The 107,157-nt window shown below is 44.2% G+C and overlaps 3 protein-coding genes and 2 long non-coding RNA genes across 16 annotated transcripts; all 5 read right to left on the bottom strand.

Annotated features, from left to right (window-relative positions):
* Positions 1 to 556: 556 nt before the first annotated feature.
* On the bottom strand, positions 557 to 12,150 carry ARPP19 (cAMP regulated phosphoprotein 19). 5 transcript variants are annotated; one of them, XM_039722906.1, is made up of 3 exons: positions 11,910 to 12,150; positions 7,345 to 7,467; positions 557 to 4,051 (listed from the first exon to the last, which is right to left on the bottom strand). In XM_039722906.1, the coding sequence occupies exons 1-3, from the start codon at positions 11,952 to 11,954 to the stop codon at positions 3,881 to 3,883; spliced, it is 339 nt and encodes a 112-aa protein (XP_039578840.1). In that variant the 5' UTR covers positions 11,955 to 12,150; the 3' UTR covers positions 557 to 3,880. The 5 variants fall into 5 exon arrangements, with proteins under 5 accessions (XP_039578840.1, XP_039578841.1, XP_039578843.1 ...); XM_039722907.1 differs by lacking the exon at positions 11,910 to 12,150 and adding an exon at positions 9,605 to 9,939; XM_039722909.1 differs by lacking the exon at positions 11,910 to 12,150 and adding an exon at positions 9,800 to 9,922.
* Positions 12,151 to 15,161: 3,011 nt separating this feature from the next.
* FAM214A (family with sequence similarity 214 member A) lies at positions 15,162 to 62,708 on the bottom strand. Of its 4 annotated transcripts, none has more exons than XR_005629154.1 (12): positions 44,897 to 45,074; positions 32,988 to 33,172; positions 31,949 to 32,151; positions 31,388 to 31,513; positions 29,269 to 31,117; positions 28,425 to 28,541; positions 27,421 to 27,494; positions 26,262 to 26,370; positions 25,330 to 25,553; positions 23,541 to 23,609; positions 22,505 to 22,704; positions 15,162 to 17,238 (listed from the first exon to the last, which is right to left on the bottom strand). XR_005629154.1 is itself a non-coding variant. In XM_039723353.1 (12 exons), exons 3-12 carry the CDS (start codon positions 32,116 to 32,118, stop codon positions 17,085 to 17,087), a joined length of 3,027 nt encoding a protein of 1,008 aa, XP_039579287.1. In that variant the 5' UTR covers positions 32,119 to 32,151; positions 32,988 to 33,172; positions 50,861 to 50,999; the 3' UTR covers positions 15,162 to 17,084. The 4 variants fall into 4 exon arrangements, 3 of the variants coding, with proteins under 3 accessions (XP_039579287.1, XP_039579285.1, XP_039579286.1); XM_039723353.1 differs by lacking the exon at positions 44,897 to 45,074 and adding an exon at positions 50,861 to 50,999 and having other exon boundaries at positions 25,395 to 25,553; XM_039723351.1 differs by having other exon boundaries at positions 25,395 to 25,553; positions 44,897 to 45,068.
* A 2,741-nt stretch (positions 62,709 to 65,449) lies between these two features.
* LOC120509050 lies at positions 65,450 to 69,098 on the bottom strand. 2 transcript variants are annotated; one of them, XR_005629146.1, is made up of 3 exons: positions 68,845 to 69,098; positions 68,592 to 68,732; positions 65,450 to 65,787 (listed from the first exon to the last, which is right to left on the bottom strand). It is a non-coding gene; the product is annotated as an uncharacterized LOC120509050 (long non-coding RNA). The 2 variants fall into 2 exon arrangements; XR_005629145.1 differs by lacking the exon at positions 68,845 to 69,098 and having other exon boundaries at positions 68,592 to 68,828.
* Positions 69,099 to 72,419: 3,321 nt separating this feature from the next.
* LOC120509118 lies at positions 72,420 to 75,761 on the bottom strand. The gene is made up of 4 exons (XR_005629161.1): positions 75,626 to 75,761; positions 74,631 to 74,723; positions 73,860 to 73,989; positions 72,420 to 73,526 (listed from the first exon to the last, which is right to left on the bottom strand). It is a non-coding gene; the product is annotated as an uncharacterized LOC120509118 (long non-coding RNA).
* Positions 75,762 to 85,125: 9,364 nt separating this feature from the next.
* On the bottom strand, positions 85,126 to 106,405 carry ONECUT1 (one cut homeobox 1). Of its 4 annotated transcripts, none has more exons than XR_005629170.1 (3): positions 104,933 to 106,405; positions 102,440 to 102,653; positions 101,743 to 102,073 (listed from the first exon to the last, which is right to left on the bottom strand). XR_005629170.1 is itself a non-coding variant. In XM_039723503.1 (3 exons), exons 1-2 carry the CDS (start codon positions 106,011 to 106,013, stop codon positions 102,473 to 102,475), a joined length of 1,167 nt encoding a protein of 388 aa, XP_039579437.1. In that variant the 5' UTR covers positions 106,014 to 106,405; the 3' UTR covers positions 101,744 to 102,073; positions 102,440 to 102,472. The 4 variants fall into 4 exon arrangements, 3 of the variants coding, with proteins under 3 accessions (XP_039579436.1, XP_039579437.1, XP_039579438.1); XM_039723503.1 differs by having other exon boundaries at positions 101,744 to 102,073; positions 102,440 to 102,558; XM_039723502.1 differs by lacking the exons at positions 101,743 to 102,073; positions 102,440 to 102,653 and adding an exon at positions 85,126 to 91,477.
* Between the last annotated feature and the right edge of the window lie 752 nt (positions 106,406 to 107,157).

Here is a 107,157-nt window from a genome sequence, read left to right as displayed (position 1 = left end):
AGCATTTGTCCTATCTTTTTTCTTACATCTGTGTTCCATTCATATCTGTGATCTGCTGTAGCAGAGAAATTCCCTTCTCACACAGGACTTCCTATTCTGTTGTCACACTGCAATGAGTGAGCAGTGCCAAGCCCATATTCTCACACCTCAAGGACCAGGCCTGGAGATTTTCATTGCAGAAAACAAACAGGGCTGGTTCCAGCCAGTACTGATGGAACAGTTAAGAACTCTGAAATGTAATACAAGAGATATGCAGGAAGAGAGACAATCATGTACCATGCAGGTATGCAGAGTGCAGAGTGTGTTATTGTAACCCTGGGGACTGAGCTAACTGTGTAAATAACACCCCAGGGATCTGGAAGCTGTGCAAAGATCAGCCCCAAGCCTCAGGCTGACTGGGAAATTAGTGGGACTTTATTCCAGCATTGTGGTTTCTGGAAATATGGCCACACTTGGGTCAACAGTCTAAAGCAAAGCAAACTTCTTTGCACCAAGCTGGTTCCCAGACATCCCCTTCATTCAGTGCAAGGGACCCAAACAATCATCTGTTACCGAGTTTTCAAACAATAAGCTTTAATTGCCTTAATAGAAAAATAAGCACTGAAATATATATAAATGTGATTACATTAAAGTAATTCTGTAGTCTAACAAACTAGAAACCAAAGCCCAGTCATATTTTTAATGATACAGAGTAGCAAGATTTAGGGTTTAGAAATTTTCCAAAGAGAATACCGAAGTATCCAGTATTGTTTAGGAAACCACAGTAAAGATGAGACAAACCTCCATGGTGCAATAAAAACTAAGTAAATCAATTTATTCTGTATACTATACAACGTGTAAGTTTGTAAAGAACAATTGACATTTTTATCACCTTAACATCTTGACTGGGTGTAAATATGTCCAACAAAATGTACTCCTGTGGCCTTTACACAAACACTGTCCTACTACATCAAGAACAATGAGAGGGAAGCCTTTGGTGTTACAGATTTGGGGACATATCTGTGAAGTTGTAATTAATCCACTTAACTATCTCAAATAAAATGTCGGTGCTATCTGCTATAACAAGCCTACATGAGTACTACTCTAACAACTAAACACTCTATCTTTAAAGGCAAGATATGAAAGGGACTGCCAGTCTACAGTGTGGACAGGTTTTCTTTGAAAAAGGCAATTATCAAATGGTAAAACTCATATAATACATTATGTACATCAGTTTGGATAGCTGAGTTATCTTGCTGGAGTAAGCTGAAAGTAAGCATCGATCTGCAGTCATGTTCCACTTACTGCTGAGTAACTACTGGACTTAAGTTTTATACAGTGTACAGAATCAAAATAGCTGTGCCTGCTGCTGAGGTCTGTCAGATGTGAAGGCTCATAATCAGTCACTGACCTAGTTAGTATTACAGTACTTCAAATATACACATGGAGAATATATTCATAGCTGAATTTGTAGTAATCTTAGGAACTGCAAGTCACTGAGTGAGCACTGGAAGAGCTTGTGTTGTCCAACCAGCAGGACAAGCTGAATTGCAGCTAAGTGAGTGGAATGTTTAAATTTAAATGGCTATCTTTTTAAACCTTCCCAAACATCAAGAGAACTCACCTTAGGGGAGCTACAGAGTAGTGGCACCAGACAATACACAGCAAGTCACCTTAAGTTGTTCAACATTTGTTCCGGGCCCAATCCTATTGTTAAGTTTCAATTTAATTTATACATAGAAAAATAAAGAAGGATTTTCACATTAGGACAAACATTTATAAAAAGCAGCTTGCTTCAATATTTCCAGTTTCCTTGTTATTCTTCCAGCCTAATTTCTTAAAGAAGTCGAGTAGGTCCATTTCTTCAAACTGTTCTGCATAAACCACAAATTATTTGCAATACTAGTGGAGGATAAGGAATGAGGACAGGCTTGACAAAGCCCAACTAACTACTAAAACAGGGCTATAAAAACTTGAAAAGAATCAGGTTAGCAATTTTGAAATTCTCTGGAAGTGCTTTTCTGAATCAAAAACATGACAAAGACACTACGTTCTGATCAAAACAGGACCAAATAAAGACTATTTCATTTCTCTTGACCGTTTTGTTTGCCTCTAGAAGAGAGCATTGCAGAAGATATGGGCCAGCATTGGCATTGACTAGCAGTCCTTTATACCCCGAGACCTTTCTGAACATGTCAGCACAAAGTACAAGCTCCTAAAAACATGCATCTTTAAGCGTTCTCTCTTGTGATACTCACACTGGTGCTTTGTTTCTAACAGGCTGTTTCCAAACTATTTTTTAAAGAAAAAAGCATTTAGTAAACTGATCTTTTAAAAGAATTTCTTGTTCTCCCAAAGACTGTGAAGGCTTTGACTACCTATATGAAAATCAATGATATTATGGATCATACTTCACTTTTAATATTCTGATTTCATTGAATTAACATGTTTTAAATGCATCAATTCACCTAACTAAGACGAACTATGTATTTTGTCTATCTAGTACTTACAGCCTTCATCACAACTGGAGTTCAATCCTATTTTCTGATATGAAAAGTCACTTGTTTCTCAATAAGTCATTATAGAAATACCTTTTCAGGTATTTATTTCCACAAAGCCAATGAGGGGCTGCTGTACAACAAAGAAAAGGAAATAATTTACTACCTCTTCAGGAGTGCAAGAAAAAGAAATATATCCTTCTGCTTCCAGAAGTCTAAAGCAGCCCAAAGCCAATTCCGTATGAAACGTTAGTGAGCCTAAATTTGGTGTTTGCCACTCAAGGAACTCTCTAGAACAATACACTTAGCCATATTCCATGCCAACAGACAGAGCATTTCTGCTTTAAAAGCTTAAACAACTGCTGAACATAAAGGGCACTTGCCTGCAAACACAGGTACAAATTCCAAATTTATACTTGAATGCTGGATATTGTTGTGAAACAAAATATACAACTGCAAAAGCATAAGGTTGAGTCAAATGTAAATGTGTTTCTCAAATTTCAGGTATACAATTTTTACTTTCAGTAGCAAGATTCTGGGCTCTTAGTTTCAGGACAAGACTTTGAAAGATACAGAATCACTTGTGCTTTGATTGGCACATTATCTGCTTTTTAAAACGTGAAACTAATAGACGTTTGCAAAAGGTTGTGCAAAACTATTGTATTTACAAAAAATGGCACAAGAGTGAATTCAACAGTCTATGCACATGCACACTTCATCCACATCTTCAACGAAAGTGTGTCCTAAGCTACAGAACTGAAAAGAATACCAGCTTCAACAGGCAGTTGTCAATAAGCACTAGGTTCACAAGAGTTACACCAGAATGGGCAAATATTGCCCAAGTAAAAACTCTATTGTTAAAGCTGAAACAGGTTTAAGGCCGTTCAAGTTCAAAAGCAGAAACAAAATTCAATCAGAGCCCTGTCTTTGTTTTTATACATGCTTCACCATCTAGCAACTTGTGGTCTAAACCTCTATTTTAGACAACAAACCCAAACACGGAAGAAAAACCCAACACAACTGGAGGTTATATTAAATACAAATATGCTGTAATTAAGATGAAATAACAAAAGCAGAAACATTAGAAGTTGTAAAACTTGCGATGTCACTTGCTGGAACCAGTCCTACACTAGGAAATGGGCAATATGTACATTTTCAAGTAGATTACATTGCTCTAACCAAACTTGTCCTTTTTAATCAGTGCATTGTTCTCAACTAGACCAAATACTACCTTTTACTCTTAACAGTATTCCCTTACAATAGCAGCACATGCTATCGCTACCTGCAAAGCTGTCAGTCTCATGACTTAGTGTAAGAAAGAAAAAGGGGGATGTGAGGGTGAGAAATAACTATTAAGGAGAAATAACAGGAATGAGAATAATCATGCAGTTCAGCTGTTCTCGTCAGCCAGCGAGCTTGCTAGCAACAAGAGATGGTTTCCGCTGAGGAAGATCCTGTGGAGTAGGAATATGGTCACCAGTGACTTCTGTCTTGTCAGGAGCTGCAGTAGGCAGTTGCTTATTCTTCATCTTTGCTTTAGCCATGTTGTAGTCACCAGAATCAAAGTATTTTTGCTAGAAGACAAAACACATATATTTAAAAGCCTGAAATCTTATCAGATGTATACACCAAATTACATTGTTAAATAGATATTTTAGATATTAAAGAGTTGTAAAATCTCTGTGATTCATCCAAGTAGCTCTACATTGATTAAAAAAAGGTCCTGTCAAAACTAGTAAGTGCAGACAGCTGAACTCTCAACATGATTGTGAACATTACTGTGAACAATAATCTGAACATTATTTTTGCCTTGGTTTTCCCAAAAGCTCATCTCCCACTACGGAATCCTTGGGGTTTGCAAATTTTGTTGCAGTGAACAAGTTCTGCTACACACAAAAACCAAACAATGCACAAATTAAAGCTGGAGAACAGAGCCTGATCTATCACACCAGAGATCAAAGTAGCATGGAAGTGCATGTTAACAAGAAAACCTCTTCTCTGCACACATTAAAACAGTGAAAACTGTAATCCCTAAAGTTCTAAAACCAATTATTTAGCAAAGTCAAATCTACTGCACAGTCCTGAAAAGCACTAGGTCAAGGAAATTATTATCCCCCATTCCATTTTTTTTCTGAATACAAAAGTAAATTAAGTTTTAAATTCCTAGTTGAAAAACAGTGTTCCTTAATATATCAGCAAGTTTTTATTAGCATTACCTTTAAGAGTAGCCAGATTTCTCAAAATATTAAATTATCTATGCATGTCAAAGCCAAATGACTGTTATTTATCCACATCATGGTAAAATGAGGCATGAAATTTCATTCAATTCTTCAACTGCTCACTGACACATTTTGCAGGAAAAGTTGCATTGTTCTTAAATCTCACCATAAGGTCTACCACTCACACACTCATAATCCATGATTTTGAACAGATTTCGTATGAGGCAAAAAAATTAGATTTAGGATTAAGATTTACACCACTAACTACTGCTTACAATCACAACAATCTCTGAAGATAGACCACCCAGTTAGATTTGTACAGGCTTAGTCCCCAGCCAGCTGAACAACAGCCATCAGGACCTGCCATGTCCAAGTGCTTCCAGGCAGCACACTGCCACCACAGCTTTATTCTGCATCAGTACTGACCAGCTGCAAAATGCTCAGCAGCAGCAGCTGCTAGACACAAGAAATTTGAACACCTGACTTTCAATGTTCCCTGGCAGAGCCCTGAAGTTACCAGATCTGTTTCTCCCACAGTCCATCGTACATCTGAATCACACACTTTTATTTATAAACCTTCCCAGTACAATCCTTTAGATGGTGTAATCCCTGTTTACACCAAAATGTTCCAGAACTACTTCTGCAGCCTAGACCTCAAGGTAGGATATAATCTGATTTGGAAAAAGGCTTTCCCATTTTTCCCTTTAAGACTGAAGCAATCAAAAGAAACTTTTAAACAACAACTAGGTAATAACAGAACCATTCGATCTTCAGATGTGATACAGCTGTCAGCAGATATCTTTCTGTCTGTCTGAGAGCTCCAAACAGAATCCCTTCACAGGAGCATGATGTAGTACTGCTCTCATCCACCATTTTCCAGAGAAAGTGTGCTGGTAATGGTGTGTGCATCAAGTGCAGAACATTTCTGGACAGCAAATATTACCTGGCAGAGTGTGTCTTGGTTGCCAAGCTGATGATGATTTGGGCTACAGCTGATCACAGAGTTATTTGAGAAAACCTACCATCTCTCATGCTTTAGAATATCAATCCATTTCTTCATTTAACTTATTCATGCACTTTCCTGATTTATTCTAGCTTCTCACAGATGGCCTGAATTTGATAATCCCTTTCAAAATCAATGATATCCATCCAGGTGTCTTCCTGTCAGAAACAGTATCTGATAGCACATACACTATCCTCACTCCATTTTAACTCTCATCAGTGCAGGCAGCCTGAAGTGCACCAGAACCCCTATCAAGTAAAGGAGCCTCCTCATTTAAGACACTGAGCACATCAAATTGAAATAATAAAAAACAAATGGAATAAAGTTATTATCACCACATCAGGAACTGCAGGAGGACTATTATGAATTGGAATCTACAAGTTTATACCACCTTTCATCAGAGTAGCAAAAGTCAATTAAGATGGCCATGGATCTGTCTGTGCTCAAGTCTGAAAGTACATGCTGCAAGAGCCTTTGCATTCAATAGTGTATAATTAAGATGAAGATATTGTACAGGCTGTTATTGCTGGTGGTGAGATTCTCTCACATTTGCAGCAAGTGAGAGCAGCTATAATTCCTTTATGGCTATCAATCTTTACTGACTGAATGCTGGCCTGTTTTCCTGAGATATCATCACAATACAAACTCACCACTCCCTTCTGTGTCTACACATACCCTGAACCCAGTGAAGTCTCATTTAGGCTGCCTTTGGCCAGTGTAACTCAGAGGGAGCCACCCCATCTACCACCGGCCCAGGCCCAGCAGCCATTAACTCTGCTTCACATCTTCCAACTTATGAGACAAAGAATATCCAAAAAACCTGCCAACAGTAACAATTCCCAAGAGATGTTACCAGACAGCACAGAATTAGATCAGCACTCGCTCCACCAGCTGGTTTGCCAAGGATTTATACCTGGAATTGTTGTGTGCACTGAAAGGGCCTAGACAATAGTAAAAACCCCACAACGGTGTGACAGCAGTGAAAGCACCACCAGAAGCAGTGACATACCAGGATTATTACAAGAACAGAGTCCTAGCATGCCTGAAAGGCATTACATAATCACTCTATGAATAATTAAACTAAAAAAACCCCAGTCAAATAGCGAAGAAGAGACATTGGTTAGACCTGGAACAATACTGAAATATTAACTCACTCTTCATTCTTCTATCATTATTTTTGGGTCTGGGTGTATATCCAGAATTATACAACCATTGTCAAACCACTAACGTCAGATAATGCCTGGTCTAACAGCAGACACCAAACTTTCATGTGCCAGAAATAGGGATAAAAGGAGTGGACATCGATTTTGGAGCCATAAGAATGGGCAGGATAAAATCACTACAAAATAAGGATGAGTTCCTAACCCTTGGTGTTTACTATAAAGCTTTATTCAAGTCTACCACAGAAGCTTCTAAGTTTAATTTTTTATAACAAGTGTGGTTGAGGCACTAATGCTGTAACAGCTATCCTGCCAACCTGGCATTTGTTGTGCAGAGACAAATTTCTCTTCCTCATGCTTTCTCAAAATTTAAGGTTCTTAGGACTCTTTAACCATGCAAAGGCCCATGGAGCAGGAAAAAAAAATCACAGATACAGAAATTTTGGATTTTTTTGTCTATACCCTGTGGACAATAAAGAACTTACTCCTTTCTGAAGCCTCTTCCTCAAGAAGTCTGAGCCTCCTGGCTTCTGGCCCAGATGAGGATATCTTGCTTTCAATTTTGCTTCTTCAGCTTTTTCTGGACTTAACACCTTATCCTCCATCTCCTGAAAGACAGTGAGTGATACTGTAAGTTAAACATACAACAATGCATATTTATGCAGAATAGCTTTGCAGGTAATACACCCACATGCCCATTGCTGCTACCAAGTGAGCATAACAATGATCTGATTAGACATTTTCATACATTCTTTCTCAGATGCTGACAGCAACCGTAGGAGTTCAGCCTCCCATTTTAGATACCTTTCTTGGAGATGCTGAAGATGTGCACAATTCCCTCTCAAAGAAACACAATCTAAATTATTCAATCTTGAATAAAAAACTCAAACAAAACTCTCCTTTTTTTTGGTCAAAACAAGGGATCCACTAAGAACAAACACTGAATAGCGAGCAAAAACCACAGGACTTTTTTTCAAATGCCTGTTTCATCATTTAGTTGCAGACCAGCACTTCCACTGTCACACGGATCTGTATGGCTGCTCCAGCCCCGATGTGTTGATATTCACTGTGAAACAGTCTCAAAAACATGCCTGCTGTTACTTTAATAGCAATACTGTGTTTCTCTATACATATCTATAATTATCCGGAAATTAAGAGGATGAAGACAGTTGGGTAGTGCATTTCTGTAAAATAAAATGCCTATTTTATGAGCATACTGTAAAACATGGATGTTCAAAATAATAATTTAGAGATATTCATTTGGCAAAACTGCAATTTGTTCACTGGCCTCTATTTCACACTCATCTGTTCCATGTCCATGTAGCAATTTAATGTATGAAGTGCAATTTATTCTATTGAATTGTTTCTAAAATATCTTTCGTTCAAAATTCTTAGTTTGTTTTTTCCAGTATTTGGCCACAGCCTTTTTTTTAAAAATGAAAACCATTCCTGGTTCAGAGAAAATATATAATGATTTGCACTGACTGCTGTAGCACAGAATCATTATTATCACCTGAAGTCACAGAAAGACTTTCAGGCAGCAAGTAAGAATTGCCATTGAAATCAGGAGGGTGTCATTCACCTATGACTAAGATTTCATGTCCACTTAGGGGCTTAGGCAGCCCATTTCCATGCCTGTCATCATCCTTTGCATTGCATCAATCAGCATGACTGCCTGTATTCCCCAATTAGGCTTCACAGAAACGAATCCAACAGAAAATGAACCATTTATAATTTTTTTTTTCTTCTCCCCTTGTTGGGTTTCATTTGGATTGGTTTCCACGGCCTGGATGACCACACAGCTGCACAAACAGGTGTGTTAACACAGCAGCAGGGAGGACAGGCACACAGGGAGCTACTTAAGCCAGAACTGAAGAGGAATAAGAGCTACCACCACACTCGCCTATCCCTGGGTGCTCTTCTCTCTCTCTTACAGACTGCTCCAGGTTGTGAGAGATTCAACATCTTTCTGGTAAGGTGCCTCAGAAACAAAGATTGTAACAGATTCAGAATATAACATTTTCTACTTGCACCATTTGGGCAAAACACCTCAAGGACAGCTTTGCACAATACAACAGGAAACTGAATTAGCATTTCTCCTAAGGAAAAAATAGAAACTCTCATAACAATTAAAGAGAAACTACAGTGACAACAGGAACCAGTGCTTTTTATTAGATGAAAATGCAGCAAGGCAATATGATGCAAAATCCAAACATGAATAAAAGGCAAAGTTTCCCTGACACTACTGAGCACAGAGCTATTCCATTTCTCACTAGGCAATGCCACACCAGCCAAGCCATGTTACAAAGATCACGCAGCAGCTGCTCTCCCCATTGTGCCTCATCAGAATGCCAACACAGATTGGATTTGCTCAAAAGTAATCCTTTCAGCTCAACACTTTGAACACCTAATGCTGAATCACTGGGTACTCACTGCTGAGCCAACAGACAAATTATTTGAGGGGGCACATTTTGCCACACTAAAAGCCAAAAGGACATATTTTTTAAGACAAGAGGACCAACAATAAATAGCTTATATAAATATGTATTCACGGTGCATCAAAGGAGACATTTATGCAAACTCACAGGGCTGACAAATTATGGCACAGCAGGCAATCCAAACAAAACCATTGTGTTATGCATCAATGCAGCTCAAAAGGATACAGAGCACGGCCGCTTCTTCTGGATGACCAACAACAACTAAGACTCAAAAACCCACAGAACACAAATTAAAGAATTTCAATACCACGACTTGGGGTGTCAAACAAAACCAGCTGACGGCAGGTTCAGAAAATACTTAAGACAACAGTTCTTCACGTAAAATAGAGTTAAGGTGCAGAACTCCTTGCTGAAGGATACAGGGAGTGCCAAGAATTTAGATTCAGAAAGCAATTCGATGTGCTCATTTGCAGCCCAGAAGCCTAAACCAGATTGCTGAGACCTCGGAGAGTTTGCTTGGGAAGATCACTGCCTGCACGACCTGGTTCTTATGTTCTTCTGAAGATTAAATGGTGCTGAGCACTCTCAGAGACGTGCTGCTGAGCCCAAAGACTTTAGTCCAAGCCACTCCTACATTCAGAACATTCCCCCTTGAATTACAGAAGCAACAACCAAATGACTAACAAATGACTGGGGAGTGGGCAGAAATCAAGATGTACCACGCTCTTCTTCCAAGTGACAACCACACAAAAGTTATAATTTTAGTTCTCTACAGGAACCTGACACCACTCATGAAGTCATTAAAATGATCTACCAGGAAGGCAGCAGTTACCTAACTCATTTAAAGACAGCTTTTGCTTTTAATCTTCGCAGAGGTTCTGGCAGCATAAAGTTCTCTATCTGCTGGACAAGTGACCTACATGACTAAAAAAAGAGCCATCAGCCTTTTAAAACTCTGGTATGAATGGCTCATCTTTGGCAGAAGACATCAGACAAAACGCAAAGCAGAAAATGGGAACAACACAGCAACAGCACAACCCTACAGCAGACTGCTGTGGCAAAAACCAATTCAGCAACAAAGTGCACCACCTCTAAGAGTTTCCTGAAAAATACAGGCTTTTAAGGCCAAAAGAGTCAACGAAACATATGTTCTCCTATGTCCAAAGTTTCTTTGTTCCTGAACTTCCCCCTGCCACTGTCCTGAGTTTTCACACCAAGAACAGGAAATGCTGGTCTTTGGCAAGTTTTCAGTTTGTACCACTGTAGTTAAAAACCTTTCTCACTCAGCACAAGCTTCTTACAGCATGTCAGAAAGTTGAGAAAAAAGCTCTGATCACGAAAACACTGCCTCAAAGTTCATTTAGGGGCGTCATCTTTCTGAAGCATACATTTGAGTAAGTACTGCAAAATGGGTTATTTATGTAAGTGTTTCAGAGCTAAGCAATACCCGAGTGAATGCTCAGTTCTGCCTTCCCAGACAAATAGTTTTAGTGGAGGTTAATACTGCAGTGTCATAACAGCACTGATATCACGGTATCAGACCAGCACATAAACTCAGAGAAAGCAAAGTTTTATTTTATTGATGTTATATAATTTTTCTTGAACACTCTGCCAGAATAAAACTAAATTAGGAGAGCAGCAAGGACCTCCCATCTCTCAAGTAAAAGGTGATTTCTCCAAGCAGTGCATAAGCGTGACATTTCAAGACTTCAGCCTGAAAGTTGGTTAGGAAAATCAGCCCCAGTCACCTGACTTCATCAGAACACCCTAGAAGGCATTACAATAAACTTGCTGCCACATGTTTAACTATGCTCTTATTACAGAGCTATTCTAGGAGTGCTGCATAGGCCAGGGACTTATTTTTATAGGCTTTGAACAGGAACAGTATCCCTTCAGCAGCCTACCTAGCATGAACGTTCAGTCACGCTGCAGAACACACCTATTTAAGAGCAGATTACAGACCTGACAAGAAGCTGGCCCTGATTACTGCACCTACCGAAAAGGTATCATTCCATATTAACCCCCAAAGCTCTACCTGTGCCACTAACTCACATTACAAATTGGAAATTATTAAACGAAAACTTCACAGCTGATGTAGATCAAGCTTTTTCTTTTAGCGTCCTTCAAAGCAGTACTTGTGTTTCATAACTTCTCCGGATCATAGCCGCGGGGATTGCAACCGGGCTCCCACGGCAATGACAAGACTGAAAACCAAACGGCTTCTGAAAGTCACAGCACCGCCATCTACGAAACCAAATCCCTCTTGAGAAATGACACAATCATTAGTTAGAGATGACACAAGAGGGACACAAGATAACCCAGCCAGGTATTCTTTCTAAAAGCCTTAATAGCACAGGTCACGGTCGTTGTGATTTGGGCATTTCCGCTCCTGAACTGATTACATTAAAAACGGAACAATTTTCAGCAGTGAAACAAACGTTTATGGCTGGTGTCGGCCGGGCCGCTGCGATCGGGAGCGGAAGGGCACGGCGCGGCCCGCGGAGCGCCGGGGGAGCGGGCCCGGGGAGGGAGGGAGGGAGAGGCCCGGCCGCGCCGATGGAGGCGGGAGCAGCCCCGCGGGGCTCCCGGCGCTCCTCGGCCCGGCCACCCACCTTCTGCTCCTCGGCCGAGGCGGGCTCGGGGCTCTCGGCAGACATGGCGCCGCGGCAGCGGGACGGCGGGGCCGGGCAGGAGGGAAGCAGGGAGCGAGGGCAGGAGGCGGGCGGGCGGCGCGGCCGCGGCTCCTCCGCGCTGCTGCTGCTGCTGCTGCCGCCTCCTCCCGCACAAGATGGCGGCGGGCGCGACGGAGCGTCGGCGGGGCCAGACTTCCTCCGCCTCGGCCCCCGCGCGCGGGCTGGGGAGCGGGGGCGGGATCCGCCTGCGCCCCGCGCGTCACGTCCGGGCCGCGGGTTCGAGGCCCGGGCTGGGGGGTGGCTCTGGGAGCCCGCACGGCCCGGTGCCCTTCCCGTTAGAATCACAGAGTTACAGAAACATCGAGGTTGGAAGAGACGTTCAATGTGGTCCAGTCCACCCTCGCAGGCGTCACTGTAACGACTAACGAACATCACCCGACGCCAGGGCCATAGGTCTCAAACACCTCCAGGGATGGTGACTCCACCGCCTCCCTGGGCAGCTTGTTGCACTGCCTGAGCAGCCGAACAGTGAAATTCTTCTAATACCTCATGTGTAAATGTGAACGGGCCGCGTCTCAGCTGAAGGCCACTCCTCTGGTCCCCTCTGGCCCCAGCTCAGCTCCCCTCAGCACAGCCGCCTCACCCGGCCCGTCCAGCCTGCACGGCCTCCCCACTCAGCACCCGGGCAAAGGGCAAAGAGCCTTTGCTGCTTGGGAAAGTCAGTTCTTTTGCCCCCTTTTAGCGATCAAAATACAAGGAGCTGAGTCCTCAGCAGCATTACTCGAGGATGTCTCAAATCCCAGACAAGAGCTGACAGGATAGGGAGGCTCAGTCCATTGGAACTCCTTAACAGCACAGGATCAAGTTATACTGAGTATTTTATTCCCTCCCCATCTCCTTTTCACTGTCTGGTCCTGGGCTGGAAAATAACCTTCTGTGGACTCTCTTCAAGAGCAAAAGGGAGGGGTTTAAATAGCCCACCATTAATAAATCTTTAGGGGTCCCTAAATAAATGGATTATGTGAACAGCAGGTATGGATTAGCACAGCTCAGGAGGGACTGCCAGGACAGGCTTTGTGCGATTATGGTCGGGAAGAACATGAGAGCAGGTCAGAAAGGTCTGTGAAAGCTGAAGCTGTCAATGATTTTGTCACAGCTGAATTGTACTAAATGCCCCACAAGGCCCAAGGAATGTGCATATTCCTCATTCGGAAAGGGATACAGCCAGGCAGATTGCACAGAAAAATAATCATAGGATGCACCAGTGGGTTTTTTCCTAATGATGAAAAAAGCCATGATAGTGGTGGGTGTGCCACATTTGCTTCTAGCAAAATTAGGGAGAAATGGTCTGAAAGTGTGAAAAACAGAGCAACATAGAAAAAAGATCATAAAAAGGATGAAGTTCATAGATTTTAAAAGGGAAAATGAGCAAAGCAGTAACAGCAGACAAGAATGCAAACTCCAGGAAATTCTTTCAAATCTTTTAAGGAATTAATGTGAAGGAAAACAGTTTCAAGGATTCAGCAGTTCCTTATATGCAGTTATTTCTTTAAGGGAACATAATGCAGAGCAAAGTTGGGAAATAAATTCAGAACCTCAGGAAAAGCACATGTTCTTCAATGGCCTCAAATACAAGAAAGCAGCCTACAGAAACTAGGTCAGTTTTTAAGGATGTCTACCTAAAGCAGATCACGAAGGCAAGGGGGTACTGAAATATTACTGAACAAAACTTTTAAAGACTGAAGTGTTTAATGTTTGTTTTTCTTCAATGTGGCATGATCAAGGTAAATAGTGTAACAAACAAAGTATAGCCTCTAGCTGGAATAAGGAAAGACTGGTTTGCAGGTTACTTTAATTACTTCTAGTAAATATTTTCAATTTGGATGAAAAAATATCCTTAAGAGATTAGAGAATGACAGAAGCAATCTCCAGTTAATTACTGGTGATTCATATAGGAACCTGTGAAAAATGAATGGGTTTCCAGGAGTCAGTTTTCCTGAATTTGAGTATGGGGAGGACAGAATACAAGCTGTATAATTTGGCTGTCAATAATAACTTGAAAAATAATCTAAAAAAAAACTCAAAAGAAACTGAGTAGCTAGGCAGGAATTCACAGTTAAAAACAAGGGTTTCACACAATCATCTTTCCTTTAAGAAAAAGGAAATAGACCATGTGGAGAAGTGGGTGAAGGTGGCTGAAGTTCCAGATGCCTTCTGGCATTAATGAGGCTTCTGACACTTTCCCATGCAAATTAGGGAAACTTAGATAAATCTTTAATGTGATGAAAGCAAGTTTGTTGGACACAGCTATGAATTCTTCAAACAGCAGTGCTGTGTTCAGCATATAAAATCTTGGGTAGTGAGAGAATAAAGTTCAGTAAGGAGAGCTACTATTTTGGGAACAAGCAGGTAGGATGTCTCTTATGCTGGGTTACAAGATGAATGCAAGTTGACATCTGATACTAAAAACCAGTGTATTCCAACAGGATGCATGAAGAGGACTTTAATCCTCTGATTCGGTCCAAAAGAAGAAAGCAAAGAGCCAGAATGATGAGAGGTGTACAAAATAAAGGCTGACTGAACGGTCTGGGGTTGTCTTAGTTATCAAAAAAAAAAAAAAAAGACTGAGAAGGGACATACAAGAACTAAATTGTTTACTTACAGTGAAAAGGCTAAGTAGTATTTAACTCAATTTCAGCAACATTCAGTTGGATGTTATAAATCCTTATATAACTATAACTAAATGTATATAGTATAACTAAAAGTTATACTTTCTCATGGTAAGTATAATTTATCAATGGAAGAATTACTCGTAGAAGCCATCGTTGGAGGCCCTTACCCACTCAAACATTTATTAAAAATAATTGTGTATGGTTAAGCCTGTTGAGGAATAGAGAAACCAATGATCTCTCAAAAATTAGTCTAGTTTTAACCTAAGCTTAGAAGGTCATGTGGAATTTTGTTCATAGTTTATGAGCATCCAGCATTTTTCCAGGTGTGTCCCTGTGTGAAAGTGTTTACTCAGATCAAGCTGTAAATGGAGAATGACTCAGTAGAATCAAAGTTGTGCACAGATAATCCAAGGTCACTTTCATTCCAAATCCACATAGGGACTAAATGTAGTTTGACTATTAAAGTGAATACAAATTTATTTCCTAGACATGACTTGTAGTAACCACATATTCAAAATCCACACTTCTTTGCTATTCAAAGCAAATTAATGAAAGAAGATGACTTGAAGAAGTCTATTTAAATAAAGTTATCAAGATACAAACGTTGCATAATGTCAGTGCAAAAATAAAAGGTTAATCTACTACTAATGGTGACTTCTCATTAAAAATGTGTCCTTTCCTCGTGTTGTTTTTTCACTGAGCATGCAAGCAAGCTGTGCACCATGACACAAATAAGCAGTTAGAGGATACATGCTATTTGCTTATGACTCAATAGCAGCTACACAGAAACTAGGACGCCCTCTTGATATCCCAGTCCAGACCTTAGTTCTGTACACAGTACAGCTGCAGTTGTGTTTGACCCTTCTGCTACCAAAAGAAACCTTTTCTCCATTTTAAAGGGCGCACAAATGACCAGAAACTGCAAACAATCTCTTCCTGTACAGTTTCCCCCGATTCTCTCTAAAATGAATGCTAGGTAAACCTTTGAAAACCTGGTGTAGCAGAGTGGAAAACACTGCTGACGTGGGGAGAGGACTCAGTAATATCTGAGCTTTGCCCTTCTGGAGCAGCAGTCATTTGCATGTACAAGATAGCTGATGAGTATCATCTGGAAAGTCCAGTCTCCCTTACGTTCCCTGGCAGACTTCCTGGAGATTTCATGATACACTGACTTCTCTCATCTAGGGGCAGTGCTGAATACAGAGGATGCACATTCATCCTTTCTCCAGTCTTCATCAGATAAGCATGGTAAAGGGCACCTTGCATATTACTGACACTCTAAAAACCTACAGCAAAGTAAAGAAAAACACAAGGTAAGACAGCTGAGAAACTCAGATCTTCATCAAATGTCATAAAGCTTCATTTCCATTATTAAATATATAGCTCAAATATAATCAAATGCTTCTAACTTTATTTCTCTCAGTTACACAGTTTAACACTTAGCATAAACTGTTCATCTGACTGTTTTGTTGTAGGAACACACACACATATTGGAAAATAGTCATATGCCCAGTGTAGCATTGCTAGTAAAACCTCCTATGGCCACCTAGTGGCCTACATGGAATTGACCTATGAAAAATATTTAGGATTACATGAAGATCCTCTCATCTAAAAATAAAACAAAAAGTACAAGTTTTATAGCTTTTGCATATATTTGAGATATAAATACTAATTTGTTTGCACAGTACATCCTTTAACACAATTTGAGAAATAAAATGGGGGAGGGGTGCAAATTTTATCTGAGGAAAACTAATAACAGAAAGCAAAATTAAAATGGCCCCCAAGGAAAGAAAAAAGAAATTGAGGGAGCAAAATGTGAATTGAATTAATGATCTAAATGAATAAGTAAGTAAATAAACAATCTGCAGTGTGGTTGCAAGTGTTATTAAATTTGGATGTGAGAAAAAATGGAAAATGGTACCATTAAAGAGAAAAAACAGCAAAATGCTTGCATAGTATGAAATGTTATGGAAATTCACCTGTTGTCCCCATTCTCAATAACTTAAATGAATATCACTTAAAACAGCACACAGATTAAAGACATCTGTATATATTTCAGATTTCAATATTAATGCCAAAAATACATAGTATGATTTTACATAGGATTTATGCTACATTAGAACACTAAAGACAAACATCACTTGAGTATTAAATGAAACATTAAATATTAAATAACTGAAAAATAAAATAAAAAGTGTAAACACTAAACTAACTTGGGAATTTGCTATTGCAACACATCCAATGAAGTGGTTTTAAACAGTACAAAAAGATTAGATTTAAGTATGTTTCCAGTCTACTTGGAATACACAAAGCTCATTCCAGAAACCTTTTAAAAACTGGTCCAGGATCACACAGAACCTTCTTTCTCTTGAGCGCTATTTTTATTCCTTTACAGACTTAACTTGATACTGTTGTCTCTACCAATCTTTGCTTGCAAGGAGTACTCAACAGTAAAATGAATACTTGACTTTGCCATTGTTTGCTAGCATCTTGGTGAAAACTGAGGATTTGTTGGAGATTCAGTGTAAGATTTGAGTTCATATGCAGCGCCGCTATCAACTTCCATGGACTTCCGAGAGAATAGGAGCCTTACATCTCTGTGGAGGTAGATCTTTCCAGATTTAGAACTCTGGAACCTGAAAAGATACAAATATCTGTATTACCTACACCAAAATAATAATATTTTAAAATTATTAAATAAAATGCACTCTTAAAACATTTAAGGCCAAAACACATTTGAACAAACAAAATTAGTCAGTTAAAATGAAAAGAGAAAGAATATCCTAACACTTTCAAACTGCTTTGTTTCTTTTGACATTTAAAGGTTCTGTTCCTAATCACCAATGCAGTGCACAGCTTTAAAAGTGGCATGGAATATTTGAGTTCACACTGCCATTATGTACATTGTAGACTAAAGTCCTCAGAAATCAGGAATGGTAGAAACTGTTCTCCAGTGAGCACTCCTAAAAATGTCCAAAGGGTGGGCTAAGCACACACAAAAAGGAATTTTCAACTATATACAAACTGAATATGCATTTCAGTTCCAGCAATCATATAGACAGATCTCATTGCTCTTTTTATGAATGTAACACCAGGAAGTTTACTACTGCTTTATACCACACTCCAAATAGAAGAACTTGTCTTGAGAAGCAGTCGGTACTGGGATCTCTGCAGGCAGACAGAATTTTTTTTGCACAGCCTAGGAAACATTTCTAAGAGACTGCAGTTCACTGGCCCAATCACCAAGCAAACAGTGGTCAATTCCTCAGCCCATTCATCTTTTATGCTGCAGCTAAACACCCTAATTTAGATCCTCCAAACCTGCAGGAATGTGCCAGTCCCACTTCCCCATGGTATTAACAACTGTATATAGGGAGACAAGATCTGCATTTCAGAGAACTGTATTCTACGGTTTTCATGTGGCAGAACTCTCTGATTTCCTTCTCCATGAAAGGCAGAAGAGCCTAAGGAGCATTTCTGACAGCAACTGAACTGAATATCAGTACCACTATGCCACAGCGACAGAGAAATGCTATTGCTGCTGCAACAGAAACAGAGAAGCCATTGCTGTTGGTATACTGTCACAACAAGATGATACCATGGCAAATGCTGAGAGAGCAGTGCATGCTGTGTTATCATGTATTACAATTTGCACAGATTTTTAATAGGCTTTTACATATTGACCCCATTGAAGCAAAAGCAGTATCTCTAAAATAAACCTATTCATAATTGGACTGAAATTCTGAGCAGCAGGAGAAAGACAAGTACAGAAGATCCACCAAGGCTTCATCATCTGAGGAAGGCAGGTTGCAGAAATGGAGTCTGTGGCACTGTTCTGTTCAGAGGAGTGGTGCAGAATAGCCTGTAGTCATCCCCACAGCCAGACAAAGGAAAACTCTGTTCTCCTAGATACAGCTGTCAAGGACATTAAATGCAGCAGGGTCCAGCAGAATGCTCCTACTGGCTCCCACACAGATCTCATCCATCACTATTTATTTGCTCGGTGCTGTCAGTGTGAAAGCCCTTTACCTGATAGGCAAAAGGGAGAAGACACTATCTTAAGAGAAGACTGTGGAGGAGAGCACAAGGAAGAGTGAAAGACACAAGAGACAAAGCAACCACCACAAACAGTTAACTCAGAATATAGCTCATAACACATTTTAAAAGGAAAAAAAAATTAGTGAAAGGTCTATTGCAGCAAAAGTATGATTGAAATTAATTCCTATAAATCTAGTTATCAAAGCACCATCAAAAAATAGATCTCAAGCTCCCATTTCACACATGGATCTTTCAAAAGAATTATTAGCATGGTCTATTTTTAAACTTCTCAAGCTTGCTCTTTTCTATGAGTGATAATCCTGCAAGACTCCCTTTGCTCAGTAAATAGTGGTTCCCTGCAACATGACTTTTCTGAGCATGACATTTCAGAAAGATTGAAGAAGGATAAGTGTGAGACAGCAGCAAAGTTCAAGGGATTCTTCCCATCTCTGCATCCTTACCTATATTTTTATTTTCTTTTAGACAGGTCTAACCTAGTAACTGGAATTTAGAAGTGTTGATTTTTATACTTGTAAATACATTGGAATAATCGAGATAAGCATTCCCTACATCCTTGCAAAATGGTGATGGAGTGGCCAGCATGGCACTGACTCTGGAGCTGTGGCAGCTCCAGTTAGTTTTGTGTAAAGAAATTAAAAAAGCCCAACACAACTAAGGTCTCTGACAGATGGTGTCCTAGGAACAGTAACAGCAGACAAATACAGGAATAATTAAACACACAAATATCAGATGCTAGAAAGTCTGGCAGAGGAACTTTACTGAAGAAATGACAAGTACAAGCACTAAGTCCCTACATGTATTTTGTAGGCCATCACAATTCACAAAGAACAGAGTAATGCATGGAAACAGAATAATCCTGAAAAGCAGGATAATCATAAAAACATCTGTAGCAAGATGTGTTTTGTAAGTGAAAAAGACTACACAACACAACCTATAAAATCTGTAACTAAAAGCATTAGGACAAGGATAACAATTTCTAGATAAGAAAAAATGCTGAGAGACCAGAAAGATCAAAAGCAGCTAGTAAATCAGTAATAGCAGGTATCTTCAGCTTCCACCAATAAAGGTCTATGCCACATAAGGACAGTATTTTAAAAAGTTTCTCAACACCCTGAGGAATCACTACTTTTTAACAACCAGTTTCAAGCTTACCCTCCATCGAGCCCTCAGTAACAACCCCTGTTTAGCTGTTAAGCAACAGCAACTATGCTCCATGCAATTCCTGGCATTGTTTCAGTAACTAAGGCTGTTGACCAAGCTTTAAAACCTTGAAAAATGCTGAGCTGTGGGCAGGTTAGCTGTTTAATTACTTTTACAAGGGTGCCAGAACGTGACCTAGAAACCCACAGATGGTCATCATCCCCAGAACGCCAGGCAGAAACGAGGCACAAGCAGAGCTGAGCTCACAGCTCTTATGCTCAAGTAGATTTAATTACAGGACAAAAAGTCATTGCTTCACATGCAACAAAAAATTTATCCCTAAAGCATCTTTAAAAACCAACTTAAACTGCAGGTGCAACTCTTGGGGGTTTTTAGTAATGAATAAAGCTCTGCTGTGTGTGCAAGCTACATTTGGTGTCCCAATCCTGTAGCTGTGGGTACAAGTACAGTCTGATGGCATACTGAACAGAGCCTCAGCCATACAGAACTGCATGCAGAAGCTGCACACACAATAAATCTGACTCTTTAAAGACTGTTGTAGAAAATCTGGCCGCCAATGTTAAGCTCCAGACCTGTGCAAGCGTTTTTGCTGAATTACCACTTGAAAAGGAGCTTTCATAATGTGAGTGCTGACAACTGTGATTAAGGCCTGCAAGCAGATGCGACCACAATGCAGCTCACTGGTGGTGACTTCATTTGTTTTTTTAAACAAAATTTCAATACGTAAGCCTAAGATGCTTGTGCTCAATGACGACTGCAACTAAAACTGAAAGGCTCTTCTAAGTCAACTTGAGCAACAAACAAAAAAATCTGAATAGTTAAAACTTTTTAGGTTTGCATAATTTTCAGTAAAGCAGGCTTGAGGAAACTTTTTGGCTTTTAAAAATGAAGCTTTAAAACCAACTTACATGAATTAATATAGTACTAAGATTTTTTTTTAAACTCTCCTAATTAAAAGCCATCTTTAGCAAAGAAGGCTACTCAGGACAAATGAGTCTTTTGTAAAACCATAAGTGATCAGTATAATTAACCACAAGACAGATCAACAGATCAACTTTAATATTTCAAGGAATTCTGCCATTCTTACATTATGAGGAAGGACCCAGAGCTTGGGCTTATCACTGAAGAAAAAACTTGTGGCATACTCTGTAGTTTTTCACTTTCCAAAGCAGCTCAGCATCATAATTATGATTTTGGTTTTCCCATCAGAAATGGATGCATTTCCAATTACGCATCATAAACCCATTAACTGATCCCTACCAGAGGTCTGAAAACTGAGGTGAAATGTTCAGATATCTCAAAATAAAAAGCATCACAGCTGCAACATTTCTGTCTCTCAGCAGGTATCAGAAATAGGAAGCTCTTAAAAAAGACTTCTAGCTGTAACAGATGAGAGAGCAGAAAGCAGGTTTGCCTTCAAATAAAAGTAATTCCTGATTCTGTCAACAAGAAATTTACAAACAACATTAAAGCAGAAACTGAAAGAGGACACAAGACCACTATTCTTCATGCAGGTATGCTAGACCCAGCTGTTGGGGCTACACACTTTTTCAGAATTTGCCCCAAAAGATAAATTTTAGAAGGTGGTTAGGTTAGACCTTGCAAGATAGTGTGGCCTGAAAGGCTGAATTTCAATCCAGGCTGAATTTGAGAATGAAAACACTGTTCAACAGCCTTCTCATGACACTATTTTCACACTTCAGTAAACCAAAACACTTTTTATGACTGTCAACTTCCATTTAATGGGAGAGTCTGGCTTAGAATCACTGTTCTAGACAAGGTTGTGTTTGAAAAGTCTGCTGGATAGAAATCAATGCCACTAAATAGGAAAAATAATATGCACCAGAAATAATTGTAAAACAATAGAGAAGTGTAAGATATTTGATTTTGTTCTGCTTGCTCACTTCAGAATGTCAGCTGCTGGTGCGTTTCCAAGTGCTGCAGACAGACATTTCTTACTACAAAAACACACACAAAAAGTCTGCAAACTGCAGGAGGACAGAATATACCCATCATTCCCCTTTGGTTCCAACTGCAGTTTCCAGAACACCCCAAGAGCAGCAGCTAGTTCCAGTGTCTAGTTCCAGGCAGTGCTTTGTAAATCATTCAAGGAAGATTGAATGAATATTTTATTAAGTGAAAGGCATCATCACCAGCATTGCATCATGAAAGAGGTATTTACATTTTTGCCACTAAACACTGTATTTTTAGGAGTAGCTCAAATCATTTTTCATTTTATAAGCTATTCTGGTGAAGAGGCACATGTGAAGCACACCTTCCCTTCCCTTAGTTTTGGCTTTTGCCCATGTAACATCCACTTTCACTATTTCCTCTAACCTCAAAAAAAGTGCATTGATTCAGGCAGAACAATTTCTCTCACTAAGAAAAGGTTTAAGCTTTATAATGCTATACAACATACTTCAATGCCAATGTTATGTTTTAACTTGGTTTCTCACAAGGACAACCCAAATTATTTATTACCTCTTTTTCCTCTACTGTCTAGCTTAAAGACCAAGTTAGCATTTTTTTTTTCTTTTCATTCTTTCTTATTTCTGTATGCAGAAGGGCTGGCTGGGGAAGAAATTATGAGTTAAATTTTGGCAGATACCTTTTTGTGGTTTTTGCTTGGGTTTGTTGGGGTTTTTTTGTTTTATTTTGGTGTTTGAACTTCAAGGAGCTTACCTCAGATGTATGAGGTAGCGTAGTAGCCTTTCTTCAGTCTGGTGGCTGTTTTCTTTATTGACATTTCGCTTGATTTCTCGTCTCACAGGAACAGAAAAAGTTCTTTGCCGTAGGAATGTTTGATGATTAGCTGGCATTTCTCTCAAGTCATAGATCACCACAAACATCTTCACCACAGTTTTGTTAGGGTTAAATAAGGTCTGAAAAGACAAACAGTTCAATACAATACTCTTTAGAGATGACAAATTTTTTTAAAAAAACAGCAAATCTAACTCAAACTCGATCTGTCAAAATAGTTAACTATGCACTTTGTTTTTGTGCCATACAGAAACATTTATGTAAAGACATTGTGAAGCCTTTCTGGTTTTCAACACTTCAGCTACCAGCAATTCCCATTTTAATTATATTATAATTATAATGCTAAACACAATCTAATCTGAATGAAACACTAGTATATGACTACTCTTACTTTGCTAATCAGCATCCCCGTTTTTGTTTATTTTTCCAGTCAGCTTTTTGTCTACACTGTTTTCCAGACACAATACACTCGCAGGAAGCACAGTGGTGGGCTCCGCTTTTAAACCTGAAATTATGAATGTGTTATCTTGGACTGGGTTCTTAAAAGAAAGAGTCACTTCACTGGTTCTAAGCAATGACTGCGATTTACTTAGTGATTTTATTACAAAAGTAAAGGTGGTGTTAAAATATTACAAAAAGTAGATACAATTATTCAATCTTAATTGCTTTAGAGGAATTTCAGGATTTGGACTGTGGCATAATTACTTCCCCATCAGTTTTTCAAAACCACAGTGTCCCCAAGTATTCCAAATCTCCTGGAACTGATTGTAAGCCTCCTCAGAGCACAGAAGTGTTCAAAGACTGGGAATCTTTTTTGCCCCACACACAGATTTCTACTTTGAATTACAGAGATGCACATTTCCACTGCTAGCTTCATGCTCATCTCCAATAAACTCATCTCTGCATGACTTCCTTAATATTAGTGGTTTCAAGGCACCCTTAAGTGCTGAGTACGTACCACTTGTATTGTTCCTGAAGGCGGTACTCGATAACCCCTTTTACCGAGGGACTCTAAAGTAATTACACCCTACAAAAACAAAACACATATTTAGGTCACAGAGATAAACAAATCAAAATGTTCTAGTCATGTAATTGCATTTATTTGAAACATAATCAGTAATTTATAAAAACTAAAAATAGATAAGGCAATGCATTTATGATGCAGTTAAAAAATCAACAGTAGGGGCCTTAAAGATACTTTGGCAGACCATTAAAAGCTGTGCAATATGAGGTACACTCTCCTCTTGAAACAAGATTCAAGTATTAAAGTTTCCACATCTTCTCCACATCAGGGAGCTAGGACAAAACTGAGCTTTCTTTTCAAAGCAGCTGGGAGTTATACCAAAACATTTGTCCCCTCCTTTCTATTTCTCTATCATCTACAATCACACCAATAATACTCCAAATCTCACAAAACTCATTTTTGCTTTTCAAAGGCAGCAGATGCACTTAATCTTCCGTTCTAATCCAAACCTTAGGAAGGATGACATCTGCTTTTGTACCAGCTGTGCCCCCCAGGCACTGGCCACACTGGGGGCAGTGCCACAGGTCTGGGCACCCTGCAGGGCACCAGAGCCGCACCCGGGACTTCAAAAACACCAAACACACACCCAGAACAAGACCCCGCAGCAGAGAAACTAGCTGTACAAACAGAAACAATGTTTCTGATGATGGAGGCACTACACAAATGCTGTATTAATCCTGGGAGACTCAGGCATAATAGCATATTTGGAAATAGCATGTGGAAAAGCCTGAAACAATGAAACCCAGCTAGGAAAATGAGCAATGCTACTTTTAACCATTTGAGGAACATGAGAATCCCTTCACCTCCTAGAAAATCACATTAAATAATCTAGAAAGATGAAAGCAAAAGAATAGATACCTTTTGCAGTGGTGAAAACATATACAAGTTTAAAGTCAAAGCCATTACTTAAACTCTAAGCAATTTTATTTTCTGAATACTTTCCAAAACAGAAGGTCAGAAATGGTAACTGCTATGAATTTAAAATTTAAATCTAAATACTGGGATACTCAGATATTCATTGCTTGACTTCCACATTTAAATAAACCCTTTACTGTATATTAGACAGATGTACACATATGAAAATCTCTAAAAATTGGACCTGTAACCTACGTAAAATTAAGGCTCCTTAACAGGCATTTAGAACAAATCCAACTTCTGATTCAATGCCAGCATACAAGACATAATTTTCTTTTTACAGAGGAGCACTTTTAGACATGCGAAGCCCATGTGGAACAGAATTAGCACCCAGAGACTGAGAACACAAACGCTGCATGACTAAACATCAGCAAACCATGCAGCCTGTGAGGGTGCTGAGTGTCACCAACCATGGCAATATCTGCTTTAAGAGAAAGGGCTGAGTAACTTCCAAGTCTAAGGTCTCCATCAGCCCCTTGGCCTGCACCTAAGCCCCTCTGCAGAGTGGTTAGTTGCCCAGAGCAGCTGCTTGTTGGGACAACAAAATGTATCCCGTTAAGTCCAGCTATTGCCTCACTGCTATTTTAAGTTAGATGGATAAAAAGAGATGTTGGAGGGTGATCACTGCAGTGTGGGGGGAGACAAATACATTCAATATCCCAAGATGAGAACAGTTGAACGGTGGGGCAGAGAAGTAGAAGGAAAATCACTAGTTAGGGAAAGGAAGAGGGACAGGAGAACTCTGTCATAGACAGTTGAAAATAAGCCAGATCCCTGCAAATCTTTACTTTCTGAACCCTCTACTCACCAAGCTCTTGCTCTTCACCTCCACATATCAGAACTTATTTAAAATAAATCCAACCACACATTTACCATGTAAGGAGAGGGAGCATTGTCATCTGAAACGCTGTAGAATGACACTTCAACTGGCAGAGTCATGTGCGTGGGACAAAAGACTCCACTTGCTCCCACCTCTGCTGTGAAACCCTCCACGACACCGAGCGGGTCCAAGCGGAAATTCAGGACAGATTCCTGAAAAACAGAGCACACACGGCTTAGCTTGGAACACCTCAAATAAAACAAAGCATCACTTCTGTAATAAATTCTGTAATCAGGAAACAAGTGCAAAAGCCCACAGAGAACTTTACTGCAGCAGGATCTATGCCTGATTTTCAACATATAGTATCTGAAAAAAATAAATTAATCTAGATTCTGTAACCTTCCCCAACAAATTCAACTCTGTATTTCACAAGACAGTACAATATAAGCAGCTGATGCACTGGCTAATAGCTGCTGTTATTGGATATGCTATATGAAGTGAAGAGCTGGAGCCTACACTTCAAACACATTCTGTTTAACACACTGATTTAATCCAGCTTTTGTGACCTACTAAGTAGACTTTAAGAGCAAAAATGTAAATCCTTTTTTCTAGGTAAGTACATTATAAACATGAACAATTACACGTTATTAAATCTCATTTATGGCAACAGAACATCTTCTAACTTGACGTAGTGGGAAACAAAGGCTTAAGCAACTCGTTGTATTTGATTCTCTGAGACAGAAGATGTCTGGGGCATGAAATAAGTGCCTTTACAGCTGGAAATGAAAACAAATTTTATTCAATTCAGTTAGGAACTTTCACATTCTAATAATGCTGGAATTGTTCACAGTAATATACTTTTAAAAGCAGTACAGAAGACCATTAAAAATACCACAAGAATTCTAGAGAATATGCAATACCTCAAAGTTTCCCAGAAGGCTCAGACTTGTTACGGGGGGAGCACTAGAACTTAGAAATGGTTTCCCATGGCTGTCTGGATCACCATCTTTGTTTATACATTGTTGTGGGCTATTAAAAAAAGACAGAATAAATATAAAGGATAAACACATTTGCTTTTGTCTTCTGGGTACAAGCAGCTCTAGAAAGAATAATTTACTTAGTGTACTACAAAATGCTGTCCTAAAGAAGTAACAGTTGAACATTGCCTATTAAAACTTTAGCAGGTTTTCCAGTTAACTGAAAAAATGTTTTTACCAGCTTTACATTACAAGGGATAAAGACAAAAATTTGTTCTTTAGCTCCATTTGCAGGAATCAAAATATCTTATTTTCTCTTGTATGTGGGTACTTTTGTCTCATATTCTGAGATATATCTCATATTTACAACATCAAACGACCATACCAAAAGCTGTTTATGGTACATGTATTAATGTATGAAAGAGCATGATTGGCCCTTGTGTCCTAAAGAAGTAACAGTTGAACATTGCCTATTAAAACTTTAGCAGGTTTTCCAGTTAACTGAAAAAATGTTTTTACCAGCTTTATATTACAAGGGGTAAAGACAAAAATTTGTTATTTAGCTCCATTTGCAGGAATCCAAATATCATATTTTTTCTTGTATGTTGGCACTTTTGTCTCATATTCTGAAATATATCTCATATTTCCAACATCAAACTACCATACCAAAAGCTGTTTATGTTACATGTTTTAAAGGGCATGATTGGCCCTTTTTAAAAGTCTGGTTCTCTGAACAAGTGAAGACAAAATGTTTAACATGTTCAACATAAATACAACACAAAAATACCATTGGTTTGAAGGAGAATCAACAATTACTAGCTTTTCTGTCTGAAAACTCAAGCGTATCAGACAGCATACGTACCCCTGCATGGGACAGAATTCATTCTGCCAGCAGCTCTCATTCCATGGCTATGTCCCAGAGCTGTGCTAACCTGGAAACTCCCAGAGCAACTCAGCTGCTAAGCCTTGTATCAAAATAAGGATTCTTTTGAAAGCAGTTTTTGGCTTTGCTAACATGCTTTGATTTTGCATATAAATATATATATATATGTACATTATGCCTCCCTCAAAAATCTCAATGTTTCTGGTAAATAAAACATACCTTCTTGCAGACAGACATTTCAACAATGATGAATCCAGATCAAAGCACCCAGACTGTGTTTTCCTTTGAGGAACCTCAACAAGGAAAGAAGATGTTAATTTGAAAACCGAACCGCTACCACAGAAAATTTTGCCAAGTAAGCACAATTTGCCAAGAATTTTCATGACATTACAAAATTACAAAAACAGAGCAGAGAATGTAAATCCTATACATTTTAAACTTAGTGAAGAAAGTTCTAGGATTATTAATGATGAGACTGGAAATTCTGATTAACAGGAAGTATTTCAATAAAGACATTCAGGAAGCTGATGTCTCTTTGGAACAGAATATTACTAATAAACAGGCTGTAACAATTCCCATCCAATTTCCCTGAAAATATTACAGCCTTTACAGGCAATGAAGAATAAAGCATATCATGTGTTGACTACAGGACATCACTACTTCAGTAGTTTTAATAGCAACTGCCTGTTTTTTAAAACTCCTAGAAACCCACCAAGAACTGCAACACTTCCCCAGTGTCTGCCTTAGCAGCTTTGTTCACTAAATCATTCCATTACATCTCTGGTTACTGAAGAATATACAGTACAAACTGTTCACAGAAACAAAGGCTTTGGAATAATGGGCAACCAGGTGTTAAAAAGGAACACAAAACCCCCTAAAAGATAAAATGTTAAAGCTTAAAACACTGATCTTCAAAATGCTTTTTGTGCTCTAAAATAGCACCAAAGCATTGTTTCCATCCATTTCTCAATTTAATGCCACCTTTTGCTAATCTTGATATGATCTCAACAGTCTTTAATGTTTTCTTTTCCAAAATTACATTCAGCCTAATGTACATGTTAACTCTCATTTAAGCATTAATTTCCACTCACAAGAGTATTCACTGTGACACAAAGTAAATACACACTCTTCACCTAGGTATTTTGTCAGATTTTATACCACGCACAGACATTAGAAGAACAAACAGTCCCTTTCTCACTGAAAGAATTTCAAGAATAACTTACAGGACTTGAAAGCAGAGGCAGTCCAGTTCTGGGATGAAAAGCCTTGGTTGAAGTTCCATCCAGGGATCGAAAATTGTGTTTCCGCCATGTATTTGTGTGTTTTAGAGGAGGTGCTTTCTGCCAGCAAAACAAATTTACTGAGGTTACCAATGGGATATTTCAGTGCCCTATCATGGTAATGCTCCCTTGCTGTAAGGGAGAACACTCCTGACCCAGGTGGATCTACATCACACTAGCACAGGATGAAACACTCAACAGAAATTCCCCTTGACTCAATCTACAGTTACACAGCCTGCCCCTAACAGATCACATTCCATACTCAGACGGGTGTATTTCTACAAACCAGGATGCCTCACTTCCCAGGGAAACAGTCATTCATATCTCTGTCACCATGAGGGGAATAGGACAGTTATTCTCCATGCTAAACTGATGAAGTTTAGGGGAGGTACCACTGGCCAAATTACCCCATCACACAGAATCATTTGACAGGTCACCTTGTCAGCTAGGCCATGGCACTAAATTGTTTCTTGAACACCTCCAGGGATAGTGACTCCACCACCTGGGCAATCCATTCCCATGCTTAACCCTTTCCATGAAGAAATTCTTCCTGAGTTACTTGCAGGCCAAGACTGCAATGGTAATAGCAATCCATTCCCATGCTTAACCCTTTCCATGAAGAAATTCTTCCTGAGTTACTTCAGGCCAAGACTGCAATGGTAATATGCTGCTACCTGCAAGGTCAGGCTGAAACTGCCCTTCATGCTGGCCCTTAGCAGACAGAGGGTACAAGCTGTGTGACAAAGGGCAGCTAGAGGAATTATTGTCTGTTCCCACATGTACTTACCTGTACATCTGGGTTCTTCTGCCGCTCACATTTAACCACATTGTCTTCTGCAGGTTTCTTCTGAGAAGTGCTTTGAAAATCAAGGCCTGTTGGGTCTTCATTTTCATCATGTGCAGATTTTGTTTTATCTTGTTTGGTTTTGGTTTTGAAACTGTCATGGTCTTTATTTAAATAATTTTCAATACTAACAAGTTGTGTATTTTGCTCATAAATAATTGGTTTTTTGGAGTCTCTATCTAAACACTTGAGCTCATTTTTGTGCAAAGAGTCAGATACCGGTATCACAGTTGATTTTTTTGTACCTTCAAGTATTCTGCATTTTTCTATCTGTAAATTATTAAAACTGTCTGTGCCATTGTTCTCACTTACAACTGTTCTTTCTTTAAGTTTATTTGTGCAAATCTGTTCATCAATGCTGCTGGAATTTGAACCCTGTTTCATTCTATTGGTTATCTGGTCTTTCTGTGCATAACCAGAATGTATTTCTAATTTATCTGGAATTTCAGATTTGTTTTCTTTAATACATGATGATGATATGTGAATGCTACTAAATGCATGAGAAGTTTTATTTGAAGTCTGATGAAATGAATTTTGGACAGCTTCACTGGGTTTTGCTAAAACCAATTTTCTTCTTGCTTGGACTTTTAGAGAAGTCTTCAATTCTCCATCCAACCTAGAAGGACTGATAGGAGTATCAGGTGTCTTTGTCCCCGATTTACTGCTGTCTTCTAACAAAGAAAATTTTGATTTAGTAGAAGAAACAGAAGATGGTTCCTTGCCTTTCTTCAGCAAATTTTCATCTTCATATGTACTTCGGAAAATTTTTGACGTGACCGGACTAGCCTCATGCACTTTGAATGGATGTCCAGCAACATGGGAAGTAGCTGGATCACAATGAATCAAGTGCTGGGCAATCCTTGCTATCACCTCCTGCCGCTCCTGGAGCAGGGAATCAATCAGGGGGTTACCCTCTCCTGCTGACTGACGGCCACAGTGGCTCCCTGGAACACGGGCATCGAGCAGGGTGACCTCTGGCACTGCTCTAGTTTTGCCTTCATCACCATCCTCCTGTATTGCACTGTCTAAGTTGGCAGCAGGAACAGGGGAGCTTTCCTTGCTTTTCCTTGGCAAGTTTTCCTCTTCGAAAGTGCTCCGAAAAGCTTTTGGTGTAGCTGAGATGTTTTCATGTGTGGTGAATGGACGCCCAGCAACAACTGGTGAAGTAGCTGGATCACAGTGAATCAAGTGCTGAGCAATCCTTGCAATGACTTCTTGTCGCTCTTGAAGTAAAGAGCCTATCAAAGGATTGGTTTCTCCTGTGGGCTGATGAGAGCCATGGCTATTTGAAACACGGGAATCAACCAGAGAGTAGGATTTAAAAGTTCTAACCGGTGTTTCATGAGACTGTGTCTTATTGTCTGCTGTGGCATTATAGCACTGAACTTTAGACTGAGATGCCCCAAAGTCAGATCCAAGTCCAGTAGATGGATAAAGCTTCAAATTTCTAAAAGATGTAGTAAATTCAGGCATCTTTTTTCCATTAAGTAGGCCTTCAGGTGTCACTGTCCATGTCTGTTTCCCACGAAAACGCAGGGGACTGGAAGTACTGCATTGCTGAGCAGCACCGGGATCGCTGCGCTGATGGAACTTGCGCTCTTGCATTTGCTTTTCATAAAAGCTAAGGTTGGTGTGAATACTACAGGTCAAAACTGGGTAGTTGGACTGCCTGGGCAAGGACTGGACGCTGACCCTCAAGGCCACATTGTGAGAAACATTAGGAACAGGAAAGACATGCTCAGTGGGTGTCTGGGAGAACGTCCATTGCAAGTCCACGTCTGCAGCGCTCACCCTGAAACAATACCAAAGGGCATTTACAAAATTAGCTAAATTAAAAGTTTTTCATTATCTACTTTGTAACAAATATCTAAGAAAAAGCACTAGAAACATCAGCAACTGCTGTACTTTGCATAGTACACAAATCCTATAGAACTGCCAAAGCACCAGGCCAACAATATGCCACCTTCTGAAAGCAAGCAGGAAACAGGGGAGAAGAATGATTTCAAGACAAGCTGAAGCAATCTGCAAAAAGCAAAGAAGCATTTTTCCATTGCAGACGTACCTGTACAGGATATTTCGGGGAACAGCACCATGTGAAACACTCAGCCACGCGCTCAGCTGGGAGAAGAAAACAAAGGAGCGAACAGCCAGTAAAAGGGTCTTCTCTTCTATAAATCGATCTCCACTCCTAAAGCATTTAAAGACAGACACATGAGTGTTGGTAAGAATATTCAGAGACCTATTAGAACTAGAACATTGTCAGATCTTTGGTCAGAAAATAAAATATAGCTAAATCAAGCAAGGCAAAAACTCCTCAAACATTTTGAAGATTCCAGAGCCTGATTTGCTTTTATACACATGAAAAAATTTGACATAATAAATGTTACATGTTACCATTTGCAGCCAGGATCATTTCATACTCTGCACTGCACAATGGACACTGCAAAAATTTTGAGTATAAGATGACTAAAACTGAAATGCTTTGATTTCACTAGCAAACAGTGGTTTTCTTAGATCAGTCCTCATGGCAAAGAGCCAGTTCAAAAACACTAACTGATTACTTTAAGGACCTAAATATGACAAAATTCTTTCAATTATCAACTAATCCTCATATCCAACTTACTGTCGAGGAACTGGCTCCAAAATCCACCTTTCCAACAGCAATGCATCTTGTTTGATTGCAGGATCATTTAAATCATTCCCCTCTGTGGTGGGCCCTTCATCACTATAGCAACAGTCTGGAAGTAGCATCACTTCTACCATGATTGGAATATTGTTCTTCCACAGAAGCATAACCTCAGATCTGGTTCGCCTGGCCTGACGACACTGAGGGAAAGCAAAATGTCAACATACATTAGCCATAAAAATATTAGCCAGATTTAAATGTGATTTAAAAGCACATCCCAAAACACTAGCGAAGGGTAAAGGTCAAATTCTGTTTGGTTTCACCAAATCAGAAATAAGATTCCAGAGATATTAAATGAAAAAACAATTAACACATCCTTTACAGTTGCCATTTGAGCAACTTTCTTTAGGAAATTTAAAAAGCTTGTAAAAATGCATTTCCCCAACCATTGTACTTTGCTACCTTGTAGTTATCTCTCCACAAGGCACCCTCTTGGGTAGACAGACTCAAGCAGTATCTTTAAAAATTCTGTTTTTTGGAGCAGGCTAACTTCTGCATGAATATAACTTAAATTCCCACAGTACTTAAGAACTTTTACTTGAGAGATGGGATGCTCCAACCTTACTCCCAAACAGCCTGGCTAGATCTGATGTGCTTGTGTTTTTTGTATCACTAACTTTTCCAGAACACCTGGAAAAGCAAAAAGTTAGGCAAGCCAGCCTACATTTTCTCAAAAGAAACCCCAGACCAGGAATACTAAGTATAGTGCTTGTCATTTGCATAATAAAGATTCAAACAGGCACTGCATTCAGGTAGTGTGCAGAACTTCATGTTCAAGGATAAAAGGCTTAATGATCTCTCATTTTAAGGACAGATCTATTATTAGCAGGATACTGAATTACACACTCATTTAAATGAAGGACTGCCAGAAAGCCATTGTTACTCATGCTGAACTCTGAATCCACTGTGGGGCTCTTGGCTGATTTTAACCACGGCAGCAAGGATCTGTGACATGAAATGGGTGCCACCACCATACCTGAGCCAGTTTGTCACTGCATTCATGCTTAGTTGTTGGTGGCTGACTGGACTGTGCTGGTGGGCAGTGGAAGCCCTCTGTCCTGCCCTTGATCGAGTACTCTGGGGTCCGGCCCTCAGTGATCAGCAGGGCCAAGGAGACCAGGAACTCCTCAGCTTCATACTCAAAGTATTCATCCAAAGTATCTGCAAAAAGACAAAAATTAATGACATTTGCTGTATAACAACTGTTGGCTGACCCTGCAGTTTGTTTCAATTACACTTGAAATGAGAGTGGGCTATGGGAAATGGATCTTTGTGTCAGACTGGCTGCACTCCCCACAAAACCCACCACTCCTCACTCCAGCACCACAAAACTTTCCTTATCTCGTAATGTTGTCACTACAAACAAAGAACTTTGTTCTTCTACAGCTTTTCTAGAAGACAAAAGGTTTCCTGGGCTCTTCTAATGACAGTATGACTTGGCATTGTTATTATCATCTGACAGATGGAATAAGAAGCCACAATATATCATAAAGTAGATTAAAAATTGAAGAAGAAAAAGAAATATTTACTTCTATTATGGAAAAAGTGGGACACAATGTTCTTTAAGATTTTTATTGCAAGTCCCTCCTGCTGAGAGCAAGGCTTACTTCAGAGGTCCATTTTTAGTTACCACTAACACATAGGAAATGTTCTGAAGAAACATACAGACTATTCATTGTTTTGTACCACGGTCAGTCTAAACTTGTGCAAAGAATGAAAACTCAACAAGTCTCTGTAGACAAAGCAGCAGCTGGCATTGCTCTCCATGAAGAGCCCTGGCACACTCAGTTCCTGCAGAGCTGAGGCACCATTTTATGGTGTTTTATAGAGCACCCTTCTCCTCCTCCTCCCTCATCACGAGGATGTCAACCATCATTCAAACAGATTTAAGTACAACCAGATCATGTCGTTCCCCTCACTGCTTCAAAACACTTCAAGTTTCAAAATTATTTAATTACTGAAGAGGTTACAGAAAACTCTCTTTTTCATGAAAGCTAGAATACATTCCCTTCAAAGTCTATTTTAAGAGCAGCAAAGAAAAGCTGGTGGAGGCAGGGCTGCCAGCAGTTCTTTACCTTTATTTTGATGCTTTAGGGGAACAAAAGCACCTGACATCTTCACAATTTTAGCTTAAATGTCCTATGTCATCCACCAAAACTGCCACAGGGAGAGAGTTAATTTCTATTCACGTTTCAATTATCATGCATAAAATACCTTTCAGAAGTCTTTTCTGTCTTGGTCCCCTAATAGCAGAGCATTTTGGCAAACACTGCAGGCAGACTTAAGAGATGCATACAAGAATGCATGCATGGAACAAAAGCTCCAATTAAACGTGCAATTATCTGCATATGCAAATCATGAAGTGTGTAAAACTAGCTTTTGCATGTACATATTTGCCTAGCCCAGGCTTGTACACCATGGACCCCAGGGCTTACAGACTATTTGAAGGGATCTACACAAGGTAAGAGAAGTCAGCTCACTGCTGAAAAAGAGCCAAAGGACAGATGAATTACCCTGGAGGACTCCATATGGCATGTGAACAATACATTAATTCACCTGGCATAAGCTAAAATGGTCATTCACCTGATGGATGGCAAAAAATGTCTAATAAAGGGTGCATGAAAGATTAAAGGAATGGTAAATAACAGAGAAGACAAGCCTCTTAGGTAGTGATATGAGTCACCTACAAAATTAGGCACCTGCATTTTTTTTCCAGCTGGAGGTCTGGTAAACAATAGGTAAGTCATACTTGGGAATAGGAAAATGGAATTTGGGAAGACTCTGAAAAGGATTTGGATATACAACAGACAAAAAAAAAAAACTGCAGCATTATCTTGCTGCTAAGTTCATCTTTGTATGTCCAAAGGCCATGGTAATTGCAAGAAAATCACAGCAGGAAGGATCACTACTGGAGTGAGTATTTTGCTTACTCTGACATAGAAGTTCAAATATCTACAAAGTGTTCAAGGGGAATGAAATTAATTTAAACAAGAATTGTCTCATGCTTAGTAGGCTAAACAAAACTATTTAACCCCTACAAAAATCTGCAAGAAGAATTGGTTTTTGTTAAAATACGTAAAAACATATATGATCTTTAGGAAAAACTGTAAAGAGTGTGATCAAAATTAGCATAGCAAAATGTGATATAGCACAGTAAAATGTGATACCTGAAAATTTACACTAGAGAATTTTAAGTGGCAAGTACCAGTAAAACAGACATGCCCTAATTATTATTAGCAGCTTATCAGATGAAGCAGTAGACTTTCTATTATTTAGCTCTCTTTTTAAGAAGATAACCCATATGTTATTAAAATCTTTTGGACTTGACACAAATTAATGGACAAATCCTATGGCCTGAGTGCTTCTGCTGAGCAGTTAGATTTAGGCAAAAAAAACCAAACAAAACACCCCTTTTTTGCATTAAAAAGCCTCTGATACCAAAGCTTACATTGCATACCTAAAGTGCTCAGTGCCTTCACAGAGATGTCACAGGTCACTACAAGGCATGGACAGTTTAAGATGTTCAGATTAAAACCCAGTGAATAGTAAATAAGCAAGATCTAGTGAATAAAACCGGGTACATATTCTGAAACAATCAGCACTCAAGAATCAGATTACATACACAATATTGATTTATGTAAACAGATAAAGCTCACTTCCAAGTTCAATTTACAAATACTGCCCGTGTTCCTGTATCAGAACTATTATTTCAGACGCCAGTTTCTTGCCTTAAGAATGGAAGAGAAGGCCCAACTAGCTAAAGAGACATATTTATATAGTTATATTGGCTGCAGTTACAAAAACACCACATTGCTTCAAAATAAAAGTGACATCACTAAAAAGCCCCTGTTGAACCAGGAAATGCTGCAGCATTATAAAGACAGGGCCAGTACTTTAAAATTATGTCAGGAAGGTAATCAATCAGTTATTTGATCTGGACTTAAAAAAAATTAAAGCACAAACAGCAAGAGTTACCAAGAAATATATTTTTTCCTACAAAGTTCATGGGGCATAGTATCTTTTTGTAGCTTCACTAGATTTATATATAATTTAGCAACTTCTAAGAGTTTTCATATAGAAAAAGACCCTATAACCATTGAGAAGCCTGGTAATTGTTCCTATACAACAGACACAGATGATGCAAGTTGATGCAATTGAGGACAAGGGTGGAACGACATTTATAGAAACAGCAAACTCAGTGTTTAGTTAAAAAAAGTCTTACTGTGTGTGTGCTGTAACTGTGGTTTTGTGTATGAATCAGCCCTAGGACACATCATATATTGTGTACAGAACAACCTCAATCCTATAACCTGACTATACAACTATGGCTATTGTTCTGCTTCATTTCTAGCACTGCAACATGCCAAGTATATAGCATAAAATATGCATCTCTGCACTGTCTGGGATTTATTCTCCTTAAAATAGAAAAAAAAATCCAGTTAGTTGACACAAGGAAATAAGAATTAAAGTAATAAGGTACTACAGCCCTCTAATCAATACATTGAAATTAAAGGTTATTGACCAGGTGGGCACAAGAGATAGCAGCAGGTGTCAGACTACTCTAGAAAGAAGAAAGAAATTTAAATTTAGACTGAAGGTATTGTGCATAGTGCAAAGCATACAATACTGGAGAACTGAATATACAATACTGGAACTTTGTTTTCCTTTGCCTCCTGCACATATCAACCTCAATAAAGACTGATTTTCTACACCTTCTCAAAAAACAGAAAAGCCCATTTAACCAGAAATGTCAGAGTCTTCAAATCCTTGTCCTCCTACCTCCACTACACACAGGTGCATGAGCACTGGAATACAGAATTAAAACCCACAATCCCCCCCCCAAAACTGAAATTGGCTCACATCCTGAAACACCAATTAAGGTTAGTTATGTGGTGGTAGGGATTCACAAATCCACTTAACTGTAACCCAAGGACTCTCTGAAAACTTCAGTTAATTGAGTTATGCTTAGCTGACTCCTTTCCCAACTAGGTCACGCTTGTGCAGACCAACTCCCTTCCCTTTCCTATCACAGTTTTTTCTGTAGTAATTACAGAAGATGTTTTCCTGAAATACATGTTTTAGAAGAGCATTTAATGTGTTTTCTAGGCTTAGGCCAGGAAACAAAGACATTTGGTATCATGTAACCCATTGTGTTCCAGGTGCCACCAGAAGATGCATCTGGGAGCTGCTACCCTGTCCTGCCTGGGCAGCAAGGCAATAAAAGGCTCCAGCAGAGCATCTCCTGCCCTGTGCTACCCTCCCATCATGACCAGGCTGTGATACAATCACAATCTCTCTTAGTCCATGCTTATTTTATTGTCCTAGAACCTCTCATACTGCACTGCTCACCACAACTGTCTACCAAACTTGTCTTTCTCAGAAAGAGCTCATTTTTGCAAAGAGACTTCCTTCAAAGAAAGACAATTTAGTTCAACTGAAAGCATCCTTTAATCCTGACCTTTACTGATTGAGGGCTACTTCCTTTGAGAGTCTATGAAACAACTAATTATTGCCTTTAAATACGCTCTGCAACAGCCCAGACCTTTCCTGGAAAATCTACACACCTGTAATGGATTTTGAAGGACACTGATTAAAAGTAATCACATTCCTATTTTACTTAGAAAGCTGAAACCCAGTAAGCAAAATACTTAACAAAATATGGACTGCATGGTGTAGCCTGTTGGGATTCCCAGCTGATGCAGCCCTGCTCCTGCCCTGCCCAGCAGGCACTGTGGCATGGCTGCCCACATCTGCTCTCTCCTTCCTTCCTCAAGGACCAAAAGCACGGCTTAGGTGCTTGGATTTCTTTGTTGTGCTTTCAGTACAAGCAGTCCCTAAGGAGATACTTCAGTCCAAGGGTCCTGTGACAGGAGAGTCAGGTACACTGATGTTTGAAATAAGCCTCAAAGTTCATGTTTTCAGGTATTGCTTTCCTTCTACTAAATACAGATGTTGAAATTGTAATGATTGACCTACTTTACAATTTGTGATTTCATTGTGGAGCAAGAACGATTCAGCTGATACCATTTTTTCTTATTCCTTTTCTTTGTCCACTTAAGGGAATAAAAATCCAGAGAGTCAGGTACACTGGAGGAGAAGTGGCTGCACTGTCAGAACTCAGACCCCATCACCTCCCAGCAAGGGCAGTGCCCTGCATTGAAAAAATTACAGCAAAAGTCCTTCCTGCAAATCAATCAACTCCAAATAAGTTTTATTTTCTTGTTATTCCAAGAAACAGGTTAAAGGTACTTCCACATTGTAAGAGTAAGGCAGGGGTTCAAGAAACTACTGTAGAGGAAATGAAACACAATGTAAACCTTTGACTAACAGCTTCTCTTCTGGAATTAGAAACACCTACGGATGCTTTGGTTAACTAATTCCACGTTGTGCTTCACTTCAAAAGAAAGTTGCCCTTGAATCCCCCAAATTCAAGATTCTCTAAAAGACCAGTCATGTTGTGTCTGCATATTACAAACCCATAATTATATCTGAAGTCACACGCTTCAAAAGCTTTGCAATATTAAGAGTTTAGGTATAATTTAAGCTATCAAGAGTTAAAGTTATGAGATGGCCTACTTTTTTCAAGAAACAAGCTATTAGTTACTTAAACTCAAGCAAATGCAGTGAACTGCTTACCTTAATTTAGGAATAATTCTATACAGATTGACACACATTGCCAACTGTCTTACATTCTTATGGGTCACGATCTTTGAGCTCTGGGGCAGTTATTATGAAAACATGAGGAGAGCAGCACCATAATTCATCTTATTCTTACTGTCTGCTTACTTTTTCCAGGGTGCCAAACTGAACCACTACCTGGGTATCAAAGCAGTTCAGCTGTAGGCAGAAAATGGCAGCACAGAAATTTATATCAGAACGGATGCATACCTGCTATTCAAATAAAATAACAGTATAAGAAACAAAAAACCTTCTGGTCCTACTTAGTTTCACATAGAACAGGAAGAAATTCACTGCTTCTGTGTTGTTATGTCAGTTTATAACCAGAAAAACAAACCAAAGCACACTATCTTGTAAGTAAGGGGGGATTTTCAAAACTCAAGACAGAGGTACGTGGAGCTGATGAAGTTATTGCGGAGTAGCAGAGCAGTAAGAATCAATCAGTGCCATGGGCTGCAGTGCAGAGTGCAGTGCTGCATTAATTCCCTGGCTATGTGTGTATCACTGCTCATCTCCTGCATGTTCCTGCTGGATGCCTCTCACAGCACCCAGGGCTAATCTCGAGGCAGCTTTACTGTAAATAGAGAGACTGGTTTTAAAACTGGGCTGGGGGAAAAAAAGGTACAATTCACATTTTACTAAAACTTTTTCAGGTTCAAACAGCTTAATAAGTTCAGACATAAAATCCATTTAAAGCTTAAGTCTCTTGCAGTCATCTCAGAAACTCCTGCTCTCTGGGAGTGTAAAATGCAAACTGTTAAACTGATCTGGGTGTTCCCATCTTGCTTCCTGCGTTTTGGCTGACATCCTATTTTGCCATCACCATGCTGCTTACTGAGTCACTTCTCCCCGTCCAACTGTAGCTTCTATTTTTATCCAAGCAACAACAGTTTAATGTGCTTCTTTTGATTTTTTGGCATTAAACCAGATTCTAGATCCAATATTTGCATTTTGATGAGGGAAACTGGATTCGTATTCCCTTAAGTGGACAAAGAAAAGGAATAAGAAAAAATGGTATCAGCTGAATCGTTCTTGCTCCACAATGAAATCACAAATTGTAAAGTAGGTCAATCATTACAATTTCAACATCTGTATTTAGTAGAAGGAAAGCAATACCTGAAAACATGAACTTTGAGGCTTATTTCAAACATCAGTTTACCAAAAGTTGCAAGAGAACATGGATATTATAAAATACAACTGTCTCACTCTATCCTGACATGGGTACATAAGTGCTGAAATATCAGTGCAAAGCTGTAAGATTATCAGCGCTGCAATGGTTAGCAGTTCAAAAATAAGCCAGCTGTGGGAAGAGAATATTTTCTTTTTGCTGACCCCTAAACTAAAGGTGCTACTTTGTACCAACATGCTACAACTGGACAGGTCCTGAAAGCAGAGGACTTGGCTCAGCGAATGCCCTTAAGAGCACATCAATTTCTGTTTTCCTTTATATTACTACTTCTTACATTGTGATTACATATAAATGTGACTACACAAAAAACTGAAGTTATAATGAAACAAAAATGCCTAAAAGGAGCAGACCTAGTAATTTCCCTTAATTAATATCTAGCTTTTTTGCATTTTCCCCTTGTTTAGCTGGTGCTCTGCCTGAAGCTAGCTAGTGTTAGAACAAACTGCATGACACAATGCACCTATCTGAACAAAAGAAAAACTTAAATCCCAACAAAGCAAAAGGATTTCTGCAGGTATTTCTGTTCATTTCTAAAAGAAGCTAATTAGAAGAAAACAGCTCTTTCAGAATTAGTATGTGGTGCTGAGTATAGAATAGACACTGGGCTGTAACTGGAAGGGAATAGAAAGCTTCCTTCACTCACCACCAATGCAGTGATTTACTACCCTGGTAAATATGCTGATAGAAACTTTGCAGAATTATATTGGAGACAAATTTCTGTTTGAAATTCCACCCCAGTCCCAGGGGGTAGCAAGGGCAATGTGGAGGTCAGACCTAGGCTAACTTCACAGGCACTGGCACCACAATGCAAAACCCATCCAAATGCTCAGTTTGGGCAGCTGAAGGAGCTGTGTGTCACCCTAGAATAGAAAGCAGAGCACACTTAAGCTTACAGAATAGGTGAGAATTTCCTGTTTCCTTGGCAAATAACTCAGCATTTTTTACACCAAAACACAGATTTTCCCAATACAAAACTTCTATGTATATAATTTGTTTCCATGTTTCCCTCACTGGTATTGATGATTTTCATCAAGGCTTTCCCAGCCAAGGAAACTTTGGAGATGGGAATGACGACCACCTTCATTATGGCTGCTCATTAACTGAGGAAGGAGCTTAGCAGCAGCCACATGGCTGAAGACACACGGACTGAAGGCTTTCATCAGCTTACTCTATTTCACCTTAGCTGTAAATATCATTCTGCAGTGACTCCACAGCTGCTGCTTTCTTTTCAAATGAAACCCAGTGTGTGTTAACAATGAAAAAGCACATCTATTTAGCTAATCCTCACCTCTTCCTGAAGGCATATCATCCATGTGACAGCTGCAATTGAGCATTAGGAAGTCTTACTCCCAGGCCAAGACATCCCTCCCATTAAACAGGTTGATGGCAGCTCTGCATTAAATTCCAGCTGTGACAGCATTTTTATAGTACATAAATAAAAGTGTGTGCCAGAAATTTTATTTCAGGCCCTAAACACAATACAATGCAGGATGACATACATAAGTTTCAATTTTAACTTGTTTAACAATCCAGCCTGACAAAGATTCAACTACTTGCAGACTTCTGTACTGTTTTATACAGAGATTGGTTTAGAGATGGAAAGCAGTAATTTGTGATAATAAATCACTTCCAGATGTTACTGGAAAACAACACAGACCTTTTAAAAAATCCTGCAGTAGGTATTTCAGTACCTATGATAGTTGCACTTAAAAAGACTAGATGTTTGCACCTTTTGCTGACCAGATTTTTGCTAAATGTCACTCGGTTTATTCCTCTGTAATGTATCTTCACAACAGACACAAGTATCTTTGGGCTCAGCATTTATAGGCATGAAGTGTTATCCTTGCCAAATGTATTGGTTTCTAAAATTTCCCCATTAACAAAAAAAAATTTTCTGTTTGGGGTATTTCATGCTTTATCTCATCACCTTAAATATGTATTGTACTTAGAAGCTTTGGCAATATACTTTCAAGTGTTCTTGTGCTTATTTTTCTATTAATATAGATAACACTTATTTTCTGAGGAGAAATATAAAGTAGCTTTCAGCTTTCAAAAGGATTTTGAGCAAATTATTTGGAAGAGTCATTTAGTGCCTGACAAAACTGCAATGGGAACACAAAAATCTCGCTGGGAAAGGCCATCTCTACTCTGTGTGTGCACAGGTTCCACTCTGGTTTACAACCACCAGGCACAAGTTCTTCTTCCCTAAAACCATTGCAAGGAAAAGAACTGTTACATCATGTTCTCTTTGCTTCAGACCATAGTTGGACTTGTTGGAAAAATAAACCAGAGATTGAAAAGTACTGTGTGAGAGCTCTGACTCACTTTTGGGTGGAATCAGCAGGCATGCCACAGCTGCTGGAGTCAGGGAAAGCCCCTGGTAAAAGTACCATCTTGACTTATGGGATCACACTTTATGGAAACCTTTCCCTGAGCATTCAGCCCTCAACACAATATTGTTGTCTAGGCAAGTGAGGTTTTAGAAGCACCAAAACACTCAGCCTTCCACACACTCAGAAAACTTTCAACAACCAATACTCAAACACTCATCTTCATACTGTGGTTGGGCACCAACGGGCCTGACCGATGGTTTTTGAAAACCATGCTACTGACAAAGCTCCTGTATGCTGAAAATCTCCCCTAAAGATACCTATCAGTATCTATTTTTAATAGATATTGCAATTTCTCAGCTTTACTGTGGTTACAAAAACCCCAAACAGAAACAAACCAGAGAAGACTGTGGGACAGGGGTGGGCAGAAGTCTACATGTTTTTTTAAAAAAACACCTAGTCCAATTTTTGGTGAGTCTACTCCATTAAAAGACCACTAAAAAAATAAAACCAGACAAAAAACCCTCCCATGCGTGGTTAGTATGTCATTTCTTCAGGGGAAAGAATTTTGATCATTTACATGTAGCACATTTTAAAAGTTTTGGTTTTGTTACTTATATTACAAATTGGGTAAGAGTGTAAAATAGGTGCTATCAGCAACTCACCAGTGCAGCAATAAACCCTGCACCCATGGAAAAAGTAACCCCTCTCCCTCAAGGATGGATAACACTCAATTTCAAATATCCTGCTGTCTTAGAGGATCCTGTAAAAACCGTAAAGTTTTGAATGAATGCCAGCACTGGTACCGAGGTCAGCCAATGGCCCTGGTCCAGCTAAATGAAGGTTAATTGCCATTATTTTTAAATTCTAGAGAATATGACAGTCTGTGCAGTTTTCCATTGGGCTGAAAAGACCTCATGGGCCAGGAATTAAAAATCTGCAACTGCTTGGACAGTAATGAACTTGTAGTTTAATCCAAATAATCAAAATAATCATTGTGTGTGTCTAGATGTATTTCACCTGTGCAAGTACTGAATAGCTTGATGTATGCAGTTTTTCCTTCTCTTTCCTTCTCTTGCTCTCACCCAGTTTGAAGAATTGGCAGGATCTAGCACAGTACATTTATCTTGTTACAGATAAGACTGACCTTAAGATTTAAAAAAAAACAAAAAAAACAACCATCAGACTAATGAAACTCTAGACCACCAGACCTTGGAAAGTACCTTTTTAAAAACTGGGCCCACTTGAACAGTGAAATTTCAAACAGCATGCTTGTTTGCTTACAAAACTTAAGAGTCTGCTTTCCCTCTCCCCTTCATTCAACCATCCTTCCAGGCTTGCCCTGCAGCTCTGAAGGCTACCAGAAACACCCAGCCACGGGGCCAGAACAAAACAAGCTTCTGACAATCCCAGACGCAGCGAGTGCCAAAACGAGCACTGCTGGAGCAGGGGTAATAGCGGCGTGTTCATCGTGTGTATCTGCTGGAAACACTTGTCCCTCGAAGGGGAAGAGCTGGCAGGGAGCAGGCCCGGTGGGGACAGCAGCAGAGTGTCCCTGCACGGCGCTGACCTCGCGTCACCCACCGGCCTGGCCCGGGCTCCCGGCTTGCCTGCACGTGTGTTGTGTAACACCCTGTCCTGCGGATTCTTGGAACGTTCTTTCCAGAGAAACCAAGGCACAGGGCTCACCCCTCCACGGCCGCCTCCAAGCCAATCTCACCAGCAGCAGCAGCATCCTGCTCCTCGAGATAAACTATCAGCTTATACAAGAGTAAAGGATCCAAGCCCTGCTCGCGTGCTCTCAAATCAGGTGACCCGTGAGTCAAGGGACACAGCAATAAATTATTAGGAAAAACAAAACACTGCACTAAAAATAGCGAACACGAGCAGCACATGAAGAAGAACAGTTTTTATCCAGTCAAAGCTCAAGGCCCTCCCCAGCCTCTTTTGTATCTGGGCAAAACAAATTGACATGAGCAAAGACAGATAAACAAATAAAACCTTACTTTAGTTCCTCCTTGATGATTCACAACTATATATTTAATTAAAAGTAAACAGCAGGGGGAAAAGCCCAGAAAGCTGAGTTTTGGACCAGCAGAAAAAGCATGAAGGCCCAAAGTAAATATACAATGCAACTTCAATCAGAAAATACCAAAATTACTTTCTTTCAAGGAAAATTGCTCCAAGATGAATTCAGCTCAGATATGCCACAAGCTTCACTTCAGCTACTAACACAGTTCAGGCAACATAAGGATTTGCTTGTCAGGTTTAATAGATCTAATAAATTATTGTGAATGCTCAAGTTAAGCATCAGGTAAAAAAAAAACAAAAGCCCTTCACAAACATTCCAGAATCCAAGTGCCTGATACCCATAACTTATTTTGTCAACCCTCACATTAGCAAAACCATTATACAGAGATTTTCTACTAGAAATCAATAAAGAAAATAAATTTTGTTATTATCAAGGGACAACAATGCATAATTTTGTTGGAGGAAGAGGATTTTTTCTAAGAGATAACAAAACAGCAAGCACAGAAGAGTGGTCAAAAAGACTTAAAGTTTCCATTTAGCAATATCTGATTACATTGGCTATTACTGTAAACAGCTGGTTTTCTGCAATTGCTTATCTTCAAGAACTAATAAAAAACACATCTGAGAGATTTTTAGCACAGAACATTTTATTCTTACCATCTGAATTAGTGGCTGAAGAAAGTTCTGAATCTGGCATGGGAATCCAGACAACAAGCAACCTGCCCTCTTTATTCCCAGAAAAACATGCAAACTGGGTTCACTACACCCTCCTTGCTGGGCTGAATCCCTAGGAACCAGCATTCAGAGAATTGCTTCCAGCATGAGTTGGTTTTCCTCTTGAGCATGGAAAAATGCTTGTCTGAAATCCAAAGATTTTCCTCGGAGATAAATTCCTGCCAGTCCAAGCTGGAAGCACGCCCTGCCAGCGGGGACCTGTGGGCTGGGCACAGCCCACGAGAATGCCACCCGCCAGCCGGGCCCAGCGAGCAGATGGCACTGCCTTATCTGCTGCCCAGGCAAGAGGCAGCACTGCCCGCAGGATTTCTCATGGAATCCGTGTGAAAAAGGCACTGACAAGGTTATGCCTCACCACCACCCAGCCTTGTAAGGTACCTCTGCTCGGTGCCTAACAGGAAACCATGTTTTCCTGTTCTTTTTTGTCTCTTAAAACATTATCATTCATAACAAGAAAATTACTTGTTTTTTTCTTCTCCTTTCAAGATCCTCCATGGCTTCCCAGCATTCCTGTTGTCCCCACTCACTACTGCAGTAGAGTGGCCTGTGATTACTTTAATCACCGCTCCTTACTCCCCCTGTGTTGTCCTACACTCTTGATTAAAACGACTCTGCTTTGCAGCTTCTCCATTACGGCGATAAAGGCTCGTTAGCCTCTGGGAGCACAGTTTATCTGTCTCCATCAGTATTATCCCTTTGTCTCCACACAGCCCTCTCTTGGAAGCCATTGATTTAGCGTTTGATACTTGCATAAGGTCTGAGGTGAGGACAGTCTTTTGTTCCATGCTTGTATAATACCCAGCAAAGCACAGATACCCAAGTGTGAGTCTTAATTTGTATCACAGATAACACGTAATAATCTTCAGGAAATAACTCCATAAATTTGCTTCCCTTCTCTTTAAGTCCTCTTATGACTGAGTTACACACCTGCAGGACGAAGAAGTCCTTGATCCATCTGACACAGCAACACAAAACAGTGAAAAAACACAGCCTGAGAATATAGAGGCTTGTACAAAACTACATGAAGTGCTTCCTTCATTCTGTAAAGAAGCCACTGCTGTAGTCAAAACCCACAAGCATAGATGTATCTCACAAACACAGCAAAAACCGAGGAATCTACATGTTCTTAACAGCACTGATAAAAGAGACTTACAACAGGTTGTTCCTGCTGTATGAGAAGTGATCTGGACTCAGTTATATACACAGCTCTTGTTCATGACTTCCCAAATGAAACCCCACCCTCCAGTACTTTCAATGCCATGAAGTTTAGTCTATTACAACAATCCTTCAGATGTCTTACCCTAAAAAGAGATATTGACACTTCTGGTTTGAATTAAACTACAGTAGGTGCAGCACCCATAGAGCAACTTTGCTATAAAAATAAGACAACACTTGGGGCACTTCCAGCATCCTGCTCACTCTCCCAAGGCCAGTGCGAGTCAGAGAAGTCACATCCACCCCACCACAGGCTCCCTCTCACCTCTACCATGCCCAGGTCAAAAGCAGAGAGCTTCCTGCCTCCTGCTCCTTTCCAATGCCATTCAAGTTGCACGGGACAATTTTCATGTTTAGTTAAATGGAAAGGATTCAGAGAGATCTGCTCAGATTATAAACTTCTGCATTTAAACTGATGTTTTAACTGCTAGGCATTTTAAATTATACAGTACTTCAGACGTCTTTTGGAAAGATGTTATAGGAACTTCAATACACAAGGCCTCTAGGAATTCATATCCACTTTTTCTTCGTTTACCTTTTCTCCTTCTCCAGCTGGTTTGCTTTGCCTTTTAAAAATTGTTTTACAGTCATAAAACCAACAAGTTATCTTGAGTTTCATAAACTTTGCTAAAACTGGAGAGTAAAACGTGTTAGTAGTTTCCATGGCAGTAGTGAGGAGTTGCTGGGTCAGGATGTAGAGAACTTCTCTTGTTCTGTCTCATCATTTGCATCAGAAGTTCAGCCATCTGTTATTAACTATTTAACAACAGTCTTGCTTGTTAGCACTGGTACTTGCTATTTAAGTCTCCCCACCTTCAGCCCTTTTGAAAATCTCCTAATTAATGTGAACATTCATCTGAGGGCTCAGTTATCTTTCAGGCAGGATGACCACCATTACTTCAAGTTGGCCAATATTCTCCTTCCTCACCAAGGAAAAAGCAAACACTTATGCAGACACCAACCTCTAGAAGCAGCAGCTTTATTGTTAGACAGCAATTTGAAAAGAATTTCATCAGACAGCAGATGATGTGGCTGAACTCCAAGAGAGGCTATATCCCTCCCATTTAAGTACACTCCACTGTACATTATCTTCCCCAAGTTCCACAGCATCCTTCAATGTTCTTTATCCCAACTTAAATGAATTGCAAAAGAAAAGTTTTGTAGTTTTATTTCATAAAATAAATGAATAGCATTGATTCAACCATGTGTTACTAACAAGTAGATGCCGCCTTTTATCCTCTGAGAGAATTTGAAATGTTTGTCTACTTGCTGCACACATGAAGAAAACAAAACTTAAGTTATTCATTTCCAAGATTAGAATTCTGGAGTTAAAAGCACTTTACCTTATCTTTTACTCTGCTATCTTCATTTAAATCTGCCTGACCTAAAGAAAAATACTCTGAGTCTCATTCTAGGAAAGCAGGCCAGTCTGGTTGCTCCTCACCCATCACACCCTCAAGAAGAAAGTAGGAGGCTGTACAGTGACAAGAGGGAACAATGCATCTTACTGTTTCTAAAACTACTTCACAAAAAAAAACACCCCAAAAAGAAAAACAAAACAAACAAAAAAAAAACAAAAAACCCAAAAACCCAAGAAAACAAAAAAAACAAAACCCAAAAAGACAAAAACAAAACAAACAAACAAAAAAAAAAACCAAAAACCCAAGAAAACAAACCCCAGTACTATTAGGGGCAAGGAAGAGGCCTTCAGCAGGAAGCAGGAAGTCCTTGTTTCAGTCATTTAACACCCTAACATATGCTCAGAGCACTCTGTTCACAGGTACAGCCAGCAAAACTCAGATCCTTCAAAACTATAAAGTGGAAGAAAATTTTGAAAATACTTATGTGGAACGCAGAGAGTTGCAGCACATCAGAAGACTAAGCCACACATCCGAATAACAACACAATCTTTTCCAGGCTGGTCTGTCTTTCATGATGACAAGCAGACCAGCAGCCTGTTGTATGCACAAATAATTTCAGAGCAGCAGAACGCGGCTCAGAGACAGCACAGGCTGAGATGCCTTCTCAGACTAAAAAGATGAGAGATTTGGTAGATACAACCACACGTGCATAGGATAGATCTGATATAATACAAGGGTTTAGAGACCCAGAACAAGGACCCAGTGTCATTACTTCTGGTTCAAAAGAGAATGATGCAACTGAACAGTCTAGAAGCGCCTGAAGAGGCTTTCCTTTTAGCAGGTTCAGGAAAATTCTCCATTACAGATATTTGACTTCACATGTGAAGGATTGGAGAAATACATCCAGGCAGCTTTCTGACTATCAGACCAAATCAACTCGAGAGGCTTGGTTCAACTCCAACAAGAATGTGAACACTGATGGCAGAACTAAGCTCAAGATAAATACAGTTGTGGGGAGGAACTATTAAGCACATTTTCTGCCTATATGCAAGGCACCTACTCATGCCACTGAGCTGCGATATTTTTTTCCCCAGAATAACTGAAAAACAAGAAAATGAGAAACAAACATAAGAGAGCAAATGCACTGATAATAATAAAGCTTGTAAAGAGCATTAACAGGGAGAAAAGATAGAAACACTCAAGAATTCAATAATTTTATTTTAATGGACAAGACATTAAACAGTATAGTACGCAGGTTAAGTAGAAGCTGATATTCCTATAACTTTATTACAACATCATGTCAGTTAGAAATCACACCTACAAGCTGAAAACTTCTGTAGCACTGCTGCTAGAACACAACTATCAGGGTAATTTAAAAAGCACACAGGAAAAAAAAGCACAGGACTTGTTAGGAAGTGTCCTCAGGTGAGCAACGCAGATTAAGAATTCCATTATTTTATCTGAAATACAGAAAAAGACTAAACAAAAAGCCCAGAGCAAACTAGTTTCATAACATCTGACCTCTTCTACTGCAGCTTCTTTTTTGTATTTATCTTCTCTTTGTGCTACTTGATCTCCCAAAACTTTGATGTTACAAACCATTCATTGTCATCTAAGTGGTGGGTAATTTATCTTGTGGAACTTTGTCAGAACATGTTTGACCACCCAAAATCCTCCTCCTAGCTAGTAAGGCTACCTCCAGCTTCAGCAGGTTTCAGTATTTGCAGCCCAAATTATTGAGAGGGTGGGGAGGAGAGAGAGGCATAAGGCTAGCAGACCAAAGGCAGAGATTGTACTTCTTCCTGACAAATGCAAGGAGCTCTGAGAGATGAAATTGATGATGGTGGAGCAGCATGAAGCTCCTCGGGTCATTTTTCCAATGCTATTAACCTTCACCTACAGCGCCTGCCCTTAAGTGGTTAAACAGTAACCTGCAAAAGTAAAAAAGTTACAAAAGAGACAATATATGCTTCCCATCTAAAAAAAAAAATTCTGGGAGAGTGGCCAGGCCCATAAAATTGTTTTTAAATTTTATTTGGGAGGACAAATGAGGACATTACAACTCTCAAGCTGTGTAAAACACTGCACTTTAAAATGGACACCAGAGCCTACTACAGAATTTTGAATGCATAAAACGAAAGAACATTTTTGATAGCTTTAGAATTTAACTGTGTCACACAGCACAATTCGGCTATTTACAAGTTTCCACACTCTAAGTCATGTTATTAAGCTGTAATAGTCTTCTGGTACTCCAAATAATAAAACATTACATAGGGTCAAAGCTGAAAGGCTTAACAGAATTTCAGCCAAAAATCTAGTTTGCCTCCCTCTTCCCTAACATATGGTAATTTTCCACATAGCAAAATGGCAGACTCGCATATTTAAAATTTAATCTATGCAATTATGAAATTTCACTTTGTCCTCCCAAAAATTCCTTACTACTTTACAAAGCAGTGCTTCAGTGATTCAAAGCCAATATTCCCACACAAAACACAAGAGTACACTAGTGGAATCACTCCTCCTCCAGTGCCAGGAGTGGATTATCCAATGTCAGCAATCTCACTTAAATTAGAGCTCTTGCACTTTTCAGAGGAATATCAACAAGCTCTGGACACAGGATGAATATACATACATACATATATATATGTGAATAAATATATATGCAAGTACTTGGTCAGAGCAACATTCACATTTTTAGATAACAAGTTTGCATAAAAAGCAATAGATAATCCTCAATTCTGCACTGAGTTCAGTATAATATTAATTAGCTTTTTACACCATATAGTTGAGCAACCAGTAAGATGCTAATTAAAAATACATATTTTTATTGCTCCCAAAGCTGACATATTTGCATCAGCTTCATTTGCCCCAAGACAAACAAGTAGTGGCAAAGGGCTAATAATGTTTCATGCATTGTTTCTAGCAGAAATCAAAATACTGTAATAGTTTCCTCCTGCTGGAGGAAAAAAAAAAAGAGGAGAGAGAAACTTGACCTACATAACAAGGCACAGAAGAAACTCAGTTAAGCTTCAGGGTGTTTTTGGGAGGGGGAAGAGGTTGGTTTTTTTCTCATAACAATGAAGAGTCAAACAGTTACATATGGCTACACTAACTACAACTGTTAGCACATCTGACACTTAACTACACGTCTCACTTTTAAGGCTTAAAAATCCTCCCCTCCCGTTCCAGGACATTTAATACTCTTGCCCTAACAACACATTCAATTAACCGAGTTAATTTTTAGGCTGTCCATTACTTTCCTTTAAAGGAACGTTAAAAAAGGAAAACGAAAAGCCAACCCCCAACTCACAGAAATTAAGCGTTTCAGAGGCTCAGCACACGGAAGGAAAGGAAGAATGTCTGGTTTGGGTTTCTAAAGGAACTGTTTACAGACTCAGCCGGAGAGGCGAACTTCGCTACACTTCAGCATCGGTGGATTTCCAGTCACCTTTCTCAGACAAACACCGCCAACAACTGCTCCGAGTCACACAGCCTGAACTTGTCTCACGCCTTGCCGCTGTCCGGGCCGGTGCCCGCCCAGCCGGGCCAGGTGAGCGGGGCGCACCGGCACCGGGCCCTGCCCGAGCGCCGAGCCGGGGCCCTGCAGGGGATGGCAGGGCCGCTGCCCCGCTCCGGGCACCGCGCTCCGCGCTCCAGCCACAGCAGCTGCCGGCTGTCTGTGGCCGGCACCGCACTCGGAATGTCCCCGCACGGCAGCGCTCCGGAGAGCCAGCCCGGGCTGTGAGGTGATGAATATTTACATCTGGAGCGGAAAAAGCCGCCAGCCCGTCCTCCTGGCAGCCAGCACCGACCAGCTTCCCACTGCTCTTTTTCCACTGCTCAGCCCACTCGGGAGTGGCTCGGCCACCTCACCCCTCTGACCCTGCTGTAGCTCTCACTTCAGTATTTGCAATGGGCACTTCTGAGGACTAATTTATGAGGTTGTTTCAAGAGAGTAGTCTCAAAACAGCATGTACTATTTTAGATATAGTCTAAACAATGTACTGGCTACGTTAAACAATTTCATCCAGTTCTGACGTATTTACAAGTATTGAAGTCAGATGACAGTACCATATTAACATAATCAGTGCAAAAAACCTATCTCACTCTCAGCCTAACCACATCACAAAGCAAGACTAAAACCCTTGTTCTGTAATTAGATACCATGCAACTATGAAAAGTCCGGATCAAACTAGACTACACAACCACATTCAAAATCCAGTACCACTCACTAACCCACTCAAGAGCATGGAAAACATGCCACTTCACAAAACTACTTTTCCCCACTCACATTTTATATACCAGTACAATTTAGCTGTGGTTGCAAGAAAACACAGTCTATACAAGATTTTTAAGTAGACATTTTATCTGAGGAAGGTCAGATACCTTTTAGCAGTTGGCCCATTTAAAGATCTCACACACAGATAGTGCCTTACAGAGAGTTAGATGCAAAACATACCATTTCATTAGTCACTGACATTCAGACTTCCTGTATATTTTACCTGTTTGCTTTCCAAGTATTTTTCCTTCATGGAACATTTACTTCTACAAAAACACCATCATTCACACAGTTGTCTGAAAAAGCATTTTCAGGTTTTCTTAAGCAAGCAACTACCTAGCATTTGAGAAAAGTTCTCAGATGATGTTCTATAAAACACTTATTCAGTACTACAGGAGGAATGGGAGGGGTAAGACGAATATTTATCACATTAGTAAACATGGTATGTTTAGAAGTTTTGCTAACAAGAGGCAGGAGCAACAACACCCGAGTCAATTCCCACCGGGGCCAGCAGAGACAGCACTGAGGAGCCACCAGCTGTTTTTACAGGCCAGCTAACCGTGTTTTAGTGATGAGCAGCTGTCTCTAGATGATGGGCACACCTACCCACCATACTGCTCCTGAACAGTCTCCCCACACTGCGCTACTGCAGCACAACCACAAAGATCCTTTTCACACCAGATATTCTTCAAGTACAGTAAAAGTAGGACAGCTTGTTGACACTCCAGCTTTAAAGCTTACAGCCCTAAACCAGCTGTAGGTACACTAAGCTGAGCTCTGTGCCTGTCTGTAGGTGAACACCCCAGAAGTGAATGCATCCGGCCTAATAACATGCTAAATTTATAAACTGAAATATTAGAAATTCTACCAAAACAAAACCTACCTTGAAGGACATTACTCATTTCTCATGCTCTCACAAATTCCAGAGGCACAAGATACTTTACATGAGAATATGGTAGCACACACAGGATTTCATCCAAGGTTGCATACTTCATAATCATGAAGTACCTGCACTTCAAATACTATTACTATGCTTGCAGTTCTAACACTGTGCAAAATGACAGGCAATAATCAAGATAACCAGACTGTATTTTAACCCACTTCTGCCACAAATAGAATAACACTTCTAAAAATAAAAAAGGTGAGGTCTTCATACATATGCATTTTATTCCAACACTTTGGGAGTAAGCAGCCCTACACATTCCATAAAGCAGAAAATCAGAGCCAAGTATGGTTCATCTCAGTATCAAGTGAATTAGACACAATTCAGAAGCACTTGCCAATAGACATAATTTTCATCAACCCTACATTAATATAAAAAACACAAAACCTTTGAAGGGCCATGCCAAAGCACAGGATGTCTAGTAATGAGGCAGGTCAGAAAAATACTCTAATTCAGGTTCCAGCCCTGCTTTGTGCAGGAGAAGCAAGGTGTGCATGTGACCCCTAAGGAGCAAAGCCTAAGTGACTCCACTTAGCATCTTATGTTTACACAGCCTAGTCATGGAGACAAGCTAAAAATAAAAATACACTTCTACTAACACATCCCTTCCTTGAAACTAACATTTTGGATTGAGTTACTAATTTGCAGAACACAAAACCACCAAGTGCTCTCATGTAGGCAGCCTTATTCCCCTTCTCCCAGTACAGATGCTCAATTCCTCAGAACAAAGCTGAGGTCAGTTCTTGATGCTTGCAATGCATGCTAAAGAGATGGTTAGATATACCACTTACACTCTGTGTATAGTTTTCCTTTTACCCAGGTTCAAACTCAAATTTCTTGAGTGAAAAAGGATACATACAGTCCACAGTACACCTAGAGAAGCTGAAAGCATCAGATACTAATGGTCCCACTATGATTTTTAAACCAAACAAAAATTAAAATCAAATAAAATAAAAATCAGTGACTAACATAAAGCTGCTCACACTAGAAACTTACACAAGAATTACTTTCACCAGCTTACAAAAAGTGTCCTGAAACATTTATAAAAGTTCAATACATCTTCTCAACATGAGGATGGGATGAAAGAACATACAATGCACATCAAGCACCATAACTTTCATCTCCAGTGGATCCAAAATACTTTCTCATAGAAAGCTGTTAATTCAGCGAGGCTCTCGTAGCAAACATGCAGAGGCAGCACAATAACATGGCTGGCCTAAGTGCTTGGTGCAAGATGAGCCAGGTGTCCATTCTAGCAGCTTTACACTGAACTTTATCTTCAGACATTTCCACTATTATCAACTATTCCTCCTGTTTCCCATGCATAAACCAGCTGTTTGCTTTTACTCCTCCACTTTTTCCCAGCAGACTCCTGAGAGGAGTCCTCCACACCTTGCTTGTGTCAGCACGGTGTAGGCAGTTACACCCTGAGTACTACTGCTAGTACAGCTACGGTAGCAACCATTACTCAAGGCCTGTCCTCCAATTCTAGCTCTCCAGATACTTTGTTTCTCATGGTTTCCCCACAGTAAACAAAATTCCTCTGGCGATTCAAATAGCATGTGCTTCAAAAGGAAGAAGCTGTTTCCCCCTCAGATTAAAACAAAACGAAGACATACTTTTCACTAAAAGGCAACTGAAGTGAGAAAACTTGCATAGAAAATATACTTGAAGCTCAGTTTTAAAGACATTTACAGCAGATAAAAAAGGGTTTACCTCTGAGCAGCACGAGTGTTGGTATCAAATCCCTTTGACCTAACTGCACTCCCAGTCCATGCTGACCTTCACAATTTTGTCCCTGTTCAATTCCTACTGATAGAAAACTCCTCCTCTTTTATTCCACATCACTGTAATAGTTACTGAAGTTCTTCCCTTTTTGATGCAACTATTCTCTTCTCCCCTACCCTCAAATTCACCTACTTAATGAAAATTTTAAAAAATAAAGAAAATTAAACAGAATTCTTGAAGATTCAGGTTTAAAGATTCAGATCCAACATGCAAAGGAAATGCACCAGTACTCTTGACTTTACAGAAAACTGCACATTAAAAAAAGCATCAGCTCAGCATATCAAAACTTCACTCTTTGTTAACACAGAAGTTCTGGCAAGTAGCCATCATAGACATTTACTCAGATACTGCTCTTACACACCCTCTCTGCCCCCCCAAGTCTGCAAACAAAGCCTTCCCCCAAACTTGCTGACCTGCCTGGAAGTGTGAGTTTGAGGCACGGTTTGTTCCACTTGTGTTGCTGGGCTGGTGCCCTGGCAGGGAATCAAGGAGAACAATACCTGGCAGGGGAGAAGGGCTTCCCATTGCTCTTAAAAGAAAAAAGCAGGCTCTTCCTGCACCTCTCCTTCTCCTTCCCTTGTCCCTCAGAAGAAACCAGCTGCCACTCTACCACCTCCCATTGTGGTGCTGACTGTACTGAGGATATGGAATAATACTTGCCATCTTCAATTCTGCTGAAGTTCTGTGTCTCTTTTTGCCCTTCTTGCCCCCATTACACAAAACAAGATGACACTTGCACAGCATCCTGAGAAAGAAGCTTGATTTGTTACAGCACAGAGAAGTGTGAATATGTCCTAGAAATCCTGAAGGCTCATTAGTGGGCAAAAGGAATCCCTGCATACACAGCAAGCACCATTAAGAGGTTAAATTAGCACAAGCAGTCACCTGCTCATAGACTCCCTAAAGTAGTTCACTATCCAAAATGGACTTACTTAACAACCTGGTTCCCAGGGATCTTGATGGAAAAAAGATCACTAACTTGTGTAATGCAAAACAGATGACATTGCTCATGTGCAACCAGTCTCCTTATTTCAGATATATTCTCCATTTTTTATGCCTCAGAAGAAAATCCAACTTGTTTTTCTTCCTTAGAAAAAGCCAATAGGTTTGGGAAACACACTGATCATTGCTAAGAGGAAGCTTAGCTGCCCCATAGTAACTGGTACTACACACCTGCACGGAGAGAGAATGCATGCCTGCCCATGTGAAATAAACCAAAATAAATGTGTATAGGTGGGGGGAAGAACTCCCCTTACTGCTCCTGAAGAAACAAAGTTGTTCAGGAGATTTCTCCGAGAGGCTGTTTTATTTGCTATTATTCATTATAAGGACTCGTGCAATCAGCACAGATGTGAAATGTCATTAGTATTTCATGTATGCAGAGTGCTTCCTTCCCTGTGTGTTAATCTGCCTCATGCACAGCTCCCTCTCCAAATTATCCCCAAGAACATTTACACACTACCTTATTACATCTTTGCATTTTGAGTCAATGTGATGTTGTAATACCATCCCAGACAGCAACTTGAACCAGCTTTGGTCCCAAAGCTAGCATGAAAAATCACTAGCCAAAGAACTAGTCAGGCCCATTTAACATAGAAGAAAATGTATTAGTACAAGTGAGCTGGTTTTGACTTGGTCAGATTAACTCTGAATTGTTAAGAAAAGATGGAGAATTTTAATGACTTACAACTCAATTATACTGTTTACAAGTAGCCTTTGTAAAAAAAAAATAAATCTCTTCCAATCTCAGTACAGCTCTGATTGCAGAGCAAGAATAACTCACATGGCTTCAGCCATGTGCTTGTAGCTACAGTCATGCCACCCTACACGAGACCAGCAGAAACAGGAATAGGTAATGAAAGAGAAGTCTTCCAAAGTCCAGCTACCTACCCAGGTCCAAGAGGCACTCTTCTGTATTTGCATTCATCCTTAATTGCCTACTTATACATGAAGTTTTAGTACTGGGTAGTACAAAGGTAACCATGCAATTGTACATGCTCTTCTAAAACAATTTTAACTTAAAAATTGGCTTCTGTCTAAACATTTCATTTAAATGATCTGCAAAGACTGGACAATTTACCACCTCCTTGCAAGACAATGATGTGAAACACTTTCAAAAAATCTAAAACACATACTTTAACCAGTATTACATTGGAATGGAGACAATAACTACCACTATATTTACAGTTAGACTGTAAGACCTTATGGACTAAAAGAATAGCTGGACTATTACCTTAAACTCATTGCTGAAAAGATAAAAGGTTATGGCTATTTCTCCACCAGTAAATGGCTGCTATTAGTAGAAGTCCCTGAAAATACCAAAGAAACATTTTATAAACAGTGAAGCAGACAGAGCAAGTTCATTTAACAAATGTCATATAGCTGGTTTGTTCTCATCAGTTACTCTGTTTTCACAGAAGACTTCTAATTTTAATAAGTAGAATTTCATTTGGCAGCAAACTCTTGTCTCTCATGAGAATCTGTATTTATAAATGTTAGCTTATTTTTAAAAACATTTAGAAGCTGGCAGACCTCAGAACCAATGATAATGTCAACACTGCCCTTAACAGCAAAGTCCAACCTAATATGTTTCACCCCAGGGATCTGAACTGACATGCCAAAGTTTCTCACTGCAGCAAGTAAAGAATATGGTCAGAAGGGTCAGTTTATATATTCCAAGCCTATGGGCTTGGCATACCCACAATCCCCAAAATATCCACCAAAATGCCACTCCAGCAGCATCTCTTTTAGCAACAGCTAAAGGCAGCTAATATGGACAACACCAAGCAAACTACAAAAAAAAAAAAAAAAGAAAGAAAAGTTGTTACCAGGATGGTTCTCTCTGAGAGAAGAACTCTCACTGCTGAACAATGATAAATGCACCCTTCCAACCCAAGAAATAGTTTTACAACAGGAAGACTTGCTTTGCTGCCAATATCTAGGTACAAACTGCAGAACAGGTAAGAAAATTAAGCTGGCATTTCAAATTAAAACCTGAGATTTTCCATTCTACAAATAAATATACTTGGAATTTTTTGGTGCCAAACATTTTCAGAAAGTTAAACACCTAAAAGCTAAGAATTCTTCCAAGTTAAACGTTTGAGGTATAAATTTAATAAAAAGAGAGTTGATACTGCCATTTCTCAGGTGCAAGAACAGAACTGTATGGAAAGCATCTAGACTCCACCCTCAATTAAAAAGAGCTCTGTTCCTGTTCACTCATATCCTGTATCTATATACTATCTGTTATCAGGACAAATCTGCTCTCCCCAAAGATGAGAGCTGGATGGCTCCATGCCCCATAAAGGAATCTGAGTGCAGCCCCTGTCAGTTTGCTTGGGTTGGTGGCGTTTTTACCCTGAACAGTTTTAGGTGCTCTTTCTTTCCGAGGGAACAAGCAGGTTTTATGTGACAGCCGGGAGGTTTTATCGCAGGCAGGAGGAGCAGGCTCCCGGGGCACACGTGCCCTGCTTGCCCGGGGGCTTCCTGGGGCAGGCACGGCGTCAGCCCAGCTCGTCAGCACCCAACCTGCACTTACCTGTGGCAACCCAGCCCCGGGCATTGCCCGGACGCCTTTGCAGTGACAGCCCCAGCCAGCAGGAAGCAGCTCATTTCCAGTTTATTGCTTTGTTGACTGGCTGCATCATTCTGCCGTGGAAAAGTTTAAGTGCTTTGTGACATTTCACTGAGAAGACACTACAAAATTAAAGTGTCTGTATCACGGTTCAATATAGGACACTAAAACAGCTCACTTTTTCAATATATATTTTCACTTCCTACTCTGCATGCTCTGTAGCACATCATCTCTGCTGAAAAGCTTTCCACAACATCTTCCCCAGTTAATACAGGGCATATTTCATGCTTATAAAAACAAGGGCCTTACCCACATCTCCTAAATTAACAACCAACTCCACAACTGAACACACTGGTTCGGCTCACTTCCCCCGAGTCCCATGCCTCCTCATCCTTCCTCCTAAGAATCTAAATTCCATCAACTGTTCATTAATCTCTCCTCCAGCTTTCCCCACAGATAGATCCCTAAATGCCTCAGCTATGTTTCTCACAGGAGGCAGTAAACAGACTTTTGCTGAACCAAGAGTTACCTCTTTCCACACCAACCCACCAAGTAATGTGGAGAAGTTCCTTAACCCAGTTACTACAAACAGACCCTGAGGCACATATCCAAGTTTGACTTGCAAAGAAGGAAGGAGAAGACAAAAAGCAATCTTCAGTCTGCTTGTTCCTCTCTTGTAGACAGAAAGTCATTTCTGTAAATTAGGATAATCTCAAGGAGGGAATTAATGCTTCAGAAAGTAAGAAAGGACTGCTTTTTGTTTCATTTGTAAGTGAAAACAAAATAGTCTCTACACAGAGAACACACATAGAGGAATAAACAAAGCAAGGCAATAAGAAAGTAAGAAAAGACTAGAATAAGGTGATAAAAACCAGCCAACATGCATTTAGAGACAAACAAGCCTGTCCTCCTCCTTTAACTGATCATTCATGCAATGAGGGGGAGGGAGGAGGAAGGAGCAATAACTCCCAGCTATTTAGACTATAGCAAAACTTTTGATGTCTTGTAACATTTCCACAGTAAAATATGACTATACTCTAGATTCATCTAAACCACAAGATGTTTTCCAGTTGTGCACCAAGTGTACTCTAAGAGTACATAACAAGCCTTCTGAGTTTGGCAGCAAGCTATCACCCTGACATTATGCAATGTTTTCATTAATGCTGATGGTGAAACAGTGTGTTTATAGAGTTTATGAACAAAGCTGAGCTGGAAAACTTTGCAAGCACTCTGCTATGAAGCCTTATTCTCTCTTCCAAACTCAATAAACTGCCGAAGCGACCAGAAGTCATTAGAACGAAGTTCAGTAGAAGCAAGAGCAAAGCTCTGTACTCGAGAAAGGAAACAGCCGTCCAAACATGCAGCACGAAGCAGCTGACTAGGCAGCTGTACTGCAGAAACCATGTCGTGATGATATCATGGATCAAAGCCAGGTAACCTGATATGCTGTTACTGCAGAAAGAAAAAAAACCCAGAAAACAACCAAAACTAACCCTAAACTCAAACGTTACTCCAAAAACACTGTATGTAAGAAAGGGAGATAAATAATTCCTCTCTCTGGCACCAGTGGAGCCTCAGCTGAGGAACCATGACCACTGTATTTCAAGATGCTTCAACAGTTCACTTTAAGAACAGCAGCACAGGGAAGGTAAAGCTGAGCAGCAGCCCCAGGACTTGAGTTACTGTGTTCCCCAGACCCAGGACAGACAGTTCTGGGAATGTGCTCAGAGCAGCCACTGTCCTCCCACACTCAAACCCCACCTGATGGCCGTGTCCTGAGTGATGCTCATGAGATACCTCCTGGGAATGCCCCGTGCCTTTGAAGGAATAAGTCCATATTTTTACCTGCACTTTTGAAGCTCTCTTCCTGCTCTCCCTCACCCACAAAACTGCTCTGCAGGTTTGCTATGCAGAGCTCCATATTCCATCCCCTCCGTACTGCTCTCACACATTACATATCTATAGCTGCAAATTTTCCAACCTTCCCTCCTACAGAGATAGATAAGTACCTTAGGGTCAAATTCCCATGTTTTCTTCATTTCTGTCCATCCCTCTCACCTCCTTAAATTTAAACATTCTGTAGCACTTCCCACTGATAAAAACAGCTGTACATTTAGTTCTCTTTCTTCTCCTGCATCATCCATCTTTGCTGGGGATAACAAGAACCTTACTGGTAGTTCAGCCAAGGCTACATCACACCTCTCCCAATGTGCCTGGGCATTACAATCTTCAGTGCAGTGCTGAATTAAATTCTAACAAGAACTGCATCCCTCTGCTCCAAATTGATTCTGATATCATTATTTGCGAGAACAACAACAACAAAAAAGCCAACACATTGCAAACCTGTTTAAAATCTGCTTCTTTTTGCTTTACTTGGGGTGTGAGCTTACAGTCATCTCAGGACTTTGAGGCTCTGTAGAGCAGTGAAACCTGTGGCAAGCTGAGTGCTCTGCTTCTCCTCTGCCCTTTGCTATTAATCTGCGACGATTGGAAGCAGGTGACTGCACACTTGACTGCTTGTGTCCTGTGGTACAGCTGCTATGCAGAAAGCAGCACATGTAAACATTTGCATGATTCGTGCCTCCTAAGAGTCTCTGCGGGCTGCACGTGGCATTTAGGCAGCACTTTCACAGCCCCCTTTGTGCATGGTATTGCTCTACTGTATTAGCACACAGTTAAGCTGGAGGGATCCACTAAAATGGCTGGAGATACCCTCCCACGTTTGGTAAGATCCATGATTTATTTCAAGACTTTTGTTAATTATCTTAGATGAATTTCAAAACATAACTTCTGAAGGATTTTGCCCAGTTTGTGGTAAACACTTTACACTGTATAAGAATCTCAATTTATTATCTCCCAGCTTACAGGGAAAAAAACCCACAAAGAATACCTCAGCAACCTAATAAATTGCTTTCTGTACAAACTGGGTTCCCTCTACACCAGACTGGTTAAAAAAGGCATCTGATCACTTATTATACAGCAACTGAAAATGTTTGCAGTGTTCTAACTCCTTCTGCCTAAAAATTAAAGAAAGGAATACACAAAGGTCATGTAGATGTTGAACTGCAAGACCAGAACGTATTTAAGCTGCAAATACTGACTTGGGTTTTACCTGGCTATTTTGAAATATAATTTCACCCTGACAGTAAACAGTTTTCAAACTTCGGTGTCTGGTATTAAAATCTAAAGATCCTACAAACAACCAGCCTCACTGCAGTAGATAGTGTGAAGGTTGAAGCAGTTAAGAAACAAGGAGGAAAGCAATGAGAAAGGCCATTTCAAAACCATAGTACTTAAACCCCATTAATTTATGATTGCTTCTGTACTATCTGTGCTATCATCACACCATATAATCCTTGCAGCACATACAAACAAGAAATCCACCTAAGAGTGGTCATGTATGCAGTGTCGCTATTAGCAAACATGTCATTAACAAACCTAATTAGGATGTGTATGTCATGTAAGTGTTAGCATTTAATACGAGTATCTGAGCTATATAATACGAATATCTGGGCTATAGAAAAGTGTTTCTCCAAACACCAAAGTGATTATAACAGAAATAGAACATGTTTTTAAACTAAAAGCAACCAGACAATCAATAGAACAATTAAACTGTAGGAAACATGGATTGTTGTTTTTAATTAACATTCGTAATACTACGATGAGCACTTCTCAGATTTTCTTCCAAAAAAAAAATCTTGCTTTAACACGAATCAATAATCACTGCTCCTGTGGATCAAAATAGAAGTCATGACATATTTCCAACTCTAGGGGCATCAGCAGCTGTTGCTATACGGCAAAAGAGCTCAAGTGTTATAAACATATACGTAGACTGCCGTCTTGATTTTTCTGTAAAACCAGATGTCAGTAATCCAACAAGATGTAACCAAATAATCGTGAAAAATTTCTATTTCACCACGCTTGTTATGAAATACCTCCATTATAACTGGGGGAAAAAAAGCACTGTCAGTTTATAAAACAACACAGATGTAAGTTATGGTTATTTTCAGGGTGTTTTCCAGCTATATTTGGATATCTCCGTACATCTGCTGGCTTTGTCTGTCGATGCCCGATTTGCCTTTGACCGACTCTCGGCTCAGCACTGCAGGACTGTGCTAACGAGCCGGCCGTGTCTGACACGCGAACTGCAGCATTCCCACAGCAAAAGCACTTCGCTACGGCGTTTGTCTCTTCCATCCAGCCAAGACAATGGAAAGCCGAAGGGCAGGCAGGACATGGGGCTGGAACCCCCTTCGGGGGGCACCTTCCGCACCCCACTCCCGCTGGCATTTCCCGAGTATCTGGATTCTTTCCCACCGCCCAAAATGACAGGGGAGGGGGGGTAAGGAAACAGAGCGACAACAACGAAACCAACCACCGGGCTTCTTCCAGCCCTACAGACAAAACAAACAAAAAAGAAATGCACTGATAAGCCGTTTACCTCGTTCCGGCTTCATCTTCCCCGCCGCCTCAGCGAGGTCTGACAGGGCCGAGGTGCTGCGCCGCGGAGCCGGGCTGCGGCTGCCCGGGCCAGCGGTGTCACCGGGAGCGGGCACGGCCGGCGGGAGGCGGCCCCGCCAAAAAGAAATGCACTGATAAGCCGTTTACCTCGTTCCGGCTTCATCTTCCCCGCCGCCTCAGCGAGGTCTGACAGGGCCGAGGTGCTGCGCCGCGGAGCCGGGCTGCGGCTGCCCGGGCCAGCGGTGTCACCGGGAGCGGGCACGGCCGGCGGGCGGCGGCCGGCCGGGGGAGGCTGCGCGCCGGCGGCCTCTGCCCGCGCCCGGCCAGGGTGTCCTTCCGTGACACGGCGCCGCGCGGGGCTATTTATAACCTGCCGGGGAAAAAAATCCCACAACAACAGACCTCGGCTCACCCCCGGCCGCGCCGGCTCTGAGTCACCGCGGCCCCGGGCGACGGCAGCCCCTGCCGGAGTCCCCTCCCTCCTGCCCGCCTGCCTGCCCCGGGGAAGGCAGCGAGCGGGGGACTGCGCCGCACCTTCATGCCCGGCCCCGCCGCTGCCGCCCGGGCTGCCGGGCCGTGCCCCCGCGATGCGCCCCGGTCACACAGGCCGCCCCGCCCGCCCAGCGCTGCTCTCCATGGCTCTGCCTCCGGCCCTGCCTCCTCCTCCTCCTCGCCGCTGACTAACTCCCCTCCTCTCCGCCGGGCACTCCCCGCCTCCCGCCGAGCGGGGCACACACATCACAGCCCGGCGGCGGGCAGGACAGAGCGAGCCGGGGCAGCGCAGCTCGGCCGGGGGTCCCCGCCACGCTCGGCCGCCCCCGGCCCACAGCCGCCCCACGTGCCGCGCGGCGGCCAATGCCCCGCGCCGCCGCCCGCCGTCGAGCAGCTCGGTTGTCACAGCAACAGAGCGCGGCACGGCTCGGCACGGTCCGGGCCCGCCCGGGAGCGCGGTCCCCGCTGCCCGGGGACACCGGTGCCCTGCACTGCAAACGGCGCCGCTGGGTGTATGGGTCTGCGCGAACGGCACCGTCCCTTCGCCCCAACCCCTCTCCTCCCCCCCGGGTACTTTGGCAGCCAGGCTCCCGCCCCGGGCAGGAGCGGCCCCTCGCTCACTCACCCGGCTCTGACGGGGGCTGGCGCGCCCCTCACCGCGCCTTTCCCGCGGTGCCGGCAGCCGCTGCCCGGCCCGCCTTCCCTCTGCCCCGCACACGGGTCTCCCTCGCTGGCCCCGCGTGTGCCCGCAGCGAGCCCGCCGGGGTTTAAATGCACGTGTGTACGGGCGGCAGCTGCAGGTGCGAAGTGCCCGCGGGGCGGCAAGCGGAGCCCCCGCCCGCTCGGCCCGCGCTGCGGGGCGGGGAGAGCGCTCGCTCCGGCCCTGCCCCGGGGCAGCGCTGCCCGCGCCGCCCTGCCCGCCAGCGCCGGGCTCGGCGCTCGCTTCACGCCGATAACAGCGCTGTGCGAGGAACAATGGAGTCAGCTGGGCTGCGGTTACACAACCGCCTTAATCCAGCAGAAATTCAGGTTTCACTGAAAGGGACGGGCCGGCGCCATCCCTCACGTCGGGCTTGTCTAGTAAAGCAGGTCAGGACCGGGGCTGCCGAGTGCGGACCCCCTTCCAGGCCGGGCCCCGAGCCCCCCATCGCTGCAGACGAGCTGCTAAATGCACCACAGAGAACGGGGAAACAAACTGCCCTAGTGATGGGGATCCCCCTTTCACCAGGGGCACAGATCTAGGCCGGCTAAAGTGACTTCTAGAGAGCAGAAAGAACTTGAAAGGGGAAGCTGTACTGCAGAGGAGCTGGAATGTCAATGTACAGCTCACCTGGAAACTGCACCGCAGCCAGGGCAGGCCCCGTGGACAGCTCTGTTAGAAAGACATGAGAGAATAATACAGTGTTTGTGGTGCTTTTAGATGGTCCCATAGGTGGGATGTACATAGACACTGCCACATCCCCACTGAGGTTGTTTACAAACACCCCATCTTACAGCCTGAGCCCTACGGGAGGCACTCACTCCCTACAACAAGGTGAATTATACATACTCGAGTCTTCTGACTCCTGTGCAAGGCCTAGCCAGTTCCCGATTCTTTCTGGTGTGCCAGGATCCCTGCAGATGTGTGTACATCTGGGCTCTGCATAGCCACTCTTTTCTCACAGCTAGCTGAGCATCCACTGGAGGCATTGCAAAGAGTGTAAAGTTCCAGAACAACTCAGTTCTGCCCTGTTTGGTTTGTATGAACTGCACCTATTTCCCGCTCTCATTTATCAGCTGTGTATCATTACACTGGGAGGGTGCTTCACAGAATAAACTGTGCAGTAAACACCTCTCAGTTCAGTCATGGGCAAGTGGGAGGTGCAGTGCTTTGATTTACACTCGTGAGTACATGAGTGTCACTTCTGTTGCTGTGTGACAGCTGTGGACGTGTTTGGTAATTACAGATCTCGGAGCTCCCTGCCGGATGCAATGTAATTGCACATGTGGCAATCCAGCATTATAAAAGGAAGAATTTGACTGAGCAATAAATTCTGTGGGTGCATGTAGATGAAGTTCAGCGTGACTACAGTGGGCATGATTCAGCCACCTGTCAGATCCTCCTCATCATCCTAATGAAAAGTCACATCCTTTAGGACACTAATTGTTGCTGTAGGACACTGCAAATTAGTTTGTACCTCGTTCTAATATTGGTTTTACAGCCAAAACCAAATCTGCCTTTCTACTATTTAATTACAATTGTAGCTATTTAGCCATTAAGCTTCACATACTATTTTTTAATAGTTTAAAAAGTTTTAATCTCACTTTGGTGCTTTTTATAAAAGAGCTCATCAGGCACAAATGGACCCCACTTCCAGGAAAATGCTATCTCAAAACACTTTTTCCATTTTAATTTATGAGCCAGCCAGCTTCCCATTACCTTGTAGTTCTTAGGAGTTCAAGCCAAGGGAAATTAATTGCCAGCCTAAAAACCAGTTATAATTTAAAAAAAATTTAGGCATATGATGAGAGAAAGCCACATCTGGTGTGCAGTCCTGCTCTATGTGACCATGTAGGAGACTTCAGGTTCAGCTTCCACTCCTGAGTCAGTGCATTCCTGGACCCTGAGAGCCATGGGCATGTCTGAGATACATCCTTCAGGTCCTGCTTCCCTTCAGATGAAGGACTTTTCCCTTTTGACCACATAGACACATAATTGATCTGAAAAAAAGCAGAACACAAAATTATTCTAGAGATCTAATTATACAATATTCCACATATAATAATAAAAGCAAAATAATGATAAAAATCCCAAACAAATTTGTGGACTTAGTTTGGGTAAAATAGCTAAAAATGTCCTTGAACTCATAATTTTTCTCCCAGTCACAAAAAAAAATATAAATACTGCATGAATATACAGAGAAAATATGGGATAAGGGGCTTCCACCACGGGAATTTGCTTACACACACTTGGAGATCTAATGAGAGCAATGACAATACTGAAATGAATCTCTGACCTCAGATGCTTAACATCAACTTAAATATCCAAAAAGCACATGGTTGCATTACACATCACACAAAAGCAGGATTAGCTTAGAAACACAAACAGAACTTTAACTGCCCTCCCACTGCCAAGTCTAGACCAACACATACTTCTGGGAGCACAAGCAGGGACAAACCAGGTTTCTTATCCATTTCTGTCTCATGGCAGCTTAACCTCACTGTCTGAACAGGTGAGAGCTCAGGCTGTAGCCTCTGTGAGGACAAAGTGGCTCTGGCACAATCAGTGCATGAATTTTGGTGGCAGCCCCTTTCCTGGTGGAAACCTTAACAGGGCCACCCTATCTCCTTTTCCTGAAATGTGCCAGACCTTTATTTCTCTTGTGAGCAGTAACCACATGTGAAACTTGTCTCAAATGAGCCACTGGATTTTAAAATATCCTCACTTGGGGCAGCATGACACAGTGGTGTCTCATGAGTCTTGTTCATATAGAAATTAAGTTTAAAAAGAAACCAAAAAAACAAGATAAATGTATGGCTGTGTTTTTCTTCAGCACTGTAGACTATTGGCACAGTCCCTGCAACCTGAAACAGAGTGTATTTTAGGTTCCATCCCAAGTGTCTTTTCAGCTTTAGCTGTCAAAGAAGTGATGTCTGAAGCAGCAGACCAAGATTCCTGTGATTCCTGGACACAATTACTGCCTGCTAAATGATGTGGCACAACTGCTTTTGACATGGCTGCCACCTATGTGGTGTTATGGCACTGCAGTTGGGAGAATATTGCAAAAGGAGGAAGACAATCAGGAATTGACTGGAAGGTACAGAATGCAACAAATTTGAAATGTGCTAAAAAAAAAACACTACAAAGAACCAACTATCATTTAATTGTCACCAGTAGTAACTGGTGCAAAGAAATCAGTTATGTATTTAGAGGAATTTATGAATTCACAACAACTAATAGATTCCTACAAGCTGTTACTGAAACTGAATTATAAACCCTTATCTTACACAGATAAGGAGATCTAGTTGAATGGAAAAGAGTTTGTTATTATTCTTTCTCAAGATACCTATAAGCCCAATAGCAAGGACAGACTGAGGCAACGGTCCTCTGTGTCTGCCTACCTTTGTGCTACACTGTTGGCTTCACCACTTAGGAGTAAATATTTTAGCCTAAATGATCTTGGTTTAACAGCTTAAGTATTTTTGTAGCATCAACCCAATAAGATTTAAAAATACATTAGAAACACTGTTGGCTTCACCACTTAGGAGTAAATATTTTAGCCTAAATGATCTTGATTTAACAGCTTGATTTAATTTTTTAATAGCATCAACCCAATAAGATTTAAAAACACATTAAAAAAAGCCACACTGCATTTCCCATCCTTACAGCTTTCAGGTAACCTGGCTCATTATGTCTTGCCAAGATCCATGAGTGTCATTAGTCAGTGTTTTCAGAGCTCCTCACCTTGATAAAAATACATTAGAAACAGCCACACTGCATTTCCCATCCTTACAGCTTTCTGGCTCATTATGTCGTGCCAAGATCCATGAGTGTCATTAGGCAGTGTTTTCAGAGCTCCTCACCTGGAGCTTTATTCCACACTGGTCTGGGAGGCAGAAGGACCTTGTAGGTGGGTGCTGCAGAGGAGGTTTTGTTCTGTATCTGTCCCCAGTGCAGAAGTTCTTCCACAAAGCTACTCCCCAGCATCCTTTGGAATGGGAACAGCCCTGAGGCCTCTGTTACATTTGTGGCTTGCCTCAGGATCTAAGAGAGGAAATTGTATTTTTCTAATCTTTTTGTTTTGAGTCCCCAGACACACTCACACAATAATGTCTGTCAGGATGGAATATACTCATGTTCTAGAGTACCACATGATGAGAGCTCTGTGCTCTGGGTACAGGCTGATAAGAGTTATACTTTAGGAGGGGAAGTTCAAACCTTCAACCCAGGATGTCCAATATGCCTGTAACAATACCAGACATTTAAATAAAACAGCCTAATTTTTAAAGTAAAACTCACCTCCAGCTCCAATTGACTTCAGCAGAATTTGTCCCTCCTGCAGTGTTTTTAAAAACCAGTCCACCTCTTCTCAAGTTCCTAATTATGGAATTAGCCACCTAATTTTAGATACTTATTTCTGAAACTGTTGACCCATGGGCTTGATGGTCCTCGTGTTGCATCAGCTCTCCCTGGTGCAAATGCATCAATTAAAGCACTGGAGGTACTTCTACAGGAAGCCTGTTCCGTGTCTGGAAAATCAGGATTTGTGATGGAGTAGGAGCATCAATATTTTCGTTTTCTTTCTTAGAAATATAGAAATTGTGGTCACAGTGTTAAATATTTTGAAGAGTGAACAAACATAGAAAGCATAAACCAACCGGTGCTCTACTGTTAGACCCTGTTGTTTTCTAACTTACAGGGATTTTCCTTTCCATGCAGTTCCTACCAAAGCCCTCCATTGCTTACTCTCATTACTAATTGTCCCTTTCAAAGCAAAAACACATAGCTATTAACATGTTCTCACCTGCTAAATTCACTTTTTGAAATCAAATGTAAAGTGACATCTCGTGTTTTTTGTTTTCCTCTGCGTGTTCTCTCGAATTCCTTTATGTTCCAAGTAGTACTTTCTCACTGGAGACACAGCCAAGACTAAATTGTGGAGGAACTAGGAGAACAATAGAGAAATAATTGCACTCCTCTCAGAAGGAAAGCTTATTCTCCTCACCAGAAATGATTTCCTGGACTCAACACTTTGCCACTAAACTTTGTTTACATACAGAAGATTCCTTTTGTTGGAAACAACCTGGTCCGTGTCCTGTGCTGCTCCTCAAGTTTCCCATGTCACATGGGACGCCCTGTGCCTTCTTTACTCTCCTGGCAGCAGCAGCAGCAGCAGCTTAGCACCTCTCAGGATGGAATCTCCTCTTCTGCCAGCTTCCAGAGGCTGAGGTCTAGCAGTCAGTCAGTCCTTCCTGCCAACAGAAACCGAGCCCTTCCTGCATGTCTTGGGAAAAGTAACTTGCATAATCTCTTCTCTATTTGGAGCAACTCCTGAACTGATACTTCATGAGCTTTGCGTGCTTCTTTAGCAGCTGATCTGTGATGTGTAATTAGATACCAGCTCCAAATGAGAACAGTGCAGTCTCATCTGAAGTGGTGACTGGTAGCAATGGAAATATAGAAATAGGATGGTAAAAACAAAGAAAGGTTCTGTTTTACAAAAATACTAATGACCTGTTCTTTTTAAATGCCAATCTAAGCCGACACCTACTCAGTAAGATCGTTAAGTTTAATTGCATCAGCACTTGACTAATCAGACAATAATGCACTGCAAAGTAAATGATTGACTTGTGAATCACTCATCAATCTCTGAAAGAGGGGGAAATTATTCTCTTTTACATAGAAGATCTTTTCTGTGGCTGTAATATTCATTCTAGACTGAAAGCAGGTCTTTGAAATATTTTTTCAATGTTTTTTCAAGGGGATTGTGCAAGTCCACTGATGAATACTAATGTTACACAATGTTTACCTAGGACTAAGCTTGATGGAAATATTAATCAGAAAACATATAGATTTCCATATTAAAGTTGAAGTTTTTGTGTCAACAGCAGGCCCGGACCAGAAGCTGGAGATGTATGTTTGCCAAGAGAAACAGCAAAATATTGCCAGCAGTAGGTTTGGGGGAAATCGAAGCACAAGAACTGTTTTCAGTCTAGGTCATCTCTCTCCTCTCATCACTGTGTTTATTTCTGAGCAGGTACATCCGAGAGCTGTACCCCAATTACTCAGTGCAGTGATCCAGGAATCCAGGCACCCCATTTGCATTATTTTCATTAATTTCAGTGGAAAGTGAGTGCATAACACTTGGAAGGAGGTGATTGGAGTTTTGCAATGCTGTTTTCCTATTGTTAATGAGTTGATCTATCTTGCAATAATTTCCAACGTGTGGAAGTAATTGCACCAAATTAATTGCTGGTGCAACTCCATCTGTTAGGAGTTCATAAAGTTCAGCTTCTGGTGCCTCTGCCAGCCCTGTTTACTTTCCCTCTCCTGCTGCAGCAGCAGGGTCATGGCTGTGCACTGCACCAGTTTGGTGGCACATCCCAGCCAGCTCCTGCCCCTAGGCAGCTCCCTCACTCACAGCAGGACTCAGCCTCAGCCCTTGCCCTCTTGTGCCTCCCCTGCTACCAGAGCTTGTACCAAAGTGTTGCTTACCGAGTTTCCACAGCTCTCGGCAGAGCTGCCATTCCAGTCAGCCTGTCAGGATTGCCATTTTCAGGCAGGGCTCATCCTCTGTCACATTAGTACCCATTTTGTAGGGCAGGCCAGCAGTGAGGCAGAGCCAGCATCCCTCCGAAGGGCCAGCTTGTCATACATCTCACCCTGCAGCAAAGCTGTGGCACTGGGGACAAAAATGACACAGTGAGCACGTGCACAACATGTTGAAGGATTGCCACGGCTACACTGATGTGTTGAAGTGACACACAACTTTCCATGGGTGCTGTAATGAAAAGGATAATTCATTTATGCAGAGAAGCAATTACCTTGCTGGAACAACAAGTCCAACCTATAGTTCCACCCAAGCTAAATTAAGGCCACAAGCCCTACTAGACTTATGAGAGTAGGGCAGGAAAGTAGCACGTTGTTAAATACAAGGCAATATTTAATGTAACCCCATGCCAGGTTTACAAGAGAAGCCATGTATCATTTACTAAAGCAGTCAGTGGGTTGGGGCTTATTAGGCAAATGTCAGAGCAATGGAAAATTGCCATGGCCTCCTTCTAAAAATTTTAATCATGTCATTATTAGCCATAGTCCATCTAATATATTCATGGCCATTTAGTGACATATACTGTGTATTAATAGTAAAGACTGAATGGAAATGGCACTGAACAGAATGTGTACATAGTCATCAGGACTGGATTTTTTTCAATATAGAAATGTGAAATATACCCAGATTCAGGTTTAAGTGGCTTCAAATTTTTGTGGGTTTATTTTTCTCCATTTTTTTAACATTAAAATATTCCATAAAATTCCACTCATGAGCCACTGTCCTATAGTACAGTATAGTGAAGAATACTGTGGGTCACCTCACTTGTTGGCAAGTTATATCAGTCCTGGGCCCAGCTCCACTCTCTTCATATACCAAATTTCCTCAATACACACAAAGCCTCTGTCTCTCACCCCAGGCATAGTGTTTGTAAGCTTTACTGTACCTGAAGCAAAACAATTGCTCTTTTCAGGAGTTTGACATCCTCAAAGTGAGAGCATAATAGCAACTATAGCAAAAAAATGAACATTAAAGCTGAATGCTGAAAGTCCTGATTGTGCTTCACTGGGTGAAAATAAATAAATACATAGATATGTATATAAATCTCTGTCACCAATACTGAAATCCTTGGTCATACTCAAAGGTCAACTCCTCTTCACACAGAGGCAGCTAGAATATCAACTCAGGCTATGCTGACTAGAACTTTGTCTCCTACTTTCATACCAGGTCAATTATAATTTTAATCCTTACAGTTGATTTGTTCTCATGTTGCATAGCATTACTTGAAGGGGAAAGAAAGCTTACATTTGTTCAATGATCTCAAACAAAGCCAGTAAAGTAGAACACATATACTAAAATAAATAAAATTGAAGAAACTTATTGAATTGCTCACCTTTGGATGTCAATTAGAACTCAAAACCGAGAGAGATCAGCATACACATTTATAGTGAAGTCAATACTTCCTTAATTAGGCTGGGTATGTTTTTTAAACTAGCAATACAGTTGGAATATTGTAGCTTTATCTGTGCTCATATTGCTTTTGGCTTCTGAATTTCTTCGCTAATTTATTTCCCCTTAAAGTGTTTGACTGAGTTTCTTTCTTTACACAAAACATAAGCAGCTTCACTGCCTGGAAAACACAGAGCCTGATTGTTGTTACACCAGTGCAAATCAGCAGTGATGCCACCAGTCTACAGAATTGCATCAACATAAAGATGACGCCAGAGAGATAGTAATCAAAGCCCTTGTTTCAAAGTTAATTTAATTTGTTTTGTTCCAAAAAATAAAAGATGAGTACAGAGCACATTTGTTCTCTTTCTCAACTGAAATGTCAAATAATCATTGCGGTTTTGGCATCTGGTCTGTGTGGGATTTGCACACATGGATCACGTTTCAAAAGCCGGGCCCTAGTCACAACCCACCATGCTAAGGGTCCATTTCCTCAATCCAGTTTTAAGGAAGGGGAGGGCTTTACTCCTCTTCCTTTGCTGCCATTGAGGCTGCTTTTTCCACTGTCCAGAGCCAGTAGCAAACTGCCATCAGCTGTCAGCAGCAGAGCTCCAGCAAGGAACACGTGGCACATTTAAAGCCATTGCCCAGCTTTGATTCACCAAGTCACTCTGCACATTTAGTGCTTCAGATTTTTCCTTGGCAGGAAAGAACATCGTAAGACTTGTAATGTTTTCTCCTCTTTACATAAACAGATGTACTGCTTATGAAAAGGGGATTCTGGTTTGCCTTAGGAGGCTGCTATAGATCACAGCATCCTTAGGACTGTTCTAACTTACAGCAGGTACCTTTGTAACATAAATCACGTGAAGCTGCTTTTCTCTGCAACCCCTATGACTGGTCACTATAGCAATGAATCTTCATGACTGTTTTGCTATCCCTTATGTTTAAAATTCTGGAAGCCAGGTCCTCATTGCAGAGGAGCAGGTGGCAGCCGTCCTTGCCAAAGCATGTTCAGCCACGCATGGCAGCTCGGGCACAGGGGGTGCTGCCAAGGCACCTGGGGAGTGCCACACCGACTGCCACCCGGCTCAGCTGGCACTCTGGGACCTCCCCTGCTGGTAACACACTCCTGCAGCCTCACAGGGGCACCCAAAGCTTCACCTGGTGAAGCTCCAGGTGCTTGTATAACCCTGTCTGGACGATGCTTGTGGGGCATTAGCAGGGATTAATCCTGCACTTCTTACACAAGGCAGAGCCACATGATGGGATTGACATGCCCTGTCCCTCCATCAGCTGTCACTTGAAACTTCTGATGGAGAGGTTTAGAAATTATATCCAAACTGAGGGGTTGTCCTTTTTTGCATTGTTACTCAAACACCTAAAGTACTCAGGGTAGAAGCTACAGCATGTGTTGAAGAGAAAACCCAGAGATTTCCTCACGCTTCCCCAGGGTGAGGGAAGCTATATTTTCAGGGGAAAACACAGTAAATTACAGATGAGAAGAAGCTGCTGAATCTAGACACAACAGTAAAGCAGTGGTGGGCCCCACTGGTGCCCCAAATTCTGCTCTCACCCACAGTTACTAGGAATTGCCAGTGCAGCTGGAGACTCTCAGGGGGGCAGGTGTGCATTTCTTATCTCTGTTGGTGGAAGCCAAACAGCATTTCATCCTTCTCGAGTATTTGTGTGCAGCTCCCAGGCCATGCACCATGCCAGCTATCATAAAGCCAGTCTTTGCTGAAATAGAGGAAAGCATGACTGAACATCTGCCTAGCACATGTAGAAGCTACAGCTCTAAAGGCTGCTGGAAGCTGTATACACATGAAAACACAGTTTGGTTCTAAACTTCCTCCACCTTTGTCTCCAACCCAGCAGGCAGAGCGGGCACTGCTGTCCCAGCTGTCCCCCCCTGTGCACCAGGACAGCCCTGGGGTGACACACATGGTGTCAGCACATTAAGGTTTCATGCCAGAGAACTTCAAGGAGGCTGAACTCACAGAGGAGATCACAGCCAGGTGTGGAACACTGGCTGCTTTATGCACAGGGGTTAGAAAGGCAGTATTTACCTACCGAAATGGCTGGAGTTTAATAATTTATTTTTCATGGCACGTAGAGGTTCTGTTGAGTAATGAGACTCCATTGTGTGCCAAGTGCAGCAGACATAGAGGAGGAAATATTATTTCCATGAAAAGGCTGTATCCTGGAAAGGCAGGGCACAAACACATAAACAGAAAAAGGAGTTGCCAATGGTCATATTTAAAAAAAATTAAATAAACCAATCAGTCATTCATGAATTGGTTTTTTTTTTACTTTTTCACGTACTTTAGAGATTTGTTAAAACTCATTTTCAGTGTAATAACTTTATTAATTAAATAGACAGTAAAGATAAAAATGCCAAAGGAGTAGCTATGTTTCTTGATGTTCACTATGTGGTAGTTTAAGTATTGTCATTGAAAGAAGACAAAAATAGGAAAAAACATTAAGTTTAGCCAGAACACAACCTGCAGAACTAAAGGCAGGAAATGAGGATTCACAGCAATTACCTGTGAAGAGCTTCATGTTTTCAATCATTTGCATTTTATCTGGGAGATAGTTTGAAGTAGCACTTTTTCACTCACTTTGAGTGTCTGTTTTTGCAGACATTACAGTATACTTGTATTTCAATGCATGAAAAGACAGAGGTTAAAAATACCCAAAATACCTGTGTTAGCTGTACTGAAATCAGTGAACCTTAAGGAAAATATGTGTTGCTTGCAATACTCTGTCTTGAACAGCACTTTCCACACGTTTAAATGCAGAAGCACAATTAGAGGGTTTTTAAAAGCTCCACCCTGCCCTAACCTCTCATCACTTGATGGCCTCTCCTTGGCAGCAGTTCCCTTGTCTTCACTTCACTCCAGCTGCCTCTGAGGTCACGTCCAGGTTCTTCTCAATCTAATAAAGAAAATTTGAAATAAGAGAGTAGTGTAAGAGTACAGCTTGCTAATTTACCAAAGATCAGAAAAACTGAAAAGGGATTAGCAAAGGCCATAAAAACCAATGAGGAGTGAAAAATAGATCACTGGAGGAACAGCCCCTTTCCTGTTGTGCTCTGAAGACACACACAGCCTTCAGAGTCTTCCACTGTCTGGTTTTACACTAAAATGCCTTAAAACCTCTGACTTTCCCACCTTTTCAAGTTTGGATTTGTCGTCAGGTGTTAGCAGATTACATGGACCACAAGTCTCCTAAACAGCCTCTTTTGGTTTATATACATTAATTGATCCTCCTGTCAGCCAGAGGGAGATGCATCACCAGCAGGATAATATATAAAGCTAAGTGCTGTCTTGCTAGGGAGTGTAGAATAATATTCTGATTTTTATAGCACCTTCTCCCTAAAGCCCTCAAGGCACTTTACAAGGAAGATTGAATTAAGCTTGTCAGCATTCTGTATGGGAAGTAAATATTTCTTTTCTATGGTGGAGAAGGGAAACTGAGGCATTGATATTAAGTCCCCAGCAAAGGATTTAGCTTCATGCTTTCCAGCCCCTTAAACTTCTCACATGATTTAATTAAGCACATACTCAAGTGTTTTGCTGGAATAGTGCCGAAGAAAAATGCTACAACCACACTGCCAATTCAGACTGCAGCTGAGAAAACACCCTGGGTTCCCCATCACTCATTCTGGAACAAGAACTTTTTTTAGATATGCTGTTTTTCCTAAAACTAAGACCACATTTTTGAGTTCCACCTACATGGTGTTGCTGCGTGAGCCTGGATGAGTCCTGGGACAGGACATCCCAGGAGGCTGTAGAGTCTCAAACCTGCTCTCTGGTGTCTCCTCAGTGCTGCCTTACCTCTGATCAGACAGATGTGCCTTTCCATCTCCAGTTTGGCTGTTGAAGGGACAAACAAGACCTTTGGTTCTCCTTAGGGCTGGAACTCAGCTGGAGGGCCTGCAGCATCTCCTTGGGGAGCAGCGTGGGTATGGAGCAGCACTCCATACCCAGCACCACAGAGCTTCTGGGCTGAAACCCTTAAAAAACTGGCAGCAAACCTACACCAGGTAATGCTCTATCTGTTCTCCCTTCCCTAAAGGATCTAATGGCTAACTGCAGGAGCCTGGGGGGTTGTGGAGCTGCAGAGTTTACAGCTGTGTCTTCATCTCAGATGCTGTCACTCTTCCTCATCATGCCAATGACCACACTAAGAGCCAAATAAAGGGAACTTGTTTCTGTCCCTTATTGCACATGACTTCCTGCAATTTAGTGTTTGCCAAGTGAGGCACAATGTAAAAAAATTAGTGAAACATGAGAAACGAGCAATCTAAAGTACTTCTGAGGTCAAGTGCTTTGGAAATGACGGGTTATATAACTCTTCAGGGATTTAAAATCGGGTTTTATGCACATCCTCATACCAATGACCCCATATAAGCAAGCCTGACATCAAAACAACCCTTTAAAATGAATACATAGATAATACATCATTACTAACATTATATACACTCTAATTAAAGAGATAAGGAACATATAATTTCTGTTAGAGGTGAATGAGCTAATTACTCTAGGTAGGCCTCCTTCAGAAGTAAGTGACACTGAAAAAGCTGCCAACACCCAGCCGATGCAAAGCCCACTAAAATTAGTTGAAAGACTGATGGGTCACAGTCAGCTTTGCTCTGGCCACTAATTTCTCCCTCCAGATGTTCATGGAAACCTCCATCAACCTAAGAAAACTATTATTAACCCCAAATGTTAATGTCATTCAATAAACTCTCAAATATCACTGCACTGATTTACAATCAAAAAGAGTTGCAGTTGATAGAATTTGGCATGTCTAATGTGCCTTCTGGTTCTGCAGTTTTTAAGGATGAAAAACATTAAGGATAATGTTTTTTTTTGACTTTCATTGTTCAGAGCAGCATTCCAAGTGAAAGTTACAGTTCTCCCTCTGGCCAGTGAGGCTTTAGGGAAAGGACAGATTTTGTGAGACTTCTGATAAAACTGGAAGCAGGCAGTCACCAAAATTTGAAGGCAAGTTGCTCCTTTGAGCAACCAAAAAATGATTTCAATGGAGAGGACAGGTTTGGGAACAGATCAGGGGCTGGGGTCAGCCCAGCACCTCATGGGATTGCTCTTCAGCCAGGCTTGTACTTTACAGCCTTTGAAACCCCTATGAACAGAATATTTGGTCACCATTAGGGATGTAAACTCATTGCAAAAGGTTCCACATCTGCATCAGAGCAGTTCAGCTCATACCAGCTGTGCTCTGCGGTAGAAGCCTGCCAAAATGCCTGATGTACAGCCAGCCCTTTTCCTGAGCTGGCTGGCAGGGCTGGGCCCGGCGTTACAGCCCCTCCCTGGCATCTCCCACTTGTGGATCCCCTCCTGTGTGAGCCGTGCCCGGGGATGGCTGCCCTGCCTGCCCTCCCGGCCAGCACTGCCATCCCTCCACACAGCCCCCGGCCCCTGCAAAGTGTGAGCATTAAACTGGGAAGCAAGGGTGGGAAACAGCCCTGGAGCAGGGTCTCCTGGATGGAAACACACCTTCCAAGCAGGGTCCTGTCTCCCAGCATGGTCACTGCCTTCTCTGAGCAATGGCTTTGGCAGCATCTGCAGCCTGCCTGCAAGGGGCAGGCGGGAGCCCAGCACTTTGTGTTTGTTGCCCATGTGCCAAGGGCCTGATCCACAGCCCAGCAGAGCCATGGCAGCTCCCTGGGCCCAGAGACTCCTTCTGCCTAACTCCATGAACCAGGCCCCAGTGTCTAATTTCTCATCCACTCTGGGTATTTGTGCTTTCACCTGCTGCCTTTGCTGATTTTGCCTTCATCATTACCTGCACCTCTTCATCTGCATGTTTCTGTTCAAAATGCATATGCAGAATTTCCTTGCACCTTTGGAAAGCACAGGGGCAAGGGCTGCACATGGCTTTTCCTTCTTGTGTAAAGGAATACTTTCAGCCACATTTGTCCTTGGGGCTTTCATTCAGAGTATTTTCTGAGTGGATTTCTTATCTTGTTTACAAACTTTGGGACTCCAGTGATCCAGACAAACTGGGTAACTGAAGTGACTCCTGCTGGTAGCTCCACACTGCATGTAATCCTCCAAGGACAAGGGGACAGATCAGCAGAAACCTGTGATTTATAACCTTTCATCAGGGAAGGTAACCTTGGCTCTCAGCAGAGGCCCCGAGGAACACCCCAGGCTGTGATGAGCAGAAAATGAGCCCAGGGTTTGGGGTGCTGGCTCTTCATAGCGACACTAACCCCCCTGCACTCCCTCATGCATTAGCATTTCTACAGAACTCTGTGCTTCTACTTTATCCAGCCCTTCCCAGGAGTGCCTGGCCCCACAGCTCAGGTGTGTGCTGGGCAGGTGCCCAGGGCTGCTCCCAGCCCCTGCAGCCCCGCAGAGCAGCCCCAGCACCCTGGGGTGTCTGTGCACCCCCAGCACGGCCAGGCTGTGCTGGGAGCTGGCCCTTCCCAGGCTGTGAGCTCAGCACTGGGAGTGGCTGCTGTTTTCCAAAGCAAATCACAACAGCTCGCTTTCTATTTCCAGTGACTGCTAAGAATATGACAAATTTTCTCTTATTCCTACAAATCCAGCAAACACATGGTCTTTCACTACCATAAAGAGTAAAAAAACGCCCAATTCGGGACTTAAATTAGATCCAGGAAACCTCTGCTGTCTTTTCCTGTCTAAAAAACATTTTTAAAATAAATTTAATGTGGCTTTACAGTCCCAAACTGCAGCCCTAGACCTGTCATTAGAAGTGTCAACTTTCATGTAGGTTTGTTTAAAGGGGAATTACTGAAGTTATTTGTATTTTAGTGATATACCTAACTGGGGCCAGGGTTTGTCCAGATGGGCGCAAGTGGAAGGGTTGCAGTGAGCAAGCAGGAGGGCTCCCTGTGGGCAGAGCTCTGTGCCTGCCCAAGGGAAGAGCAGGGAGCAGCAGCCTCAGCAGCACAGCCCTGAGTGCTGTCTGATCTGCTCCATTTGGGTGGGAGACAGCCATGGGGCACAGCCCCAGTTCTGCAGCCTGGGGGCTGCTACATCATCCTCCTCCTCATATTTAATTCCTTTCTGTTGGTGGTGTGTGAACATTTTTCCCAGATGAATTTAGAAGGTGGTCAGTGGGCTGGGGAAGCTTCAGGGCTTCACTCTCCCACTACATTGGCAAACTTTCACAGGTCACTCGGCAAAAATCTGCTTTGCTGAAATAGATGATGCCTCACCCCTGATTTGAGCAACTGGAAACCTCTGCAAAATTACATCTGCTCAACCTGAGCCTGAAATAACACTGCAGTCTGTTCTGCCTGCTTTTGTGGTCCTGCAAATGATTTAATATTTTGCCAATGCAGTAAATCAGAAAACCTTCCTACTGTGCAAGTTCATCCAAACTGCTGCTCACCTGACAGCAGGTCTTATTCTCATTCTTAGCCCTTTGCAAACCAGTGATTTGCTTGGAACATTTTCCCAATACTCTCTTAGATATTTTAATTACTTTATTTGATACTAAATCTGTTTTACAAGTGATTGGGAAAGAAGAATTAAGCAACAGTATCCAAAATCCATATTAAAATTGCAACCTCCCTTGTAGTGTCTGAAGCATTTGTGGACAACTGAAGGTTTTCAGAGCCTGCATAGCAGCATGTGCTCATTCCTACATGGAATTTCCCTAATTCCTCAATCAATTACCTGGGAAAAGCGGCCATTTTAATCAAAACCCTAAGGGTAGATGAAATCATGAGAAAACACGAGCTTTATTGCAATGGATATTGACTGTAACTCATTAAGATGTTAAAGTATTGACATCCCGTTTGATGAGAAAAATGTCTGATAGCGAGTGTACATAACTGTGTTACAGAGAATGCCAGCATCAACACATCATAATGAGTAACTAATGATGTCTGTGGCCTAACGAGGTGATTAAAGCAGTATCCTTTGATCTATGTCACTGACTTGATTTAATGCCAGGCTGAGATTGAATCTCCCTGCACCACTGGGGAGAGTCAAGTAATTTGAGTAATTCACTCGCCCTGTGCCTGCACCACCAGGGCTGTTTGTGATGAACACAGCACTGCTGGGGCTCAGTCACCCCGGGCACTGCCAGGGAGGAGGGCCCTGCTCCCTGCCAGCCCCTTGCAGGAGCCTCACACAACCTCTTGCCATGGCCACGAGTCTTCCTTGTGCCTCACAGTGCTCTCACACCCCTGGCAGATTTTGGGAGCGTCCTCCACCAAGCGAAGCTCAAGATGCTCTGCTACCCTTCACCAAGCACAGCAGGAGGAGTCACGCTGTGCTGAGACACAGGGCTTTGTGCCAGGCACGTGCTGAGCATCTGTTCAAGCCATGCTGTGCTTGTCCAGCAGGACGGAAGCTCAGGTACCTGTTCTTGGGACAGCAAACAGCGTGCCAAGAGCCCAGGCCACAGGTGGCACAAAACCTTTGACCAGGTTCACAGAGTGGTGGAGCCTGGCTGCCAGCCAAGAGCCTGCTCCCAGCAGTGAAAATCCTTCTCACCCTAACCAGGGGAGGGGATTGTTAACCCTGTCACACGCAGCACAGCAGCTCCTTCCAGCAGCCCCTCCTGCCTGTGTCGACAGACCTTGGCTGGGCAGTGTTGCCCTGGGGAGAGAGTTGTAAAATCTGGGATTGTGTTTTCTTCATGAGGCTACCAAAACAAAAGCATGGCCACCCTCAGCCAGGCCAAGGGTTCATTCCTGTGATATGAGGATAACTGTGTGCCCAGGGCAGAGCACACAGACTGGGCTGGCATTCCTTGGTACTCTCTCTGCTGCCAACCACTTTCAGCTGATATTTTGAGCAATGTTTGGTTTATGCATTAGCAGCTACTGTGGATTCATCTCCACTAGCTGCTTATACTTTGCATTGCAGTACTTCTTCCTAGTGAAGCCAATAACAGGGATTAATTTTCCCTCCCAATCATCTTTAACCTTAAGTGATAATTAGTACTGAAATCATTACTGAGACTCAAATTCTGGGCACCTCTCTTGGGCAGGAAATTGTTTTGCTTGATGAATAGACCATTTTTTTTTTTTTACAAAGAGCTTTTTCCTGTACATAAAGAACTGTGCTGGCTCCTAGATGCATGGGTGTGATACTGCCATCTCCATCCAAACAGGGAGAAAAATGGTCCCCCTGCCCTGGCACAGGGGCTGGGCACTGTGCAGCCTCCTCTCCCCCAGCAGTGCCCTGAAGGAAGAAAATAGCTCAGGACTTGTTCAGGTCCTGTCCCAATCTTCAGGCAGCCCCAACACCACCCCTCCCTGTCCCTGCCCCAGAGACAGGCCCAGCAGCTGCACATCCCTGCAGCTCTGTCCCCTGCCTCATTACCCACCTCCCCTCCACAGCCCTGCTGGAGGCTTTTAGCATTTATTGGTAATTTATAACATTGACAGCAGCACTGCCTCATCACACACAGGGCACCTGAGCCATGACCCAGAGCTTCCTCCCCCCACACATAAACACAAAACCCTAAAGAGCTCAAACCTGGACACAAAGCAGCCCAAATCCCCTACAACCACACCAGCTCTCTCCTTACCAGGCACAGCTCCTCTGCCTGGGCAGAAAGGTCCAGCTCAGCCTTTATTGCCCTGGCTTGGCCACATGCAAACAGGCTGCAGCTGCTGCATCACCCCTGCTGCCCGTGGTGGGTGAAGGCAGGGTCCAGCTGCTGCTGTCTTCCTCCCTGAAAGGGTCTAGGTGCTGCTGAGGCAAGAGCAACCCCTCTCCCTGTCCTGGGTTTGCACTGCTCTGCTCCCCTTGCGTTCTGCCAGTGCCCAGAAAATAAAATTTGTGAAGCTCATTTTGGTGTTTGGGTTGTGGGCTTCTGTGAAAGCGCAGCTCGCTCCCCTGAGCATGCTGGCATAAGTGGTGCACACACCAGAGTTAAATACAGCTCCAAAATAAAGTTCTAACTTGATGAAGTAACTGGGAAGCTGTGCAGGTTCCTGTGCAGGGGCACCCCAGCTGCCCCTGCCTGTGACTGGCCTGTCCCTGCAGCCTGGGCTGGGTGGCCAGGGGTGCCCAAGGACATGGGGCAGTGACCATGGGATGGGTGCACCCCAGGGACACACTCCTGTGCAGAGTTAGTGACCAAAGTGACTCATGTGATGAGGAAACAAGGGACAGGAGGTGTGGATAGAGGTCCCAGCGAGGGGACCTGCTGTGGCTGTGACAGGCTCTGCCCACATGCTTCCCATTGTCCCCTGGCCCATGGGATGAGAACCTGGGAAACGTTCCCTGCGTGTGCCTGGTGTGCTTCAGCCCTTGTGGCATCTCTGGATTTTTTTTTTTAGAAAAAGCATTTTGTTGTGTCCCCTTCTCTGCCAGGTGAGGGTGAGCACAGCTCAGCTTGCACTGTGGCCCTGGCCAGCACCATGCCATGGAGACAGTCACCGAGGCAGCTGGGTTATCCCAGGCCATGTGAGCTGCAGGTGAGCAAATCCCAGAGGCACTCCTGCTGGCATGGAGGACATTTCTGGCCTCCTGTATCCCCTTTGCCTTTGTGCTTGCCCTGGACAGAGGTTCCTGGAGCTGCTTTGGTTTCTGACATGGTCTTGGGATACCGAGGCTGGGGGGAGGCCTCTGAAGGGACGCGCTCGGTGCCTCTCAGCTTAGCAGTAAAAAGAAATTGCACATCAGGGCACAGGCTGCAGGCGCTCCCAGAGATAAAATATTGTCAGCAGAGTCCAGACCATCCATCAGAATAAATGTAGCTGATGCCATGATTTATGGGACAACGATGAAGGTTTAATCCTCCTCTCAGCAGCGCAACCTGATTTGCCACAAAACCCTGTTAAATTTTGTGGCACACGCTTCATCACTTCATTAGGAGATAGAGAGAAAATGGTTCAATGCATTCCTAAATCTTTTATGGCTGGGACTCTCCTCCCACCACTCCCGAGTGATGGGTAATCTTTCTGATCAGATCCCCAGGAAAAGACCCCGTGGGATTACAGAGAGCGAAGGCATTAACAACAGTGACAGGAAAGGAATACAATATCCCTTTAAACAATTAAATATTGATCCTGCAGGCCTGGGGTGGACTCCATCACACAAAAGGAAACACCTCTGTGAATTAGTTTGGTGACATCCATACCCTTAGATGATATAAAGGAAACCAAGATTATTTGCTTCACTTATTTTCTTAATGTTTTTTCCCTCAATTAGAGAAATGCATCTGGCATGAGCCTCACTCGCCTCTCACACACTTGACACTCATCTTTCCAGAGCCCACCATGGGCTGGGATGGGATGGGATGGGATGGGATGGGATGGGGAGTGCCTGCTGGGGGCAGGGGCTGCACAGCTGCATGGATGGAGGGCAGAAGGCAGTGCTGGGAAGCCTTGATGCCCTTTGGTGTGCCCTCCCCTCTCCCCCCAGCCCGGGCTGCCCCTCCCAGGGGAGAGCTGGGGCTGCCCCTGGGGCTCCCCTGCTCCCCCGGGCTCAGCCCCACGCCTTGTGGCTGCACACGGAGAAACAAAAGAAGGCAAGAAATGTCTAAATTTAAAGTGCTGGAAAATCCAACCTTTTATTTACTACATTTTTGTGACTACATAAACGCTGAAACATTGTAACGCTGAAACATTGTAACACTGAAAAGCATGATGACATCATCACTTGCTTTTTTTCTTTTTTTTTAACTTTTTCTCTTTTTTTGTTTCTTTTTTTTTCTTTTTTTTTTCTTTTTTTTGTTTTTGCTTAGCAAACACAGCAGATGATATTGCACGGCATAAAGTGAGAACAGTAGCAAAGCTTAAAAAAAGTAACTTAAGGAAATCTTAACGCAGTACAGGAGATACTCATACCCAACCCAGGGCAATGCCTAGCGCACTGCACTTGTCATCGCTACACACAAAAATACAGAAGAAGCGCTTGACTAAGAGAGAGAGTGAGGAAATATCAGCAATCAACCGTAATTAGGTACAATAATCACTTAGTCTGAAATGCAGATGCAACGCATAAAACTACTGCTGCTTCCTAATGGGCGAACTAAAGATGGCAGCAAAGGGCTTTAGCAAAATCTTCGCTTCGTATTCGTTATTTTTATTTTTTTTTTTAAATTTCTTTTTTTTTTCCTCTTTTTTTTTTTTTTTTTTTTGGTTTTGTTCCGTTGCTCTGGAAGAATTCCCGCTTGCTCTGGGAGGGTTTCCTCCCCTGCGGAGCTGGGAGCTGTGATTGTCTGTGGCGCCCTCTCTGCGCGGGGCCGGGCCGGGCCGGGCGGGGGTCCCGCACGGCGGGCGGGGGGCTCGGCTGCCCGGGCAGGGCACGGGCAGGGCACGGGCAGGGCACGGGCAGGGCTGTGCCTGCACTGCCCGCTGCTCGGGGCAGGCTGCAAAACCAGCGCGGCCCCACGGTGAGGATGCAGCAGGTGTGGTAAATGCAGAACATTCCGTGGAAAATCAAACTAGCGGGACGGGACGGGGCGGGAACGCGCGGCTCCCTGGGCACGGTGTGCCCGGCGCTCGGTGGTCATGCTGGCTCACAGACTGAAAACTTGAGGCAGAACTCATTGCACAGCATTAGCTCCTGGATTAAAAGCAGACACTGAGCCAATGCCCGCCAACGGATCATTTAATGATCCCTCATTTCAGAACGTCCTTATTGCCCCATTTCAATACTTGAAGTATAAAAATGTACCTAGAAAGTGTAACTTCCACCAAAAGCTCAGCCCCTGCCCTCGTCCTTCCCTCCCTCAACCCCTCCACTATCCCCTCAAAGGAAACGAGCTACACCTGGGGCTCAGTTACTGCACGGGACAGGAAACATTTCCAGCCACACAAACCGTGCCAGCACACAACGTTGGCCTGAACCAGAACCTAGTCTTTATGCAAAATAAACCACAGGTGAGCAGCACCCTGCTCTCTGTGCCGTGATGCCACCATCAGCTCTGCAGAAGTATCATTGTCATTACCCTTCCTATATTTTTTGCTTTTCCACTCCGAGCTGCCTTGTCCTCCCTGGAGCTGCGGGCGTGCCAGGGCAGGACTCGGCACAGGTCCCTGTGCAGCAGCCAGGGCGCTGCTGTGGCCCCTGAGCCTGGCAGAGCCGCAGCTTCCCGGGACCCCGCTGCGCCCCAAGGACCCCATCCCATCCCATCCCACCCCATCCCATCCCTGCCTGCAGCCCTGCCTGGGGAGCAGGTGACCTGGGGTGACCTGGGGTGACCTGGGCTGGCCCCGAGCCCCCCAGAGCCATCCCATCCCATTCCATCCCTGCAGCCCTGCCTGGGGAGCAGGTGACCTGGGGTGGCCCTGAGCCCCTCAGAGTCACCCCATCTCATCCCATTCCATGTCTGCTGCCCTGCCTGAAGAGCAGGGAGCCCAGGGTGGCCCTGAGCCCCAAGGAGCCATCCCATCTCATCCCATTCCATGTCTGCAGCCCTGCCTGAAGAGCAGGTGGCCCAGGGTGGCCCAGGGTGGCCCTGAGCCCCACAGAGCCATCCCATCCCTGCCTGCAGCCCTGCCTGGGGAGCAGGTGACCTGGGATGACCCGGGGTGGCCCTGAGCTCCTCGGAGCCATCCCATCTCATCCCATTCCATCCCTGCAGCCCTGCCTGGGGACCAGGTGGCCCAGGGTGACCTGGGGTGGCCCAGGGTGTCCCCGAGCCCGCGCTGTCCCAGCCCCTGCTGCAAAGGCCTTTCCGTGAGCAAGGTTTCCAGATTCAAGTCAGCTTTTCTCCCGAGGCCCGCGCCTGCTTCTTGCTTGCGCTACCCGTGCGAATGGCGAAGGAAAAGAAAAACTCAGCAAAATCTCTCACAAATGCCAGTGCTTTTAAACATTAAACGACTTTTAAATTCTTTGGATGTGCGGGTCTCACCCACAAAGCAATCTTTCTAGAAAAAGACAAATAAATTAAAGAAAAAACACACTAATAATGCCTTTCTGCTTTCTAAGTGACAAAAGTACTACCTTGAAACACTCATTTTGGCATGTACAAGTTGGGGGGAAGGGAGGCCTGGGGGGTAACCTGGCAGTGTTTGTAACACGGGTGGAAGTGCATGCCAAGACAAGGCTGAAGATACACCCTGCAGTCAAGAGAAGCACTCTCCTTCAGTTCATCTCAGCATCAAGAATGAAAAGATTGTAACATAAAGCTTTGGCCATTTTTGAATCTACTATATACAATTTTTTTTTTTAAACTACATAGTCATAAATTAAAGCAGTGATTAAATAAGCGTATACAAAATGTAATTAAATTAAAAGTCACAGCACATTATAGAGAAAAAATAGGAACCATTTATCACAGCAGAGAATATCTTTTTTTACCCTGTGAAAAGAACATCGACTAGCAAACACAAAGCATCCTAGTTGAAACAAAAGTAATTGAAGCCATGTTTCCCTTTCTTGCATTCATTGCAAACAGCGATCTTTACCCACTTTGAAACATTCCCAGGAATAAGATCTTCCTTGAGTATAACAGAGAAGTTCTGCCAAAAAAAAAGGAAAAAAAGAAGAAACCCAAACCAAACAATATAAAAGGAATATACAAACAAAACAACCCCTACAAAATAAATAAGAATTATAAAGCTTTTTTTTTAAGTAACCTTAACAATTATCAAACTAGTAAGTTCTGCCTTATCACATAGACTCTCTATACAACATAACCCTAAAGATTTATTACTATGAGGTATTTGGAGGAATTGGTAAAAGCGATGCACGGCCTGTCTGGGCTGAGGGACTCAAGCTGCTTTGGGGGAAAGAAGAGGGAACCTTTGGTTTGTCAGCAAGAAAGTGGAAAAAAACATTTTCCTTTGGTATCAAAGAAAGTTTCATTGCATGGTTGCACGGCAAAAAGCACCACGGTGAAGAATTATTCCTTTTTTTCATTAGTGGCCTTTCTAACAGGCTGAGGTATTCAAAGAGTATAAGGTGAGAGATAAAGAGGTCAACAGCGGTTTAACACTTTGGTTCAAGCAAGGCACTCGTCCTATGAGTTTACAAAGTTTGCAACATGTTTGCCAAGAGCTTTATTATTATTATTATTATTATCCTTATCATCGTCAGTAGTAGCAGTTGTAGCAAGAGATGTATTCATAAGGTTATTAGCATTACCACTAAGAATGAAGACAAGGTTACACACTGAGTGAAGGTGAAGAAGGGGGTCAGGGGATAGGGGTAAGAAGGAGGATGAGTTCCCTTTCCAGACCAAGGCCGTGCATGAAAAATCTTTGGTATTCTTTGGTATCATCAATGTGATTAAAATCACCAATGGAAATCGAGTGAGGTAGCGTCTTTGGTTCACACTATAAATAGTAGATCTTTACACACTTTTTTTTTCTTTTTTTTTCTTTTTTTTTTTAACACGTGGAAGTAGCTATTCCTTACCTTTTGCTTCTTTGTCTTTAGCAAATAGTTACCAAATGTATTGTAAAGCTAACCACACCACAATAATAAACCAGGAGGCTAAGCAAAGTCTCAAAATTAGCCCCTGGGCCTTTGAATGCACCCAAACGCAGTGAGATAGAAAAGGGTAAGTGCTTTCTCTTTGTTTGCTAAATGCATAGTTTTCATCCCTATGTACAAAGGAGGAGGAAGAGGAGGAGGATAGGAGGAAGAGTAGTAGAAAGAAGGAACGTTTTTGGGGTAAAAATGTCCTGTTTACAACTCAGGTGAGGAGAGGTGTCCTAAGACTCTTTGGTATAAGCTCAGCAGTGTTTGTGAGCCCTGGGGCAGCAGCAGCCCTGGGGCAGTGCCCACCACCACGGCCCTGTCCTGGACTCCAGGAGAAGCGTGGTGCCCAGGGGCAGCCCTGGGGCTGCTCTCATGCCAGGCCACCCCGGCTGCTTGGGAATTTGCTCCTGGCCTGGGCTGTGCAGGAGCAACCTCTCAAGCAGCAGCCCCGTTGCTGGCTGGCTCTGGTGGGGTTTGCTTTACCTGAGTAAGGAGAGGAGGCTGCGGCCCTGGAGAGCCACACGGGGCTGAAGGAGAGCTCTGGGGCAGGCTGAAGGAGGACTTTTTTTTTTTTTTAAAGTTTGTTTTGTTTTTTTTTCCTAAAAATCTAATGATGCCATTTACAATGGGGATGGATGAGGACAGTTCACCTCTCGGCCAGCCTCCCCCCGTGGGTCACTGCGGTCATGTTTGGATGCAGCCTGTGAGCTGAATGCATGTTCCTAATGCCCTTGGAGTCACCTTTGACTGAAGCCCCATCTCCTGATGCTCCCAAACTGTTTTGGGTTCTGCTCCCTCTCCTAATCCTTCCTGGCAGAGTTTTAGATCCTCTTGTCGAATTTGAAACGAATATCCATTTTGTCAGGAATTAAGTGAGCTGAAATACTGACACTAAGAGGCAGAGACAGGTTTCCTGGGTAATGTTAAATGCAGCATCAGAGGAAACTCCCCTTCAAGGATGCCCTGTTGAGTAACGGCACCAGTCAGAGCAAGGGAGCACCAGGTAACCTGTCCGTGCTTCAGTCGGTGTGGCTGGGCAGTCTGCTCAGAGGTAACACAGCTTTCCAGGTAGACTGAGCAGTTCCAGAGTTATTTGCTTCATGTTTTGAAGGAAACTGAAGGAAATTGTGTTCTTTGCCTATTCAGTGTATGAGGCGCATATTGCTCGTGGGAAGAGTGGTTTGTTCCTAATGGCTTAGAGAAAACCAAAAGGTTTATTATATCTACTTAAACAGACATGTAAAAAACCCAAAACACTTAAAATCTACAACTTGTGCATCAGTTTTGGTGTGTGTGGACACGTGTGTGCACGTGTATACATACATACATACACCCCATCAAAATGTGTGTGCATCTACATATACACAGTCCTGCTTAGGGGCTTGCATGTGTGTGTATCACAGATCCTGAAATTGCATATTGGGTGCAAATTTAATGCTGGTATGAAAGTTCTCTTTGGTTTCAGCAAGTAGTCTATAAAGACAATACAATGGAAATACTAAAAATGCGGCAATGTACTTTGAATTTCCCTGCATTTTTAAATTCTCAAGTTTTAAATAAATAAGGCTTTATTCTCTAAACTATAGGTACGTTACAAAGCAGTGTTTTGCTGGAAAAAACTAAACCAGTTACTTATCACTGTCCTTTATTAACCTTACACTAATGAGACTGCATTCATAAGGTACTTTATATGTGAGCTTATCAATGTTTCCATGTCAATTATGTCTCCATGGGGATGGAACACTTTAAAAGAAAGCTTTCTAAAATTTAAGGTAAGCTAGAGACTCAAAAAAGTCCAGATTAGATGCCATTTTCATAGACAATTGCCTTGTCAGCCTTAAAGTGGGTTTAACATACTGAAATACGGAGAAATATTCAGTGCCAAAAATATTGGGTTTATTTTATTTTACTTTATTTTAATAAAGAGATATTTTACCTGTATTCTAAACACTGGGGGGAAATAAACTGTATACCCTGAACCTTGACTAGACCCTGTCCTCTTGGGAAACAACTGGTGCTACAAAAATTGCTCTACTTTGGTGCCACTGGTATTTTGGATGGGCTTCATCCCCCAGCCAGTATCTGCTACTGTTTATAGTGTTTGGATTCTAGTTTACCTTGAATTTTCCTTTGTCTTTTTTTTTCCTTAAAAACAAAAAAAAGTTGGAAGTAAGATTACCTATTTATAGTCCTTGCATTGGGCCTATACCTGCATATTTGCTTATTTTGGAATTTAATATACCTAGCATAATTACTACAGTAATTTGAAATACCAGTTAGAATTCTAACAGGCACATGTATGGTTTTTAAAGCCTATTTTCCCCTTACATTATAATTTAATATGCAGATATTTCACGCTTTTCTCTTTAGTTTTATCAGAGTAGGAACGGGATGATTTCTCTCCTATGGGTCTGTTAGCAACAGAGCGTTTAAAGCTTTTCAGCTACAAACTTCAAACTATTTCATGCATTATCCTGACTAATAGATGAGCAAGAAAGAATGCACGGCACAGAAGCTCAGCCTGCTGTACACAGATACAGAGCCACAAAACATCGGGCTGTGTCTCGGTGTCACGGGAATTTTGCCCTTGACTTCAGAGAGATCACAATTCCTCCTTCCAAAAGCACTCCTGGAGCTGCCCTCGGAGCTCCTCCCACGTTAACTGATGTTGTACCACTGTTTCCAGGAGGAAAGGACCACGAGCCGTCAAAGCTGTTACTATTCCTTTGCCTGGTAAAGTCGATAGGTAAAAAAAAGCTCACTAATGTCAATGAGTATTGATCAGACGCTGAGCCCTGTGGTTTTGCATCCCTCAATTCCTTTCATTTTTTTGCATCCTGAGTGCCTCAGGTCTCCTGTCCGCAGGCTAGATGGCAGAGCTGAGCCACTCTGGAACACAGGGCCCGGGCTGCAGCCTGGGGACAGTGTCACGCAGTGCCACACGCAGTGCCACACGCCGCTCTGACACGCGGCCCCTCCTTGTGCTCCCGTTGAAGGCAGTGAGGAAAGGGCTCACTGAGTTCAATGGAAGCAGCATCCTGTGCTCAGTTCCAGGGGCTGTGATCTCCTCGGGTGACATTCTTTCTTGCCAATCACAGAAAGAAACGATAATGTGGTTTTACTAATTGCAAATAACAGTCTTGATTACAAGTTTTATGTGTTATACAGTTAGATTAGTTTATACCTATAACTCTACATAGTATTTGTGTAAAAATAGCTTTGGAATATTAAAATCATTGCAATAAAATACCTGCAATACAATTATTAAATGTGTTCTTTGGTAGCTAGTCGATTTTTTTATGGATGGAATAGTTTTCCTTTTTTAAATCTGAACATTCCTTAACAAACAAAGAGAATGCACTGGTTTAGGTACCATTCAAAATTTCTTTGCCTAGTTTGAACTCGTTTCAAGGCATTGCACCAGCCAAGTTCAAACAGTGAAACAGCAACAATCACACTACCGTTCCAAGGAATTCAGACGACTCCACGCTCTGCGGGCCGTGCCCTGGCACAGCCCTCTCTGGAGACCAGCCCTAAGTCCCTACCCACTGGCGTGCGCGCAGTACGGACACACTGACACCTCCATGGCAAGTGCTGTGGACGTGAAGAGCTGTATCCAAAGAGATGTCTGCTCAATGACAGGAAATCACTATGCTCCAAACCACTAAACAGCCAAGTATGGTGAAGATGATAATGGGCAAAGGTGTAAGACCAGTGGTCTGTTCCTCTTCTCTTTGCTTTCCGTTCCGTTCCCTCCGTTTCGCTTCCTTCTTCCTCTCTGTTTTTTGCAAGTCGTCATCCTACTAAAGTGTGTGTCTTAGAACAAAGTCACAATGCAGGTGAAATAAGTCTTTGGTTTCTTTGGACTTATAAATATTTTTTTTTTCAAATAGTTTTAAGTATAAACCTGCTATTTTGAGGTCCTGGTCTGTCTTTATTTATTTATTTATTTATTTTTAAAGCTTTTCCACCGAGGTTTTAGTTCGTGGTTATTCCTTCATGCTTTGGTACAAGTGCTTGATGAAGAAGATGAGTTGCCTGAATTGGAGCTGCCCTCGTCTTGCCACTTATCCAGACTCCTCCTCCGTGCATTCATGAAAAAGTTGCTGACGGTGCTCAGCTCCAACCCGAGCTGCTGGGAAATGGTGATTTGTAATTCTTTGGACGGACGCTTATTTTCCTTGAATATTGCATGTAGAGTTCGACGCTGGACGTCAGTGAAGACCAGCCGAGGCTTCTTGGGTGTATTCCCTCTATCCTTGCCGTGTTCTTGTTCTTTCCTCTTGCACGCTGCAAGAAAGGGGAGGACAGTTAGAGAGGGCTGGCAGAGGAGTGTGTGAGAGCACAGTACAGGGCAAATCAGGGAGAAAGGACTGGTCATGTCAGCTTCTGAATTTGGACAGGATGTGGGACATTTAAATCTCTAACTCACTATAAATGTATTACAAGTATAAGGAGTAAAAGTTAGAAAATACCTTTGTTGTTGTCTGTTAAAACTCAGCAAATGCTATTACTGGGAACTTACATTTTGATACTACCCATTAGTGCTGAGAATGTAACTATTTAATATCTCTAGGAGGTTGAGTGGAATTTCAATTATTGGATTGGTAGTTTGGAATTTTGAACTCTAAAGTTAACCTTGGTCATCCTTTCCACCATTATTAGTTGCTTTCAATCCATTTCTGTAGCTTTTTGTTGACTGAGAAATAAGCAACTGTGGGAAAGCAGGATGCTACTACAGTCTTACAGGCCAAATGTATTCTGAACAAAATAAAACATGTTTTGTCATGAAAAACAATGGTATAAACAAATGTATAGAAAAACAATGGTATAGGAAAAAAATGGTATATATAAATCTTCTTTATAGAATTGCTCCTTATTTCATCTATCATCCCTTCTTTCCCTTTGAGAATGTTATTTTGCTCTACATTAATAAAGGGTGCTTGCAATTTGAAATCTCCTCCCAGATCACCTTCCAGGCAGGATCTGATGGGATGTGAGGGAGACTCCCAGATCCCCCCGTCAGCCTCTGACTGTCTGCCAGCTCATCTTAGCATTTTGCTAGGATAAAAGCTTCCTTGGGAGGGCAGATTCCTCTGCCTCACTTTCAAAATGGTCTGAAGCTCTCCATTTTCCTTCATTCTCTAACAATGTCCTTTAATTCTGATTGAGAGATGTGTTTCTGAAGGTAATATGATGTTCTATTCTCTGGGTCTGTCTAGTCCTGGCTTCTGTGGAGATCAGTACTGACTACACGAAGAATTTTGTGCAGTATCTCTACTTACACCATGATTATTGGAATGAAAACAACAAATTGCTTTGCAAGGGTCCTTTCTACAACTTCTGTTACTACCAAGAGCCAGCTCTGGCATGAAGGTTTCATTGCTCGTGGGAGCTATAAAAATAGTCATCCACCTTTTGTATTTAAGGAACTGCACAGATCAGGAGCCAGGAGCTGTGAAGGCTCCTTCTGCTGGCCCAGGCAGGGACCCAGACACTGGTGGCTCAGTCCCCTTTGAGGAGAGGCTTTTGAAAAGGTCCCTAACAATATATATTCCAGCCACGTACTCTTTCATGAGAAATCACACATCAATCAAATAGACCAGGCTGCCAAGCTCATGTCTCCTACAGGTATTTTTATCTGAAAACCTTTGAAGAACACTTTGAAGTTACATCCTGACCTCTAAAACACCGTGGAGCTTCTGGGCTAAAAACCAGGTTTCCTGATGCACACGAGCCCCTGCTGAAGCCAAACTGCTGAATTCACTGTGGGGATTGGTTCCTGCTGAAACAATCTGCATCCCCACTGGAGGCTAACATGGGCAAATCAAGGGTTAAAAATACTGCTGCAAGAATAGTCTGGTTTTTACTGACAAATATTCAGAATGAGGATACCAAAAGCATTTCAGTCTTATATACGTGTCTGACTATTTGATAATCAGAAATTCCTGGGAAAGCATCTGCAGGAGCTCAGCTTTACAACAGCCCCAGCCTCCAGCTCTGGCTGCCCCTGTGAACAGGCTCAGGCAGAAAAGAAGACAAACCAGGTGCAGACAACATTTTCTGTGCTTCATTTCTGCTCGTGCTGCTTTACACCTTCCTTTTTCAAAGGCTACACAAATTCCATCTTCTGCCTAGATACTCCGTCCAGATCATAATTTGTCACAAAATCCTAATGGCACAGACAGCGTGATCCAAGTCAGTGCTGTGCAATGCTTCAGTGTGAATCATCACATCACAAATGACAGCCCCAGCAGTAGGTACAAAGCCAGCTCAATTAGTGATGTGAGCCTCTGGGGCTTCTATCACAAGCTGCTACATGAGCTCTCTGAAATAGTAGGGAATAACAAAAAAACATCCATCTATTGGGAAATTAGCTTGCATAACGCATTGTCTTACTGAACTTGTGCTCATTTCCTGACATATAATATTCCTGAACAATTATTTCCATAGACAGTGTCCCCGAGAGTTACAACATACCTTGTCCCTCAACTTCAATTGTATCAAAATCATCTTAATAAATGCTAGTGACATCACAGAGGTAAGAAAAAGTAGCTCATTACTAAGGAGAAAAAAAATAAAACCTATCCAGTCTATGATACAAATAAGACTATTTTACTTTTTTTTGCAAATATTTTCAGCTCTACTTCCATTAGCATTTGCCAGAGGTAGATTGAGGGCAAAAATTTCCCAACACACTCAATTGTTCCAAGAGCCCTTGCACTGCCAGGCCTCAGGTTGTGAGCAGCAGGGGTGGATACCAACTCTCATCTTCTGGCTTGTCCAGGCTCAGGAATATTAATAGCACTTAAAAATAAATAATAGTGATAATGAAAAACTGTAATAGGGTTTCCTTGCGATCGTTCTCCCTGCACTGGAGCCAATCAATTTTAATAATAAATTGTAGCTTCCAGCTTGCCAGAGAACAAATGTACACCACGGGATAAAATCTGCTCCAAGAGGAGAGTAGATCCAGAGCAGGCACAGAGGCTGGCCAGCTCACAGGCAAGGGCTGGCAAGGTGGGGCTGCCAGGCTGTCTGACAGCAGCTGAGCCAGGTCACGCCCAGGCAGAGCAGCTGTGCCTGCTCAGGCCAGGTCCTGCCCCAGTGCCAGCTCCTCCCCTAATGTCCACTGAGGTCAGGCCCCAGAGACATCACTGAAATGGCTTTTTTGGATAAAACACCAGAGCCTGTCTTCACAGCGATTTATCACACACTCCATCTCTCTTTTATCTTACACAGCAGAAGATAATAACAGTAATTTGCACTGATGTCCTTCTTGTGCCCCTGCCCTTGAGCACTGTGAGGGGACCCTCTCCCACAGCACAGACACTGAATTTAGGTGCTTTGCAGGGTGCTGAGCTCCCTAGAGGTGTGCACCTCCCCCAGGACACACCTGCTGGCACCCTGCCCTCACTCCCTGCTGCAGGCAGCCCTGTGCTTTGTCTCCAGGGTGCCCCAGCTGAACGATGCTCCATGTGATGCCTTTTGAAAAAGCCTTTAAGAAAATCTTGTTAAGAAAAGAGAAAAGCAGAGGATAAAGGAAGAGTCACCCTGACTCTGGCAACACACGTGCAGATATGACAATGTAATATTATCAGTGCCAGAAGGAGCCTTATAAATCCAGTCCTGAACTCTGGCCTCCCCCAGTCACTTCCATCTTCCTCTGCCCTGAGCAACAGATATTTTTGACACTTGCAATTCTCCTGACACAACCCATCAATCTATTTTTGCCTCCCTTTGTTCCTTCTGAGTCAGCCGAGGGATTTGGGCAAGTAAACTTGCCAGACGCTGTGAGGTCTGTACGTGGCAGGCAGGCCCAGCTGCCTGGGCACGGTGCAGAAGTGGGCTCCCACCTCCGCAGCTCCAGTGTCTGCTGAGTCTCTTCTGCAGCCCCCAGCTGGGTGCAGCACAGTGGGATTAGTTCTGCCCTGCCAGGGGTGTGAACAGCACCCTGTCCCCTGTGAAAATGCACTAATTGCATCTTTAGGTCGAGGCAGTGAAGAGGATGTTTTGCCTGTGATATGAACAACATTACTCAGTCAGTCTAAAAGTCAAGATTATAGTAAGCTCAGGTGTTAACCCTGATGCTTGATCTAGTGTTTCATCCCCAGAGGATGGATTTCTTTTTAAAATTGAAGAAAAACCCTGATTACTATACACCAATTTTCAGGAGCATGTGGTGTGTACACATGTGCCTAGCTGTTTCTGGCAAACTCCAGTTTTCCTTTCTAAAAAACAGGAGCAAAGAATAAAACTGGTGATGCTCTCAATAAACCTAATTTCCCATGGGTTCTGGTTTGGTTTGTGAACATAACAAAATAGCACCACAAGTTCTGCTGGTTGCTTTTCTGGACAGCTGTCACTGAAGCAGAAGGAACAGCAATGGAAAATTTCACTTGGGCAAACCCTGCCCCAAGCCCTGCGGCTACTTTTGGATGTCAGAGGGCAACTCTCCCTGAGAGAGGCATTGCTCAGCTGGTGTCCCACTGTGCCACCACAGAACAAGCTCTCAGACAGGGGATGGAGGAGTGCAGGTGGTGGATTTGGGGTCTCAGGCCTGGCACCAGCAGAGCTGTGCCCTCCCCAGCACAGGCAGGCTGAGGCAGCAGCCATGCCCTCTGGGGTCACCCTGCCACCTGCAGCGCTGCCCACAGCCCAGCACAGGGCACACAGTGCCCACAGCCGCGTGTTGGCCTGTGCAAAGTGCCTGGGAGGGCAGCAGGGACACAGCAGAGGGGGCACAGCAGCAGGGGAACAGAGCGGCTCCCGGGAGGGAAGGGTGCAGCCACCAGCGCCTGGGCACGGCCTCCTCACCCCGGGGGGACAAAGCCAATGCACACAGGGCATCGCTGCTTACAGAGAGCTCTCTGCTCCTCTGCTTGAGCCAGGGACACACACACAGTGACTCCCCAGCCATGCTGCATTCAGGCACAGAGAGGAGGCTGTGTGCGGGTCACCAGTGAGGGGACACGAGGCCTTGCACCCTGAGGTGACAGGTCACGTTTCCAGCTCTGGCCTGGGCCACTGCTGACCACAAGCTGTTATTACTTGATGGCCAGATGATGTCTCTACCCCTCCTCTTGCAAAAGTCTTTTGGTTATCCCAACCTCATGTGCACAGGACCGTCTTAAAGACATAAAAAGCCCTTTTAGAAGTCTCTCTTTAAATGTATTTTCTAATCTCTGTTGTGTCAGGTCTAGAAAGTTCAGCTATAGTCTGAACTGCATCCACCCAGGAATCCCTTTCCAAATCATCTGCTTCTAGTTTTGAAACATCACACAGTATCCAATAACATGTGTGGAGGGGGAAAACTTCACTGGTATTAACTGGAGAATATTCTGAAGGTTATTCTTCTGTGGGAGGCTCTACCTTCTGGTAGAGAAAGCAGCAATTTTTCTGCTTCCACAGGAGGCTGGAACTGCTGCAGGACTTTGGCCATCACAGATAGTTCTAATCACACTGGCTACAACAGCTCAGTGGAAACAGGTAGCCAAAAGCTTATGGTAAATTCATGGTGGTAATAACACACAATAAAGTGTGATAAGTTACATCCTTATCATGTGAATAACACCTCTGGAGCTTGAAGAGAGACACATGAACAACAGACCTCTCCCAATTATCAAAAACTTCATATTTGGGGGCATATGAAAACAAAATAAAGGGGCATATGAGACACAGGACACCTGAGGGTTAGATGTCCCCTCATGAACTAAACCCAAACAAATCTGTTAGACCTGAATCATAACCACAACAGCTGGGTGACATTCACTCTGATACATCACAGTTTAGTGTCCCCTGCACTGCCCCAGGTTCTTCAAAGGTGCTTGGGGAATGGAATTCCCCTGGAAAGGCGCTGTGTGAGACAGCCTCCGCTCATGGAGGCGGCTCGTGGCCATGAGTTCCCACTGCAGCAGGCTGCAGACAGCACTGAGGCTTGAAAGAGCATTCCCTTCAGCTTCAGCCCACTGTGGGTAAGCCCTGCACAGCTTTTTAGTGATGAAAGCCTACCTGGTGACACGGCTTGCTCCCCAAAGCTTTCTCCTTTCAACTGAAAAGAGCATGATCTACTCTGAAATGTCTGAGCCCACACTGAATGACTTCTTTTTAATCCTGGCATTATTTAGCATTTGGCACTTGTTCATCTAGTGATTTGTATTTATGCTTATTCAGGGTGTAGGTGTTTCCAAATATCCAGAGATCTTTCGATCTCTGTCGCATTTCTCTGCCATCAAATCCAGGGAATACTCTTTTGTTGTTTCGTGACATCAGAAGAGATGAAAACACGTTTGTGTATGGGAAGCTCACAGGATGACATCACCCAGCCAACACACAGATCCCAGCTGAGCCAGAACGGTAAACATCTCACTCCTGGGCACTGTATTAAAATGAGTGACCTTAATTTGCTGGCCCTGGAATAATGAAGTGAATCTGGCTGAGGAGTGCTGACTCAGCAGTTCGGGATTCAGGGGTTTACACAAACTTAGTGTTGATGGATCCGTAACCACTTCAGCAAACTGACATCACCCTTACAGAATGTGCTGCTGAGTGGATCAATCAGGGGAAAGCACCTGATTTCCCTGCGATATCATTTAAAGCAAATGTTAAAATTCTTCAGCTAGGTCTTTAGTTAACCATATTACTGTGACAAATATTTCTTTGCCTAGCATAAGTAATTAGAATTTAATCACTTAAACTGCATCTTAATTACCCCAAATGAATTGAAAGGACATTTAATAGCAAAGATTAAATTGCCTTAATGAACGATTTTTGCGACGACATCGATATTTTAATCGCGCCGGCCGGCTCCGGCCCCCCCGCCCCGCGCCGCAGCCGCACCGGCGGGCCCCGGCCGCGGGGAGGAGCCCGCGCCCCGCCGAGGGCCGCGGGAGGAGCGCGGGCTGCGCTCCGCACCCCGGGCTCCGCATCGCGTGCCAACATACCGCATCCCGGCGCTGCGCATCCCAACAGACCGCATCCCAACATACCGCATTCCACCGCGCCGCGCCGCGCCGCATCCCAACATACCGCATCACATCCCACCGCATCCCAACATACCGAATCCCACCGCACCGCATCCCAATAGACCGCATCCCAAAACACCGCATCCCAATGCTCCGCGCCGTACCGCGGGGGCCGCACCGCATCCCACCACACCACGGGGACGGCACTGCATCCCACCACACCGCGAGACTCCGCACTGCACCGCGAGGCTCCACACCACCTCCCAAAACACCGCATCCCACCGCACAGCGGGGGCCGCACCGCATCCCACCGCACCGCGGGTTCCCTAAGGCATTCCCACGCCACGGGCCCCTCACCCGCGCTGCCGCTCCGCTCCGCACCGCTCCAATCCGCGGCATCCCGCTGGGGAGAGCCGGCCGCTCCGCTCCGCATGGCGCAAGCCGGGAAACGCCGCCCGCTCGCGTCGTGCTCCGCTCCGCTTTTGCGCTGCGCCGCGCCCCGCCTCCGCGCCCCGGCCCCCCCGGCCGGGCGGCACCGCCCGTGCGCACCTGGCCGTGCCCCTTCGCACCCTGCGCATCTCCCGCCCCGCCCGTGTCGGGCCCGGGCACAGAGCGGGTGCGGAGCCGCACCGGCTCCCCTGGCCCGGCCCGCTGTGGGAGCGAGTCCCCCCGCGGGCCCGAGGCGTTCGGGCGCTGACTCCGGCACATTCCCGCCCTCCCCCATCCCCAGGCAGAGACTTTGCTACAGCAGCCGAGAATTGAGTTTCCGAGCGGTGGAAACGACGCAGTCCGTCGCAAAACCTTCACTGCCACACTCACTGAAAAACCCGGGTCGTTTCTCCGGTTCCGCTCCTAAGGACCGGCCTGCCGGCTGCCGCTTACCCGGCTCTAATTTTGAAGTTCTCCGTCAATTCCAAAATATTAAAAATAACGAGATATGTTTCAAATAAAGGAGAAATGAGTCAGTGATGACATAAAGAAGTTCCTCCGGTTCGGGGGGACATTTAGGAAGCCGTTTGGCAGCCTGCCTGTGCGGGGGGAATGGGGGAAAAGGGGCTGCGGGCAACTCTCCCGCCTGTGACTCAGCTCTTATCGACGGGTTTCTAATGCATGTGGCAACGAGTGCAGAATTCTGCACCCTACAAACATCCAAAACCTGAGCCCGGGCTCACTTCTGCACCCAAGTGTTAAGGAAGAGCCCGCCGTGCCATCCGATTCCCTGCTTTGCTCTATCGGAAGCAGCAGCTTTTCCAGCAGCCAGAGCCCGCTCTGTGCCCCGCGGTGCTGCCCGCGCCCCTGAGAACAGCAGCCGTGCATCCAGCTTTAATTCCGTTTGGGCTCTGCGGAAAATGTCACCACTGAGGCTTCCTATCTCCCTAAAACGGGGTGTGGGGGGGAGATGGAAATGAAAACTACTCTTCAGTTAATAAATTGTTCCTATAAATTAATCTTTCAGCATAATAAAACTGACTTCTTAAGCAAAACGGCTCAAGGCAGTTGCGTTTCCAAAGAGAGTCTGTCAGTATCGGTCACTTCTCTGTCTCGTGTATGATTAATCCAGGTAGATTTATGTCTGAAACGCGAATCTACATTTATCGATTTGATCATGGAAGCGCCCGGCACGCGGCCATGCCGGGTCCCGGTCGCTCCTCAGGAAAAACTCCCCTCGCTGCCTGCAGTCTTCAGGTGAAATTCACCGGCACTTCAGCAACAGCTCCTACGCTTCAGTCACCTCAGAACCCCCCGGAGGAGTTCTTGTCCCTTGGGTGGAGTTTATGCGGACCCTTCGGCTACACGGACAGGTGAAGGCTGCCTGAGGCAAAGCGGGAGCGGTGGTTTAATGCCGGCACAGGCAAAGACAGAATACCTGCCTATGGATTTCCAGATGATTTTATCTCTGATTATCACGTTCCTTCCTGCTTATGTGAAAGGCAAATCGCACACGCCAGAACCCAGCTGTAGACCAGCAGGAGCCTGGGCTCCCTACCGGAGTCACCTGCAGCGGGCACAATCCTGGTGCCACGCACCTCTCCTCTCCTCCTGGGGTACCCAGACCCCTCTGGCTGAGTTACCGTGCTGAGGGAAGCTCGCTTCCCCTGTGGCCACGCACCCGTTCGGAGGCACTGATCCCCAAACCTGGCGCCCTCGGGGCTCTGCCCTGCCGGGATCCGGGCCGCTCCGGCCGCGGGCAGCCCGTGCGCTCAGCCCGCCGCTCGCCGCAGCTCCACGCCGCTAATTGCCGGCTGCAGCTACGCATAATCGATGCGATGCTGCTCCCCATCGGGGCCGGAGCCGTGGGGAGGCTCAGCAAGCACCTGCGCCCGGGTTACGGTTGGCCTCGTCCACGAGCCGGGCGGGGGCTGGCCTGGCCCCGGGGCTCGCCCGGGAGCGGGGCCGCCGGGCGGAGGCGGAGCTCGGCAGGCAGCGGGCCGGTCGCTGTTCGTGGTGCTGAACTCGAGCAGGGCCTCGCTGGCTCCGCGCTCGCGGGGACCGAGGGGACGGAGCCAGCCCGGGGGCGGCGCGGGGCCCTCCGCTCGCCGCGCTCCGCGGAGCCGCCGCCGCTGCCCGGTGCGGGCGGGGTGCCGGGGCCGGCGGGGCCGCTCCCGCCCGCCGGCGGTCAGTAGATGGCGCAGAACCCCCGGGAACCGAGGGGCGACGAGCGAGGGCCGCGGACGGCGCGATGGCCCCGGCCGGTGACCCGGGGCGGCCCCGGCGGCACCCACGGGCGGGAGCCGCCCTGTTTGAGGCTGTTTGATTCAAACGGCAGCGAGGGTGGGACCGGGGCACGGCCCCCGGGTGCCGCCCCGCCACGCGGCGGGTAATTAAAACAAACAAACAAACAGCCGAGCGAGTGAGCGAGCGCACGAACAAACAAGCGGGGCCGAGCCGCGCTGCGGGGGCGGGGGCTGCGCCGGGACCGGCCCGGTGCGGAGGAACGCGGCTCGCCCGGCCCCGCTCCTCCTCCCGCTGGGCAAACATTAACGAAGGGCAAACGCGGCTGTAAATCAATCCCGCCGAAGGACACGGCCGGCAAACAAGTGCGCCCCAGCGCTGCCCCGACTGCGCACCGGGCACGACTGCTCCGGCTGCTCTCCCACCCTCCGCTCCCTCCGGGACAGTCCCCTTGCCTCGGCCCGAGCCCCGCACCGGCAGCAGCCGAGGTGCGCCGAGCCGGGCCCGGGCAGGGTCGGGAGGGGAAGGGCGCTCCCCCGGGCCCGGTCCGCGCTCGGAATGTCGCCGGTGAAGGCCCCGGTCGATGCCCCCCGCCTCCCTGATGCAAACGCCTTTATGCAAAGTGCCCGCAGGGTAAATATTAAACAGCCCCTAATGAGGCCACCGGGGCCGGGGCGGCCCAGACCTTCCCGGCGCGCTCGGGGGCGGCGGCGGGCGAGAGGTGCAAACGGCGTCATTAGATTTCATATTTAATGTGGAAAACGCTCTGATTACTCCATCGATTTCTTTACAGTTAATTTGGCGAGAATTTCTCGCCGGCTTCCCAAGGCTTCAGCTTAGCGGGGATTCACATGAGGAGGGAGAAAAGATAAGTGGAGGGGAGGAAAAAGAGGTGCAGCTATGAAAAATAGCAGCCAGGTCGCAGGCAAACATGGAGCAGCTCTGGAGGGACGGGCCTGTCCCCTCCTGAGAGCCGCGGGCGAGCGCGGGTTCCCCACGGGTGCTGACACCGCGGAGGGGCCCTTCGGGACGAGCTCGCTCAGAGGGCGCACATCGGCACAGGACCCCCTCCGGCAGTAGATTCTAAGGAACCTTGGGCTCCCTTTTATACTCCTCTGGTGCGTTCGCAAAATGTGTCTTAGCCGCGTTTTCCCGGGCCGCTACCCTTCCTCCCCATCGGCGGGTCCGTGCGAGGCCGGCGGGCAGTCGCAGCTCCAATAATGAATGGCTCGAGGCAGATTATTTTTTCCTGAACAAGACAAAGTCGGGTTTTTTTCTTCCTTTATCCTCTCCTGTTTCCTCTTTCTCGCACACACGAAAAGAAAAAAATCCAACAAACAGAAATGAATTCAGCCTTAAATCCCAGCAGGCTGCAGAAGGGATGTACTTTTTCTTTTAATTGTATTTATTTTTTCGGTGTCCCTTCACAGCCCTTCCAAATGTCAGTGAGGGAGGGAAGACTAACAGAGACAGTCAAATAGATAAATATTCAGTGATAGAGAGGGGAGAGAGAGTGGGACAGACAAAGGAAAAAAGAACAGAGAAGAGAAGGGAGATGGGATGAATAAGATGGAGGCTGGAAGAGGTCAGCTTTGCAATTAGCAGTTCTGCTTACATTTCAAGAGACAGCCCAGGAAGTGTCAAGACCTCAATCCTGCTTCCATGTAACTACCAATTTTTCTTCTATTTGTCGGAGCTTCTGTAATCTGGGAGGTAGGAATCCCCCAGGGACGGCTGGAAGGGGCAAATACTCAAGATAAAGTGCAAGGCGAGACCGCGAGGCCTAAAATAAGCAGGCTCCATCCCCCTCACTGCCTCCCGGTTGTTGTCTGCAGGAAATCAGAAAGGGAAGACATGAAGGCGGCTCTGGGTATTTATCTACCTGATAATTCTCTAAACGCCCGGGAGTGAGTTATAATTTGGACGTGAAATTTAATTTGCGTCGGCTGCAGTAATTTATGTTATTTTGAATTGATGTTCATACATCAATATCAATCGGGGCAGATTTTTTACCACTTAGTAAGATCATCACACATTTAAAACCTGCACAAAATAAAATCGATACTTTATGCATTTACGGCCGGCAGCGCGGCGCGGAGGGGCGCGCAGGCTGCGCGGGGCGGAGCGGGGGCCCCGGGACCGCCCCACCGACAGGGACGCGGCTCTATGCAAATGCCCACGTGCTGCCGGCGCCCCGGTGGGCAGCGCCCGGCGAGGCCCGGAGCCCCCGGTGCGCGGGGAGAGCTCTGCGGGGCTTGGCCCGAGGTCAGGGCGGTGCATCCCCACCCCCCGGGCTGCCAACCCCTCTTGGCCCCGGGGAAGCTGCTTCTGTAAGGTGCCAGCTTTGGGGTTTCGTCGGAAAGGGAAGGCGGAATAATGAGGCTTTGTCTCTCTAACGGGATTACCGGGATCCGTTTATGAGAGGGCAGCGCTGAGGTGGCTGGAGGAAGGGGCGGTCTGGGGGCAGCAGCGAACAATGGGACCCTCCGGACCCGGCAGCTGGGCAGAGCACGGCCGCCTCCCTCCTTCCCTCCCTCCCTCCTCCCTCCCGGCCTGCAGCAGCCGGGGCTGGCAAAGCTCCCCGGCCGGCAGCGCCAGGAAAGGGATGCCAGCAGCCTCCGAATCCAGGGGTTGTTTCCAGTATCGATCTATGCAAATGAGCGGAGATTCAGGTCGACCAAATTGTCGTAAAAAATACGCTCCAAATCGAAGAAAGTTCGCCTTAGCAATCGTTACGGGGATATTGGAAACACAAACTCCATCCTCCTCTCCTGGGTAGCACCAACCAGACGAGGGTTTTTCGCTGGTGGGGTGGCTGCTGAGAAAGGGAAGGCGGAAAGGGCACTTTCTGAGAGCTCAGACCTTTGAAACTGGCTCCGCAGGAGTGGAAGCCAAAGAGAGCAACGTCCTCCCACCGGCGGGCACCTAAGGGCCAGCTACAGAGGGGAGGGAGGCCCTGCCCCGGACCCTTCCTAGCTCTGCTTTAGGTTTCTGGAACAAGGTGGTTGACTGAAAACAGGCACGGGGCACGGTGGTGGCCCAGCTGCGTCCCTGCACTCTCGGGAAACGGTCGCAAGTTGTCACCGTCTCGGCAGTCGAAAGCGCAAGAGCAGTTGTGCCTTTGAAAGGAGAAAGGTTTGGCCCTTCCCTTATTTTTGTCTGTGAAACGGATCAGTGACCCTGGCTCCAACTCGGATTGACTGTCTTGCATTCTCCAGGGACAAATTAATGGAGACCTATCACTTAATTAACAAACCCTCACTCACGGTATATTAAACCCGGGCTCTGCAGGCGGGAGGGTTTGGGAGGCGGCGGCAGAGCACAGGTACGGAGCGGCACGGCCATCTCGGAGCAGACAATACGGGACCCGCTCGGGAGCACACCGGGCAGCGAGCAGCGGAGCCGCGCACGGCCGGTTTGTCTCACGCGGGGACACCCACGCGAAACTCAAAGTGCGCGGCCTAATGGTAACTACAACCAGTTAAAAAAAATAATAAAAAAAAAGAAATCCAACGATTTTAGCCACCAGCATTTCTCAGGCACCGCTCACCCGCCGGGCTCGGCTCACTCGCGCCTGTCCCAGCTCACCCAGCCCGAGCGGGACCCCGAGCCCCGCCGCGAGCTGAGCCCACCGCCCCCCACACAAAGCAGAGGCACCGACTGCTCTCGAGGGCGCACTACCGGGGCTCCCCCGTACCCCGTCCGCGGGCCCGGTTCAGCCGCCCGTTCAAGCATTTCCGCCTCGCCCTCCGCGCAGCCTTGCCGCCGGCCGGGGCGGCTTTCGGCGGCGTCCCGTTACCGGGCGGGCTGCGCGTCCTTCTGCCCGCGGCAGGCGAGCCCGGGGTGCGCCCGGCCGGGCAACGGGAGAGCCGGGGCGCCGCACTGCGCTGCCCGAGCCCGGCTCGGCTTTGTCTGAGCGCGGCGCGGAGGAGCCGGACGGTGCCGGTGCGCCGAGCCGGGAGAGGGAGAGGGGAAGGGAGAGAAATGGACAGGCGGAGCGGGGGATCGGTGCTGCTCTCCAGGGACAGGCGGGCACCGGGGCGGCCTGCCCAGGCCCGAGGCTCCGCTCTGCCGCTGCCGTGCCCCGAACACCCCGCAGCGGGCTCACCTGCAAGCCGCAGAGCAGACATCCGCTGAAACTCCGGCTCCTGGAGCCACTTCCACATTCTGCGGAAGGTCTCCCGGCCGGATTTGAGCTTGCTCCAGGGCTTGGGGTTCCTCAGCAGGTCTGAGAGCGTCCCTTGGGAGCGGCACAGCACCCTCTGGGCGAAGATAGCCTGGGGGATGCTGTACCGCTTCAGCTCGGTGGTGATCCTCTGAGCTACTTCTTTGGTATTGATTTCTTCCATTTGCCCTGAATTACTTCCACTGTTGACCTGCGAACCAGTTACAGAAGGGTTTTGCTCCCTGGCAGAGCCCAGGATCTGCCCGTGGCTCTGGGCATTCAAGTGGGCATGGGGGTGGTGTGGGATCCCGTTGATAGGCACCATGCCAGCGGAGGTGGGGGTGAGGTGTTGGTCGCCATGCCTGGCTAACATGGCAGGGTGGTGGGCTTCAAATCCGTTTGGGGTGAGCATTTTCTCGGCGGGCATGGTGGCACTGGGATGAGCGTAGTGGGGCAGCCCTTGCTGGGAGTTGTGGATGCTTCCCAGGCCCGATCCAGACAACGGAGAGAGGCTCTGCCCCATGCCGGTAACATCCTTGTGGTAGGGGGTGTAGAGATTGTTCATGGACGCCAGACCCCTCTCGTCCCGCATGAGCGTGAAGCTGCCGCTCACGTTGCCCGGTATCCGCTGGTGGGGATGGTGATGGTGGTGGTGGTGGTGGTGGTGGTGAGGGAACTTGTCCGAGACCGTCGAGATGGGAGGTAGAGGCTGCAGAGGGGTTAACGTGGTGTAGGTGCTGCTCATGCTCATGCCGGGGGGTGTCTCGCAGGCCATGGTCATGGTGGGGTGCAGGGGGCCGGTCAGCGCGTGCTCGGGCGGCCGGTGGTGGTGGTGGTAGTCGCCGCCGTCGAGGATGGACGCCATGCCCATGGAGCGCGGGTGGGCCGGCAGGTGGCTGCCGCGGTGGGCCACCGCGCTCCGGTGGTGGGGGCTGCCGCTCATCAGGTCGGCGGCGGCGGGCACCGGCTCATGGCTCACCCCGTGCAGATCGCCGATGTTCTCCATCGCCAGCTGCGCGTTCATCGTCGGCCGTGCGGGCGGCGGGACCGCACATCTATCTGGTGGGCGGCGGGGCGTCCCGGAGCTCTTGGCGGCGGCCGGTTGCTCCCGCGGGCCGGCGGCGGCGGGCGAGCGCTGCGGGCTGGTGGCGGCGGTGCTGCTGCTGCTGTTGCCGGGCTGCTGGCTTTCCCGGTTTCGGTCGTTTTATTATTATTATTATTATTATATTTTTCCCCCTTTCAATATTTATTTTGTGGCAACGTATTTATTATTTTTTCCCCGCTGCTGGCTGGCGCCGCCGGGCCGGTCCTAGGGCCGCCGCTCCCTCAGGCCGGGCCCCGCAGCCGCGGCCGCGGCGGGTGTGTGGCCGCGTCCCTCGCCATCCCCAGCCATGGCTCTCTCTGCGCGCCGCGCTCCGGCTCCGCTCCGTGCTGCAGCCCGCGCAGAGCGGAGCTGCCGCTGCCCCGCGGCCGCGGCCCCCGCCCCGGGCACAAAGGGCCGCCCCGCCCCGCTCTGCCGCCGGGCAGGGACACCCGCCCCGCCCCTTCGGTGACTCCGCGTTTTCCGTGAGCGCGGAGCCGCCTCACCGGGAGCTTCCGGAGGTGACACCGGACCGCCCTGCCCCGTGCCCCCCGTGTGCCCCGCACTCCCGCCCTATCTACCCACGCTGTCCCGCAGCCGCCTGCCCCCCGGTATCGCTCCTCTCAGGTGCCCTGCGGGGAAGGTTCCCGTTGCCCGGCCTGGGGATGGGCGGTGGGAGCCCCACGGCGCTGCGTGCCGGGCTCAGCCCCGCGGCTCAGCTCCCGCGCCCCTCCCGGGGGTCCCGCGGGTCCGGCCGGGCGGTGCGATGGGGGGGACGCCCCCCTGCAGCCCCCGCCGGGGACCCCGGGCGTGCCCGGCAGTGCAAGGCGAGCATATGTCCCGAGGCGCCCAGCAGCCGGACATGCCGCTGGTTTTCTTTTATTTTTTCTTCAAAAAGAAAGAAAAGGAGGCGGAGGAGAGAGAACAAGCGAGCTCACCCGCCGGCCCCCCTCGTTAGCTAAGGTGCCTTTATGCTGGAAGAAAGGGCAGATGTGCCTATTGTTCGCCCATTAACAATAACGAACCACGCCGGGCAGAGTGCAGCGTGTGCGCGGCGCCGAGCGGCGGGAGGGCCGGGCCGGGCCGA

Source organism: Passer montanus, unplaced genomic scaffold (genome assembly GCF_014805655.1).
Source record: "Passer montanus isolate IOZ18808 unplaced genomic scaffold, ASM1480565v1 scaffold5, whole genome shotgun sequence".
In the NCBI taxonomy this organism is placed as follows: Eukaryota; Metazoa; Chordata; class Aves; order Passeriformes; family Passeridae; genus Passer; species Passer montanus.
Note: the sequence above shows the minus strand (reverse complement) of the source record. Positions and strands in the feature narration are given on the sequence as shown.

Excerpts from the sequence above, each read along its gene's own strand:
- ONECUT1 (XM_039723502.1), bottom strand. The coding sequence starts at position 106,013 with ATGAACGCGCAGCTGGCGATGGAGAACATCGGCGATCTGCACGGGGTG. Across the intron at positions 91,478-104,932 it reads GTCTGCTCTGCGGCTTGCAG|CGTGCAAGAGGAAAGAACAA; the intron begins GTGAGCCCGCTG and ends CCTTTCTTGCAG.
- FAM214A (XM_039723351.1), bottom strand. The coding sequence starts at position 44,936 with ATGCCAGATTCAGAACTTTCTTCAGCCACTAATTCAGATG. Across the intron at positions 33,173-44,896 it reads TTCAGCCACTAATTCAGATG|ATACTTTGGATGAATACTTT; the intron begins GTAAGAATAAAA and ends GTCTTTTTGCAG. Across the intron at positions 28,542-29,268 it reads AGAAGAACCCAGATGTACAG|AAAGCACCTCCTCTAAAACA; the intron begins GTAAGTACATGT and ends TTTTGCTGGCAG.
- ARPP19 (XM_039722906.1), bottom strand. The coding sequence starts at position 11,954 with ATGTCTGCCGAGAGCCCCGAGCCCGCCTCGGCCGAGGAGCAGAAG. Across the intron at positions 7,468-11,909 it reads CCTCGGCCGAGGAGCAGAAG|GAGATGGAGGATAAGGTGTT; the intron begins GTGGGTGGCCGG and ends ACTGTCTTTCAG. Across the intron at positions 4,052-7,344 it reads GGAAGAGGCTTCAGAAAGGA|CAAAAATACTTTGATTCTGG; the intron begins GTAAGTTCTTTA and ends TTTGTCTTCTAG.